Here is a 130000-nt window from a genome sequence, read left to right as displayed (position 1 = left end):
GGTGTTGGGTGAGCTGCTATTGCAGTAAAATTTCATTTTCATTAAAAGAATCGTTAAAAGGGCACTGTTTTTCTCACACTGTGAAATCAACACCAGTTTACAATGTTTTTGCTAAATTGACGCTTTCAGCACAATTTTTTTAACATAGTCTCTCTTCGGCATACCTATCCTTTATATAAATCATTCATTTAATCAGATAATACATTGTGTGAGAGTGCGCAGAATGCATCCTGAATCAGGGAACGCAATTGCCAGGTTGGGGTCAGAAACAATCTATCATCCACATGGATGTAGGACACAAGAGTTCCCAGCAGAACATTGCACTAAACCCTACACTGCTTATTGGTCTGTTCTACGGATTGAAGAGGGAATGTTTCATCAGATTGGACCATCTTCTTTCATTGCTCAGTGGTCCAGTGCTTATTGTGTTTTTAGTGGTCTTCAGGGGTCAATTTGGTCACTCTAGCCAGTCTGCAGCTATTCAGCCCTATAAAGATACGTGTATTCTGACACCTTTCTGTTATGATCAGCAGAGCAAATTTGTTCTTGATTCACTCTTCCATGAGATTGGATCAGATATTGTAGTCTTTAGTTCGCCCACTTGCATCAATGTACTTACAACCCTGTTGCCTGTTATATACTGTGTTATCTCTTGTGGTAGCTTCTAACCACCAGGGAGACCATTTTTGAGAATATTTTACCCATTTTATCAATTACGGAATTATATATGCCACCGCCTGATCATCAGTGTTATTTACATCTCTTGTCTGTGGTTTTTAATGTTGTGGCTGATCTTGGTGAGAGTCACCAACCCTGGTCTTCCATGCACATTTTTTAACTTTATACATTCTTTCTACTCATTGTATCCCAGGTCCTGACTTGAATCAGATTTGTGCGATCTTGGAAAGATCTGGAAAGATCTAAGCTGTGCAGGGCAGGTGCCATTAAAGACTTGGTGGCCCCATGTCCCAATGGAGTTGGTCTGGGCATTCCACATGGTTTTGTGGAAATTTGCTTTTGTTGGTAAGGATCATTGTTGGCAGGTTATTTGCTCTATAGCAGGAGCCATAGTTGGAAAAGAAGAAACTGTGTCTGAGAAAAGTTGTAGGTGATAATGAATAAAACAATGGATAGGGGGGAGCTGTTTTCTCGGCAGCCATTTAGGATTTATAAAAAAAAATCCTAATCAACACCAGAAAGTTGTTAATATCCGACGCAGCGCAGGACCTTTTGCTTGTTTTTGCAGAGAGGATTCCTCTACGGGAAGCATTGGAAGTGTCAGTGTGTCAGGAGCCTCGCAGCCCGCTCTGTTTTTACTCCCATAATTGACGACGAGCTTTTAAAGCCGGACAGTAATTATTCCGTTAGCCAGAGTGCCACTGGGCCGCGTGGCATTAACAAGCTCCTGGGGAGCTCTCGCTTGCTGCAGGGCATTAATGGCCGAAAAGAGCACTTCTCCTCTTACATCTGACTTGTTCATGTGCAATCGTCACTTCACAACTGCAGAGGTATTGTAGTCAAATAAGCGAGCTAATGAATCACTCTTTTTCCACTTTACCATATCCCACTACAGTCCACAACTCCTACACATTCACAAACACGCCATTGTACTCGTACCATCACAGAGTGAAAGATTGTATCCATTGTATCATGCATTAAATATGAAAGATTGCCAAATGTCTTGGTAATAAAAGTTTATTAGCAAACAATCCTACATTTACAGTGCCACAAAGAGATACTCGATCAATAAACTGCAACCTCACAGGGGTCCTTGCAATGCTCTTGGGCTTTACTATGTAGCCTGCATCATGGTAACGTCACGAGAATGTCTTCGCGTGGACCTGTGGGCCACCAGGTTAGACTTATTGTGCTCCATGAGGTGAACAATGTTGGGATTCAGAAATATGCATGGGGAGTGTCGCTCCACACCTACAGGCTTTCCTCCAGATTACTGCACACGATTTGCTCGGGAGAAATCTAATTTCCTGCCATCCCTCTGTCCACTCCTCCCCCGCAGGATCTGTCCACGCTGCAGTGTGACGTTTGTGTGCTTGTGTTCTCGGTGACGGACAGGCGAAGCTTTCACCGCACTGCCCAGCTTCGCCTCCTCCTGAGGGAAACGCAGCCCCAAACGCCCATCATTCTTGTTGGTAACAAAAGCGACCTTGTTCGCTCTCGGGAAGTCAGCGCGGAAGGTACGTGTTCTTATGAAACCTATATCTCATACAGTTTTTTTTTTTACTTTTATGGGGCATTGAGCCCCTCTAGAATAAAAAAAAATACCCAAACGCAGCAACTAAATCGAGTTAAGACATGATTTACAGGAATAAATTGATGCAACAAAAGAAAGGAATGCATGCTAGGTTTGTGGAATAAGAGGAACCACCCGGCCACTTGTCACTTTAGGTGGGTTTAGCGAAATGTAACATTTCAGAAGGGATTGGCTTATGGCTGACGGAGAGTAGAAAATTTAAGAAACATTTATTTCTTATTTAGACCAAGATATCAATGGGCTTTTCTTAACAGTAACTCTGAAGATTTCTGTTTTGGCTTGTATTAGCACCAGACAGCATTTTAGGGCTGAATCCATAGTTGTTGTTAACTTTATATTATTGGACCTTTTCTGATTGGCCAATTATGTCATAGACCAAAACAGCAGACATGCAATTTAGCTGCTGGCAAATTCAGACAATCTTATGTACCGTGGTACCACATCCTGGGCGTTCTGTACTTTGTGAATGTGCTAAACTCTTTGCTTATTATGTTTTTCATCACCTCTGGGTAAAAACCCAGGTAGAAACATCTTGACTCCTGATTGTAAAGCTTGGGGGCACAAGTCCAACTTTGAGAAGTTTGATTTTAGTGTTACCTATGTGTTTTTTAAAAGACCAAATGTATTTTTTACAGTACAAATACCCCTTTATACACATGGTGTCAGTGGTCAGCACAAACACGATCTCTGATCTCTGCTGTGGTTATCTTGGGACCACGCCCACTACCAAACCAAATATGCAGCCTCGACACATGCAGCCTCAGAGCATTAATTTAGCCCTGCTGATTGATGAAACAGAGATGATCAGCCCTGCTGATTGATGAAATAGAGTGTTAGATCTCAGAACAGCTTGTTTATAGGATGTTTTGTAAGTCGCTTTGGATAAAAGCGTCTGCCAAATAAAGTAAAGTAAAGTAAAGTAAAGTTTAATAGGGGCCTATCCCATCCCTGCTATTACCTGTATAGATGCCACACAGGTATGGATGAAAGGACAACTGGATAAATGTGTGAACTGGAACTTTAGAACATTCATTAATGTGCCATTGCCGTTTCAACCTTTTTTACAGTCTGCCTTGTAAATGTATTCACCTGAGTAAATGTATTCACCCTGTCCTTGCTTCTTTTTCTTTTCTTTCTCCACAAGCAGCCAAGTTGCTGACAGTTTTTTTTTCATATAGCTGCACAAATGTGTTTTTTTTTTTTTTTTTGAGATTATGAAACACTATAGATGCAGAATAGCAGAGAAAGACAGATGCACAAGTGTGAAGCCAAATCGTGCAATCATGGACTCACACACACACACACACACACACACACACACACACACATCTGCTACGAGTGTGTGTTTTTGCAAGTGTTGTGTAATTGCTGAGCCCTACGACGGGTGCCTGAGGCAGAGTGTGGCGTTCGAGGTTAATTACATTTGGGGGCGTTGGATGAGAACTGGAGAACATCTCCAGCTGCTCGTTTCAGATGCCTTCATGTTTTTGTGGAGCAGTGTAAATTAATCTCTACTTAATTAATGTGCTTAATTGGAAACTTCTAAGCAAACAGCACATTTGGTTTCTTAAAGCAGCCACATTTCTCCCATGTTCTCCTTTATTCGTCTGTGTTCTGTAGTGTGGGCAGGGCTTAATACAATTCCCTCAGTCCCTCAGCCTGTGTGTGTGTGTATGTGATGATGTAACCTGAGTGCTCAGGTTTGGTACCTTGACTCTGTGTGTAAAAGGTCAGAGAGAGGCAGTAGAGCAGATGAGTCTGTGACAGCCGCGGTGAGGCTTCATCATGTGACCTGTGCGGTCGCACTCTGGGAAAACTGCATCTCCCTATTCATGCTTCCTCCTCGCTTTCAGTAACCCACCCTTTCATTTCGCATTATCTGCCTGTTTTTTCTTTTTCAGCGATTTGCCCTTTTTCTTGACCTGCCTGTTGTTCCTCCATTTCTCTCTCTCTCTCTCTCTCTCAGAGGCTCGTTCCAGTGCAGCCCTGTTTGGCAGTATATACGTGGAGATCTCTGCCTCGCTCGACCACCGTACGTCTGAGCTGCTGGAGGCAGCGGTTCGTATAGCCAGGGGAGAAAGCCCCGGGCCTCTCGGGGCTGGTGGAGAAGACGGAGCGGGAGGAGGCAGGAGGGAGAGCCTCACCACTCGGGCAAAGCGCTTCCTCGCTAGCCTGGTTCCCCGTTACCCCAGAGATAGAGAAAAGGAAGGGGGGAGGTTCTGTAGGCAGAAATCACGCTCATGCCATGATCTGGGAGCACTGTGATTTGGGGGGGAGGAGTGAAATGGAAAGATGAAGAAAGACAATGGAAGGAAAGACAACATAAGTGAACTGTACATGAAGCAATGCTATCTGACAGTCACATAACACATAACAGTTGTCTTGTGACAGTGGAAATTTACTGGAGCTGAAGGAACACCTCAATGTCAGTTTAGAACGAGCTGATGTGATTCGTAGTGCACCTATAGCCCCACTCCATCACACAATTTCTGAGTTCTCCGACTGTATATATGATGTGTACTGTAACATTACAATAAAGGTGTCTGTGCCACAATAGGAAAATAAGTTAATAAAAACATTTGGGAAGAGAACAAGCTGCCAACTCTGGTCAATATTAAACATGTTTCTTCAAGTCATATAAAATGCATTGCATTACTCAAAAAGAAGTCACAAAGGCTCAGATGGTGCACAAAAAATATTGATCATGATGTATTTAGTACATTTATGTATGTATATGTTTTACCCTCTTTTTCTAAGGTTAAGTTTGATCCCGACTTGCTGCCATTGTGTCCCTAAACACTCAACCCTGACAGTCCATGTCATGGCTGGCTTTGAGTTCCTCTGTTAGGAGCATCAGCTGAAATTTCTGAGATAGACAAAACAACATATTTGGAAAATAACGACAGGCTAATGGTGCGATTAATTGCTTCAGCAGTTCGTATGTGACCGTATCAGAGTTGCAGAGAAAATCCCACAGGGACCTCAGCACCATAGTTGGCGACAAAACCAGTGATGGGGAGTCGAGTTGGCAGTTGAGACTGTGTAGGTGTTCCTTCATTTCTTGCTTTTTTTTTTCCTTTCTTGTTTGAGGATCGACAGGGCACACTGTATATAGACGGATGGTTGCCTGGCAACTGTAGTCATGGAGACCACAAATCTTTGTGACAAAATTCTTCTACCTTTATTCCTTGAGGAGCGCACAGTCAGTTGGGTGTGAAATTGGGTGGGGGGGGGGGGGGGGGGGGGGGGGGGGGGGACGGCAGAAAAGTCGAGAGCCCCCACAGTTTTTGACAACGGGAGTCTAGCGCAGCACTGCTGGTCAGACTCTGGCACACACACCAAATTATTCTGTTTCTCCACTCCTCCTCATTTCCTTTCTTTCTATCAATTTACTCCCATGCACACCCACAGATGGGAGAAATGGACTGCTGATACTGAGCAAAGGTTCATCGCTTAAGCCAGAATAAAAAAAAAAATTGCATAAAATTGTGGTGTTAACTTCTAAAGTTTATTAAGTAACAGAGTACAGAAAGCTCACATGCTGATATAAAATCATCACTCTGTGTGACTGGTCTGGTACAGATAACAGAAGCAGCTACTGCTTCTGCAGCTCTGCAGCTACTGGTCATGAGTGCCACCTGCTGTTCAGTAGGAAAACCCAGCACTGTCCCTGTCCAACTGCTCATACACGACCATTTGGATACTAATAGGAAAAGTTTCCTTATTAAATTGTCAAAATCCAAAAATAGGGCTTAGGGTGTTGAATTTCAAAACCTTGAGAAAAGAAATTAAGTCCAGGCTTGGTTGTTGTGTGTCTCTCCCCATTTTGGTGCAGGTTTCCTCCATGTTTCTTTCTGCCACTCAAAGGCACTCAAAGCCACACAAAATATTTAATTTGGTTGTATTCATTTTCATTCACAAACCAGTGTGTGTTGCCTTTTTGCTGCCATATATACAAGTTTGGTACCCCCTCTAAATTTTTGGGATTTTTGTTTATCATTGGCTGAACTTTTAAAGTAGCAACTTCTTTTTAATATATGTCATGGCTTATGGAAACAGAAGTATTTCAGCAGTGACATTACAGAAAATGCAATATGCATCATAACAAGATTAGACAATTGCAAAAATTGCAGCCTTTGATGCGGGTCTGGATTTTTTTCAGTTAAATTTGATGGCTGCCGAGCACGGACAGGTTGGTTCAAATCGTGCTAGAATTTTGATGATAAATCAGGGGACTGTGACGACTATTCCTGAACATTGTACCTCTCCCTCTGCATGCATGTCTTTATAGATTTTGTACTGCATTTTAGGTCCCCAGTCCAGTCCCTGGAGCCTCATGCTGTGGTGAAAATGAGACAAACTGTACATGAAATGACTGTACATGAAAGACTAGTATTTTGTCATATTTTCACAGACTGAGGCAAAACTGCTAAATTACTGAAAAGACATTACTCAGATTTTATCTGAAACATCACTGACAACTCATTCCAAAACCACCCACTCCTACAGAAGGTACTAGTTGATGCGTCTGAAGACCACACCCCCACTATCAGTGTATAGCTCACGCTGTCCCCCGACCATTTCTCATAAGCACATTTTAATAATTGCCAGGATGTAACTACCTAGCTAGGTGAAAAAAAAAGACAAAATAGATGCCGTAATCACTGTAACCATGTATCATCACTTACATTACTGCACATTTTAAACATTACTTATATTTATATTCTAGACATAGCGGCCAGTCTAAATCGCATTTTAGTGTAAATTAAGTTGGTTCAGGTTTGGCCTAGTTTAATTACATAAAAAGTAAAGAAAGGTTTTATGAAATTAAATCCAGTTGCTTACAACACAGAGAAAAGACCATGGAACAGTTCTCAAAGCCATTTTATTCTGTGAACCAACAATAAAGGCTTCATTTAAAACATATTCATATGTACCCCTTGAAACATGTAAGTATTCGTGCTTTCTATGTCCACACTTTCATATTTCAGTGAATATGAATCGAAAAAACTAATAAAAACAGAGACATTTCTCACCATCTTCTAACTACCTTGCCTGCTCTAGATTTAAATGAGCAAAAAACAAGAAGCTTTCATTGGTTAATTTCTTACCTGCCATGTTGGAAGACACATAAAAGATGAAAAGATGACAATAGACTCATTACAGTCAAATTACCATCTGCATCATGTAAATCTCACTCAGGAGATCAGTAAAATGACTGAAGCAATGGAATTAGGTTACAAATGGAACCTTGGGAATGTGCTAGATTCTCCCAAACTCAAAACATAAAACTTGTGATCTGACAATGTGGTGGGTGCATTATATACCATTAAACACCACAGTGAAACTTCTCTTCTTCAGGTGAGTGAGATTGCTGATCTAGAATGTCATCAGATTTGTTAGTTCATCATCAAAACCATTATTTATCAGTTGCTAAATTCCATGTTACCAATGTGAAAACACCTGACAGAAGCAATAAAAAAAAAAAAAAAAACAGGTCCCGTCATATTATAAGATGAGTCATCTTTTGTATTCTCGACAAGTGGGCAAGTGCGTAGAAAATGATACTCACCACCTTGCCACCTTCATATTCTCAAATGCCTACACTCTTATCTCTGCAGCAATCGTATTTTATGCATAATATTGGTGTCATGATCTGAATCTGGGGGGTGTTCCGTGGTTCGAAGGTGGAGTTTTCATTTGTCAGTGTAGTGCTCCTGATTGTCCTGAATGTGTGCATAAATGTGTGCATGCTGTGTTGTGTCCTCATGGTCATGGTTATTTCCCTGTCTTTGTACGTGCTTGTGTTTTTTTTTGTGATTAAACCCCCTTTGTTGTAAGTTGTGCGTATGCGTCTATGCGTTCACCATGTGTCCCTGTGACAATTGGACATAAACATATAGCTAATACCTATATACATTGAACAGTAACTTTCTTGCTTTTTACTAGCCAGTTGTGAGATAGGGGCTGACGAATGCAGATTATATGTCTGAAGAGCACATTAGAGATTTATTAAAGGTTCCCCTTTGGAAGTCTTGGGAGATCTTTGACTCATTCCACAATCATCCAAATGTCCAAAGACGGAATGTTTATTAGAAGAATGGTAGAGACTCCATTGCAGAGTCTGTGCCAAGGTGGCAAGTTGTGTGGTTCTTCAAATCAAACATTTGCTTTTTTTTTTATTTCAGAGTTCACGTCAGCTTTCATTTATCTACCAAGTTTAGTTTTAAGATGAGCTGGTGAAACCGCAACATTCAACATAGCTGAGTTCAGCAGTTCTTTTTTTGTACGATTAAAAAACATCTCAGCAGCAAAGTTTCTTGTTTCGAAAATATATTTTCGTTATTTGAACTTTATAAGGCTTTTTTTTTTTTACCTTGTAATGTGTTTCTCGCCGGTGTCTCAACATATGAAGAATAAAAGTCTTTTTTAAATCCTGTGGTATTGGGTCTGTTTTGCAGCCCCTGCCCAAAGCCTTGCAACGTACTTCTTTTTCATTTAGTTAAGGCATTGTTAATATGGCTTTTTAAAATATATTAACAGCAGTAGCAGAGTTGTAAAAGCAAATCATGGGGGATGGTGGATTTTATTGTTTATCAGACTGATTTTGTGCAGATGACAATGCACATTGGGGGAGACCAACAGTGAAACATAATGAATATATTCTAGTATCGTAAAACAACATGCATAGTGTTGACGTTTCATGTCAGATACTCAGATTTTCTCCTGAAGCATTTGGGTAGTAGCCTAGCGAGTAAGGCACTTGCCCATGATCCAGAAGACCCAGGTTCAAATCCAACATCCCGCCACAGGAAATTTACGTATCATTATTATTATTTCTACTGCTACTACTTAATAGGCTTTGTTACGTTAGGAAATTCATTAAACAATTCATGATACACTTTTTTTCTTCCTTCTTTTGTGGTGCCCTTAGCATTTGCCTATATTGCCTATGCCACGGGCCCTGCCGTAACCTGCTCTGCCGCTTATTGAGGTAAATAAAAAAAAAATTCACTTTTTTACTCAATAGACCTATGCATTCATTGAGAAAATAGCACAAGGGACGGAACAGGGGGGATGTTCGTTTTAGAAGGGGAAGGATTTTGACTGTTTTTTTTCAGGGGGAATAACACAAAATGCATAGAAAAATGATTTCAAATATTGAAGTTGACGAGATTTCAAGCTTTCTTTTTTTTATCTAAGGGTTTCTGTGTATTACAAGAAATTATTGTAGAATAACTTTCCACAAAGTGTGATTACCAGCGCTGCATGAATGAGTCAATACCAACACCTGTTTGTCTTCAAAAGCATTAAGAAGAAACTGAAAGTCTGTAACTGAAAGTGCCATTTTATTCTTGCTGTTGATTTCCTGTGGATTGCTGCGGGGTACTTGCCCGTCTGGTTGAGACCAAACAAGGACTTCGCCTGCCAGGAAGCTTCATGTCCAAAAATCTTTCCCTGAAGGAGCCTACCGTTCCCCCAGAGGGATGGAGGGAAGCTACAACTGCTAATAATATGTTTTTTACATATGCTAATAACATTTTTGCATATGTAACTATCATACAAATACATATTTACTGTTAAGTAATCAAGTTGCTTTTTGGCAATTAGTGCTGAAGCACAAATTTGACAAATTCTGAAAATCTTTTTGGATATTTAGACAGTCTGCCAACTGATGATCGTCCAGAAACAGCAGGTTCTCTGCCACAACACCTTGACATGCATAACGCAGCAAATGCCATTTTTACAGCTCTGTACAACCAGCATCTGGATTAACACCTTTTGAAGTCGTGTAATGTGGTACGTCTCTCTCAGTTAGGAAGTGGTCCTTTGGTGAAGAGTGAGTCACAGCATCTGAGAAACCCCCTCCCTATTACGAGTCTGCGTCTCCACCGCACAAACTGGCTTGCATGTCATAACAAAATTGTTGCCCAGGCCCTGTCAATGGCCTAATCACCAGAAATTCCATTTTCATAATGTGGGAATGTGTAATGATTACTTAACACATGTGAATGACAATAAACTCAAACTATGGAAATTTTTGAATCATTTGTGCATTTGTGTGTTTGAGACAAAGCATTATGACACAGAACATGCTGACTTCATCCAAACCACAAGATATTTATCTCTTACATTTTAATTGACATGACCTGGAAAAGAGTAAATGTGAACTTTTGTTAATGTCTTTTGTATTCTTTAAATGTGGAATACCTTGGAATTTCAGCATCGCATCTTTTAGTGGAAAGAAGGGACTTGCCTCAAGATGTAAGAGATCACACCTCTTATCGTTTTGGACACATTTCGTTGGTGCACCGTGTGCTGTGCTGTGTATCACAATGACTTTCACTTCATTTGAAATGGGAAAAAATCATTTTAATTGACTGACGGAAAAAAAACATAGCATTTAATACAAAAATGACTTATAGCCTTAAGGTCTTCACATATGAAATGAAATTGTTATTTGAAGGCACGATGTGGCATGCAGTGGCCATTTTTTTTATGTTTGAGAAACTAGGTCTGAGCTCATGGGCTCATTAAGATGAGTCCCGTCTGGCTACTTCTGGCCCATCAGTCATTTTCTCAGAAGTGCTGTGACATAACCAGAATGTCTTCAGGCCATTTCTTCATTTTGTTACATCTTAGACTCATCCTATGATATAATCAATTCACATTTTCGATTAAAAAACAAAGCAGAAACATGTATTTGATTTTCAGCTGAACATCCTTCTTCTAGTGCATCCTACTTCTTCACTAATCCGTTAAAAGTTTGACCGAGCGCCTCCTGTGCCTCCACCGGCCTGTATAATGACCCACAGATGACGTCACAAGAAATCTTTGACACAAGAAAATGAAAAGTTTCCCCATCTATCATAGATGTTTTGAACATGTGGAAGTAAACCACCAGTGTCTCCAGTTGTTCCTGTGCTCTTCTGTCCATTACTGGCATTCTCTTTGTGACTTTGTGGTTTCAGTGAGGGGGGCTACCTGTGTTTGTGCCGTCCCGGTGTGTATCGGCTTTCTGCAGCTTCATTCTCAGTTTGTAAGGCATAGAAGTGCTGGTTTCGGCTCCTAAATCAGCCGGGACCCGCTGCTCTCCTTCCTCATCTGAGGCCGCCCTCTGGGACACAGACTGGACCAGTGGAAGACCTGACCATGGCACAGAAGTTGGGGGCAGCAGGGGCGGTAGGAGGAAGGGCATGTTTGTGGAAGGGAGGAGGGTCGGCAAGTACGGATAGCCACCGAGTGAGCGGGAGTGTGTGGGTATAAAGGTGGCAGGAAGGGGGGAGCTCTGACCGTAGGCTAGGAGGTCTGGCGCCACCCTTTGCACTTGCCTCCAGCCTCTGTAGAGCTCCCTGTCTGCAGCATGCAGGGGTCTGCTGGCCGGGGGGAGCTGGGGGCCGCAGGGACGTAGCTGCAGCGCACTTCTTTGTTGGGAAGGGTAGGTGGTGGGATTCATCAGGCCAAAGCGCAGTTTTAGGGCCATCAGTTCGTCGTGCAGACGAGCATTCTCCTCGCTCAGCGCCACCAGACGAGTTTCCAGGACGTAGTCATTCAGCCGCCGTTTTTCCCTCGAGCGCTTTGCTGCCACATTGTTCCTGCGACGCTTCTCCCAGTAGGTGGCATCCTTCTTTTCATCAGGGATGAACTCTCTTTTTCGTCTCATACCTCTCAAACCTTGTTCTTCAGATGAATCCCCCTCAAACTCCTTCTGCATCAGATTCAAGGACAGCTCCATTCTTGCACAACACTGGCAGGGGAAAAAGATATGTGAGAAATCTGATGGAAGGTTTTCAGAACATATGCTTTAGACACCAACCTTATCTTCTCGAATGCTGGTAGTTGCTTTAATTTCTGCAGGAGGGAAATAAACAGACACATATTTCACCACTGTAATACACTTGTACATGTGATGAATGGAACAGTAAATCGTCCAGAATGAGGAAGGTAAATGAGCTGTCAGTTTTGTGTTCATATTCACTGCGAAACAAGTAAATTCTCATGCAATGTGATTTCCTGGATTCTTTTTACACTCACAGCTACATTTACATTTACGGCATTTGGCAGACGCCCTTATCCAGAGCGACTTACAACTTACAGCTGAAGTGTACCTGTGATAAAAATGACAGACCTCCGTCATCTTTTTAAGTGGGACAACTTACACAATCGGTGGATGCCCAATACTCTTTTGCCCCATTGTAGGTGCAGAAGAAGTCGGAGTAGGAGTGGAAGCCTTGCAAGCAGTAGTCCCTAACAAGCTGAAAAAGTTCAAATATCAAACTACTGAAATAAAATGAGTTCATTAGCTGATGTACACTTTAAGTTCTATGGTTTACATCGTTTTTAGCAATAAGCCTTGATATTAACCAGCTGCTAAGTACTATTGTATCTATGCTACTCGGGGGGACAGAGGAAAAAATAAGAGTTTTGGAGAGAGATTGGACAGAAAGTCGACATATAGTTGAGGGAGAGGGTGGAGGAGAAATAAATCCTGATGGATCCGCCCCTCTGCCTGTAGAGTACATGTGCAATCTCTCTGACCGCTAAAGAGGCCCCCTGTTCCACCCGCGAGCTGAAGGCCCCCTCAACAGGACTGGGCCCCGATGTATACACCAGGCCACAACAACGGACACAGGTAATTTTGTAATGCAACTAACTCCCTTGCACTGTGTGCCACACATCTTAGTATGTGCTGGCCTGCCCTTAATATGTTCTCCGCCACGTCTGCATTGTGTGTGTGTGTGTGTGCTCCACATAAGGGCAAAATTAGACCCTTGGGAACTAGGGAACATCCAGATTATTAGGGTTTAATCTACTGTAGAAGGCAGTCTCACACACAAACAGATATATGGGGAGAGACCACTAAACCTGCTGCCCTGTATCAGCTTCCTCTTTCATGTCATCCATGCACCATGTCTAAAGTCACAGAGGAACTGATCAGGCTTCCTGTCCACATTCTGCAGAAGTACATTAATAGATATCTTTCTTGTTGCTTTTTAATTGCAATAGGGGCTAAAAACTATGCCGATGGCCGACATGGTATCTGGTATCCGCAGGTCATTGCGGTTGGACTGCAGGATCCTTTGCACTGCTTTTGTTTTTTTTGATGTGCAGGCTGCCTCACCCCTTTCTTTTTCTGCTTGTTTCAGAATCCTTTCCCCTACATCCAAAGTAGAAGCAGGTCAACCACTTCCTCTGCCTGCTCCCACGCCACTCCACTGCTACGTTCCCTACCCTACATTCCTGTAGCTGCCCGCATACTCATGCTTGCCTACAAAGCCCAGGAAGGGTCAGAACCCTCCTACCTCTGATCTTTCATCACTCCTCGCTCTGCACCTCGATCTCTCCGATCCTCCAGCACTGCTCGATTAGGACCACCACCATTCAAGGTACAGGAATAGCATACATCTAGACTCTTCTTGGCTCCTGGGTGGTGGAATGAACTTCCACTAGACTTCCAAACAGTCACTAAAGATCTTCAAATGCAAGCTAAAAATTTACATTTACATTTACAGCATTTATCAGACGCTCTTATCCAGAGCGACTTACAATCAGTAGTTACAGGGACAGTCCCCCTGGAGCAACTTAGGGTCAAGTGTCTTGCTCAGGGACACAATGGGAGTAAGTGGGATTTGAACCTGGGTCTTCTGGTTCATAGACGAGTGTGTTACCCACTAGGCTACTACCACCCTATAAATCTTCCTGTTTAGAAAATATTTGGACGTACACTTTCTATATTTAAAAAAAAGCAACATGTACACACTACTAAAACTGAAGCAACTCAACAAGGAGACCTGCAAAGCTATGAGACACAGGGCAAATGCTGGTGGCCAACAGTTTAAACCTGTTGGCCACTTCAGATATATAGTACACATTATTTTCGATGAATCTCATTTCATAGTGCAGTTTGAGCTGAAAAGTTAAATTATATCACCATTTCCCCTTTAATATTTATTAATAGCTTCTTGTTTTCTAAAGTGTGCTAATATTTAAAGGATAGGATAGGACTAAGGTAGAAAACTCCAACCCTGACATTTTTAAAGCTTTACTTTACTTTACTTTGCAGACGCTTTTATCCAAAGCAACTTACAAGAGGAAGACAACAGCAATTCTCATTTGGTTTCTATAGATTTTGAGTTACAAAACTAAGAGCCCTGATAAGGCTGAACTTGTCAGGAATAGAACATGCTCGGGAATGTTCTAATTTTTTATTTTTTGTGCAGTGTGGGTGTCAGTTGTGTCATGTTGTCCCTCAGCTAAGATTTGATTGTTGCTTGAATAGGTGTTACCTTTATCTGTTAAAAGATCTAAAACACCATGCCGGATGTTGTCCCCCTGTGTCATGACAGAGGGGAGGACAGAACATTGGACACAAGGGTAGGGAAAGCACAAGAGTTTATTGGAGTCAGACGGAAAAAAGGCACAAATGAACCACAGCGTCATGCACTGAAACTGTCTCCTCTGGAGCTGTGTCTGCCCTCTGGTGATAACCCCCCCCCCCGGAGTCCAACGCCTTAAAGCGCTGATCCACTCTCATCCACGACCAGGGGCAAACGAGCTACCCATGACACTGTGGCTTCACATGATCCTGTATGTCAGAACCCAAACTCCACACGCCTCCAGACAGATGGAGATGCGGGACATAGGAAACCCACGCCCTCCCGATCAGGCAGGTGGAATCGGCAGGTGGGTGGAATCCTTTGGTGCAGCCTGACACAGACCACACTTATAATGACACAGTGTACAGTTGCTCACTTTATTGCCATCCAACCAGCACTGGGAGTCATAACGTTTTTTTTACATTTATGACATTTAGCAGACACCCTTATCCAGAGTGACTTACAATCAGTTACGGGGACAGTCCCCCCCTGGAGACACTCTGGGTTAAGTGTCTTGTTCAGGGACACAATGGTATTAAGTGGGGTTTGAACCTGTGACTTTGTGGTCTTCTGGCCCAGATGATTGTGTTACCTGCTAGGCTACTACCAGAGTTTTCCTCAAAATGTATGCATTACACTGAGAGTCAATCGCTGCTCTTTTAAATAGCAGATGGACAGATCAGAAACAAAGCAACCTTTAAAATGGCACAATAAATAAAAAAATATATATCACTGAAAACTATAAATATAGTGTAGCTCTATGTTCGGGGCACAGTTTCAACCAAATTTGAATTTAAGTCATTAGCAAAAAAAAAACCTTGATTAGGAAATCACTCATTTCTGAACCTGTGGAATATTTTTTTTTTTATATGTATTGCCCTACTTTGCAACCAATTATTTTGGTGCATTGAACTCTATCAAGTGTAATTGACTTCAAGGTATCTTTTTTTTAAATATGCCATTGCTTTTGTCACACTGCATGGGCTTGAACTTGATTCTATTCTCTGCAGCCGTTGCTGCTCCTCTACTTTACGCTCTCAGAGTGGCACTGTGGTGAAGAGAGGCCACAGACCAACCAAAAATACACCATTTGCCCAGCATGAGCTGATTGTCCATTACCCGTTGCTCGCTGTCAGGACGTTCACCGCTTCCTGATGTGGTATTAATGAGACACGGCACACACTGGGTGTGCAGCTCTTAATCGTGATCTGAGTTTTTGTTGTGAACAGAAAAGACTGTCCTACACTGTGTCCCAATCTGGGATACTGCAGGAAAATGTGCAAGAATGTACTACTGGGACAGTATTATGTACAATGCTCCCAATCAAAAAAACAGCCCCTCAGAATTCCCAGCTCACCACCAACACACATACACACACACACACACACACACACACACACTTGGACACCCTGACATTAGCTCTGTTTCCAGTCAATATAGATTCCAGAGGACCTCCAAAGTCAAGCAGAACGATGCGTTACGTTTCATCGCATCATAGCTGTTTGGTGAGGTCATTAAACAAAACCTTCATGTTACAAAATGAGTTATAAACACACATGGATATTTTGTGAGTCCGATTGTGTTGTAATATTTTTGGCCCTTTGCGGCCTTCACAAAGTCTGACCTTTCACAAAGTTTCAACTATTGCATATTTAGATTCCCCTGCAGTTTTTTAACAAAGTCTGACTTGCAATGATATTCAAGAGAAATAAAAAAATAATTATTATATATAACTGACCTGGCATTTACATCTGTGATTGTATGCTTGTTAGACTGGAAAGGAACTGTCGCTCACCAGTCCACAGTCATGCAAATACCACTGGAAGAAATGATGCTCTGTCGCTGCTGTCTGTGGGAGTGCAGTCCTCCAGAGGAGCGCATGGGCAGCATATCTCAGGCATTAATGTTCATGCATGTAGTAAAAGAAAACGCACGACCTCTGCACAGGAGACTGGTTACCACAGAGGAAACCAAATAGTGTGAATGTATGCGCGCCACAGAACTTGATCAGTCTCCTGGGGACGGACGACACAAAACAAGAGAACAAAACTCCCCCACCGACATCAAAATCTGGGCCTTGGACTCAACAAGACCCGGGGAGCATCCTGGAACCCAAAGAACAAACGCCCAAATGCACCAGTATAAGCAGAGTTCCGTATGGAAGAACCAAAAGGAGGTTCTTCAGTGTCTAAAATGACTGCTGCACTGCTGCCTTTTTCTGAATTACTGCTGGGACATGGGCTCGGAGATTCCACAAGCGTTTCACCACAGCGCCACGTAAAACTTGTTGTACCAGAAAGGGCAGAGGAAGCGAAGGAGCGTGAGGGCTTCCTGGCTGGAGGTCCCCAGAGGCCATCGCTCGCCCTGCACCTGTTGCTTTTAGATAGATCATGCTTTTTAGTAACAAGCCCCCCCAAAACTTCTTCTTTGTCACATATCCGCTTCTTTTCACCGCCTGCTGTTCTTTTACGATTTCCTGCCTTCATCGTTTTTCGCATGTATGTGAGTCGCGCACTATTTCATTTTTTTGTTGTTTTTACCTTCTAAATGCTTGGATGTGAACATAGACATAAAAAATCTCCCAGTTATACCTTTAATCCCTATCTTAACGTTTTGTTTTTTTTTGTTTACAGTGTGTGGGTGCTTCTATTGCTGTTCTCAGTTAACATCATTGGCCCTGCCAGGAAGAGAAAGGACGTTTAACGCTGTAGACTTTAAAGCTGCATACCTGTAAGGCTGCTTGGGTCATGAGAGGCAAGACAACGGCATTGCAATGAATTTTCTGCATCCTAACATGGCAGAATTTAGATGTTGCCCAGTGATGATTGGCAGCTTATGTTCATGGAGAATACAGTTGGATTAAAGTCGATCGATTTAATTCATATTTGTTGTTAGTACAATACACAAAACCGCACATGAAAAAAGCACGTAAAAATATTGGAGGTATAATTTTTTGATCTATTAGACATTTCTGCGCATCTGATTTAAAATTTTTTAAATTTGGAGAAGCACATTTCTCACACACTATTTGGTAGATTCACCACATTATCTCAGCACATCGGAATGTGTACAAAGCGAATTTCATACATCCCCAGATTCATCAAACCAAATTTTATTGAAAACGTTTGCTTAAAACATAAGTGATTTGTGTCGCTGTGTTGTTAACTTTAGCATTTTGCACATGAATGTAATTAGCTGCAACCTACAAATGCATTTTTTTCACTTTGCGCTATGACTTATTATTAACTTTAAAAAGCAGATTTGGGAAGTCCAGTCCTCATTTCATATTCCATGTGTAGTAAATATCCTATACATGTGGCATGATGGCAGCAAAAAAGTGCCATATCTTGAAAATAGTTTTCTTACCGTCGTGGACCGACACCAGCACTAATCTGTCCGCCAGTCCCCTCAGCTCTGGACAGCCAGTGTCTCTAAAGTCAGCAGACATCAATCCTCAAGGCTTTGTTTGCTGCCTGCTGAGAACTGAGTCACCTAGTGCACAAGCAGTGGTCTTCACACCCAGGGGCTCCAAGCTTGTGGCCTTTCATTTGTTACGTGGCGTCACCCTCCCACTGTCTGGCTGCCCCCAGCGCCTGCCTGCCTGCTTGTGTGTCACCACTGCAGTTCAAACAGCTTCAGACTTTCTCATGCTAGTGCACTGCCCTGTGGGCCACTGACGCCCATACACTGGCCATGGTGACATGTCTGTTTCAGAGAGATGAGCAGAGAAATGAGCCTCAGCACAGACTGCTGTTTTTTTTTTTTTTGGAAAACAAAAAGTCACAATTGCAGGAAATGTGAATTTGAATACCATTCTCAGGCCTACCTGTCTTGAGGTTATGAGAATACAACGCAGTAATTCCGAGACAGGGTGGGCATGCGTCAACTGCTTGGTGAGTGGCCCTGAATACTGGCCAGAGACTTTGCTGCCTTCTAGTGGCCACATTTTGAGTCGTCAAGATTATGTAAGAAAAATTGCATGGGTGGACATGGCATAATTACACACATTCTATGCTAAAATATTTGTATATACCTGTAGATATATGTGTAAATACTATATATACTATTGTACACTATATATACTATTGTTAAAAGTATGCATTTTTAAGTCATAGTAAACAGTAGCACTGTGAAAGAAAAAAAAATTGAACTTGAACGATTGTCATTAATATACTGAATCTAAATTTCATTTAATAATGTGGAGGACTAAAATGGGAGCTCTTTTTGCCATTTACTTCACCATTCACTATTCATCATGGCCTAACATAAAAAAAAGCTTCATGTCACAATTGGACTTCTTGTGCACCATGTGCAAAGATGGATACACCAACAGGAGCGTCTCTGCGTATTCCAAAGCCCCTGTTTTTGTGCTGAGCTCATTTCTAAAGTATCAAGACAATAGTGATGTAAAGCCATATATCGGCTTGGCGCTGTGTTATCTGATGTTGTGAGCTCACTGCATGCTCCTTAAATTGTTATAGTAGAGTAACTGTAAATAGCTGATGGAAATAGAGGTGTCAAGGCTATCTACACATCTTTGCTGGTGAGAAGAGTCTCACTGACGCTACCGAAAGTTGAAGAAACTCATCTGAAGTATCACAGACAACATAGGCCCAGCAATCAGCATCTCAAAAAGTTTTAGATTTTTAATACATGTGTCTTGTACAATTAAAACATCAACTTGTAAAAGTGAAAAAACAAATAACTGTTCTTTCTTACTCCAACATTGCAATGTATTTAACTGATGGTGGTATCCAGAGTGTTTTATTGTGGCCAGTTGCAGAGGCAGATCCATCTCAGGAGCAACTCAGGGTTAAATGTTTTGCACGTGGACCCAGTAGTAGTGTGTGGGATTTGTACCTGTGACTCTGTGGCTCATCAGTAGATTTGTTATCTAGTCTACTAACTAATCCTCTTTTGTGCCAGGAGTGTATTTTGCAACATTAAATTTTTATTACATCTTCATTTTTTTTTTTACACTTGTACACTTGTTTAAACACACAGCTGAATGTGCAAAAGATTCTTTGTCTGTTTTAGCTGTTAATAACACCTCCAGAGGTGTGAAATGTGGTGTTTGGAAGAACATTGCTCTAATATTCTCTTACCAGCATCAAAACCATCTTAAAATAAAAGCAACCCAGTTGTGTGCCTCTACACCATTGTCTTGTAATACTGAGAAGTACAGTATGCTACTGAAAACCCTACTGCTGCTTCTTATTTTACCTTTTCCTGCTCTATACTCTGGTGATTTGAATGGTGGAATTTAGTGATCTAATAACAAAAACCCTGAGTGAAGTACTCTTTCTTGTCTTCGTGCATTTCTGAATATTGCTGTGGGGAAAGTATAAGAACGTAATACATTTCCAGTGAATGTTTATATATGGAAATAAAGGTTCCTTGCAGCATTGAGGTTGTAGTTATGCAGTACTGGCATATGACAACAACTTTTTTGAAACCCAACCTTTGCAACAAGAACACTTTCTTTAAATCTTCAGTTGGACACTTTGCACCCCAGCACAATCAGCTGTGAACAGCTGAGAAACACTCTTTACATTTATAGACGCACTTTATACGTCATGCACATTGCACATTGTTCACTGATTTGTTGTATATTTATATTTTAATTCCATGCATATTCATGTACCGCAATTATTATTTTTTTTCTTATTTTTTAAACATGCAGCCCTGCCATAGCAACCAGCAAGACTTCGTGGTGTCAAAGGGGTTCACACTCTACAAAGTGCAATGGTTTTTCATCCTATGCTGTTTAACCAAACTAACTACTATATTGCAAATTGACACCATGTAGTAGAGCAGAAATGACACCATATAGTGTCAAACTACCCATACGAGCCAAGTACACACAAGTACAAAAAACAAGCCCCATAAGGACCAGTCCAAAATTACTCAGTAAGAATCTCACTGAGCAAAATGGACCAACATTTACATTGTTATCAAGGACAAGACTGATAATGGCAGTTCTTTTGTCCCACATACAGTGTTTGGGGAGTAACGAGTTACATGAAATGGAATTACACAATTTAAGTATGAAAAAAAATTAATTGTATTTCTTTATATTTACTGGATGAAAGGTTTGTTAAATACTCATTGAAAGATTACAATTTTAGTTACAACTTATTAATACTGTACTCAAAAAATTGCCAATATTTTTAATGGAGGTATCGTGCGAGTGGGAGTGGTCTTTGTGTCAGCCAATCAGCGCTCAGTGCCTATAAAAAGCCCTGTGAATCAGGCACTTTAGTTGAATGTAACAAGTCGCTGGTCCTGACATTGATCTGATTGAAGGGTAATGCAGAAGTATTTCTTTTGCTGGCATGTTTCATTACATTTTTAACAGGTTAACTTGTTACTGTAACAAATTACATTGTCAAAGTAATCTTTTCAACACAGTCCACATCAGGATTCATAGAAACCACTTGTTTGCATCTGGAGTAAAATGGACTACAGTAAAGAGTTTCAGATTAACGCATCATCCACTACTAGGCACAGGCTAAGATCACAGGCTGAGGGCAGTGGTGGCCTAGAGGTTAAGGAAGCGGCCCCGTAATCTGAAGGTTGCCGGTTTGAATCCCGACCCGCCAAGGTACTACTGAGGTGCCACTGAGCAAAGCACCGTCCCCGCACACTGCACCCCGGGCACTGGTCATGGCTGCCCACTGCTCACTCAGGATGATGGGATAAATGCAGAGGACAAATTTAACTGTGTGCACCATGTGCTGTGCTGCTGTGTATCACATGTGACAATCACTTCACTTCACTTCTACTTGGATGGGATACCAGGTGTTGTGTGTAAAAACGAAAGAAAAGATCTCATGCCATAAACTCTATAGGTCGAGCTAGAGCCTTAACACTCATCAAATGAACTGTCTACGAATGTATTTACATTTTCATTTACATAATCAACAGGGATGATTTTCCCATTATATGCAGAAGATATATGACATGACATGCAATGAACCCTTCAACCCAGTTTCAACGTCACTTTCAGACATTTTTTATGGGCTCAATGACAGTGAAATTAAACATTTATTCTTTCCACTGAATGGCTCAACCTGAAATAACTTTCTCCAAATTGGAGAAATAAAAAAAAAAAACACTTTCATGCCTACTTTGAAGCACAACAGCAGTTTAGTACTACTACATTAATAATATTAATAATACATTTAAATATTATTGCACAAAGCAAGTAATATCATATGCAATAAAGGCTTCCGTTATAAAAATGCAGTTCCTAAACTCGAAATTAAGAGATTTCACTCTCCCCACCTCAGTGTTTCGGTGCACAGACACGACACCACTTTCATTTTATTATAGTCCTTTTATTAAAAAGCCATCCCCAGTGGAGAATTACAAATGCAAAACAATAGAAAGCATGCCTTATTTACGTATAGTTATGTAATATCATCTTCTTCCTTAGAGAATGGAGGCAAATGTTTTAGATTTTAAACTAATTAATTAACGATCCATAAACATTTTAATTGCAACTTAAAAATTTGTTAAAATAAAAGAGTAAAGCAATGAGAACACGTTTCCATAGCAGAAAGAGAGGAAGGTCTGCATCATAAAACATTCCCTCCTAAACAGAAAAGTTCAGTGCTACAAAGCTGCATGGCATTGAAAGTGAAACGTGACGGTTGCACTTTATTTAACGAAGCATCAGTTTCATCTGCCAGGGGCTCTAGTAGCTCTCTTGGTCGAGGTATTTGCGCAGTCCTGCGGACAGAGAGTTGATGCGGCTTGTGAAGTTGTTGGTCGTGCCCACGCTGTGGTAGGGCACCTCGGGACCTTTGATGGGAAGGTAGAGCGGCAGACTGGGATACAGAGGAGGCGAGTAGAGGCGCGGGGATCCCCAGGGCAGCATCGAGGCCTGACCCAGCGACTGCAGCAGCCAGCCTTGGGTCGATTGGGGGCTGGTGGCAGGGGAGCAGGGGGGTGGCGACGGCAGCTGAAAAGCGATGGAGAGGGATTTGCTGTTGGAGGGGCCGAGCTGATGGGTCACCTTGTCTCGTTTGGACGAATCGTCACAGGCCCCCTGGCCCGACGTGTGCTCACAGCTCAGACCCAGAGACTGGGACTCAGTCAAAGCAAGAGAAGATGGAAACAATGGAGAGGAACCTGGAGAGGAACAACTCCGACCGCTTGTCTGAAGACCGAGGGCGTTTTGTGTTGCACTGGACATCCTGCTTTGCTGATGACCTTCCAGGCTGGACTGAAGGGGGTTCAGGGCAGCATGAGTGACGATCGATGGAGAGTGGAACGTGTGCAGAGTGCTGGCTTCTCTGCCCAGACCAATGTGGCACTGAAGGGTCAGAACTTCGGCCCTCAGCTGGGCATTTTCCTTCCTGAGCGCCAGCAGCTGACCTTCCATCACAAAGTCATTCAGACGCCTCTTCTCACGCGAACGCTTGGCCGCTTCGTTGTTCTTGCGACGCTTGTCCCAGTAGCTCGCGTCTTTTTTGCTGGCCGGGGTCATCTGCCTCTTGCGGCGCATGCTGGACGCGATGTGGCTCTTGAAGGAATGCAGCTGCTGGAGCCTGTGGGCCAGCAGTGAAGAGCCAGGATATGCGAGCGCAATCCCTGGACGTGGCAGCCCATCTGCATTTATGTTTAACGCCATGGAGCAGCGTGGTAGACCCCGACCTGCTAAATGACCTCTCCGTTTCTTTGGGCTGTACATTGAGCCCTGAAAAAATAAAATAAATAAAATAAAAAAGTAAATAAGGAAATACTTCAAGTGAATGAGTGGGAGAGCATTTCCTGAAATATTCAAATATATAGCCATGTCTAGGCTAAGGTGTCAACTGCTCACAAAAATCCTCTGTGAATGAGACATCTGTACATCTAATATATCTGAGGTGTGTACATCTAATATATTTCTCTTTTTAAGTGCAAAAGTTATGGATTTATAAAAGCATTCTTATCTATGTCACAATAGTGGTCCCAGAACATTTGTGAACTAGTGCATGTCACAACACTTCAATTTTACTAGAATTCAGCAGCCAAAACATGAATTGAATTAAGGTTATTTATTTATTCATGTAATATACTCTAATTCAATTTATATACTCTGAAATTATTGAAAAAGTCAGCACTATTTTTTCAAGTGGCAATATTTTTAAATATCCGTAGAACGGATATCAGGACCAAAAAAATGCCCTGGGTGTCTTAATGACTGTCTTTTATCTCCCTAAAATGGCATTTTTATCCTCTAAAAGTGCATGAACTTGTTTGGAGCCGCTGCCTACCTGCGTGACGCTGTCACGGAGCTCGGTGCTGAAGCTGGGGACGCGCGGGGGCCTGGTCCGTGTCAGATCCGCGCCGTGCCCGTCGTGGTCCTGGGTGCGCGCGCGCACGTGCACGCGCAACGGGGACGGCAGAGGTGGCGACTTTCAGCGTCTCGCTTCGTCTTGGGCTTCGGATGCGGAAATCGTAAAGTGGGTGTGCGCGGTTCCTCCACTTTCATAAAACTCCAGGAATTCTATTCGTAATTCAATTATGGTTTTATTCCATTTGGTAAAACCTTTTAACTCAGTTCCTATGATCTGTGTCTGTATAGCATCATGTTGTCCAGTTTCATGGGTGCTGATTAAGCTACAGTCAGTGGTGGAATGTAACGAAGTATTTGTACTTCGTTACTGTACTTAAGTACATCTTTACGTATCTGTACTTTACTTAAGTAAAAATAATAATGCATACTTTTTATTTTACTCCACTACATTTTGCGGCAATTATCCGTACTTTCTACTCCACTACATTTCTACAATTTATGCCGTTACTCGTTACATTTTACTTTACTTTACTTTACTTTACTTTACTTTACTTTATTTAGCAGACGCTTTTATCCAAAGCGACTTACAATAGGAAAGCACCTTTTTAAGCACGATTTTGAAAGCACGTTGTAAGTCGCTCTGGATAAGGGCGTCTGCCAAATGCCGTAAATGTAAATGTACATTTTTATGAACACAATTTCCTCAAAATCTTGCATGAAAAAACAGTTCGCCTATCGCGTTCTGGCGTTGTTTGCCATTTCCTACCAATCCGGCTTTATTAGCTCCGATGTTGGCAGAGCGCGTCAGTTCGCAGCAGGAGCTGGTACACCGGCCTGATAAACATACAGAGGTAAGCTATGCTATAATATGCTATGCTTTATGGTATGTTATGACATGTTATGATACTATTATCTAGCGAAATGTATGCTGACATACAAAAATAGTATAAAAATCACACCAGTGTAGTTTCATTTTTTTTTTTAACACGGTGGCAGGATAAAACTGGTTCATTAGCTCAGAGAAGATAGCTTAATGTCTTTGCTAGCATAATGTCCAGCTCAGTATTGTGCCAGTTCACACTGAAAAAGAAGTAGTTCACGTTCATAGTTCATTTTTAAAGAATTTGAACCAAGTTCACAGCTCAAAAAATGAACTAGTTCACGTTCGTTCTTTATTTTATTTTATTTTATTATTTTTTCAGTCGGTTTTTTAGTCCGGACTCGAAGCACCAGCCATGCTAGCCTGTAACCAGCAAGCTTTAAAACGTCTCGCCAGAGTGAACCTCACTCACGTTCACGTTCATCATTTGTAAACTGATTCGTTCAGTTCAGCGTTCACGAAAAATAGGAATGCGTTCATGCACAACACTGGTCCAGCTTGGCTGGAAGTGGTGCTTTCCGCCTGTTTCACAACCAGTTGTCATCTCTGACTAGAGATGTGATCACAATAGACCAACACTCCTGTACTTCACATATTTCAGGACCCCCTCCAATTTGGTTTTGTATTCACTTAAATGCAATCTCTCGTAATGATAAGGTTTATATACATAGTTTAACACAGTAAATAGGTCTAATAATATACTTGATTGTGCTAGTTACTTAGTTTTGCAAGTACATAAATGATTTAAAGATATATCATGTCCTGATTGGTTTATCTTAATGGTATATTAGTGGGTAATACCTAGTAGATAACTTGCATCCACATAATTCTAAGGTACACACAGTATTGCAGAGTGCACTCACAATAAGCACACCAAACTTTTCAATACACATATACTGCATAATTGCTTGTAATTATTAGGAGCAATGACATCAGTACAGGCCTAAGTCAGTATATGTACTATGCTTTTACAAAATGGCACACCCCAGATGTTGAGACAAACCATTGTGTGAGTACTTTCACTTAAAAAATACTTTAAAGTAAATTTAAAAGTAAGTACTTAGGACTTGTACTTAAGTAAGATTGCTGATGTAGCACTTCTACTTTTACTTGAGTACATATTTTGCAGGTTACTTGTACTTTTACTTAAGTACTAAACTTCAGTACTTCCTCCACCACTGGCTACAGTTATGTAGCAAAAATATGTGAGAAATGTTGCACAAAGAAATGAACACCACTCCAAATATTGGTGGCGGATGGATTGTTGCAAAGAGAGGAATGGATTCAAACACCACCAAGATCTGGAAGCATACATTAGGGTCTGAAAACAAATTAGTGATCCAAACACACCTCAAAATCTACAACTGAGCTCCTGAAGATGCCTAGGCTGAAGGTTCTACCAAGGCCCTCATAACCCCACAACCTAAACACCTTTGGAAATCTGTGGATAGATCTCAAAAAGGGGTGGTAAGTGCCTAGTGGCTATAACACTCATCTATGAACCAGAGGACCCAGGTTCAAACCCCACTTACTACCATTGTGTCCTTAGTGTCTCCAGGGGACTGTCCCTGTAACTACTGATTGTCAGTGTATCTGCCTAATGGCATGAATTTAAATATCAAAGAATATTGCGTTTAGGACAGACCAATGACCTTGCAGAATTAAAAGCGTTTGGCAACGTCAAATGAGCAAAAAATTCCCTTCTAAAAGAGACTTTTTGCTGCCTACAAAAAAAATGTTTCCATCATTTTTTGATGGAAAAATATATGTAATCTTGCAAAAAATAATCTGAGTATGTTGACTGTAACGTTTTACGCCTTTTGGTGTTCGATTCATCTTACATTTACAGCATTTATCAGACGCCCTTATCCAGAGTGACTTACACTCAGTAGTTACAGGGACAGTCCCCCCCCTAGAGACACTCAGGGTTAAGTGTCTTGCTCAGGGACACAATGGTAGTAAGTGGGATTTGAACCTGGGTCTTCTGGTTCATAGGCGAGTGTGTTACCCATTAGGCTACTACCACCCCATCTTCTGCTCACTTAACTACTCACAGCAACAGACATCTAAAGCAAAGCTGGCCAGCATATTAGATGTGTATTGCGTAAATGCACATGTTACATGTAGAGAACAAAGTCTACGAATGGTGAGGATTTACGGATGTGGTGACTCCGGGGGTGTCCAGGTGCCGTGGGGCAGTATGAAGTTTGGTGAGATGCACGCAGTGGTGCAGCAGTTCACCACAAGGGGAATGTGACTCATCCCCCAGCTCTGTGATTTTCTGCTTGTGACTCATAATGTCTTCACTGAGATCTTAACTGGAATTTCACATTTACTTTACCAAAAATAAACCCACACATGCACACACACACTCACACACACACATTGCAGGGGTATTTGTCTGGATTCACACTTCCACAGGGTGCACATCAGCAGATGAAAACAATCAAGTTTTGCACATTGTAGCCAGATTTTAAAGAACAGATGATGATTTTTGATGACAGATGACCAGCTATCAGATTTGCAGAGCTCCAGCACCTACTCTGTACTCGTCACCTTACTGTAGCCACGTGTACTAGATTTTATGCTCCAGAACAGAGAAACCACTTCCTGCTGTTTTGGTTGTCATCTCCCCTGTTGCTGACCTCATTTGGCTTCCTGACTAGTTCATTTTCCCAACACAGCCATTGGGGATGCATGTCACAGTGTATTTCCCAGTGCTGGTCCCAAGCCCGGGTAAATGACCTTTTGCCTGGTCGATTGTGTGAACAGCCAGACCGAACAGCAGTGAACAGCAGAATACATGAAGGATGCTTGTGTACCACCTTTGCACACATTGCCCAACCCCAATCATTTCTGTGCCCCCCCAGCTCCCCCACACACACACCGTCTCTAAGTTTATAATTTAACGTGAAGCACTGCGCAGATGTAAAATTTTATTTCCTCTTTAAGGAGGGGAGATCTGCGTTAAAAGAGACAATCAGATCAACCACACACAACGCATCTTGAAATGCGATCCAATGAGAAAATATGCGACAAAACTGGTGAATAACTTGAAAGGTTATTTGGTGCTTGGAGGACAATAGTTTCTATTTTTATTTTTTGCTCTATGGATGTTGCAGCGGTTTTACATGTGAGATGGAGCTTTCTGCATGGATATTTCAGTGTTTGATAACCTGACCTCAAGACATGCAAGCTCCTCTACATTCCCAACACCTCTGCTCTCTCCGGCAGTTCGAGAGGAGGCCATGTGTGACCCACCCTGCCCAAAGATAACCAGTGACACTGTGGTCCTTGATCTTTCATCCAGGCTTTGAATTTGCTAAAGTTTTTGCAGTTCAACGGTCAGTTTGCACCACAGCATGGGCCTAGCCATCTGCTCGCAGGAGGTGGGGGGTGGAGGTACAGTGACATTCACATGTACTGAAGGATGTGAGGTTTAGCAGATAATAGGCTACAGTTTAACTGTCATGGAAAGAGTTAACCCATCCGATGGTCATATCGCTGTGGAGGCCAGAGACTGTATGCCACAAAAAACGCTTTGCGCCTTTGAAACCACTCTGCCGCAAGCCCACATTTAAAAATAGATGAGTCTGATAGTCTTTACATGCAAGACCCAGACACAAACACACATTTCTGCTACATTGCCTGAGCCACAGTGACACCTCACCTAAAGATGTTAGGGCAGAAATCTTGATAATAATCAACCCTTTTCTTTCAAGTGCATCCCTCTGTGTTAAAGCATGTGATTCATATAGATTTAGAATCTCAATAATTTCACCTGCATGCATCATTTTTTGGGATAATGATTTTTGTGCTGCAGTGCAACTGCAGTGTACTATTACCACCACTAGATGGAATCATAGCTAAACGTAGGCTGTGTGATCTGTCACATATAGTTTTTTTTTAATTAAGACACGCCAAAACCTTTTGATGAACGTGGATTTCAAAAAGGCATTATGTGAAAGTCTTTGTGGTATCAGGCTGACTCATTAGAGCCTGCATTCATGTCTTCATAAGAATGCTGACCTCAGATCAGGGCTACCCAGATCACACTGTTTTTTTTCTCTTTTTTTATTGTCCATTGAAACCTGCCCAACCTGATCCAAGGTCACCGCTCTGACTGTGCCATCGTCCTGTGGACACTGCGGTTCTGTGTGAGCGTGACTGTGCTGCTGGGAACCCTGTTCAATGGGCAACAATCTGCTCGCCTCACTTTCCCACTGCCACAGTTGAGGTGGAGCCACAGACCAGAGCGGAGAGCCTAAAAGGCATTATAATTAACAGCATGCGCAAACAGTAACAAACCAAAATGTGTTGCGGTGGATTTTGCTTCTAACAAGCTCATTAGTCAGGTGCCAGACTGGTCCCTGCGGGATGTGCCACATGGCAGGCTTGCCCCAGTTCTCCTGAGACAGATTTTAAACAGAGACAAAGTGGATGATGGCAGCGTGTTGTCACTGAAGAGCTGAACAGTGAGTGGAAATCAGATAGGTTTCCTGGGAAAAGCAATTTGACTGCAGCCCATTTGCTGGGTTCCCTCGCCCACCCGCTCCATTCACTGGCTTTACACACTCTGCAATGGACACCCGCATTTAAGCCATCAGTGGTGCCGTTTGCATTTGGCAGAAGATTTTTCCCAAGCTCATGATAACTATACAGGTGCAACAGCACATCGTGCACCCGGAACATGACGATAGGGCTGCAGGGACCCTAAATAGGTTCTCTGGGGAGTGCTTCTGAGTTTGGGGAGCCAGACAGCATGGAAACCCAGGAGGCTGGAGGTGTTTGCGTGTTCAGATTCCCTACGCCAACCCTCCCTTTCCATCAGGTGACTCAGGCCAACACGGAGTCCCCATCCTGGGGAAGTGAGTGCAGAAAAGTGAATGAGGGTGGAGAGAGGGAGGGAACGAGAGGATGGGTAGGAGTGATGTCAGGATTATGAATTGTCATCCGGAATGAATAGGACATTACACTTGTGTGAGGAGCCAGAGTAGAAGTCGCTGATGTATACAGTCACACAGATCTTGACAGTTCATTTGTCTTCATGCACGGCGAGGGACTGCACTTCCTGAACGGACCAGTCTTGGGAATCAGCCTCAGAGAGCGTGGTAAGTCATTTTCACCACCGCCATTCACTTCTGCTCATTACCAAGACTACAGACCTGAGACTATTAATCCTTAAACATTGTATGTATTGTAATGAATTACTTCTTAATACATTCAGGAATGTAATCAAATGTGCCAGAAAAAAAAATTCACAATGGTCTTATTAATTAAACCCATGTGCACTTTTCCCACAAGATTCGCCTTATCCTGTTTTGTTCTGTAGCATAAAATTCAATCAAAAACTTCAGGTTCTGTAGCAAAAATTCAATCATATAGAAATATAGTAGAAAATGGTCACTGTGTCAAGAGGTTAAATAAAAGCTTCAAACCAAGCTTTTACAATTAGTCTCTTATCTCTTCTAGAATGTTTTTCTTCTAATGTTTCACCACCATGGATAAAACAGACTCTAAGGGAGCTGAAGTCACAGGTCAGTGCCGGTTTTGCTTGTGCAGTTAGTGTATTTGTCTGTGATACAGTAATTTTTCACAAAAAAGGGAAATTTCACACAAACAGCTCTTCTCACAGTTAGAACCCAAAACATAGACACAACTATCTTTTTTTCTGTGTCAGATAACACCTGGGAGGTAAAAGCAAACTGTCATCATTTCCACGGGCAGTTACGGCGCAAGCCTTTCCGGTGCTTCAGACAGCGAAGAAATGCCGTGAGTAGGGCGACAAAACAACGTCAGGCGAGATGTTGACCTTCGTGACCCATCACCATGACCACGATTGTGGTCCTCTGAAAGTTGCTTTTCTGGGTTGTAGGAAAATGCAGTTCGCAGCTACAGATACACAGTGCTCACGTTCCTGCCCCTTAACCTATACGAACAATTTCAAAGATTTGCTAACATCTTCTTCCTGCTAGTGGTCATACTGCAGGTGAGCAATTGTTCGTCCATTTACTCCATGTCCATTCCTGTCAAAATGCGAGTTTTCAAACGTGTTCAACTCTGTGTGTTAGTGTGTCCCTGCCATCGCCACCATTCCCTGGTACACCACATTGTTGCCTCTGATCATTGTGCTGTCTGTTCGTGGGATGAAGGATTTGTCAGCAGACCTGGTGAGAGCCCATGTTGCCTGAGCACAAAATCAAATGATGTCTGCCTCTTATTATCACTGTTTCCACTCATCAGGCCCGGAGACGCAGCGACTCGCAGATTAACAGCCGACCGTGTGATGTTCTGACTCCTGCCGGGTGAGTACCGAGCTACATGGCACGAATTCAGATGATCCAGCGTTGGTCTGCCCACAAAATGCTCTGGACGAGCTGTGCAAAGCATTTACATCTATTTTGCAAGAGGCGCAAAACATGCATTTGTTTTCACCATTGATCTACTGAACCGGCACAGTAGCCATGGTGGGCAGAATCTACACTGAAAACAAAACACTTAAAAAAACTTTAATTAATCTGTCAAATCAAATACTTAAGCATTGACGATGTGTAAATAAACCAGTAACAGCAGCTTTGTTTACATTGGGTCAATACTAAAATATTAGGTGTGACAGATTCATTCTTTTTTTTTCTAAGTTTAGTCAGTGTTCACTTTTGTGTGAATAATACATAATGTAAATGGTATCATTTTGTCAAATGCTTTCCCCTTTTTCTGTTTCCTCCAGGTTTACAACTCTGCAATGGAAGGATGTATGTATAGGAGATGTGCTGAGGATCCACAAAGACCAGATAATACCGGTGAGAGGTTGTTCATCAACCAGACTGATGAAGCATAACTCAAGTTACTGTTTAACTTGAAGCGACTTCATCATCCTTTTCCTCCTGCAGGCCGACCTGCTTCTCCTCTGCAGTTCTGAGCCTCATAGCTTGTGTTATGTGGAGACGGCTGATATAGATGGGTAGAGACTCTCACCTTCAACTTCCATTCTGGTGTCAATGTTCTGTTTGTAGATTTGTGGCTGGTTTGCACTTTGAACTGCCCATGTTTGTGGAGCTGCCCACTGAATGTGCTTTGTGGGGCTTGACATTTGAGACCTCATTGAGGCGTTTTGTTTTGACAGAGAAACCAACTTGAAGTATCGTCAGGCCCTCAGCATAACCCACAGTGAGCTCATCTCAGATCCAGCAGAGGAGGCTCTATCCACCTTCGATGGTAACATAACTGCAGTTCTTTCCGATTAGATACATCACAGTCTCCCACCAAGAAAGTTGAGCTGGACATTAGTTGAGGTGTTAACCCAGCCACATGGCAGCATGTCTGAGAGAACAGTATGATTGGCATCCTGCTCTCCTCACAGATGACAGCATGTTCTTACTGATCATATATGACAAATATGAAACGGGGGTCTAGACAGTCTTAGATGGTTGGTACTACTACTGGGTACAAAGGGGAAATCCTCAGAGCTACCAGTACAATTGCCCATGGGTGCCTGCTGATACAGGAGATTTATCGGCCTCATGCATCCAGAGTGGGTAGACAGTTTCTGGATGATGAGGACATTGGTGCTTTAACTTGGTCCTTACATTCCCTACACCTGAATCCAACTAAAAACCATTGTGTAAGAGTCCATCCAATGCCACAGAGTAGCACCGCATGTTGTCCAGGAGCTCACCAATACCCTGATCTAGGTCTGGGGGGAGAGCTTGTTGGTCACCATCTTTTCTAATTGGCTGTGATGAAATTCAAGCAAGTCGGATCATCCAATAAATTATGTACTTCAATAAAGATATTCAATTTGAATATTAGGTGTTCCTTTCATTTTATTGAGCGGTGTGTAATCTAAACTACCTAAGTGGGACTAAGCTGCTTGCTTATTCATTTTGCAATTTAATACAGTATTTGATCATATTTGAGCAGTTATCACTGCTAATACTTCAGTTTTTTATATTCTTTAGGACCATGTTCTTAAACCTCTTTAATACACATTTGCTGAGAGAACTTGAAATGTGAGTTAATGTGTCCCTGTGCAACAATATATTAAAGGGCAGCACATAAGTGCAAAGTAAACGTTAGATTTACGATATCTTTTGAACACGTTGTGGTGTATTGTTTGAATGTTGTTTGAAGAGTGGTGACAGATTTTTTTGGGGCGTATTTCCTCTTTCACTTCAGGCAATGTGTTGTGTGAGAACCCAAACAACCGCCTGTATTCTTTCAAAGGGGACCTGTACTGGAGAGGCAAAACACACAGGCTGGACATTGAGCACATCTTGCTGAGAGGGATGGTTCTCCGTAACACTGACTGCGCATATGGCCTGGCCATATACACAGGTAGCACTCCTGGGAGTGACATCCAGGGAAAATGCAAAGACAGAAGTGGCAAAAGTGGCTAATCAGAACCTTTTTATAAGGGTCAGACTGCAAAATCCTGAGGAACAGTGGCCAAGTAATAGTAAAGAAGACGCAGGTAGAGAAGGACTTCAACAGAGTGGTGATTGGGGTAAGAGGAGAGTGCTGACAATGATAGAAGAAAGGAGGCCGGACTGTGATGGGTGGACATGATTTGTGAGCTTGTGCTTTTCCCTTCTTAGATCGTGTTGACTCTGCTGCTGGTCGCTGTGTTAATGGCTGTGGGCTCAGGGTTGTTTGAGTACAGGGTGTCACCGAAGATGGAGGTGCTGTCAGCACTGGGGGGTGGGTCCACGCCTGTCTACAGAGGTTTCCTTGCCTTCTGGGGTTATGTGATCCTTTTGAGTCCTTCCATGCCCATTGCCCTGTACATCACGTAAGGCTGCCTTGAGCACAAACACACATATATTGAACACACACAAATCACTACCACAATGATCCCATCAGTGCCCCTCAATGCTCAAAGCCCACTTATTACTACCTTTGTGTCCCTGAGCAAGACATGTTGTCTCCAGGGGGACTGTCCCTGTAACTACTGATTGTAAGTCACCCTGAATAAGAGCATCTGCTCTTATAATATAAATGTAAATGTATACAGTTTGGGAGTACATTGATTTTAGGTTTCAGGTAAGATTAAGAACATTTCTTACTCCAGGATAACCTGAGTTCATGTTTTCTACATTATCTTTGACAGCAGGTATGGGTAAAATAGATGCAGGTTCCTACCATACTTTAATTGATTCAAATTAGAGGTTTGGCTGGACCATTCCAGATGAGTAACTTGTTTTTCCCACAGTTGTCCTTAGTAGTTTTGCCCAATTCTTTGGGACATTGACTGAATGAAACACTTGTCAATGATTTTCATGTAACCCTATGTCAACATTAAGGATTAAGCCTGTATTGTACCTTGTGTAGGGGCTGGACAGCAGCAGTGGAAACGCCACAGCAGATACTGTTTGTTCTGCCAACCAAGCAGATAACAAACAATGGCAATAACAACATTATATAAAATTATAAAATAAGCACTGTGGAGACATCACATTTAAATGTATAGCATATGGAGTAAAAAGTCATGAATGTTAATTTAGCATTTTTCTCATATTCAGTATGAAACTTGAATAACCCTTAATCTAGACATAGCATGTTCAGTGGTTATAAGCAAATATTCTTGCCTGCAGATTTGAGATGATACATGTGGTTCACTGTCTCCTGATTGGCTGGGATTTACATATGTATTGGGCCAACAACGACACACCTGCTCAGGCACGCAGCAAGTCCCTGAATGAAGAGCTGGGGCAGGTGGGGCACCTGCTCAGTGACAAAACTGGAACCCTGACCCAGAACCGTCTGATCTTTCGCCAGTGCTGCATTGCTGGAGACATCTATGGTCTGCTGCCCCACCAAAAACTTGTGCACAGAAAGCATCCGGTGACATCTACTAAACATCTACTGACATCTACATTGCATTTTCTTTGTGTTTGCAGGAAGTACATCACTCAGTGCTGAGGATGCTAAGGTGCATGTTGTTAAAGTCACAAACCCCACACACAAGGAGAGACACAAAAACCGAGTACTGTGTTGCAATGAGTAGATACAAAATGGAAAAAAGAAAAAGTCCTGGGTTGCTCTTTGTATGCGTGTGATAAGTTTTATAGAGGTTTCCCTGCTGTTAATTAAAGAACTCAAGGATTACCGAAAAACAAAAGTGTCACTAGAGGAAAGGGTGCATAGATTCCAAATGACCTGAAAGTAGGATTATATTAAATTTCTCTCACAAATTCCATGCAAATTGGACCATAAGCATTTTGATGCTTCCACTTTGACCGCCCTGATTCTCCGTGGGATCTTTCTTACCAGTGGTCCTGACCAAAATCTATCTTGCAGCCTCTGGACCTGAGTTGGAACCCTTATTCCTATGGAGGGCTGCATTTCCATGACCAGCGGCTAGTGGACAGACTGGTCAAGCAGCAGTGTCCTCAAAGCCAGGAGTTCCTCACCTCACTGGTGCTCTGCCACACTGTAATGTCTGAGTGGAAAAACGGTGAGACAAGTTAACCGAATGTTACATTACTATGCAGATGAATACCAGATACTTGACAGATTACACATAATGACTATCAATGCTTAATCCAGGTTGTATTTTACCAGAAGGAATGACTGTGAACGTGGTTCAACACTGGGAACACACGTGAAATACAGCACAACCTTTTTTGCAGGAACCATACGCTACCAGGCTGCTTCTCCAGATGAGGAGGCACTAGTGGTGGCTGCCCGGGAGCTGGGGTGGGTGTTTCTCTCCCGCACTCGGGACTCCCTCACCATCAACGCCCTGGGCCAGACGCTGAACTATGAGCTGCTCGCTCTGCTTGACTTCACGAGCGACAGAAGACGCATGTCTGTGCTGGGTGAGTCTGTCGCGGCGCAAGGTTATATCTGATTTATACCACATCTGTTGATAGGCTGGTTAGTGGGTGGTAGTGGTCTAGCGGGAAGGTTGCTTGCCTAGGAAGCAGCAGACCACAAAGTCACAGGTTCAAACCTCACTTACTGCCATTGTGTCCCTGAGCAAGACACTTAACCCTGAGTGATGCCTTGCTGCTCCTGCTACCTAATCAAAGGAGAACAAATCACTCACAGGTTGGTGTGGGTGATTAGGACCCTTTATATGTTAGACAGTGTGCAGCATAGGGTTGTGGATGTTACCATTTTAGCCCTGTATGCCCTGTATTTGTAGTCGGCTGTTGATTGTACTCTGTGTTTTGGCCATTGCCATTGGACATTAAAATGTCGTGTTTTTCCAAAATGTTGAGCGTTTGTGCCTCAACTAGTGATTGTTTTTTGCTCTGGATAAAGCCGACTGCTAAATTACATATATGGGAGCAGTCAGTGTAATCATGGCGGTGACCCTGGCCTGGTAAAGTGAACTGAAGCGCAGCACACACAACAAAACGTGTCCTCCGCATTTAACCAATCACCCTTTTTTGTGAGCAGTGGGCAAACATAAAAGGCAACCGGGGAGCAGTGTGTGGGGTCAGTGCTTTGCTCAGTGGCACCTCAGTGACACCTTGGGATTTGATCCAGCAACCTTCCAATAATGGGCCTACTTCCTTACCCGCTAGGCCACCACTGCCCCAGTTCAGACCCCAATCCAGACAGCATCTGGTAGTAATATATGAATACATTTAAGCAGTGAGTCTCTTTCACCAGTAAGTTCCCCAGCCATAATTTTATGTGAGGTCATGTCCTGCTGTCTTCAGTGCGAGAGCCTGGTGGAGGGCTGAAACTGTACTGTAAAGGTGCTGATGTGGTCATCTTAGAGAGGCTGCAGAAAGACAGTCCACATCAAGAAAGTACAGCGAGAGCATTGGAGGTGTGGGACACACACATCACAAAATGAGCATTAGAGTACTAATCTGAAGCACTCCGATGATCACGCATCTATCCTGGCAGATCTTTGCTCAGGGCTGTTTGAGGACGTTGTGTGTAGCGGTGCGCACTGTCACTGAACAACAGTGGCAGAAGTGGAGGGATGGTCTCCAGGAGGGTGAAGCTCTGGTTGAGGAACTGCACGGCCGCATGGAGAGAGAGCTCATGGTGAGTTACAGTTACAATATGTCCAACATATAGCTTTTGAAAATGTCACATCAAAGACACACTGTACCTCCCCGAGTAGGATGTCCTTCCAAATTGGTTCCTCCAGACACGATTCGGAGAACAGTGCAGGTACATTGTGCATTAAAAAGGTCCCACTCTACACAAGCATAGTACTGTGGTGTTTTACAAATGTCAAGCGCTCCCAGATGTTGCAGACTGGAGTTGACATTTTGTTACTTCCTTTGTCATTTTCACCACGGCTTACTTAGGTTATGGTACAATTACTGAGACTTGTACAGGCTTTTAGGGCTGATAAATAGTGCCGCTGAATGCACCCTTCGTGCTGATCAGATTTCAAAGTCTCAAATTGGGGGTTTGCACGCACCTGCAATCTGCATTAATCACTAAGGCATGAAAGTCATTCGTTGAGTGCCCATGTGCCACCTGTGTTTTCCTGCCCATTTATCTCAGATGACCCTTGTTTGCTCTGTGCTCTGTATTGCTCTTTGTTTGACTCTTTTCTTCCACCACTATTATGTCTCCAACATAATAATGCAACCATACTGCTAGCTTCAGTTTCATGTGCCTCAATTTACTTTTGGGTGATCAGATTTTTTTAGTTTTCCAAAATTAGCTAATTTTATATAGCAATTTTTGTAAATCATAAATCATAAGCTTTGCGATATAGAAGTTATGTCCCCCATGTGTATTGCTTCACAGCTACTAGGAGTTACTGCAATTGAGGACCGGCTGCAAGACGGCGTCCCTGAGGCCATCAGCAGCCTCAGGCAGGCAGGAATCAAAGTGTGGGTGTTGACCGGGGATAAGACAGGTATAACAGACGCCTGTTCAGTCCAGCATTTTCACCATCTCTGCACAAAGACATGCAACCTCTGTTCTCCTCCAGAGACGGCGGTGAATGTGGGATACTCCTGCAGACTAATAGATCCTGACACCAACCTTCTGCAAGGAGAGGAGCTCAGGTCAGACATGCTTATTTTGTGAAAAGTGGTTCAGTCCAGTTCAGTTTCTTTCTCTCACACACACTTTTGGTATGAAGTTGACTGCAGATTAATTAACGCAAAGGTGGCGGTATCATGATATTTAAACTCACACATTTGCGTTTGTACCATTTTATCAGATGCCCCTATCCAGAGAGACTTACTATCAGTAGGTACAGGGACAGTCTTCTTGGAGACACTAAGGGTTAAATGTCTTGCTCACGGAATTCGACGGGTCACAGAATTCAGCACAACACCTGCAGGTGCTCAGTCATTGTTTGTCGATGTGGCAACGACTCGACTCACCTCACCTCTCCTCAACTCTCCTCTTCGCCAATCAAATGTCTTCTGATGTTCAACAGTTGGATTTAATGTTGACAACATTGTTGAATTGTTGTGGTCTCTTGGAAAGAATTCCCTTCATGTAGAATACAACTTAACTATAAGTATTTTTTTTGTTTAGTTGAATGTAGTCATATGTTTGAAAAGTTAGTCTGAAAAATTGTCACCGGTCATTACAGATCGACTGGTGACCTGGGCGTGCAAGAGTTTGTGTTTCATGTAGATGTTGACAGCAGCTCATTGGTCAGATAAAACAAAGTGCTGGATAATCATCAAATAAAACTAAACAAAACAATAATTCGTGTCCAGTTTTTACTAACACTGTTTCTTCTGACTGGGGCTGCGATTTATCACACAGTGCCACAGACTCGCCAAAAAGGAATCAAGCGAGTTGCCGTGATGTGGCCAATTCCCGTGATGTGGCCAATTAACATGATTGACTTCCTTGGCACTTGCAGTATCTTTTCAATTTCCTCTTGCATGAATAACTGCCATGTGGTGTTTATTCTATTAACATGTAAGGGCTCCTCTCCCTCTCTGAGGTCAACATACAACAACAACACATACATTATGTCTCAATGGGTTTTGACAGGCCCTTCAGTTGACACCCCCCACAGCCTTGGGAAGGAGTGAGTCAGAGAGGAACCCCCTTCCAGGGTAGAGTGAGTGTGCATTAGGTGTCAGTGTAGGGTTGTCAAAGAAAAAAATAGTCCAACATTTGTAGTGGTAGGAAAGTGTAGTATAGAGCATCTGTCCATGTTTGGAAGTGCTGGACAGTACAGAGTACGTTTTAGTTGAGTGTCATGGTCTACATTGCATGTCCATTATAATGCTACTGTCCATTCAATGGCTTGGAAGAATGGCATTTCAAAGAATATTTCCATCTTTGGATCGGAAAATACGCTGAATTTCAGTAGGATCCTCTTCATCACTCGATTGCTCCACATCAGTTGGAATAAAGTCTTCATCATTTTCAGTGAAGTTGTCTTCCTCTGACTTCATCATTCTCATCCTCTATCAAGTGAAGAACCTCTGATGCAGTGTACCTTCTCTTCATTGTGGTGTCTCAGAGTGAAATGTGCAATGTGCCATGAGAAATCAGACATAAATGTGAATGAACATCTTTACAAATGTATGTGTATTTTTGAAGTCATTTTGTATCTCTGTGTGTGGAAAATGCAATAGTTTGACCCATTGCAATGCTAAAACTGGCATGGTGAAATTGTCACCATATAACAATTTTGTTTTGAAAAAGATGGAAAAGTCACAGAAGATCCCTTTATGCTTTTATATAGGGGTAAGTAGCATAGTGGAGTAACATAAGACCTAGAAGACCACAAAGTCTCAAACCCCACCCCACTAGCATTGTGTCTCAGAGCAAGACACTTGACCCTGAGTGTCTACTGGGGGACTGTCCCTGTAACTACTCATTGTAAGTCGCTCTGGATAAGGGTGTCTGATAAATACTGTAAATGTAATGTTATATATAGTACCAGTCAAATGTTTTATAACACCCCAATTAATAACAACTGGTAGAATATTAGTGTTCATTGATGCAGAATGTCACATGAACAAATTGATAATTTTAGAGGGCACTTTAGGTGCATTGTTGCATTTTGAGATGAGATTGTAATTTTTCATCCCCCAGGCAGCTTCTGCAGTCTCCTACTCCAGAGATTCGCAGCTTCAAGGATCTCGATGTATGGTGCATTGACAACAGACCTCCGTGGAGTAAAGTAACAGTTGTCATCACAGGGCATCAGCTGGTAAAATAAAATGGAACTGTTGATATAGCATATCTGTTTCTATATGATCAGATTTTGATTTGTAGGGCTCTGAACTATGATTTCATGACACAGCTATATTTTAAATGTTTTGTTGTTGTATTATTACTTTGCTATATTATCAGCTTGTACAAACTTTCTTTGATTTTTATCTGTCTAGGCGGACCTTATGGAGGAGCCAGAGTGGGGTGCCAGATTTGTAGCGCTGTCCAATCAGTGTCAGTCTGTGCTATGTTGTCGGGTGACCCCAGGGCAAAAGGCGGAGGTGGTCCGTTTAATTAGAAAGCACACCTCTTCAGTCACCTTGGCCATTGGTGATGGTGCCAATGATGTGAACATGATTAAAAGTGAGAGAGGGGAAGGGGAAAATGCCAAATAGTGTAATTACTGAATGTGCAATTTTTAGTAGCTTTTATCTTTGTTTTCGATCCCTCCGCCATATTGCCCTTTATTTCTCCATCAGCTGCACATATCGGGGTGGGATTGTGTGGCGTGGAGGGGAGTCAGGCGGTGCAGAACGCAGACTTCGCTTTGTCCCAGTTCAGTTTCCTGTGCCGACTGCTCCTGGTCCATGGACATTGGTCCTACTATCGGATCTGCAAGTTCCTGCACTACTTCCTGTTTAAAACCACAGCCTTTGCACTGGTGCACATTTGGTTTGGCTTCTTCAGTGGCTTCAGTGCCCAGGTAAGATGGCTGACCCTAAAACAAATGGTCGATTGGGGTGAAGGTTGGCCATTACGATACACTGAAACTCGTGCAAGAGAATCGTGTTTTCATTGTGGGCTCATTTAAATGGAAATGCGGTTTTAGTTGTGCCCTAGCTCTGTGGCAATAAACAGCATCTCGTTTGTGTTCATATTTACATGCAGCCTTTATATGAGACCTGGTTCATCCCTTTCTACACCATCGCCTATACATCCATGCCTGTCCAGTGCCTGGCCATATTTGAGCAGGTAAAAAAAATCTGAAACCATAAGACTTTCTCATTTTTGCTAATGAATGTTACAATCACACAAACATAACCTTTCCTTTGTGTTTGATTTATTCACATGCTTGGAAGGACGTGAGTGCGGAAGGCTGTCTGCGATGGGCTGCGCTATATAAGACTGGGCAGAGACGGGATCTGTTCAGCCCTGCTACACTCGCGGCCAGCTTACTGTACTCCGTTTACACCTCCCTGGTCCTGTGCCTGCTGCCGCTGGGGGCGTTTCACTCCACCGCGCTCGACTATCAGACACTAGCCATTACTGTGGCAACATCAGCTGTGTTCACAGTAACCATTGAGGTCAGAGGGACAGTTACAGGAAATAAAGGACCCAGAGGAGCTTAATTCGTACACTCAAAAATCATTCTGAAGCTTAGAGTCATTTAGAAAAATTCCTTAATTTTGTTAGGAAACAATTGTTTGGTGCCTTAATTGGGTCAAAATTCCAGTCCAGACATTGTTCATGTTATTGTTAAGATAGAAACTCCTGTTAATTATGAAATACCTGCGTACATGTAGATAAGATCTTACATGTTGATTAGTCTTGGCTTCCAATGGATGCAATTGTAATGTAAGTTTGTCACTTTAAAAGCTTCATTCATTATTAGAAAACCATTCTCAATTATCTTAGTTAATTCACATTAATAGAATATCTAGTGCCTCACCAGACTTCATGATTATTACAAACTCAGGTCAATCGTAGGCAGTGTTAAAGATCTTGTTCAGCTGTTCCTACTGACACAAATATGTGTTTAATATCTAAATTTATTTAAAGGTTTTATGAAGGCTGATATGAGTACACAAAGTCATGCTCATTTATACTCCTCTGGGTCTAAATCCTTGAAATGCCTATTCACTGTGTCTACTTTTGTTTGTGATTTTTGAATGCTTTATTTGTCTCTCTTAGATTATCATTCAGACAAGATACTGGACCAAGTATAACATTGCGGCCATCTGTCTCAGCCTTGCGTTGTATTTTATACTAACGCTGATAGTTCATAGCAAAATTCTTCATGATAAGCTTCCAGCGGACTTCTATTTCACTGGTACAAGCCTTAGTTTGCCTAATGGCTCATGTGCCCCAGGCTTTTTCGATTCTATATGACTGTAATGATTACACCATTTTTTTTATATGACAGGAGTGATCATCATAGCCTTTTCAGACCCTGTGGTGTGGCTTACAATTCTGCTGACCACTTGCACGGCTACTCTACCATCCCTGACCGGCCTAGCACTGAATGTTGTGCTCACTCAGTCCAGTAAACACAGGGTATGAATGAAACATTGCACATGGAATTATCTTACAGGTCTCCCATACTAACTACATTGTACATTTGCAAAGTTACAAGGACATAAATGCAGAGTACTTGTAACCAACTGGATCCAATGGTCCTTTGAGACAGCAAATACGACAGCAAACATGTGTGATCAATATCCTCTTTCATGCATGTAAAATTAGATGGTTTCCAAATTATTATCAATATTGTACATATATATTGAGAACCCCTGGAGCAACTCAGGACGTTTTGCTCAGGGACTAAGTGGGGTCTGAACCTGTGACTTTGTGGTCATCTAGTTCATAGGCGAGTGTTTTGCCTTCTAGGCTACTATACTTAGACATTATGATGATGTGCTTATGTCATTATCCAGCAACTAAAACATTAAACCCGCCCAATGTGGTTCTTTTCTGAGGTAAAACTTGGAACAATAACGCGTTGCTTTGGTACTTGACTGCGCACAGCGTTCCTGTTTTTATTAGCAGTACATTGCGCTGAGAGAAAAATGTTCCAATTGGCTTTTCTGTTGTTGATTTTTCTCCAGGTTCACAGCATGATGCTCCCAACCCAAGTGAGGAGACCAGGAGGGTTCAGGCGAGGGGGCGTCCTGCGTCATTCCTCCTATGCCATGTCTCAGGGGGCTGGCTTCGGTCGACTCATTACGTCAGGAACCGGCCTCCACGCCACAGCCCCTGCGCAGGAAGGAGCAGAGGCTGCAGCCAACGGCACCAAAGAGAACAATGACAAGTTGTAGGAAAACATGGACTGGCGCCGCCTCTGTGGAAATATGTTTATATTTTTATATAAATATGTTTTATGTGTTTTGTTAATAAAATAACTCACATTCAAAGGAAATGAATGCTGTAGTATTCATTTATTAAATATGTTAAGACTCTTTGCCGAGATAGAGATAAATTCATTTGCATTTTGCATAAATAGTGCAGTAGTGTGTGCGCTGCACTGCTGGGGACAAAGCAGGCAAAATAAATGCAGAAAAGCTGCAGCGAGAACCTACATACCGGAATAATTTTCCACGGTTGCAGTGCGCCCCGTGAGCCCTATTGATTTTTCTTAGCAAATCGACCTTGGATTGTGGCGAGGACCACTTCAGCATGACAAATAAGACTCAACACCCCGTGCATGTTTTGCAATTGATTTATTTGTTAATTTATTTCAAAACACGCAATTTACCCATATTATCCTATCTGTAACAGTTATTACACCCACTGCTCGTTGTTTCCTCTTGAACTACACAAGGAGTACTCAACAAACTCTCCAGTTTCCCCACTGAGAGAGGGTGGGAAAAGAGGTTCTCACCGCTGACCTCTAGCCATAGCCGAGGTGTGTGTGTGTGTGAGTGTTAAATGTTAACTACTCTTGAAATGTGGTCTTTTTACATTGACTATGGGATTGTCTTATGTTCTTCATCTTTGGTTTCAGTGCTCTCCGAGCAGAGTGATTTGAGGTGGTGTGCAAATGTGATCTGCGATCCGATTTCGGCGACCTTTCTTCAAATGAGTCTTCATTCAGACGCCTGAATGGAGCCTGGAACGCCTCGCGCAGCATTCATTCGCCGGAGAAGGTCTGCCAGTGTGCAGTTGGAATTGACCGCTTTTGATTATCCCGGGCCAATTTATGAGACTTCAGGAACCGCTTTCCGACATAATTCATCACCCTCATAGCCAAGGTACCTCCCTGGAGCTGCCCGCGACATGAAAGGGGGGGGGGGCAACCCAGACTGGATAAAATGCCAGGTTTTAAGGAGGAAGGGCGTTAGCCGTTGAAAACACAGAGCCATCAGCCTGTGGGACTGACGGCTAGGGATTTGCATAGTTCTCTGTGCAAAAGCAACCCGTCGGCAGCACCCTTCCGATGTCAGGTTGAACATGAGAGCATGCTGGGAAGCAGGGTGTTATCCAGAAGCTGTCCGATTTGCCCGGCACTGCCCCGAGGGCCGACTCTCTCCTCTGTGATTATTAGGTGGCAGTGAGACACTGGCTGGCAACAGCAGTGTTCAAATGAGCACTGCCAACTATCACGCTGTGATTTTTATTAGCATGCGGTGACATCAACTGTAATGAACGCTAATGAGCTGGGGGGGGGGGGGGGGGGGGGGAGACCTCTTTTCCCATCTCTCATTCCCTCCCTCATTTCCGACCTCACTCTACCTATTTCCTGTTTTGAAACTGATTGTCTTCTACCATCACAAAGACACTTGGTTCTGATTGATTAACAGGTAACTGAAGAGGGGGAGCACAGTGTGGCTGGGGGGGGGGGGCGTGCCCTGACCACAGATAGGACTCGTCATTTTCAGTCCCCGAGCTTAGGCAGACATGTACTGTACTCAGGTCTGTAAAAGAGAGACGTTTGGCATCTGAGCCGACGCTGACAAAACGGGACGGCGATCCCCCAGCACACTGCTGCCACCCTGCTGTCAGGAGTTATATACATAAGAGAAACACTGGGTGAGGGAGAGAGGGCTTGCAACAACACATGCACACAACCAGTGAAACTAACAGACAAAAAAAGCAAACAGAAACGTAAAAAACGGAATACGAAATGAAAACGAACCACCCTTCTGATGCCCGTCACCCCACCCTTCACCAATACCACTGCCCTACACCCACCACAATTCATCCATCCTCCTCTCCCACCAAGTCGAAGGTCATTCCTGTAGTGTTCAATACAGTATACAATAGCCATGCAGAAAAAAAAATTGCCCCACTTTCAATAAGAGGAGCTATTCCCTGTTTTTTTGTTTTTTTTACATTTTATAAGTTTTTCCTTTTTTTCAGTCTTTCTCTTTTTTCGTAAAAAAAATCCATGAACACAAACATAAGCACTTTGAATCAGAGGGGGAGGGGGAAACATAAAATAACCTGTTCCTCAGTTTGAAAGTCAAATCATGTTTTTTTTGTAAGTCCTAACTAAATCCACTTCAGTGTGTCTCAGATGACAACTTTTTTTTTTTTTAGGTCTCCCTCATGACCTTGACGTCACCTTCTTTCACTCTCCCCGGTAAACTATATACGGTCCACCTCTCCCTGTCTCCACCTTTCTTAGAAACATTCACAATGTCTTCACTTTATGAAAAAGTTTAGCACATGCCATAGCAAAAACAAATAACATACAAGAAATGAGCGAACAAATAGAAAACATAGATTAACAGTATAAAGCTTCAAGTCACAAGTTCCAAAACTAACTATTAGTTTGTCATAATCCTTGTAATCACTATTCATTGTTTTTTTTTTTTCTTTTAAATTACATAAACTTTACACGAAAGGTTTTGAGGTATTTCAGAATTAATTGTCAACACGTGCCTGCCAGGCCCTACTACTGACCAGGGGGAGGGGCTTGTGAAGCCGTATATCAACGCCTTGCTTCACACTTTTGGGACCAGCAATGAAAAAAATCAATGAATATATCAAAAAGCAACCAGTGCAGCAGTAAACATTTAGGCAGTTCCTAAAGCATGGATGGGCCAATCGTTCGTCCTTTTTTGATATGCAGATAAGAGAGAGCGACACCCGCTGGTGAGCTTGTGTAGGTACATCCTCTGCCAGGAATTGCATAGATACACTTCTAATGTCATCCGTCACCGGGCGCCCACTCCCTCTCTGTTCCATAAAAATATCTCTGGGGTAGGCCCGACGTGACGGGGCATAGAGGTGCTCTCAGTGGCCAGTGGGCTTGGAAAAGAAGACTATCAAGTAGCATTGGTGCTTAATATTGATGAGATCGTATTTGGGGATAAAAAAAAAATAAATGTAAAGCCTACGTGGACATTCTACATGATAAAGTGCTTGTGTTCTGACCAAGATGGAAAGTTTACGTGAAAACCGGTTCTCGTCTGACACATTAGCTACTGTGTCACACTCGGTGCGTCCCCCATTTTGCTCCTCTGATGCGGACTGTACTGTCCAGAAGTGTGAGTTGGTGGGTGATTTGTGAGCTTTTGTGTATTTTGGTATATTCAGAGCAGTCCCACCCGTGGTTGGAGAAAAAAGGCACTCAACTCTACCTGCATGGCAGCCACCTCCCTTAATGTGGCACAATGCAGTCTGACTGCGCTGTGTGTGTGTGTATGTGTGTGTGTGCATATGTGTGAGTGTGTGCTGGACAGAATGGGGGACCCCGTATTCTGATGTGTCCCCCTGGGCGGTGTAGGTCTGGCAGACAGAAGAAATCTTTGGTATCAGTGGTTTCACAAACCACTTAGCTCAGTGAGGTAGCCACACTGGTTCTCACTACAAACAAAGGAAATCTTTAAGCCAATGTACACACGGAGCCTTGCTGAATTGTGTTCCACAAATTGTTCTTCTTTTTTCCCCATTTGTTTTTCTTTTTTTAACTCAGTGCTTAAAGCAAATCGAGTCAGTCTCCTTCAGTCAAGCCTTTGGCATGAACAATGCCTTGCCTACTCAGAAAAAAAGGTACATTTAACTACATTGGGAGGAAAATGCTACGATTGCATTTAAGTCCACCATACAAATAACATTCATGTGATGCGTCCTCTTGAACCTCCTCGCATCATCTCCCAGGATGAGTTCTGGCTGCGTCCAACGTCTGGGAGCCCATTCTGGGGCCGTACAGGAGGAGCATGGGAGGGCTTCGGCCCCTTTTTATATATTTTTTAAAGAAAACAAAAAAGAGAGACAGAGAGTTTCAAACTGTTCATTCTCTTCTCTCGCCCATGAGACACTCCGAGACCCAAAAAAAGTCTCTCTTTTTCGGTACTTCCGCCGCTTCCAGACACCATTTTGCTTCCCTCTCATTTTGCAAGTCGTCATCAAGGTGCCTCGCGTCGGCACAACAAAATCACAACAGTAATAAGAAATAGAAATGTTGTGTCTATGGTACTAATTACCCGCATAAATATTAAGAGTGAAAGAGAGAGGTAGCGAACGAAAGACTGAAGTGTTGACATAGTTTTTCCCCTTTTTTGTCTAGAACGCTGTCGCATCAGCTCCGTCTTGTGGCCTGTTTGCTCGGCGCCGGTGCGTTTGTTTCTGATAATGTGTAGAAAATGCAGCTGGGTACTGACATACTGAAAGGTGGCGGTCGGTTGCTATGGCACGTTTGACCCGTCGTCGTGGGGAAGGGGGCTGTTTGTGTGAATGCTGCACCATCGTCACAGGTTAGCATTAAGGCAGTTATCATTGGCACTAGTGTTTATCATGTCTGGACGTCCCAGTGGCCACCCCACCACTCGAAAACTAATTGGAATCGTTTAAAAAAAAAAAAAAAACACATCGATATTAAACCTTTTCCTGGCATTAAAGCTGCCCCGCCCATTGCTTCAAATAATCTCATTTTAAAAAAAGAAGGAAAATGATAATTAAGGTTTTGCAATGTACGGTAAGTTAGTGATCAGGTGCAGTGAACTGGAAGTAAAACTATACGCGTGTGTGATTGAGTGCGTTTTTTTCTGGCCAGCGGTCGGTACTGTACATATTTCGTCCCCACCGGAATAAACAGGACAGTGAACGCAGACATCACTGAAAAGGGGACCCCCTGTCTCGGTCCCTCTTGCGTTTCCTATCTCGGCCAGCAGGTGGCACTGCTGACGCTGTGCTGCGGCTATTGTGTAGGGTTCTGGGTTCTGGGGTCTGGGTTCTGTGTGCTCTTCGCTCTCTTCCTCCTGAAAAGTGTGTTTCGAGTGCTGGCCGTGGCTCCCCTCCTCGGAACGGCTTCCGCTTCACTGCGCAAAAAAAAAAAAAATGGACAGTCTCCCAAACAGCCTTCCAACATCTGTGCAAAAATATAGACCTAGACTGGGCAGACCTGAGTATCTTCGCCGTGAAGCGTATTCCGTTTCGAGGCCTACACTGATTAGCCTCCCTACGTGCCGCTGGCCTCCGGGGGCAGGACCGGGAGCGTGGAGGCTGCACCGGCTCCCCTCTGCCGGTCGTGTACAGGGGTCCGGGCTGGGTGCGGTGGTGCATGGTGATATATTATTGCTGCTCTTTTTTGCTGCCAAATCCGCACATGCCGAGAAGTCGGCGGGTCTGAGCAGACACGGAAATGAAGAGGCTACTTGTGGTCAAAGCACGATGCTCAGCGTAAAGAAAAAGGACAAAAAATGACTTCTGAACCCGCATGATTAATTGCCATGGTGGCGCTTGGAATACGTCAGACAGAAAAGAAATATTAAACTGTGATCTGGGCTGAAGGAGATATCGATCAGGACGGTGATCAATACGCGGTGCTGTGGGTTAATTGAATGGCATCTGCTGGGATGGTGATCTCGGAACCTTCACGCCTTGGAGAAGGTGGTGGCGGAGGTGCCCGGCTGGCTGGGGCTGGCGCTGTGGTGCTCATCGTGCCAGCGGTCCACGCAGCGGCGCCGGGCGTTCATGAAGAAGTTGCTGACGGTGCTGAGCTCCAGGCCCAGCTGCTGGGAGATGGTGATCTGCATCTCTTTGGAGGGCCTCTTGTTCTCCTTGAAGATGGCGATGAGCGTCCGCCTCTGCAGGTCGGTGAACACCAGGCGCTGCTTCTTGGGAACCAGGTTCCGGTCCTTGTGCTGCTCCTGCTCTTTCCTCTTGCAGGCTGTGAGACAAAGCAGAGCGGCACAGAAACAGAGAGGAAAATGAGCGAGACGTGAGTGAAAAGCACCGAAAGCGGAGCACGGCACCATGGGAAATAGCCAGTGAATAAGCCAGTGATTTGTTGCTTATAATAAAGGAATTAAGTATGATCTAGTTGTACATAGAATTACCCCGGCCTGACTCCTCGCAGTAAACTTTGCCTTCCGTGCGCAGCTCCAAATTAAATGTGGTTTAAGTTTAAATCCATTCCCGCTCCCCGGAGGCAATATTCCTCCCTCTCCGAGTGCAGGAGTGGAGCTAGCCTGCGGTGAGAGCTCCAGTCTGGTTGGAGATGCTGCTGTTTGATTCAATATTAATGTAGTCTTGGTTTGCACAGGGAGACAGAGTGGCTGCTGTGTGTGTGTGTGTGTGTGTGTGTGTGTGTGCCTGTTATAGAGAGCACAAGAAAGCAGGAGTGAGCGAGATATTGACCCGTACTGCTGTAGGATTTGGCAGAAGGCGGGGGGATGTCTATCGGGACAGAGGCTTGAATCCCCCTCCAGCTGGTCCGCAGACTGCGACTTCAAACGGAGGCCGCTGGATGTCTACCCACTGAGCTAAGAGCTGATATTTTAAACCGGCAAACAAAAAAAAAAAAAAAACACTTCTCACAGAGTCTCCGCACACTGGCGGGAAGAAAAGAAGAATAAAGTCACGGCCAAAAGTCTGAATTTGACTGGAAAACAAATGTTTTTGTTTTTGCCTAATTTCAGCTCGCCATCCGTTTCACTTGTAAGGGCCCTCATCCCTCTTTTCATTATCCTCCATTAACCTCGACTCCCCTGTCTCCATGATGGTTTATCATTTCCCATTGTCCTTCAGGCCGTCCTTCTCTCCCTTGTTTCTTTGTTTTTTTCTTCCCTCACTCTTCACCTCCACCTTCTCTGTGATGACATGTAAACTGTGACCAGGAACGGCCTTGGAACACAGCATTTTAGCAGAATTTTAGTCAAGGACAAATATAATGTAATATATATAATATAATATAATACAGAATTTAACAGACTACAATGTCTGGTACTTTCAGGTGCAGTTCTGCGTAAGATTCACCAGGTGTCGCTGTTGCAACTTCGTGCTGCAGCCCATCGCCTAGGTTACAGGCACAGGCTTTTTTTTTTTTTTCTTTTTTTGTGATCAATAACGATCGGTGAGAAAAGAGGCCCTGATTACAGAACCAGGCACGTCGCAGAAAGAGGAAAATCGATCGCTGTGTAGATTTTACAGCTACAGTGCACACGGTGTAACGGGGCCGAGAGGCGCCTGCATGTCGGCTCCCGTCTTTTAAAAGACCTCCCTGGCACCTTGGCTCGGTTCATTTTGGCAGATCATCTTACTTAAGAATGGCTAATTAGACAACTATAATATTTCATAAAGCAATAGAAAATATTTTAGATAATAATAATAATATATAACTAGATAAAAGTGAATTTCATATTATGAAATTCAAGTTGACTGAAACAGGCTTTTTTGAAGTGCAAATATACAGAACAGTCAGCCCAACTGCACAGCCTCACAGTATGTTAAAGTGTAATAAACGTAGCAGTTCATTACATTTCATGGAAAATAGTACAAAGTGGGTAAAAATTCCTGAACTCACAATAAAAGAGATTCATGGATTAAGATTAAGGAGTGGAGGTAAATGGCGGTGCAAATAATGCTAAATGAGAATGGTAAAGGGGTCTTCGATATTCAACAGTACATACAAAACGTAGCAGACCAGATTATAGGATGTCAGAGTTTGTGCCAAATCTGAAGGCTCTTTTGGAAGCTCACCTATTATAGTATGTGGTGACTTCCATGAGGACCAGCTCTTACAAGGAAATACGCCAATATTTTCTGCATACAAACAAGTCATTAAAAGTGTCACAACAGAGAAGAGAACTCGGTTGGGACCAATATTTTAAAAAAGTGAAAAGATTGTGAAGCACAGCACATGGTGACACAATGAAATGTGTCCTCTGCATCACCCTTGGTGAGCAGTGGGCAGCCATGAAAGGCATGTGGGGACGGTGCTTTGCTCAGTGGCACCCCAGTGGTACCTTGCCAGTTCAGGATCGGGATTGCCAATTTGGGATTCGGACAGACGACCTTCACGATCACGGGTCTGCGTCCTTACCCGATAGGCCACCACAGCCCCTTATTTGCTCTCAGCAAATACACATTGTTGTGCAACTTATAGCTTTCACAGCCCAGTCAAGGGTGCCATTTAATCATTTGGGGTTAAATATTGCCAAAAGAGATCACTGGAGATGCAGAAAACAATTACATACAAACTAGCCATAGGTGCAACAGCATGCTTCATGACTAATGAGGTTAGTCGGAACGATTGGGAAGACACGAGCAAAACAGGTTCATATGTGCGGATGATGCACAGGGGAGAAGGAACAGCGCAAAATTACACTGATCTCATCTCCATTGTTACAAACATGTACAACACACCAGCAGAAAACAACCAGAAAAAAAGGTACAAAACCCCATTAAACTAAAAAACAAGAAGGACCGCCCTTTGTTCTCAGTATTTTTGGTTTCACATCACATACTAGTCCTGGGGGAAGCTGGGCTGCCTGCGAAGACCTGCATTTACACCCTGACCAGGATGTTCATGCCACTTGACACTACTAATTGTAAGTCGCTCTTTAATGTACATCAGTTCAATTGTACAGAGCTTGTAATTTTTTTCAAGAAGGTAATGCGTTGCATATATTGCCTGTGAAAACAGACACAATTTGTGACTTTCTCTTTGTGACGGATGACAGGCACGAATGACATCCGTTCCAGGGACACTGCAACAAACTTGGGTCAAGCAGCCACAGCCAGTGCGCCATAATCAGAATGGATAACACTGGAGATCGATTCCTACAGTCCCCAACCTGGATCTTCATGTCAGTACCACGGAATGTGTATAGTGTCCTTTCATACACACAATGCTGATAAATAAAGGAATTCAGCCCTGTGTACAGATGCATTATGCCAAATGCCATAAATGTAAATGTATGCAGTAGTGTAACATTATTAGTGTAATTAGTGTAAATATCATTCATTTTTGCTAATAATTTTTGTGAAAGGAGCATACAGTGACATACAGTTATATACAATTATATTTCAATGAAATTACAGATGTATATGGTCAATATGTGTATGCAGATAAAAGCTATATTAATACACTGTAATACATTTACTATGATCTTTATGCAAATGATGAAACTTCAATGAACTTTGTTTCATAGGTGAGCATAATTTATTTAATGTAATAATCACATTAGTGCACCTTTGGTTGTGTACACTCGGTGTGGTTTATCCACGGCGTGGCAATACAACAGAACAATCAGTCCGACTGCTTTATTGCTTATAACTGCACATCCTCACTGTATGTTAAAGTGTAGTAGTGTAATAAACGTTAATTACCTTTCATGGAAAATTTTTACAAGTGTGAGAATATTCCTGCACTCACAATAAAAGTGATTCATGGACTAAGATTTTATATCTTAATCCAATGCAAGTATATAGTGAGGCGAAATGGTGCAGCCTCTGCACTCACACTGTAAACAACACTTACATTTAAAAATCAATAAGACAATATAAGACATAATTAATGATATTACATGAACTATAGCATATGTATGGTTTAGTTTCATGCATTTGCTCGTTGTGAGATTCGAACGTATCCCTGCAGCACAAAACACACACACACACACACGCCGCGTTTTCGTGTGTCAGCACCGAAAGTCACTGGCATTTCTGAATAGCTGCTGTGTAAAATTAATAGCTCGTAAAGTCACGTTTACACTTCAGGTGTTGTGTAAGTCGTGTTGCAGTCGACGTTGCACCGTTCCTGTCATATTAAATGGCGGCGGGAAATTAGAGTTATAAACACAGGGGACATTGTGCACCTCATATAGTGAGAGGGAGAGAGAGAAAACGTGCTTAAAGCGAGACTGGAACCCGGGTCCCTTGCGCCAGAGACCCGCGACGTAAACCGGGGCCGCGTCACTCATGTCGCGTTGTGGCGTTGTCGCCTTGTCGCCTGTGAAGAGAGCGGCGCGGGTCCCCCCCGTAATCCCGGGCCGAGCCCTGGCGGGGAAGGTGATTAAAATGAACCCGTCGGTCAGAAATTTACATTTACGCCATTTACCAGACGCCCTTATCCAGAGCGACTTACAGTCAGTAGTTACAGGGACAGTCCCCCCCCTGGAGACACTCAGGGTTAAGTGTCTTGCTCAGGGACTCAATGGTAGTAAGTGGGATTCGAACCTGGGTCTTCTGGTTCATTGGCGAGTTTGTTACCCACTAGGCTGCTACCACCCGGTAATAATCCGACATAGTCTGACATAATATTAATTTCGTGGATTTGTATTGGCAGCAACGCGCGGTGAGTTGTAATGTGTTTTTAAGAGCTGAATACGGCTCGCGATTAGCATCATGCTACACTGGGGTCGAGCGTTAATGTGATAATCCTGGCGTGAATTTTACACGAACGTCACGGAGGTACGTTCAACATTGACAACGTGAGAGCGATTTAAAAAATGGCCGCGTGTTATGTCGACGCGGAAAATATTATATTCAAAAAAATTACAATGAGAAAGTGAAATGTCATATTGCTTACAAAAGCTCATGTACACATCTAAAAAAAATATTAAATTTAAGCCCTGAAAACCCACGAAAGGCCCATGAATGTATTTTAAAAACAGTGGGAGTGGATGCAGTGAAAAAAAAGAATAACTATAAGAAGAAGAATATAAAGAGTAATAAATTGACAGATTTTCAGCCAACCTAATAATAAAACAGCTCTTATAGTAGCAATGAAACTGTAAAACAGTAGGGCAGCTAATGAAGACAGCAGCATGTAATCAGATGCTAAATATTGATTAAAATGTTGATTGCAGAGTAACATTGCTCATGACTTATGTTATGAAATCTGCATAAAAAATATGAAGGAATGGCATACTTTTTGACCAGAGAGTAACACTTTCAACAAGCTGGACAAAAGGGATTTCTGTTGATTTGTGAAGAGAAATTCAGTGGGAGTACTAAGGATTGGACGTGAAAGGACGCACATGTGGAAGCTTTCCAGGGCCTGGAGGTATTGACAATGCATTTATTACATTTTTTACATTTATATTACAAGATATACAGCACAGTACAGGCCAAAGGTTTGGACACACCTTCTCATTCAATGTGTTTTCTTTGTTTTCATGACCATTTACATTGGTAGATTCTCACTGAAGGCAGCAAAACTATGAATGAACACATGTGGAGTTATGTACTGAACAAAAAGTGGAGACCTGGCCTCCACAGTCACCAGACCTGAACCCAATCCAGATGGTTTGGGGTGAGCTGGACCACAGAGTGAAGGCAAAGGGGCCAACAAGTGCTAAACACCTCTGGGAACTCCTTCAAGACTGTCGGAAAACCATTTCAGGTGATGAGCTCTTGAAGCTCATCGAGAGAATGCCAAGAGTGTGAATAGCAGTAATCAGAGCAAAGAAACTAGAATATAAAACATGTTTTCAGTTATTTCACCAAGTACATAACTCCACATGTGTTCATTCATAGTTTTGATGCCTTCATTGAGAATCTGCCAATGTAAATGGTCATGAAAATAAAGAAAACACATTGAATAAGAAGGTGTGTCCAAACTTTTGGCCTGTTCTGTAGATTTGCATTAAGCAAATTTGTCTGCTTGCCTTTGCTTTCGTTTAGATGTGAAATATGTATGTATTAAAAATTAGACCTTAAAATATAGCTGGATGAAAGTGTCAGCAGGCCATAAATTGCAAAGGTTTGATCCTCGATTGAAAAGTTTCTCTTGATCCATAAGAATTCGCTCCACTGTGTCTGTAAAAACTGCGTTTTGTTCAGGGCGAAGATAGATGGGGCGTCTATTGACCGGCTTAGGCCTGAATCCCTGTCTGTGCCGGATAAAGCGCTTGTTGCTCGTGCAGAAGGTTCATCCATCTCCCAACGACTCCCCATAGCTCAATGCTGATTAATGTAATAAGGAACAATTGGTGCTAATACAGTGGTAATTCGGTAGAATGTGTCTGCCTTCCACAGCTCAAACTAACCTGCTCATGCCGTTTCGCCATGAGCTCGCGACGGGCGCACAGTCGTGCTAGTTGAGGATGGTCCCACTCCAAAACCTGCTCGGTAACAGCACCGCACGCCCTCTATATTCCCTGTCTGTAATGGAGCAGCAGTGTCTGGTGCAAGTAAATCTCGGTTAAATGGACAACAGTGTATTGCTGGAGCCCAAATGAAATATTCTATTCTATCTCCCAACATTTGAACTGTTTCAACTACATCCACGCGATATAACATTAGTGCTCTTGGTATAATAATAATACAAAAAATATGCGAATTTGGTAGGCCGCATAACTTGCATCTGTTTATTATAGGGCTGGAGGTGGAGAGGGGGTGCAGGGGGTGCGGGGGTCGATAACTGACCAGTCTGCGCGGGATCGATGCGCTGAAAGAGGGGCTCGGAAATTGGGTGCGGTGCCGCTCTCCCGCTGAGGCCGGTCCGCTGCAGGCGAGAACATTCCAGTCAGGCCGCGTACGTCGCACCCGCTTCTGTTCAGCTAGTCCTTCTTATTTATTTTTTTTTTTTTACAATATATATTTTCATGCTATGTTGATGGCGGAGTGCTGCGAGTTGATCTACATTACCTAGAAAAAATTGTGTGTGTGTAATGTATATATTATATATGTGTATAATATATATATGACGTTGCTTAGGAACGGAAAGAACTGGACCTAAAGACCATTTTCACTAAAACGTCCTGGAGGTCCAACTGCTGTCGCGTCGTTGTAATAAATCAGATCGCCTTTTTTCTTATTGTGAAAGTAAACTTGTTCCGCGTAAATGATGAATAAAAAAATGTAATGTATCGGTCTCCTGCTTTCTGCACGCTTGGTTCATTTTGGTTCGTTTTCAACGCTGGTACTGTAGGTGTGTGTGTGTGTGTGTGTGTGTGTATGCTGTGGACAGTAAAATAAAATATTACCAAAATGCCTTTACATTTCAGATCATTAATTAAAGTTTTCCACGAGAACGAGCCGCGGCGTGTTAGGTGTATATTAGGGTGTATATTAAAACGATGTATATTAAAATGTGTTTATAAAAAGATGTATATTAAAAAATGGGCATTATAATATAAACTCAGTTCAGTCCCCCGTCCACCTGCACCAGAACGTAAACGGTCACGGTGGCTGAAAGAAAGAAACGAAGAGCTTCACGCCAGTTTACTGCAGGTAACGGGCGTCCCGTTACCCCAGAATGAGATGCTTAAACGACGTGAAGCATTTTTATTCGCGGTAATTCATGGGCTCCGCATATAAACGGCATAACGTAACGAAAGGAATGCAGCAGCGATTACAATAAAATATTAACAAGGTGACAAGAATCAACGAGCGGAATTCATAAAACGTCCGTCAGGTTCGGATGTAAAAGCAGAACACGGTGGTGGGAGTCGTGGCGAGGGCCTGATGAACCTAATCCAACGTCTTATAAATGAGGAGGCCTCGACAAATCACGTGGTGTGTGTGTGTGTGTGTGTGTGTGTGTGTGTGTGTGTGTGTGTGTGTGTGTGAAATGCAGAACATGTGCTGGCATTACTCCGTTTTATTCACCTGGTCAACAATATCATACATCAATAAAATATTTTACAGAATGCGCTGCGCGCGCACTTATTCTCTGACACACACACACACACACACACAAATCGCAAGCGCGTTCCGTGAGATTTTTTAGGGGGGAAAATCAAATCTTTCTCGCGTATTCCTAAATACTCATTTGTACAGGCCTTAATCTCGTTTTAATGACGCGCTAATTACAAAACGCGTCCCGCGTGACGTGGAAGCTCCTGACATGAAATGCAGCGTGGATAATTCATTAACGAGATCGTTTAAGGCTTATTTCATATTCGAGTCGGCTTCTTTTTTTTGTCATGCATGTCATTCGAGGTCCTCTGGGGACAGATCAGCCAGGATCTGTCAATATCGCACCCCGGAGCCTGTAGACGAGCATGAATAATATCGTACTTTTTTATCATTTGAAATTTATTAACCTTCAGATTCAATTAACGGGCTCATTTTGGCGTAAACCCGGTTCCCGCCTGTCTGAAAGTGTCTCTGGACACGTCCGCGTCCCCCACGTCCACATTCTGTTAAAGTGAAAAACGCCTCGGCTCCGTCCCACGCGTGTAACCGGCGCGTTTTTTGACGCACCGATGAGAAAGGGGACAGTTGGGGTGTAATTAACCCTGTAATTCTCGCCGCACCTCACGTCGTCCAGTTTCAGGGAAACGCAGGACACGGGTGTCCAAAACCGGCCGGCAACCACCGCGTCCCCAAGGTCACCCGCATCAATGGCGCCCTGGTGGCACTGGCGCGTCCCCTCGTTCGCACGCGTAGCCTTTGTTGGGCAAGTAAGGCGTTTGGAGGAAAAATGCGACACAAGGCATTACTAAAAAAAATTACTAACCTCAATAAATCTTTAAAAAATTATTTTAAACGCCACATAAATTTGGCATAAAAATTACCACGTTTATGCGACATTATACGCGTGTCTTATTACGCAGCAAAAAATGACGTAGAAATTCCTTAAATTTAAATATGCGCGGGAACCGACGTAACGGACGTCACACAAACCGTCGCAATTCGCCAGAACGAACTCCAGCTGACATGAAGAAACCACGTCCAGACTCTTTTACGGCCACAAACCTGGCAGGGCGGCCAGCCTCTCCTTTCATTTTATTCCTGGAATGTCGTCGTCACAATTTACCACCACGTTCATTTAGATGCTTTATTATGAAATTTTTCCCGGGAATGAAGAAGCAATATTCGTACGAGTCGTACGGAGTAAAATATCGAATTACAACGCCGACGTCTTATTGACGTTTTCAACTCGTGAACTTGTGGAACATTGTGTATTTCCACTTAGTAGGTACAACTTAGCTCACCAGGTCTGTGGTCAAAACTCGATATTTTTCGATATTTCTGATTAATGTTGGACAGCTGGAGTGTGTGTGTGTGTGTGTGTGTGTGTGTGTGTGTGTGTGAGTGTATACATATTTGTAACGTACTTGATGGATGCGTTTGTCAGTAGGTTTTAAAACCCCAGAAGCACGTGAGCAACCATCCCGTCTGCCTATTGGTCGCCTTGTGTGTTTTTTTTTTTTTGTTGTTGTTATAACTGTTATGAAGGTGGTCGGTGTTGGGTGTGTGTGTGTGTGTGTGTGTGTGTGTGTGTGTGGAGGAGGTGGGGGGATCGATCACCAGCCCGGTAACCGGCGTCCTGCCGCAGGATTGAAAGTGTTTACCTTGTTCACCGAGCGGTGGGTCTGTAGCCCCAACCGCAGGTTTAACGTCCCCCTTTTCGCTCGTTTTTCCTGCGACTATCAATTATTAAAGTGCTTATCGATCTGGCTCTTGACCTGCCTCAATCCGCCCCCTTTCCTTTATTTATTTATATAAAATGAGTACTAATATTTTTTCTAGACCTTTCATGGTCTACATAACAAGTAACGTGTAACAGTAACCAATCCCCGCACTGCATAATTTATTGATAATTATTTTTTTAAAATGTTCCCATTTTTTGATGTTGTCGTTCCTGTTAGTCCCATAATTTAAGGCTCAAGCCTCACAGCCTGTAGTCGGTTTGGTCATCATTACTGTACAGGCGCTTAATAATAAAAAAAAGGGGGTGTGGACCCCCCCCTCCAGTCATGCCCCACCCCCCGCTGCTCCCCGGGAGAGTCCTGTGGGAGAGAGTGCTGAGCCGGAATAATTGATAGATGCACTGGCTATCTGTATCGATCCCGGCTTTATTGACCCGACCGAATACATTGAGATGGAGTGCGGGATCCAGCGCGCGCCCGCCCGCCCGCACGCACGCGCGCGCGCGCGCACCGGCCGGTTGTTTTGTTTGTTGTTGTTTTTTGTGTTGTTGTTGTTGTTGTTGTTTTTGCCTCGTGAATGCAGCCTTTACGCGCAACTCTCATTTTCTCAGCGCAAACACTTACATTCGACCAAACGCGGCACGTTTTTTATTGTAATTTTTATTATCGGAGTGGTCGTTCTCAGAAGCGGTTTATAGTAAGTTCGGAAACGATATTATACCGGCGTGTGATTTGAATAGAATTTAAGTTTTTTTTTTTTTTGGTAATTTTTGGATTGATGGGGTTTAACCGCGTCGTTTTAATGGACGAACAATGGACGAGCAGCGGCGTTTTCACGTCAGCTGGCCTGAGCTCAGCCATCGACCCGCGCCGCGGCGATGAATTTGAAATAGTCATTTGAATTTATTGATCCACTCCCCCCCCAACCCCCCACCCCCTTCCTTCCCATCAGTCGATTCGGACCCACCAACCAACCTGGGGTAGTGACGCGTTTTAAACGGAATAAGTAAAATCCTCTCATCCATTATTCCATCTTGGCATTTACATAAAACAACCCCCCAAAAAATGATGATAATAAATAATGCATCTTTTCCCCAGGCCGGCCGCTAATTACGATCAACAGCAGTGGCCCTTAAAGCGAGAACCGGGGCCCGTTCGCGTCTTTATTTACCCGAACCCCGGTAAATGCGCGCAGGAACCGTTTACATTCCATTAAGTGCTTTTCGATAGGGCATCGACTGGAACTAAAATATGCCACTACACTCGGCTAATTGAGCCGTCCCCTGATATACTGCACGCCCCGCGTGGGGTGACGCGTGGCGCGTAAACCGAACTGGGCCACACACGTCTCAGGGACGGTTCTAGAACAACGGTGTACGGGCCTGGTCGTGTCGGAATCGGTGCGTCGTGGGCCCAAGGTTCGGAAGATTAAAGGTTTCAGATCCTCCGGCTGTTAAGGGGCTCGGATTTCTGAATTAAAATTGGACCTCGTGGATGCTTTCAATAAACCTCGCTGTCTATACAACGCAAGTCACGATTTTTTTTAACATTATAGATGACAAACTCAGATGTAGTGAAGTATAATTAAGCAAGCAGGACAGTCCAGCCCCCACCCCCCCCCTCCTCTCTCTCTCTCTCTTTTAATTATAACGCGTTTCCGACGTGACGACGACGCGCTGCGGTGGATTTATTTACCCGCCAGCCTGAGCGCCGACATGCGCTGGAACTCCGGCTCCTGCAGCCACTTCCACATCCTGCGGAACGTCTCTCGCCCCGATTTCAGTTTACTCCACGGCTTGGGGTTCCGCAGCAGGTCGGACAGCGTCCCCTGCGAGCGGCACAAGATCCTCTGCGCGAAGATGGCCTGCGGGATGCTGTACCTCTTCAGCTCCGCCGTGATCCGCTGCGCCACCTCCCGCGTGTTTATCTCCTCCGCCTGGCCCGAGCCGCCGCCCTGCCGCTCCCGGTCCCGCTCCCGCTCCGCCAGGATGGAGCCGTTGGTCTGGGAGTGCGGGTGGCCGTGGTGGTGGACCCCGTTCAGGCCGGACACGAGGCCGGCGCCGTGGGCGCCCAGACCCTCGCTCCTGGACAGCATGTGGCCGTCGTAGCCTCCTCCGGGCGACAGCATCTTGTCGTTGGGGAGGTGAGCCCCGGGACCGTAGGCCGCGAGGGACTGCTGGGAGTTGTGCAGAGAGCCCAGGCCGTTGGACAGGGGGGACAGGGGCTGTCCCATGGCGGACATGTCTTTGGGGTAGTGGCTGTAGAGGTGGCTCATGGACGCCAGGCTCCGGTCGTCGCGCATGAGGGTGAAGCTGCCGCTCACGTTGCCGGCGGAGAGGCGCTGGTGGCCCGGGTGGTGGTGGTGGTGGGCGTGGGGGTGAGCGTGGGGGTGGTGGTGGTGGTGGTGGTGGTGGAACTTCTCCGACACCGTGGATATGGGCGGCAGGTGCTGCAGCGGGGTCAGGGTGGTGTAGGTGCCGCTGAGGCTCATGCCGGAGTCGCAGGACATGGACATCGCGGGGTGCAGCGGGCCGGACAGCGCGTGCTCGGCGCGGTAGTCCCCGGCGCCGCCCTCCAGGATCGAGGCCATGCCGGAGGCGACCGCGGGGCGCCCGTGGGACGCCAGGTTCCGGTGCGACGCCGACGGGCGCGCGTGCGGGGAGCCCATGAGCTCCTCGGGCTGGTGGGGGTGCGAGACGCCGTGGAGGTTCCCGAGGTTCTCCATCGTGAGCTCCATGGTCTAGGGGCCGGTCGGGTGGGGGGGGGGGTATGTCCGCGTCCTCGTCTCTTACTCGGCCGCTGCCCGCTCGGATCCGGAGCGAACCCTTTGTGTCCCGGTGCGGCGTGGCTGCATCCGCGCGCTCTTCTCTCGTCTGGTCCGGTCCGCCGCGGCGCGCCTCGCCTCGCCTGCCGAAGGCTGGGCTGTCTGCGCGCGTGCGCGCGCGCGGGAGCGCGCGCGAGCCCCGTTATCGGCCGCCTCAGTCCAGACGGGAGTTTGTGACGTCACAGGGTCCGTTTTTGTTTTTTTTTTTAAAAAAACGTGCGTTAAAACTAGACAGGTGTGTGGATATAGAAATTCAACTTCAGGATTACTGTAATAATATTCAAAGTTTATTGCTCACGTCGGACATAATGTAATGTATCTGGGTTTGTTTGCATACATTTACTTTTTTGAATGTTTTTATGCACACTTATGCACACTGTCATACGTTCATAATCTACATTTAACAGAATAAAATGCATTTCACATAAAATAAGTTATACATTTTTTGGACGTGATGCAGGCCGCTTAAGACTTTCTCAAATATGCTTTATTCTGTTAAATGGTCACCTGACGTCAGTTCGGGTCACCAATGGCAATTCATCAGGCTGAGTCGATCGCCATCGATGGGTAAGTAAATCGATATCGCCAAAGGGAAATATACGATGTCAACAGGGTTCTTTTCACACGGGGCGTCTAAACAGCGAAGCCTCGCGACGCAGGGACGTGGACCCACACCGACCCCCCACTCCGCGACCACATGAACGAAGGAACGAAATCTTCCACATTTCAGCCGGTTTTCCATGATGCCAGAACTCTTTTTATCCCCCGTTAAAGTGTCAAATTAAATTATTTTGAACTTTCAGAGCCAGACTTATAACAATTTAAACCGGATTCATTTAAATAAATAGTTGCCAAAAACCTCACTAGTTTGTTTTGTGTTTGCTATGTTTTTCGATGTTTTATTAAATTAATTTATTATCGTTTTAAAAAGGTAAAAATCTGCACACCTGGATCACGACTTTGTATGAAGCGTGTTCATTTTATACGTTCTTGTGTCGGTGAATCGTCTCTGTTTAATCGTCCCGAAATCTGTTATTTTCTGCTGCAGCCGTCCAGCAGAATTGAATGAAGTTTTAAAGTGGGTTTTACGTGGAATGTTTATTTCGTCCGTGGAAATGTGGGCTCTCTCTGGCTGAAGGTGTGTGTGTCGGGATCCGGGATCTGCATGGCGTCGGTTCAGCAGCTCGAACTGTGCCGAGAAGGAGAATTAAATCCCGGCCACGTCACCGTTCAACGCTCAGCACGTCGAGTGTATAAAAAAGATGACAAATTCGCTTTATTCTTTCTTTTCTGACTACGTGGGATGAATATAACCTGTTGGAACCGTGACTGGATTATTTTTCCTGCATCGCCACCGAATTTTCCAAGCGGACCGCGTAGGGACCAGGGCAGCTTAGAGCCCGAGCTGTACACGGACAACACCACGGGGCGTACTTTATAAAAATAAATTACACAGCGAGTGGCATCAGCGTGGGCCGCGTGGATGATTATTTTAGTGACCGTTGCAAAGGACTTGCAGGCCGATCCTGTGTCGTGGTCCACGTCCCTGGACCGACTTTTCGTAAATACATCTCACGTTTATCCTCCAAAAATATAGGACACATTTCCGTCTTTAAACTGTAGCAATTTAGCTATTTTGTCCCGACGAAATATCAATATATTGATCGCCCACATTAAAGTATATTGAACAGGGAACGTTCCCGTTATTTGTCACACGGATAAAGCACCGACGTATTTTATTATCGTATATCAAATAAAGATGAATTTTGTTCGAATATAGTTTTAAAAATTCCATTTTGTTTTGTATTTTAAGACATTTATATGATTTATATGCACTTTAAATGAAGTGAGTCTTGTTTTACATTGAGAAAAAAGTTTTTATTTTCTTAAAGTAATTCGTTTTTTCATTCAATTATTTTAAAGTCAGAATTAATCGATTTCTTATGAAAATTGTGAATCAATAGTCAGATCTGTAAATGCCTCAGAAATATTAAGGAAGGTTCCTTAACCCTTGTTACACAACGTCCCGTAACAGTAATAAAGATTTCGTCATCTTTGTGTTAGAATACTATAAACACTGTCATAAATGCAAATACGTTAATTTCATTACATTTTAGTGATCATTATTATTATGTTTGCGTTTTTTTTTGCTGGGGGGGGGTGCAATATTGATAGTTAATGAAGCATTTTGTAACACATTTGGTCTTGCCTCTGCATATCCATTGCCACCTTGCTAATTAAGGCCTTTCATATATTTTTTTCATATAATATATGAATATCAGTTAGAACTACTAATCAATAAAAATGCAATTCTGACCTTTATGTTTTAGTTTTTTATTGTTAAATGTTGTCATTGTTGACTGCTGCAGCTGTGATCTACTGGCAATCGCAGAACAGCTATAGTGCATGACGATAACACAGGTATTCATTTTGTCCCATTTAAATGCATGCATAATGCAGAGTGTGTCTGTGCGTTCTGTGTTTTCGGCTGAAATCCGCTCTCCGTCAGCCCACGGTCATAATACATTCATATTTTTCAACATCGCCAAGATATGCCATGCGAATGTCTGTGTATGGGTGTGTGTATGTGTGTGTATATATATCCCAGCCTCTGCGCTGGTGTTGCTAGGCGACGGGAGGAGAGATGGATTGAGAAGGCATAGTCGATCAATTCTTCGGAGACAGAGAGAAAAGAGGGAGGGTGACCTGGAGAGGGGAAGACACACACTGTAGATAGTCACAGCGGCGGCATTTATGCTCCACTTTTATTATTTGAGACACCTGTCACCTGTCCTCGTCGCTCCCCGTCCACCTTCACACTCCTTCATCTGCACGGGTACAGTCCAAGCCCAAGGCTGCCCGCTCCATCGAGCGGATTTGCGCGTCCCACACCCCCTGCACACATGCAAGGTCCACAAACCCAAGCAGATGCACACAACCCAATCACCCCCCCTCCACATACACACACACACACACACACACACACACACACCGCTGCACCGCGTGTGTGTCTGTGCGCAGCCTGGTGTTGAGTGCATCGACTCAGTATTGATCCCTCCGCTCACCTCCCCGCAGTCAGCTCTTGTCCTACATAGCGTGCCCTGTCTGATTCCTCCCTTAATGGCTTTTATCCCGCTCCGATCTTTATTTAAACTGAAAAGTAGGAATTAGCACTCACCCTGCCCAGATCCTCTTTAGCCCCCTCGTTTTTGCCCTTTTATTCCTGAGACGGAGTGCGGAACACTTTGCGGGGCTTCCACCTGCTGTCCAGCTGTGTCCTTTTTCTCTTTGTTCTTCCGCTCGGTGTTCGCCATGCCTTGACTTTGTACCCCTTCCCAGTCGTCCCTGACATATTCTGGTTTGGTCCAAAATGGCAGTCTGTGTGGTGTTTTGTCTTACGACCTTTGGAGGATTGTGGCAAACATTTCCACATTTCTGTTGGATTCTGTTTCAAGGGTGAAATCAAGCCGTACCCCATAAGACACCGCGTCCTATCTGTGCTGGCATCAACAATAAGGATTAATTGATTTGCTAATACCACAAATACATCAATTCCAGCATCCCACCTCCCACCTTGAGTTCATTTTATTCGTTTGTTTGTTTTTTTCCGTACCCACCGGCATCAGGGTTTACCATTTCGCCAGCGTGGGAGCCAATGGCGGCCAAGTGGAGCTGGAATCTTTTTTTTCCCCTCTTCTACAGGGACTGACAGTAAAATGGAGGTGAGCTCTCCTGCAGGCACAGGAGTCAATCAAAAGCCTATCGACCGGGGGGGGGGGGGGGGTGTAGTTACTGGGTCGTATGGAAAGGAGCTAGCGCTAAATACATAGAGAGATGCAGTGTGTGGCACTCTGCCTGAGCGATAGCATGCATTCATTAAGTGCAAGCGACCATAACTCAAGAAAAAGGGAAAGAAAAGGAAGGAGGTAACTTGACTGAGTTTCAACGTGTGTTATGTGTGTCTCAGAATCGCCAACACTGTGCATTTCCGAGGGTTCGGCATCCTCACCGTGCTTCTCACACAGTGTGGGAATCACGCCCCTTCAGTCATTTCTTTTGTCTTCGTCTTTTCCTCCTGCACTCCACTCACAACCCCGGCCTACGCTCACAGCTTTCCCACAAACGTGTTTTCATCCACAAGCACATACTACAAGGGGCTAAAAATACTCACTTTTTTCCTTCAAAAATATTGATTTTGCCTGTAGCATTGTCTGTGGAGAGAGATTGGAGGGCGGTGGGAGGCGGGGGGAGGGGGTAGAAGGAATGAGGTTCCAGAAGATGGGAGGGGGAAAAAAAAAAAGAAAAAGTAGGGACGTGCAGAGAATTTCACTCTCTCCTTTTCACAGTCGCATATTTTATTTCACAACGCCCACGACGGCAATTTCTCACTGTTAACTGCAATTAGTCTCTGCGGGGACCATGCAGATCTGTCCCTGCCGCCGAACGTGCCACGTCCTCACGTTGGGGGCTGTTTATTACCCCGACAAATTATACATTTGCAAATACACACATAGCGTGTTATTTGTTTCCACAGTTTTTGGCTCTTTTGTCACTACTATATAATGGACATGGAGAGAGCTGATCAATAGTGTATTGATTTCCGCTGGAGAGCCGAGGGAATTGGCAGGGAGAGCAGAGGGTGGGGGGTTGGCTGTGGAATATATATATATATATATATATATATTCCATATATCTGGTTGTTGTTGTTGTTGTTGAAAATTCAGTACTTGTTCCATGAAGACGTGAGCGGTTTCTGTACAAGTACGATCTGGGGCTGGTTCCATATGTACATTCCATATGTACGTCTTCAACATGCGCCTCATGCACACATGTAATTGTACACATCCCACCACTGTAGCAGAGTGACCACATCCGTTCGTGTTTCTGCAGGTGACAGATTGGTGCCCTGGACGAGGTTTCTTCCATCCTTGAGTCCGTAGGTTGCTGGAAAAGGATCAAGCGGTCCCATGACCCTGCATAAGCCAATATGGAGAAGTGATGGAAGGACAGGCGATATTATGGTGTCTGGCATTTTCCAATAGACTTTTGCTGATCTATAAGGAGACTCTGATAATAAAACAATGGGGTTTGTTCCACAGACAGCACCTACAGTTGAACCAGGATAGATCTCTTAAAATAGACAGCAAGACTATAAGCCAGGATGAAAACTGTAAGACGTCAAAACAGCTCATTTGTGCTATTAAAATGACCCTGGAAGAAGCTAAAAAAAAATCCTGTTCAAACCCAAAATGAATAATGTTTCTAAATGAACCTGCTATTTGGCCTAACCTGTTCAGCGTGAGTCTTACAAATACCGCAATGTCTAAGAGAAACCAAAAAAATTACGTCGTTTTCCAGGAAAAACAAAACATGTATTTCATACAACGAAGAATCGATGCGTTTGCCTCTGCTTGTTTGGGGTACACAAGTGTTATCTCCGCTGGTAGCGTTGGCGGATATGTGGGTTGAGGTGTGTATGCTGTGTTAATGTATGAAGCTGGGATCCATTGATCTCAGTGCAGGATGTCAAACATTTTAGAGCAGATCCCGCCCTTGTTATTGCCCCGCGCAACCAGGCTGTTAGTGCATTAAAAATCATTTGTTCCTATCTTTCCCAGCCCATCTCCACGCACTGCCCAGAGCAACAGAAGAACATGCCTCCGTTGTGGTTTACACCACACCTGCCCCCCCTCTCCCTATACCTCCCACGGCCCATCCATCGTCGTCTCCATCAACCTTTACGACACCCGGTTGCATCTACATAATGTTTCCGGACCTGCCGCTCACCGTTCGAAAAAATTCTTAATGAAGCCTGTTCTGTGTGTTTACAGTTGGGCTAATAAAAGAACACCCCAACAACGACCCTCCACTTCCGTTCTTTATCGCCACCCGTCCATATCCACCTCTCCATATCTTCCGGTTTTCTACTTCAGAGGTCATGGGGCGCTGGTGTTGATGGAAGGATATCGGTCCGGAGTGCCAGATTTACAGGGGCACATTAATGTGTTTAGTTTTGTGTTTAATTTAATGTGTTTAGTTTTTTTTTTTACTTCCTGAGGAGCTCTCAAAGGAATATTTTTCTCTGAGCTGGGTCAGATCATCATTTGAAGTCAAAGGTTATAGGGCATCAGCCAATCATCCATCTTTTCCAAATGAGCCAATTAGCAGTTGCAGAATGGGACGACGTATTTAGAATTATTTATCAGACCGATTTGCACAACAGAGTGGATGAACCTGGAGACAAAAACATATTCACATTTATACGAGGGCAACGTCAAATCATGAGAACCGCATCAGATCATGACCCAGAATGCAAAATAAGTATTCATTATAAGATAAACATATATGCAATTAAAAATAGCAATAAAATGTTATCATGTTGAAAGAACGTTTAAATTAAATATATTATTTGAAGCACAAAAATACATTTAAACAAAAGCTCCTTTATGTCCATATGTTTTATATTGTGTCGGAATATTGTCTCACACTCCAGTCTGCGTCCAGTCGTCACATCAGATGTGAGAGACCTATTGACTACAACTCACAGCCTTGGTGCCAAATATATCTTTTCCCTGCAGGGCTGTGTGGCCGTCCCCGTCCCCGGCCACACTTGTGAAAATGTGTTGGCCTCTCATTTACTCGGAGGGTGGAGAGCGAGTCCGAGCCGCAGCGCGTCAAGTGTGTGAAGTGAACACGGCATTTAGGTGAAGACACACTGTGTAATTTGTGAAGAGGGCCAGAGAGTGTCAAGCAGTCTCATTTTGAGAGTCTTCAGGTCCTCTTACGTGGACGCCTCTTAACCTCAGTCCGTCATCTCACCTCAAAGCAAGAGCTCCCTGCAGGCTGAGGACCGTGGACCCTGTTCTCTCACATTGTTTTCTATCGTTGTCTTTTGTTGGGGAAATGAATGTAAATGCAATAAAAAGAAAAAAGAAAAGATGTACTGTCACGTGACAGTGTGAGTGGGGTCAGCCTGCTGTGGTCACTACCATGGGGCTAAAGGTCACAGAGCAGTGGGTCTTGTTAAAATACCTTTTAGTTTTGAGGCATGTTATGTAATGTAGGATAGCTGTGCATTGCTACCCTGAATATGGGTTCTTATTGCCAGTGTGTTTTATTACCCTTTTATAAGCATTTAGTGTAAGTGCTGCAAGGTCAAGGAGGATCAGGGCGCATGTATCCTGCCTCCATGTGCATAATTGTAGAGTTGGCGTATTGATATTTATACTTATTAATTCAGTTTATGCTTTTATTATGAACTATTTAGAGAACAATAAGTGATCCCTTCATTTTCAGTACATGCAGCTGTGATGACCACACCATTCCTATTCAACTAAAACACGCAAACCCTAAACACCCCATAACGTCTGTTTAAGGCAACATACAAAACAATGTGCAAAATAAATCTCATTCAAAGAAAATGTAGTGTATTTTTGTTATTCACCTACATTTTCATATATCATTTCTGGGACTTCCATTTTCTCCGGGTCTTCCCCCCATTTAATACACCTCTCCATAATCTTCATCCTTACTGCAGTCCTTAGTGCGCATAGTACCTTTTATCAGCCTGGTGCCATTAAATTAATAAATCAATATTGACAAGCTATCAGCTTTGGAATAAATTATTTGGCAATGGAGGCCCGTGGTCACATGATTTAATAATTATTCTGTACAACTAGGGTGCACAGCCCAACCCCCTTGCTCTCTATTACCGAGGAACATTACCATTTACAGCAGAATACAAGCCGAGGGCCCTGGGAATGGTCACTTATCAAGGCCGTATTGATAGGAAGCTGCAAGCGAATATAAACAATTGAGTACCGCCTGTATTCATCCAGTCGCTGTGCCAAAAGGAAAAGGACTCACGCCTTTCCCTTGCCTCCATCTATCAGGTAGCAAAGAGGACCCCACTGGCGTGTTGGTGCAAAAAGTGCATCAAAATGGACGACCCATGGCTGACTACAAATGCAACAACTTGACAGAGCTGTAAAAGGCCAAACTGGAATATGGACAGTATGTACAAGATTTGAGGATTGAAGCAAAACCATTTAACACACCAGATTACATCTTATTACAAGAACAAATCAAAAACTGATCTGCTATAGACAGAACCAGACCCAGTAAAAACAAAAAAACAGTGGATCTCTGCAATTTCCACATGGATCAGGATAATACTGCGCTTCTGTGATCCAACTCCAATTCCACGTGATTTATTGCCAGTGGTGTGATAACAAAACAAGAATAATTGGAAAGGCTGCGGATAAGACACAGTAAGCAGCCCAGAAAGCCAATCACGGAAGTGCTCTCGCACCCTCCGGCCACTGCTGACCTCCTGACCCTGGCCATGGGCCAGGGGTCAGTTGCAATGGTACAGAGGGATCATTTCTGGCCAGGTCTAAGATCCTTCACCATGGCAACCTCACTGTCCCTGGAGAGGTCAGAATGAAAGAGCCTCTGGACTCCGCTTCAGCCTCTCCCCTCGTTAACCCCGGCCCACGTCACCCGCAGTTCCGCGGGCGGATCTCGGGCGCCCCTACTGGCTGAGAGCAAAGATCGCACTTTCCGCAGCCGAGACCGCGGTCTCTCTCTCTCAAAATAAAGAAAGAAACGGAAGCGATTTGTGAACGACGCCATGCATGCATGTGTCATATTAGCGTGTTGGCGGCAGCTGTAGCTCTTCGTTGAATATAAAACACGGTCAGGTATGCGGGGTTCGCTCCGCTGCGACTTTAGTTGTCGTGTGGCTCCATCTAGTGGCGGTGATGAGTACTGCCGCGGCGCTGCCGGGATGTCGGGTCGATCGATGCTGGAGACCAGCTGCCCGTCAACAGGTCGGCGGGATCCCCGGGGAGCAGAAGCGGCTTCCGGGGAGGAGCAGCGTCGCATTCATGACTATCGATCCGCCGCACAACGCGGCCTTTTGTTCCGCGACAGCGGGAGGTCCCTGCTACTGTAACACCGACAAATTTATTCATGTGTAATTATTTCATCTTATGAAATGTACATAAACATCGTGGCTAATAGCAACGTGAGAAAATAAATTTGGTAATAAAATAAACGTTTCGAGTGATTTAAATAGATCGCCTGGAATAAAGGCACAGGCTGAAGATGAAGAGACTAAATGTTTTACATTTTCAACTGGTGATTTGAAATCTGTCTCGCATTGCAGCATTATTTTAAAATGTATTTAATAAGAATCGTTCAAATATAACCACATGACACCAATACACATGATTGAAATTCTTTGTTCATAGCATCTCAGGCAGCAGTGGTTTCAGCATATAAGTAGGTAAAAAAAATTGTATGTTCATATGTAAATTAACACTATACTGATATACATAAAGTTGTGAAATTAATATTCAAGCTTTATTGTCAGTACAACAGTATACATAGTATACCATGTATTGAAATAATGTTTCACACAGATGTAAAAAAAATTTACAAAAAAAAAAAAAAAACTATGAATGAACACATGTGGAGTTATGTACTTAACAAAAAAAGGTGAAATACCTGAAAACGTGTTTTATATTGTAGTTTCTTCAAAATAGCCGCCCTTTGCTCTGATTACTGCTTTGCACACTCTTGGCATTCTCTCAATGAGTCTTGAAGGAGTTCCCAGAGGTGTTTAGCACTTGTTGGCCCCTTTGCCTTCACTCTGCAGTCCAGATCACCCCAAACCATCTGGATTGGGTTCAGGTCCGGTGACTGTGGAGGCCAGGTCTCCACTTTTTGTTAAGTACATAACTTAACATAGTTTTGATGCCTTCAGTGAGAATCTACCAATGTAAATGATCATGAAAATAAAGAAAACACATGTGTGTCCAAACTCTTGGCCTGTATTGTACTAACTAAAACTAGAACTAAAACTTAAATACTGTGTATTAAAACAGTGTATTGGGCAAAATTGGTAGCAGCCTGGTGGGTGAGACACTCGCCTGTGAACCAGAAGGCCACAAAGAAGACCCCACTTACTACCACACTGTGTCCCTGAGCAAGACACTGAACCCTGAGTGTCCACATGGGGACCGTCCCGGTAACTACTGACTGTAAATCGCTCTGAACGAGTTCGTCTGATACATGTAAATGTAAAAAAACAAAAAACGTTCAACAGTTAAAAATTAATTAAATTTTAATTTTAATCCTTTATTTTCAATTATGTTTAGTGGTCGCTCCTGATCTTATTTGCATCTTATCTGTCATTTAATAGCCAGCGCCGGCGCATTTTGCTGATGGGAGGAGATCAGCTTTCGGCATGCGAAATTGTGCTAAAACAGGAACAAATGTTTCGATCATCCTCGCAGAAGGGTTCATCGCATTACCTCTTTCTCCGCTAATCTGCCACGAGCTGTCGCACATAATCCGGCCACCATCCTTCCGCCTATCCTATTAGATTAAGGAGATAAAAGGCAAAACCTTACACGCCTCCCAAATTGTGTCCTGTTTAATGGGTCTAACGAAGTTGTGTCATGCTTCGGACAAAGTGCATTCAAAGTTGCAATGGCAAGTTGCTTCAAATCTATAGGGGTGCGATGTTCAATTTTAAATCTTACAGTGTGTCACAAATATTTTGAATGCGAGATCTGAAAGTGGCGGCGCTAGGACCCTGGGAGCTGGATGCGGCAGCCCGACACTTCATGATGACAGACATGATGATAAGATGTCCACAATGTCATTAAAAGGTCGCCAAAAGAAACACAAGTTGCTGATGTCGTTTAGATGTTCCGGGTCTTGCGTCGTTTCATTTTTGATAATCCGTGATAAATGTCTTTAACGGAGAGAAGATGGAGTTTAGCCCAAGCTCCCCCCCACCGACCACAAATCTCCAGTAATTCTGTGTCTGTGCTGGTGTGCTGGATACAACCTGCTCTAAAACCTGTTTCCTGACACCATACGGATAACATATGCAAGAGAATTAAGACCCCAAAGATGGCGAAATGAAGAGGATTTCGTGTGCAGTGCAATTCCTGGGGATTAAACAAATTAGTTTTCCCAATTAGCTATTCCTAAATGAAAGATTTGTTTGAGGAAAAAATAATCAGCAGGATTTGCTATTGCTCTAAATAGTCTTTACAAAGGAGACTCCTTTTCTATATGTGGAATTCTTATATACCCAGTGTCACATTTTATTACTATTACAAAATGAAATAAAAAGTAATGACAACATCTCATTGCATCTTGTATGAACTCATGCTTATAAATGCTTAGGGTTGCATTGTAAAAACTTTTTTTGTATTTACATTGCACTCTTGTTAATAATTTTAGCATTTTCCCATCTTCTACATATTTGAAACACCCAAATACCTGTAAAAAATTTGTTGTAGTATTTCATTATTGGTTGACTGACTCATTCCATATCAGCAGCATTTATTCTTAAGGGTGACCTTAGTGCTTCCCAATCTGTTCTCTGTGCCTCCGGGAGCCCTCAGTTGAAGGGCCTTTAAAAGATTACTGTGCGTGATAAGCTTCCTATTTTGCGGAACTACTTGGAGATTCTCAGGATTATCCATTTCTTATCCCCTGAGTCAGCTTTGGACAACCTGCTTAGTCTGTTCGTGCAGTCGTCCAGCATCCAAAAAATTAGCACCAATTGCTTAATTGTGTCCAAAACAGATGAACATAGGCATACAAACACACAGATATAAAACAGAGAAATCATTGTGTTTTATTAACATTAGATTAAAAATCCACAGTAAATCCAACCTGTTATTAATGGTTTCCTACAGTGTATTTTACATTCGACACAAAGCATACTATTCAAAGTATTAATAACAATATAAGCAATACATACATTTTCACAACCAGGGATTCACAAATCAGTACAAACACCACACTTGCACTCTCCCTGGTCAATCGCATAGAAAATGAGTGTGTTAGGGAGAGAGGAGAGAAGCAATGTTCTAGTGGTTATTCATGATAGTGAACTGTGAATAATTTTGATCTGTCAAAATAGTCTAGTGCGTGATGATGTCCCTAGACATTGGCATGGTAAGAAGGCGTGTGTCGGTTGTGCAGCGAGGCCCAGCTCCAGTATATTCTGGTAGTCAGGCAAGGTGGGGGTTGGTTGTGCGGCCAGCACCAGCCAGGGACACCATTCACGCGATGGAGAGGACTGTAGAAGCTTGGCAGGCCATAAAGCAGCTGCCCTGTCACCCTGCGGATTCGCCTGCGGGTGCGACGTCGATGGTAATCTCCGTTGGAGAAGTCGTGGAAGTTGGCCGGGTGTATGGCCCAAAAATGGCCTTTGCCATTTTCACTTCGCCCCGCCTTGATAAAGCATTCGTTCAAGGAGAGGTTGTGTCGAACGCTGTTTCTCCAGTTTTTATCCTGTGGAGGAAGCAAACGTATTGGCGTTAGCAAGATCACAGTTCATGGGACAGTTCTTACGTTACAAACACCCCCAATAAAACATAACAGAACATTTATTGCATTGTGTCAAATTCAGATAGCCTCAGTACCTTGTTGTAAAACTACTTTTCTCTGATCGGTCAGACGATTACACATCAGCACACCTGGCCTAGATACAACGTCCTGCCACCTTAATCCTTTAAAGTAAATCCCTTGTTACGACTCTTTAGGACCTACATTTAAGGCTTGACAAGACACTGTTTACCTCCTTGTTGTCACCTGGATTACTTGACGCCCAGGTCATTTAACATTCACCCCTAACAACAGGATCACTTCCGAGCGAGGCGGGCAGTGGTTAAACACATTAGTGTCAGAGACTATGAATATGTCACAGACACAACGTTTCTTCGGCAGCAACGTTTCCCCCGTAAAAACACCGGCCACAGAAGTGCCTGGCAGTGCTACAACAAATCGTCCTTGCTTGCACAAGCCAATTGGAGCTATCTTTCATAGTGATTTCCTGATTTTCTGAGAGGGTCGGGAGTGATGCGCTCATTTCGATTCGTTGTAGAGGAGACATTGCGTAATGGGAAATCACGTTAGGGTGTAAAAAAACGTGTGACATGACAAAATGAACACATACGCCAGTTTAAAAGAACCTGACAAGATGAGCATCATCTCTAGGCATGGACTTTTTAATAATGTGTGCCTACCCAAATAATAACAATAATGCTGCCATGTTTGTGCAATGAGGAACAAGACTCATACCTTACTCTTGAAGTAGGGGTAGTTGTCCATGATCCATTGGTAGATATCACACAATAAGAGCTTCTTTTCCTCTGAAGCCAGTATGGCCATTGAGATAAGAGCAATGTAGGAGTGAGAAGGCTTGTCCTGTTGGACTTCGGCGTGGCCCGTTTCCTCCCTTCTGACCGCGTCCTCTTCATTCTCCCCTTCAGAAGAATCTGTTCCAATTTCTGTGCCAGAACTTCTCTTGTTCTCTTCAGATATCGAGGTTTCCTCGCCTCGCTTCACCGGCGGGCTGTGAGGACTTTTCGCCTCAGTTCTACTCCTATCATTCATGTCGCCTTTGTTGAACAACAAGTAGTCAATGGTGAAGCGTAATCCCAGCTTTTTCTGGGCTTCACCGTGAGTGTTGCCATCTCCCATCGTTGTGTCTTCACAAGTCAAGTCTCAAAAAAAAAAAACCTCCACAAACTAATTCTCTTACAGCATTAACGTAAAGTGAAACTTTCAGATTTTCTAAGCCTAAATTGTCCGCGGCGCCTCTCTGATGCCGTTTGTGAGTTGAATCCTGAAGGTGTACTTAGTGGAGAATGTCATGTGACATCAAGCCATTCAAACTTGTGTTCAGATAGTTACCTTCTCAGTCTTGTAGCTCAGTATCAAAATGAGCCCAAACGTCCAAGGTACTCTATTTAAATGTCCTAGAATTGATCCCTCAGAGATAGAAGCAACGTGGGAGTGTGGTGAGTTAAAAGGTAGGGGGCCTCATTGAAGGAGATTATTTTCATTAATTTGCACAAATCTTTGTAATTAGGAGAGATTACCTAGTCAGATTTGCAGGAGGATGGTGTTTAGAGGAGGGTTCCAGTAGCACCAAAAGTCTTTTAATTGGGTTAACCTTTTTGGACTGTGATTATTCCAACAGCTACTTTATCCTCTTCACACTTTGCACTTCATATATTAAACACATTACAATGACTGAAGGAATCAGAGAATCACCACATTATTTTATATGATTGTCATATGTACATAAGCATATCGTCTGTGTCATTTATCGTTCATTTATAAAGATCTATTCATTATTCAAAGTGTGTAGGATTTCAGGAAATATGCTTGAATACAGTCGTGTCCAGCAGAAAAAGATGTTCATGAAAAGATGATAATATGTACATGGTAATGATGTTACCATGTAATGAAAACTGACATGTTTAAAGAGTGAGTGCAACATAAACCTAAAATCTCGGTCAGAGTTTGGTTACTCCACCAGCCCATCTGTCTGTGGGTGGTAGGGAGTGGTCCTTCTCTGCCACTTTACACTTTAGAACATACCCCAGTGATGTTGATGACAGTTCAAGGTCATCAAATGGAAAATTAAATGTATGAACTGATTTAAAAAGAAAACACATGGTTTAATTTTTTTTGAAACAACAAAACCTTCCATGAAATTCTCATTTTAGGGGGAAAAAAACCCTAAACTAATGCCATATGTGACTGATCAAACGCAAGCGCATTATTTTCAGAAAAGAAATCAGATGGTAAGAAAAGAACTTGAACAAATGTGTAGATCTGGTGAGCTAAATTAAGTGAATTAAGACTCTCCAAGACACAACCCATGTGATGGTACATCGTGCGCGCCCTCTTGCGTTTAATTTGCGCAATCGCTGTTGCGCATTGTTACGCGTTCCATTCATTTCACTGCGCGGCTGGAGCAAAATGTGGAAGAAATTTGATTATCGCTAATACTTGTCTTGAAGTAGGTGTCTGAGGCAGTTTCACTCTTCCCATTTCCAATGTTCCAGAAAATGTTATTTTCTACCTCATCCTAATGAATATCGAACTCAAATGTCCAAGCGTAATTTATAAATCGATAGGTTTATTCACCCGAAAAGTTAAATTGGGTGTCTATAATCTACAACAATAACGTCCCTATGGCCAATGGACATTCACAATACACTGCTCCACCAAACAATACATGAGGCAAACTGCACAGAGAAACGTCATTTCTTCTGTACATATAACAATAAACGCGTCGAATCGTTGACTTTTGAATCCAAACTAAACAGTGCATAGCTTTTTTTCAGCCTTCTCTTTAGGCACAAGCACAATTTATGTGTGTCGCAATCTTCATATTTTGCACATTCACTTAATCTTTGTGCGTCTCTGCTGCCGCCGCCCCATCCCCCACGGTTCGGTTCGAATAGTAAAACCCGACACGGATTCCTCGTGGGGATCGCAGGGCCTGGAGGCATTGTTACCAGAGAACGACCCACGGCGCTAAAAAAAAAAAAACACCTGTTCAGGACGCCGCGTAAAACGTTTCCACGTTCGACACGATCGACTTTCCCACGCACACGACACGTTTTAACCGGTGTCGTTGCCATTTAATAACATTTGGTTGTTTGAAGACAATGAACCGGTTGCTCGAGATTGCAGCGGCCACTTCCAATCTGCGAGGTGGAGTTTCGTGCGCGGATCGGACTCGGAAGAGCCACGCGTTCTCGCCCCGCTCGACGCCGAGCGAGCGGCCCGCTTAGAACACTTCCTGCGCGGCCAGGGTGCGAGTTCACTCCGCCGCGAGGTCATCGAGCTCGGCCGGCTGTCCGGTGCCGGCCGTGCGGCCACACTCACGCCCACGTCGAGCCGAGGCCTACGGCGGGGCGAAGACCTTCCTCCGGCCGCGCGTTTTCGAGCGTACTGTCGCTTTAAAGGACGCCGGCCGCGCGGCTTTTTTTCCGCGGAGGCCCGCGCCGATTGGTGGCGCCGGGAGACGGACGGGAAGCCTCCCCGCTCTTCATTGGCCATCGGCGGCCTTTCGCTCCGGGCTCTCGCGGGGCTGCTGTGCGAAGATGGCGGCCGAGCTGGTAGAAGCGATGGTGAGTGGCGCTTTATGCGCGCTGGGAGCGAGCGGGCGGCGGCGGCGTGCGAGTCCCGCGTTCCCGTGGCCGACGGGGGAGGGTGTGCTGTACGCCGGCCGCGAGTGTCTCTCCGTGTCCCCGGGTCGGTGCGTCCACACCGCCGTAATGGTCGTGGTTAGCCTGCTAGCTCCGAAAATGAATGATGAGACCATTAAAAACCGGCGCCGAGCGCGGAGAGCCCGCCGCCTTCCTTCTCCCGACGGTGCGGCGTCCACGCCGTCGTGTTCTCGACGACAAAATTCCACGTCACTTTCGGTTTTCGGACAGTTGACAGACGCATACGACGCAAGAGCGCGGCGGTCGGGGTTCGGACTTGTGGAGTTGCCCAGACGGACATGCAGAAGGAAATACTTCAATTTTAACGCTGTTAACAAATACACGGTCGTGGTGAAGTTCCTCGGGGCGAAGCCATGTGCGTGGGTTTTGGCCCCCTTACGTGACCGTCTAATTATTTATGATCTCCATTTTACGGCCAGTCGTGTTTTGTGCTTATTAGATGTAGATGCTTTTGTGTGGTAGTACCAGGGTGGTAGTAGCCTAGTGGGTAACCAGAAGACCCAGGTTCAAATCCCACTCACTACCATTGTGTCCCTGAGTTGCTCCAGGGTGACTGTCCCTGTAACTACTGATCGTAAGTCGCTCTGGATTAGGGCGTCTGGTAAGTGTTGTGTGATCTTGCTTGACTTTTTTTTTTTTTTTTTTTGTCTGATTTGTTCTTACCACCAGAATATGGTGAAGAGTTTCAGGGTGTCTGACCTGCAGACGCTTCTGGCTTCGATGGGCCGCAGTAAGAGTGGCCTGAAGCAGGACCTGGTTGGACGGGCCCTGCGGCTCGTGCAGACGGAGTACAGTCCGGAGCTCCTAAAGAGCGTCCGTCAGCTCTACGAGACGCGGTTCCCCAAAGCGTCCGGCTGGCTGGCCGCCCGCCGCCCGGAAGGCGTCCCCGTCTCCTACTCTCCCCACCACAACACCTCGCCCAGAGGAGCCGTCCAGGGCGCAGACTACCTCAACGGCGTACCCAAGGCACCCCAAGCTGCCCCTGCGCCCGAGGTCAAACTGGTATCACTTCCTTTCTACCAAACTTTGGAGATCCTTTTGCAACCCACAGAGCTAAGTGAGTTGATTTTGACTTCCTCTCGATACGACAGGCCGATTGGCACCGTTCACAGTTACAGCTGTAGAACACGTTTCTGTGCGTGACGTTCAAATTCTGGTCTGGTTGTTTCTAGTTGCGCAGAACAACGAGAAACTTCAGGACAGTCAGTGTGTGTTTGATTTGACACAAAGCCAGGTGGAGCAGATCAGAAATTCCAAGTGAGTACGACTTCGTGTGTACTTCTGGTTTTTAATATGCAGAGTAGACCGAGCATGTATTACATACCTTTTTTTTTTTTTTTTTTTTTTTTTTTTTTTTTGCAGCGAGCATCGCCCAGGGATCAAATCAGTCCAGGTTGTTCTGAGGTAAGTTTTATTGTATATCCGTGAGTTTGTGTTTGGGTATTTGCTCATGTCCCAACTGTAAAATGTCCCACCACCACCTTTCTCTAGAATCTGCTATACAGACTCTGTCGGTGTCCAGGAAGATCAGTACCCACCAAATATTGCTGTGAAAGTAAACCAGTCTTACTGTCATGTACCAGTAAGTCGTTTTTTTTCTACTACTTTCCTACTGTTATTTAGCTGAAGTACTACAGTAAGGTCTGTTGGAAGGCATTTGTTTTGCAGGGGTTTGTAACAAATGTGAAATGCACCTTATGTGCTGGGGTGGAGCTATTAGCCTGCACTTGAATGATTTACTCTGGGTTAGTGATTTGCTGCACTGGGACTGGAGCATTTTGAACAGAACAGTAAAAGTAAGGAACTAATATTGTTTCACGTGCGAACGTATTCATTCAAGGGGGCATAATAAGGTTGACGTACCGGAAGTTAATTAATAAGATGGAAATCCCAGCATCAGCGAGTGGCTCTTCCAGCTTGGCTCCAGTTACAACAGTATGAGAGGGGCTGAGTGGGTGGAGTCGCAAGAGTGATTGGACAAATTTCTGGACAAATTTCAAAGTGGACCCGTGGGTGCATTGGACCAGGCAGAGCAGTATTTTACAGAGTCCTGTTGCACCCCTAATTTTAAGATTCATGTTTGAGGGGTCACATGTTCACGTAGTGATCGGGCAATAAATAATGACTGCAACAAAGCACTTCTTGCTCTGAAAATTGCAATATGTGTTGTGACATTTTTAGGCATTTTATTTCAGTGAAATTGCTGGAGCAAGTCAACAGTCAGCAAGTAGCCTTAGTCCAGTTTATGGTCTGTGTGATAGTGTGTCTAGTGTTTCTGAAACCTCTGTTACAGTACATAAAATCAACTGATGTATATTATAAAAAAATTACCGAAAGAAAGGAAAAGTTAATTTGCACCTTGTGGTCACTGCAACTTCGTAACCATTATTGGTTAAATTTACAGAAAGGTTGGTAATTACAATAACAACAAGATTGCAGAGTATTCAGAAATGTTATTTGAATAATAGATTTAGCAAGTGAAGTGTAACGCATTACAGAACATGGTGACACAACGAAGCGTTTCCTCTGCTTTTAACCATCACCCTTGGTGATCAGTGGGCAGCCATGACAGGCGCCCGGGGAGCAGTGTGTGGGGACGGCCCTTTGCTCAGTGGCACCTTGTGGTAGGGCTGCGCAGTAATAAACTGTATGTGATATAAATTTGCCCAGTGGGAGAGATTTTGATTATACCAGCGTACCGCAGAAATATCTGCTCCTCCCAAAAATGGGGCAGTGGTGGCCTATTGATTTAAGGAAGCGGTCCCGTATTCAGAAGATTGCCGGTTCGAATCCCGAGCCGCCAAGGTGCCACTGTGTCCGCACACTGCTCCCCAGGTGCCTGTCATGGCTGCCCACTGCTCACCAAGGGTGATGGTGGGCAGCCAAAAGCAGAGGACACATTTTGTTGTCCCCGTGTGCTGTGCTGCAGTGTTTCACAATGACAATCACTTCACTTTCACTTAAAGTGAGGAAAAAAAAGATTAAAATAACTTAGAAATCTTTAAATCTGCAGTTCAAAGGTTTTAAAAATACTGCAATTTGCTAGTCGCTGCGCGCTTCTGGGTTTACTAAGTGGTGCATATGTGTCTGTGCCCAATCCAGACCACCGCAGGCACGGAACCGATCGTGAAAGTGGTACCGATTGGGTACTGACCGCACGAGTGGAAATGACCTGACGTTGTTTGGTGCCCTGTGCAGAAAAGTCATTAGGATTTTAAAAATCACAAAATAAAATCCTGGAATCCTGGAGGGACTGCATGACAAAAAATATGAACAAGCACGGTGTTATTTAAATATTTTCGGACTGTATTTTTGGCTGTAAACTCTACCGCTGAATACAGAAAATCCTAAAATCATACAAATACCTGGTATTTTATGGGTGTGACTAATTTCAGTAGAATTGCCCAGATATTTTTTTTTATCTGGGGTGTGTGTGTGTGTGTGTGTGTGTATATATATACACACACACACACACACACACACACACACACTGTCTATCGCCTATGGTTAAATATATATCGAAATATGAATTCTATGCAGTCCAGGATTCAAACCGGCAACTTTCCAACTACAGGTCTGCTTCCTTACCCGCTAGGCCAACCACTGCCCGTGAAATCCTGGAGGGACTGTCGCAGGCAACATAACGTGACCGTGTCACGTGGCAGTTGCTGTGCAATTCCCAACTCTGTACATCAATATTTCTGCAGTTATTGTTCATTTGACACGAGTGGCTTTTAATGTTCTTTCTATGTCTGCTGTGCAGGGATACTACCCCTCTAATAAACCTGGTGTAGAGCCACGCCGACCATGTCGCCCTATCAACATCACTCCCTGGTTGCACCTCTCCACAGCTACGAACAGAGTCACAGTCACATGGGGAAACTTTGGGAAGGTAGACGTTTTGGGTGTTGCAAAGCATCTTTTTATTACACATACACAAAGCTCAGTTAAAAAAAAAAAACTAAAGCTGTTCTCCCACTTGGGTCTAGCATAATATCATATTACAAATATGTGTATGGGGTGTGAAAAAGGAATGTGTGAAGGGGAAAATTTGGATCTAACTTATCAATCTTTTTTTTTTTTTTTTTTTTTTTTTTTAATAAAGCGGTACTCTGTAGCTGTGCATTTGGTGAGGGTTTTCACGTCTGCAGAGCTCTTCAACCAGCTCCAGCACTGCTCGGTGGAGTCTGCTGACCGATGCCGTGAGCGCAGTGAGTTCTGTCTTTACTTTCCTGGTTTTTACTAGGGAATTCTGCAGGTCCTTAAAATTACACATCCAGTACTCTTATTTTTAGCCATTAATTAATGCCTTGATGGTTTTGGACCCATTTTGTACCAACCAAACCAATTTTACATTTTATGGCATTTAGCAGATACCCTTATCCAGAATTACTTAAAATTACTTAGTTACAGGGACAGTCCACCTCAGGAACACAATGGTAGTAACTGTGACTTTTCAGACTTCTGGTTCATATGCAAATTGTTCACTACATCAGGGCTTTCCAGTCTTGTTCCTGGTTGTGCTTTCAGCATGCCACATTCATAAACAGGTTGTTAATGATCACCGGAAAATAGGTACAGAATTGAGAACCCTTAAACTCGAACTGTAATCTGAGAAGCTTTTACCCTGATGGTGTGTCTGCATGTGTACTTGTGGCAAATGTAAAGGTTTTAATGATTTATTACAGTCTGAGTGAAGAACAATGGACCTAAAAAAAAAATGAATTGTCTACTGAATATTCCAAAGGAATGTTGCACTTCAAAAGAGCCCACTGTTGGTTAAATAAGAGGAAAGCTGCTAAAGGGTCAATCCAGCCAATCTGCAGTCAACAGCATCACATAAAAGTTATTGTGGTATAAGAGTACAAATACAATTATGAGCATGAAATAGGTCTTAAATTTCACTGATCGTGAAAACTGCTCAAATAACTCAGTGTTACTTGTAAAATATTAGCAATAAAACACAATTACAACTCTAGTACATAGCTAATTCCATTGTGTGTGTGTGTGTGTGTTTTGCCATTAGTTAAAGACAAGCTACGCTTTGATCCAGAAAGTGAAATTGCCACTACAGGGCTGCGAGTTTCCCTCATCTGTCCAGTAAGTTTTTTATTCAAAGTACTTACCGAAATTGTGTTCATTTGCATTTGGATATTGAGTTGTGAAGAATTTGATGGTATATTATGTGGCAATATGCAGGTTTTAAATCTACTAAACATTGAACTAAATCCTGCAAATTAAATGTCAGATTTTTCCCCTGAATTTTTGCCTGTTTCACAGGAGCAAATGTTACGTGACAACTATGCTATATCCCCCCATTTTACGGGGTTCCCAGTGAAGTGTCTGCGAATTTGATCATTTGGGTGCCAAGTCAGGAAATTCCCAGGGAACTTTGTTGATGGCATGTAGTGCAGTAGCCAAAACCTGATGTGTATGTATGCGTCTTTGTTCTTTGTTTGCTCAAAAGCTCTCCGGCTGTAAAAATCTGAAAATCTGAAAATGAAGTATTTGAGGACTGGCTCACCATAAGTTATAAAAGAAAAGATGCATGAAAAGGATGTCTGAGATGGAGTCAAGGGAATGTCTGATTTTAGATTTGTGAATCTGCTTGAGTGAATTGACATCTTTGTTCATGTTAACATTAACTGATTTGCTTTTTATGTGATGTTGCCAGCTACTGATGACTATTTGTCTTTCTTTCAGTTGGTAAAAATGCGTATTGGGGTGCCATGCCGGGTCCTTACCTGTGCCCATCTGCAGTGCTTTGATGCTGTCTTCTTCCTGCAAATGAATGAGAAGAAGCCCACGTGGACCTGCCCTGTCTGTGACAAACCTGCTCCCTTTGAACTGCTCACAATTGATGGGTGGGTGAATGTGGATAAGTACATTTTGTTTGATTTTACCAAGTAGTGAGTAATGGTATGAATGTTTTTCCTACCCTATGCTACAAGATGCAGTGAAAGGTTTCTGATTGTGTCTGTCTGGGTCTAGATTGCTCTCTGAAATCCTGAAAGAGACGGAAGATGTGGAGGAGATTGAATATCTCACTGATGGATCATGGAGACCCATCCGAGATGACAAAGAGAAGGACCGGGAGCGAGAACGTAGCCACACACCTGAGTACCCTCTTGTGGATATATGTAAGAGCATTAAAAGATGATGTTTTATTAATTACATGAATCCGGAAAGTATTCACAGCGCATCACTTTTTCCACATTTTTTATGTTACTGCCTTATTCCAAAATGGATTAAATCATTTTTTCCTCAGAATTCTACACACAACACCGCATAATGACAACATGAAAAGTTTACTAGAGGTTTTGGCAAACTTATTTTATAAATCCTCCAGGACCAGGAGCCAACAATCTCTGCAGCAATCCACCAGTCAGGCCAGACGGAAGCCACTCCTTAGTAAAAGGCACGTGGAAGCCCACCTGGAGTTTGCCAAAAGGCACCTGAAGGACTCTTAAGATCATGAGAAACTTAATTCTCTGGCCTGATGAGACCAGAAGTATGGTGGCAGCAGCATCATGCTGTGGGGAGGTTTTTCAGCTGCAGGAACTGGGAGACTAGTCAGGATTGAGGGAAAGAACACTTCAGCAATGTACAGAGACTACCTGCATGAACTCAGACTGGAGCAACAGTTCATCATTCAGTTTTACAACTACCCTAAACACACAGCCAAGATATCATTGTATTCAGGACAACTTGAGTGGCCCAGTGGCCCAGCCAGAGCCCAGACTTGAGTCTGATTGAACATCTCTGGAGACATCTTAAAATGGCTGTGCACTGAAGCTTCCCATCCAACCTGATGGATCTGCAAAGAGGAATGTGTGAAACTGAACAGAAAGAAAGAAAGTGATTGTCACATGTGATGCAGCACACGGCGTCCTCTGCATTTAACCAATCACCCTGGGTGAGCAGTGGGCAGCCATGACCGGCAGTGTGAGCAGTGTGTGGGGACGGTGCTTTTGCTCAGTGGCACCTTGGCGAATCCCGGTTCAGGATTCGAACCGGCAACCTTCTGACTACGGGGCCACTTCCTTAACTGCTAGGCCTCCACTGAAGTTCCCTACTGCCCCTACTGCCCCTACACCTGGCCAAGGATAGGTGTGTCAAGCTTGTGCCATCATATTAAAAAAAGACTGCAACAATGCATTAACAAAGTATTGCGCAATGGCTGTGAATACTTGTTTTTTATTATTATTTATTTGTAATAAATTTGCCAAAACCTCAAGTGAACTTTTTTTTTGTGGGGTGTTGTGTGTAGAATTCGGAGGAAAAAATGCATTAAATCCATGTTGGAATAAGGTTGTAACATAACAGAATGTGGGAAAGGTGAATACTTTTTTGGATGCATGTAATTTATAATTCCAAACATTGTTTACTGCAGTATTTGTGACAAAGTAACAGTCTATACAATTTGAGTAATTTAACCAACTAGCAGATATCTATTGTTTAATTCTGGTACATTTGATGTAGCTAGAGGTATAAAAATGATTTTTTTCAGTAGCTGATTAACACTAATGCAATGATCCCGGATGGTATAATTTTTTTTGTTACTTTTTTTAATGTGCTTGTTTGTGTTTATTGCAGGTATTCCTGAAGCGAACGGGCACTCTCCTGCACACAGCAGCACCAGCCAGACTGGGAAGTCAGGATCAGGTAGTACGTCAGCCCCATCTGCAGCAGGAGGTGCGGTGGTAGATCTGACTCTGGACTCCTCCTCTGAGGAGGAAGGGGGTGGGGCAGGAGGAGACAGCGAAGACACAGAAGACAGTCAGGACAGCCCCTCTCCCAAGAGAGGCCGATACGATTACGATAAGGACCTAGTCACTGCCTACTGAACTGGCTGGACATACAGACTATATGAGGGACCTTGGGGTGCAGGGGTCAGCCCTGATCTGAAATATGGTGTGTTCAGAAGCCCCTTTTGTCTCACCAATACACTTTTACACACACTCACATGGACACACATGCACTGTTAAACTCTGGAGTGGTTGAGTTTCCTCTGGACACCACTGGAAATCAACAGTGTGACAACCTGGGAAATAAATTGCATTTACATACTGGATTCTCCCTTTAAGATAAAATAGTAAACGCCATCTGCAGTGTCTCCACATCTTCTTCACTTTGTGCATTACGCCAAAGCTCCTGACTCCAAGAGGTTCAGATGTTGCTGTTGTTTGGTGTTTTATCATCTTCAATGGAGAAAACACAAGTGATTTTCCATTCTCTGGGTTCTAGTTTTAGGAGGTTCATTCATAAACCACTGACGAGTGGGCTTGTTTGTCAGAGTAATCTGAAGTTCTATGCTCCACATTTTGCAAAAGCATCTTTATTTTGGCAGGATTCATCAGCATGGATAAAAGCATTCACGGGATGTCACCAAGTGAATATTTTCAGTCTTCAGCCACATCTACAGTTCTCTTTTTGTCTCAGTCAGTCTTTTTCTTTCTCAATTTACAGAATTTCTTTTCCCCACCGTAGCTAACAACCTACCTCAGTCAAAATGGAAACTTGATTGGAAAGACATTTGAATGGAACGGCTTTTTTTTGCTCCTTATTTAGGAACGCTGGACGGGTGATTGGTTACTCCATACGTTATTGGTAGTTGCCCTCTGCTTCATAGGCTTTGTCAGTTCTCTGCCTGCACCAGGCGTTGCTCGTGCTTTGACAAGGTTTCTGCATAAAACTGTGGTTAGTATTGCAGATTGCCTTTCAGAGTGTGATTTGTTTCAGGCCAAAGCTTGGATTCGAGAGACCTTGCATCGCTATGTGTAGTAAAATGTGTGTAGAGTTCCGCAGTTAAACACCCTTTACCTTGTATTTTCTTCTCTATCACAGAATTATTCTAATTGCGTTTGTTGACAATAAAATAGACTGTAGGGTGCTGTCTGGCAGGACACATAGAGAAGTCAAATGCCAGTCCATAGTTTGCAACCATATGAAGAGCTTCCTTACATAACTTTACTTTTGTGTTTGTGGGTGTCTGCCCAAAGATAACAAACCTTGTGAATTGGACCAAACTGGCTGAAACGAAAACTCCGCTGAGGCTGGGAATGACTTCTGAATGACACTAGGAAATGGCAGTGATCTTATAATTTTTTTTTTAATTATTATTATTTCTTTAATGTCTAGAGTGGATTGTGGAGCTAGTGACCGCATTCGTCCCAATGTGCAGCATCCTTACTGACTCTTCTGTTGTCACGAATGAGTATTTATTGACTATTGTTTCACTGCATCTCTTTGTTGCAAAGACTGGCTGTATTATTTGTACATATGTGGCTATGAAATGGTTGCAGTGCTGTTAGAGAAGCTGTGCTATGCAGACTTCACAGATTTTTTCATGTTTTTTTTTTTTTTTGGCTTTTGTTTTCTTGGACGGTCAACATGTTAACTGGCTGGTTCCTGTAACTGTCTGTGCAATCTGAACACTTGAATAAGGTATAACTGATTCAGCTTACTGCAAAAGCGTTTCCCTATGAAACTCATACAAGCCTCTGAACTTGAATGATCATATTGTCCGATTGGAGGGTTTGCAACATCTAGAGAAAGAGCTTCCTAAGGGTGGGGAGAGATGTTTTTCAGCTTTTTGCAGGCTACTTCACTTAAAACAGAAGGCCTCAGGGATGAGTTTTTTTTTTTTTTTTTTTTTTTTATTTATTCACCCCTATTCGTATAAGTTATTTCCCCACACATCTCTCATTTATCAAGTTGGTAACCACACGTTGCAGCTGTTCACCGAGGTCTGTGGTCAACTGGAATAACACCATTTAATAACATTTGACCATCTGCTATAAGAGCATTTGTTGATTTACTTTATCTCCTTTGGCTGTTGCTTTTATGTTTTAACATGTTCAGTTTATGGAGAAGAATGCTTGCTAGTTCTGATTTGCTTGGATATCATCTTCATTTAAAAATAAAAGAAAAAAGTATGTGACCTCAGACTTTAATAGATGCTCACTGGGCAATTTTAATTAAATCAGTGATTAGCAATGTAGTGACACCTTTGTCTTCCATTTTGTGTTTTTGGGACACATTTCAGGGCTAATCATTATGATTTAATGTCCAGCTTGATCTGGTTGACTTTTCTGGATTAAAGGAATCCCTACAGCATTTCTCCTGAATCTTGCCATTTGTATGACTTTTTTTTTTTTTTAAGTCAGCAGTCAGTTCATAACCTATGATGCTCCTGACCAAATCGGATCTAAACATCAAGTGTAATGTACTGTAGAATAACGATGTAGAAGCTTTTATGAATTCCACACAAAGGCGTGGAGATGTAGATTGTCTGTCTGAGAGAACTGAGCCTATTATTATTATTATTATTATTATCATCTTTTTTGATTTGGTTTTATTTGAGCTTGGGATATGACCTTGTAGAAACCAGTTGAAGGATAAGATCTAAATATGACATATCCCAGTTTAACACAATGCTTAAGATAGCATGTGCAGTGGCTTGCAATCCTTGATGTAAATGTTTTTTTTTTGTTTTGTTTGTCTTTTTATATGTTCATATTAAAAGCCAACAAACTTAATAAATAATATTTTATCAAGCTTTGAATGGCCTCCCATTGTTCCAGAGAGCATATATGAAAAGATGAGCCACTGAATTAATGCCACTTTTGTCAAATACTGTTGGCAGATTTGGATTTTAGAGGGGGGTTGAAAGACTGAAGAGACTGTTTCCTGTTCTAATGGCTGAGAAATGTAACTTTAAGGAATCTTATTCTAACTCCTGTCATTTATGTGTGCAATTAATTAAACTGATTTGAAAATCTAGAGTTTGTGTTCTTAGTTATTATGTAGATAGATTTCCCCATGGTGTATTTACGAAGTTGTAACTCTCTGCTACCTCACAGTAATGTTACCACTAGATGTCTCACGAACCGCCAATTCCCCCTCAAATATCGCGATAATTAAACCCGCCCGTGCTCCGACTCTCGCGAGATTTAGAAAGCTTCCTCCTGCTCTGCCCGCTGCTTCCTGCACCCACCGGAATTCTCTCGGCGGTTTTTGCGGAGCCCCGGCCGCCGAGACGCGCACCCGGACCCGGTCTCCGTGGCGGTCAGCTGTCCCGCTGCCCCACCCCCATCCCCTGCCGAAACGGGCGAGGGACTCGGGCCTGAATTGTCGGCTGCCGTAAGGATCCCTGGGCCAGGCTTTCGCGCGCGGCGACGAGATATCTCCGTGATGGAGCTCTTGTTTTATTCCCCCTGTTAGAATACGTGTCTGGGGAGCAAGCGCGTCCGTATGAATGGTCCTCAGTCCCCCGAACGGAGAGAACGGCTGCCGGAACGCTGCAGCTCTAGCCCGCGGTGGTTGCCGGCCATGGTCAGTTCGCTTCATTGAGCCTCGGCCAGGCGGCTAAGCTAGCTAGCGTCGAGCGGTCCTTCAAGTCAGAGACGCGTTTGCTGGCGTTCCGTGTCTGTTGCAAAGAGAAAGGAAAAAAGAAAAAGAGACTGCGCAGTCAGCAGCCACCATGGCTCCGAAGAAGAGACCCGTCCCCGTGCCTCTACATATACCCCAGACTGGAGAGGGCCAGGCGACGATGAACGTCGACGCCGCTACTGAGTGAGTGAGACAAGCTTGGTGTTTTCATGCCCGGTCCGTGTGGATGTATTTTTTTTTTTTTTCGTTTGTTTTAAACCTCCTGGGAAAATGCATATTAATTTTGTGAATGTCTAGTGTCTGCGTGTCTGTATCTTCTTGTATTCTTTCCCCGACTTGCATGTGACTCGTTTTCTCCCATCATGGTCTTCTCAGGGCCAACCTGGAAGCGCTACAGAAGAAGCTTGGCGAGTTGGACTTGGATGAGCAGCAGCGGAAACGCTTGGAGGCTTTTCTCACCCAGAAAGCCCAGGTGGGCGAGCTCAAAGACGACGACTTCCACCCCATCTGTGAGCTCGGCGCCGGCAACGGTGGCGTGGTCCACAAAGTCCGCCACAAACCGTCTCGGTTGATCATGGCCAGGAAGGTGAGGTGTCTGGTCTTGAAACAGGCACTGCCTACTTTTTGATGCTAGGCTTTTTTTTTTTTAAATTGAATGGTTATGTCATCCCCTCTCCCCCAAAACCCAAACCCCAGCTCATTCATTTGGAAATCAAACCAGCGATAAGGAATCAGATCATCAGAGAACTGCAAGTGCTGCATGAATGCAACTCGCCCTACATAGTGGGTTTCTACGGAGCGTTCTACAGTGATGGGGAGATCAGCATCTGCATGGAACACATGGTGAGGGGCGGTGAATTGTGGTGAAATGCAACTCGTTCATGCCCGTCTCGGTAGAACGAGAACGTATATAAATGTTTAATACTTTTGATTTTGGACAGGATGGCGGGTCCCTGGATCAGGTACTTAAAGAGGCTAGGAGAATTCCGGAAGAAATTCTAGGCAAAGTCAGCATAGCAGTGAGTATTCCAATTTATTTGACATTGCAGTACTCAGACTTTGATCTGGTTAGTGGGTGGTTTCAAGTAGTTTAGTTTGCTGCGGCATAATCTTTGCATTTTTCATCAATCATTTGAGTCAGTTTTAGAAGAAGAAGGCTCTAGGTTTTGTGCAGAAGTTTAGAGATAATTGAATATATCTTTAACCCTGACGTCCCAGATGATGTCAAATAGAACAATGATGTGGTGATCTTGGTACGGTACTCGGAAGTTTTAATTATTTCTGGATTGACCCGTGTCTGCTGTGGAATAATGCCTTGGCACCTACCGTTCAGGATAGATATGAGAAATTGACATTTGATTTGGAACTGAGTCCATTATGCTGTAAAGCGGGTTCCACTAGCCAAATGAGTTTTACAAAGAGCAGTGAACATTTACAGGTATGCCTGAAGATCAGTTTATTAAGCAAATTAATCAAACCTTTAAACAGGGATGTTTTAATAACAGGGTATGGAGCTTTAATTAAATGGGTAATCAGTAGCAGCTAACATTCTAGCTGTAGAACTTATAATGCTTCACAGTGAACATCCATTTCTGTGCCTTTTTTCTAATTGATTCACACTTTGCATAATCATATGATTACAAGGTCTGTAAGCTCTCAATGCAGCATTATCAGTCACTTTACACGACCCATATATGCACTTTTTTCCAGTTATCTTGATGAAGAAATTTTGTTTGCTTATTGGTTGTTTGTACAATTTCTAAGGCTTAAAAGGCTAAAATACGCAATGGCACACCACCATCAATGATTGCAGTCAGACTGTGAGTCAATCAGGTGGAATTGTCCTAGTAGCTCACTTGATTTGTTCAAATATCGACAATTTATTTTGCTTTTGGGCTTTTCTGCAGAATTCAGCTGCAGTGCTTGTAATGCTGGTTTCAGTCCTTCACTAAGATGCTTATCAGTTTGTAAATGGCTATGAAACGTTCAGTTTATGGAATGACATTTCTGACTTTGAGGGACTAAACAACTCTTTATCACCACACCAATGTTCTGTTTGACATCTTCTCAGGCAGGTCCAGCATGCATGCATTCAGTAGAAATGCTTACAAATTGATCTTGTCCTCAGCACACAGTCATCACTGTTTGGAAATAGAGCACTTACTGGTACAAAGACATGAAAGAGAAGGATGCTGCTGGAAGAGTAATTGTGTTCTTTTTGTTGTGTAAAGTAATGGAAGCGATGCAGTGTCATTTTCTGTCTCAATGTCTCTCTTGAATTTACTATTATAAGAGACAAAAACTGCCCAATATGTGTTCAGAGCACAGTCGGGATGTGGAGGGTGTGAATGGGATAAAGTGTTACATAAGTGTTACTCATGTTAATACGTTACTTTTTCATTGCCCCCGAGGTGTAATTATAAGCTTAATTCTGTGTATCTGTCTTTATCTTTGCAGAGCATCTTTAATTTACTTTTTGCTTATGCCTTATCAAATGGCAATTTTGGCAATGTAATTATGTGTTACTGTTACCCTTTTTTTGATAGGTGCTCCGAGGACTTGCATATCTGCGGGAGAAACACCAAATTATGCACCGAGGTATGTTGTAAAACCACAATACAGAAAGCTTTTTTGTAATTGTCTGTAAATGCTTACACTGCTAAAGGTCATGGTGATTCTCAGTCTGAGATTCTCTAAGCAGGTTCTCCGGACCCAGCACCAGAGCTATGAGGGTTACTACCATGCTGATGCATGGTGGTGAGTTCTGAGATGAAGTTCCTGGTGTCAGGCCGGTGGTTAGTTGGGAGCTAAGTTGGGAGGCATTAGCATAAATTTGTTGTCCAGAGCTCAAGGAGGTTGGTTCTGGGTTGGGAGCTTAATGGGGAAATGGGGCTGGTGTTGGATTCAGGGTGCTGTTGGTATTGGGAAAGACTGGTTTTTGGTGTTGGATCCAGATCTGTGATTTTTGGGTTCATGTTTCCCCGGTGTTAAAAAGTGATTGTTTAGTACCTCAGACCGTCTGTGGATTCGAACCAGTCACAAGCTCGCCTCCGCTAGGCCACCCCTGCCCCAGTGTGTGAGACTGGTCGGCGCGAGCCAGCTGTTGGGTTCGGACCTGAAGGGGTTAGTGTCAGGACGGTGGTGTTGTGGCAGGGTGAGTGACTGAGTGAGTGAAGCTGTCTGGGAGCCCAGGCAGTAATTACAGCCTCTAAGATGTGATTACCAGGCAGCCGCGCCCTACAGCCCCCTCCCTTCTATTCTGCTTGTCTCACGCCATCTCTCACACACTTGGTCTTCTGGGTTTTTTTTTTTTTTTTTTTTTTAAACCCATTTTAGAAGGGGAAGTGAAGTGACTATTCTGACGATGACAAAGAGTATTGAATTTCTCTGTAGACCCTAAAGTCCAGGCACCTGCATTTTACTGCTGAAGCTGTTGGGGCTTGTGGCAGACTTTGTAACACGTTGTGAAATATTTCAAACCTCAAATAGCTGACATGTTGGAATGCTGGTCTCAGGGAGGGGCAGGTGGTGCCAGTGGGATTTGGGCACTTGTTTTCTCCTGGAACTTACCTGAACATGATGCTTTCCCGTTCAGACGTCAAGCCGTCCAACATCTTGGTGAACTCGAGAGGGGAGATCAAGCTGTGCGATTTTGGCGTTAGCGGCCAGCTCATCGACTCCATGGCCAACTCCTTTGTGGGAACCCGCTCTTACATGTCGGTGAGTCAGCTCTCCCTGCCTGAATTACCTTGCCAGGGCCTGAGACCGTGCCCGGGAACATACCATGTGGCATGGACGCAGGAGGCTCCAGTCCTGCCCACTCCTCTCAGGGCACCTGGAAGGTGTGGCGTGGAGTGGTGCCCTCCCTGCATGCTTGGCCAGGTCTGCAGCATGTGACGTGAGCTTTTGCCTCGACAGCCGGAGAGACTGCAGGGCACACACTACTCGGTGCAGTCTGACGTGTGGAGCATGGGCCTGTCACTGGTGGAGCTGGCCATCGGCCGCTACCCCATCCCCCCTCCCGACGCCAGAGAGCTGGAAGCCATCTTTGGCCGACCTGTACTGGATGGAGCGGGTGGCGAAACACACAGTACTTCCCCTCGACCCAGACCCCCTGGAAGGCCAGTTAGCGGTAAGGGTGGTGGTCATTCTAATAACATTTACCCAATATTTACCCTGCCTGCAGTGTAAAACTGCATTTTCCACATGCACGCCACTGCTATGTTAAAGGAGGTATTCAAATTGCGTTACCCACGTGACTCTTATCCCCTCAGGACACAGCATGGACAGTCGTCCAGCGATGGCTATATTTGAACTACTGGACTACATTGTCAATGAGGTCAGAAAAAAAAAAAGTGCTGAGCGTGCACCCTATTCCCTGTGCCATTTTATTCCTCTGCAGTCCCCTCTGTGGCTCGCAGATGCCGGTTTTCAACCAACCTCTGCTCTCTTCCGTTCAGCCTCCACCCAAGCTGCCGCACGGCGTCTTCACCTCTGACTTCCAGGAGTTCGTGAATAAATGGTAGGCTGCTTTAAACGTGCTGACAAATTTTTGATCAGACCTCTGAATGTCTCCAGCCAAGCTCACAAGCCAATGTGGGTCAAATCTTTGAGGTCAAAATTTCTTTGGGGGTGTGGCATGTTGTATTTAGAAGGCAGCAATTCCTAGAACAGCCATGTTTTTATATGTTAAAAAGGTTCAATAAAATCATGTAATATATATTTTACAGATTACGTATGTTCTTTTTCTTATGTTTAAAGCCTCATCAAGAATCCTGCAGACAGAGCCGACTTGAAGATGTTGATGGTAAGCTTTTTTTTTCTCTAATTGTTGCTATGTCACCATTAAAGAGAAAAGTGTTTGCTGACTTGCTGACCTGACTTTTTATTATTATTTATTTATTTATTTATTTTTTAATTATATTTATCTATTTTTTTATATAAACCTGAGCTTTTGTTAATCATATTTGGTTAGGCATATAATATTTTCCTTTTTTCAATTGTGACATATTACACAATGGCATAGAGGTTGCATTCACCTGAATACAGCATGTTTAAAATGGGCTAATTCTGTTCCCCTTTTCACAGAACCATGTCTTCATTAAACGCTCTGAGGTGGAGGAGGTGGACTTTGCGGGCTGGCTGTGCAAAACCATGGGCCTGAACCAGCCCAGCACACCGACCCGCGGTGCTGACTGAGCAGCACAAGGCTGACTCCCCCCCCCCCTGGCTACCTGGATCCTCCTGCCATCTCAGTGTCACTCATACATATGCACACAAACATTTCCCAAACTACATTTTACCGTTTTCATCTTGCCTTTTGGTAAACAATTGCAAAGCCCTCTAAAGTGTTTAGTCCTATAACCGAGCCATCTTTGACAACTATAATTTCCAAAAAACTAAAATTGTCGACGTACTCATTTTTTTCTCTCTACGTTTCACAGTGAATGTGTCCAGATTTTCAGGCGACTGAATGTGGAGGGACTGGCTCAGTACTTATCAATTTCAATAGTGAACACAGTTTTGGTTTGTATCATATCATTAATTTAAAAAAGTGCATTGCATCGCACTGTGTAATATAATTTGTCACGGTGACTGCCCAGATTATTTTGTGAAACACTGAGCTCAGACGATCTTTGGCCTGTTTATATCAAACCAATGAAAGGGCCTGTCATGCACTGATCATGCGTCGATCAGTGATCTTACAATTTCAATGCACCTTCCAGTGTTCAAATTAGCCAGGATTAAAATAAACTCACACCTTGAATGTCATTGTTCATGAAGTGTATTACTGACCCCATAAAATTATGGTTCAGTAAGTTTACAGACAGATTGATCCATAATGTACTGTACAACCTCCATCAGCATCGGGGAAGATTAAATTAAATAGACCAGGCTTGACATCGAAGGACCTGGATATCCGAATTTTCAGAGGTTTACAATGTTGTGGTCTCATAATGAATTATTTTTTTTTTTTTAAATAATGGCACGGTTCGCGGTTCTGCTTTATTTATTGTCATTGTGTTAATTTCAGTGTCTCAGATGCTTGAATCTCATCTTTGTCTTGTTTTTGAATGATAGTGTTGTTTTTTGTTTGGAGCAGTCCAGATTGCCTAAATATTATACTTTCTTCATCTAGTCAAAGTTGTCAGGCCTTTGACTTGCATCAGGCAGAGTGTTGGTGATACAGCTGTGATGTGCTTGCTCTCTCTCCTGTATTCCCTGGCTATGGCTGTCCTGTATTATTCCCTCCAGACAAAGCATTCATTACAGAACAACGTGAAAGCATTGCTGTGCATTTGTGTACAAAGCTAACGCTACAGTACTGAAGTACTGTTGTTGCAGTCTTAAAGAAATAGCCTTTTTTTGACTGGTTTAGAAGATACGGAAACGTCATTTTATTATCATACAAGATATGTTGAATACGGTTATAATATAAAAATAAAACTATTTGTGAATGATTGTTTATGCCCGTTGAATAATGTTTTTTGTAGGCACTTTAGTTTCTTGCCACCCTTGTGACTCTTGTAATACATTTTAAGTATTGTTTTTAATAGCAAAATAATAGCTGATCCAAAATATACCGTTTGTGAGACTAAAACCACAATTTCACCCACAGATGGTTAAACTATAGGTGAAGGCCATAAGGGATGTGGGACCATGGTTCATTTCATCAGCCAAGTCAGTTTAGTAATAACTAATTTAGCTGACTAAATGTTCACAAATGGATGATGTTGAGGAAGCAATTTTTGTGTTTAAACGAATGAATTACTTTTTAAAAGATTATATGGGTGGTGCGAGGCCGTGCAATGTTTCTGACACTGCCCTCTGTGGTTCATGTGTGTAATCTCCACCACAGTGATGCCGTACTCTGCTGCATACTGGTTAGACTGGTCCCCATTATTGAGTCACCATGTTTGCATGCTGGATACAGACGTTGAAGGGCACTCTTAAGTACACCGCCATTGGCCACTGTAAAAACTGAGAAATTGCTTATTAAAATGCTGAAGTCTCTTTAGACTATCTGTTCGTATGACTAAAAGACTCTTTAAGAAAGTAAAAATGCGTTGGAGGGGGTTGCTGGCAGACCCTGAGTGTCCTGGAATGTGCCAAGGCTTGTTTTAGGGGTGGGACACCACGACCTCAGGCTGTGGGATGGGTGGGTGTGCCTTTATTCACATAGGAGAGATACAGGAGCGAGACACACAACAATTCAAATTTAATCTCGCAGCCCTTTTTTATTTAAAACTCAAACAGAACAGAAGGTGCCAATTTATACGTAACAAAGAGGTTGAGTCCAATGTGAAAGTGTGTTTGAATATATATTTCAAATTGCTTGGCTCTGAGATGTGACTGTATTCTCCGCTCCCCAGAGAAGAGATGAAGGGACCGGCGAGAGGGAATACTGTTTCTTTAAGAGAGAGGGAGAGAGAGAGCGAGAGAAAGGGAGGGACCTCTTTGCCCTCCAGAAACCAGGAAGGGAATAGAGTTGATCGGCTGCAGCTTGGTTAGCTCATACGGGGCTTTGAGCTGCACGACAGTTAAAGAGAGAGAGAGAGAGAGGGAGAGAGCTCCGGAGAGGAGGAGAGGAGAGGAGGGCTGAGCTAACCCACCACAAGCAGCACCACGGCCATCGCAGGTGAGCAAACTGGCCCCCCCCCCCAGCCGTCTGCCCAGGGCCTGTCGGCTGGAGGGACATGGCAGAGAGGAGGAGAGGAGAAAGGAGTGAGGGAGGGGGACCGGAGGAGAGTGGTGGTGGGATGGGGGTCGCTTAACAGTGTAGTTATTATTTTATTTTATTATTTTTTTATTCTGAAGTAACTTACCTTACTGTTTGCCTATTCGCTGTTGTCTTCCAGAAGTGGATTGTTTTCCCCTCCGTCTACACTTTTAACTTTCCTGAAGGGTGGAAGCAGGGGAGAGAGATGGGGGCTCGGCGTGAGGGGGGGGCGGGTGGCACGAAAGGAACGAGGAACCAAAAATAATTCTGTCGGACAAGGTAGAACGCCAAGCGACAGCATCTAATTTTTCTCCCCCCCGATGCGCTACTGTCATTGGAGGGAAAAGTTACAGCCAAGTGTCCCGCACTGGAGTTGGTGTTGTTATTTAATCCCCCCCCCCCGCCCACCGCCTTGGTGAATTTCAGTTTTCCACAAAGTCTTTATTTAGGTCAAGATTACCGAAGTTGTCCAACTGCACAGTAAAAAGTCTGGGCGTCAGGGAAGTGTATTTTTGTGGTGGTCTCGTTCTCTTCCCCCCCCCCCCCCCCCCCCCCCCCCCGTGCGGCGCTTGGCCCTATTTGATGGCCGGTCTGTACTTTTAATACCTGGCATCCTGCTAGCAACACTGTAGTGTATAATTCAGCCCCGAGTGCTTACGTTGAAACAAGCTCCTAGATGTGGGGGTGGTGAGACAGGGAGACATGGGACTCGTAGTTCGCAGCAGCCCGGCTGAAAGCAGGTCAAATAGCGTGCAAGGACTCTCCATCCCAGAGTGCCTTGCCCTTGGCCATACAGGAAAGGGAACGGCTGCCAGCCTATCCCATCGGGGAGGTGTGGTGACTGAGTAGCTGTCAAACCAATCAGCACGGAGGGAGAGAAGCCAGAGCAGTGGGCTGAAAATAGAGGGGGGTGGTAGGTGTCTGCCTGTGTGGGATCAGGCAAGGGCTTGCCTGTGTAACTAGGGCCACTCGGAAGTTTCCTGTCTGCAGTTGCTCCGGCGCACAAGCAGGGCCCTGCCCGTACACACGGACGGAGAGCAGGCAGGGGCGACCGAGTGGGGCCCGAAGAGAGGAACTCCGTTCGGGCGGGCTGGTAAGGGCAGAGCAAACTGCACTCTTCTTACTCACCGTTCAGTGGGAGGGAGAGGTGAGGAAACTATTTGTGGGATCGCTTGAGGACCTCTTGGGTCTGGTCACATTGAGGAATTCTGGGATGCTGTGTTTAACACTGTACTGAATGTGTGATGGTGTCTAATATAAAAAAAAAAAAATTGGAGGCATCTCATGCAAGTTTGCTTTCTGATGGTTAAATGATATCGTGCGTGTGCATTTGTGAAATCTAGAGTCGATGTAGACTTGTGGTGAACGGCTGTCACAGGCTCTGTTGGTTTGACACACGGCTGGCATGAGGCAAGAAAATGTGGCACCTCTAGTGGATAGTTTCACTTCCTTTACACTTGCCGAGCACCGAGCCAAGTCAAATGCCCCAGTACTTTGATCTAGATTAAAAATAAATAAAACGAAATCAGTTAAACTACTGTGGTGATGGGAGATTTCCCGATGTTTAAATCCTCTTCTCCTGCCGTCCTGTCAATAGCTGCTACTTCCTTAGTCCCAGAAACGGTCTTATGACATGTCAAGTGTACATCAGACGTGTGTGTGTGTGTGTGTGTGTGTGTGTGTGTTTGCGCGCATGCATGCAGGAGTTACAGGAAACTGGAAGCATCTTTATTTAAGTATGATTTTTTTTTCCCCTGTTCTCATCTCATACCTGCTGAACCCGTTCTGATATGTGCGGGCATAACGAAGCAGCAGGCCGGCCCTGGAAATCCTGATTTACCTCTCTGCCTGACTATATACAGTCGTGTTCAAAATACTGGCAGTCAGACGTCCCTGACCTGATCAATCACTGTTTTTGGTAGAAATGATCTTTCTACATGCCAAACAATGTACTTGCAGGTGTAGTAGAGTATTAATGCTGCTGATTCTGTGTAATTGAATCACTAAATGAAAGGGGTGTGTTCAAAATTATGGCAGTGTGTTCAATTAGTGAGATTGTTCCTTCTTTGAAAAACAGGTGACAATTATTCCCCTTATTTAAGGAAGGAAAGCAGTAAATGTTATTCATGCTGGTTATAGTGCATTCTCTCTGAAATTGAGGGAAATGGGGGAAACTTAAGTGTAAAAAAATAAGTGTAGAAAAATGATTGGCTGCTCAGCTAAAATGATCGCAAAATGGCAACCAAAACCTGAAAGAAAAACTATCATTCGAGATGATCGACGAATTGCCAAAATGGCAAGGACTCAGCCAACAATCAGCTCCAGGAAGATCAAAAAAGGTCTAAAGTTACCTGTGAGTACTGTTATAATTAGAACACTGTTGAAAAAAGATGCGGTTACAATTTGGCAAAGCGCACATTGACTGGCCTAAAGAGAAATGGCGCAACGTTTTGTGGACTGATTGTTCTTTTTGGGTCTAGTGGCCCCCCAAACACTGAATTCAAGCCACAGTACACTCTGAAGACCGTGAAGCATGGTGGCGCAAGCCCCATGATATGGGGATGTTTCACATACTACGATATCATTTATCGCATACCAGGGATCATGGATCAGTTTGAATACATCAGAATACTTGAAGAGGTCATGCTACCTCATGCTGAAGAGGAAAGGCCCTTGAAAGGGGTGTTCCATCAAGACAGCGTCCCCAAACACACCAGTAAATGGTAAAAATCTTGGTTTGGCCAGCCCAATCCCCGGACCTTAATCCAATAGAAAACTTGTGGGGTGACATCAAAAAAGCAGTTTCTGAGGCAAACCCAAGAAATACTGAAGAACTGTGAAATGTAGTCCAATCATCCTGGGCTGGAATACCTGTTTTTTTAATATTGACTTTTCTTCAATTTCTTTATAGGATTAACACATTTGATATATTTTTATATATAATATATTTAATAGTTTTGGACTAGAATGTGTAGGAATGCATGGAATTGAATACATTTGTGTTTTTTGAATTTATTCACTCACATCAATGAAAGCATCAAGGTCAAACCAGGTCAATTTTGCACAACGGACTGAAGGGTGGTGCAAGTGTCTATGAAGCTTTGAAAAGGGCAAAGATATGAGATCGAAATACTGTCTATCTGTCTTTTTTGTCCGTGTTATTTAATATGAGGGAAGTGCAGTTTTGCGACAGGCATGGTTTTGTAGACCTTTTAAAGTCACGTGTACATGATTTATGGCGGGGTATGTAAACCTCTGACGACGTACAATGCATGGTGTGGGAAATGTGATGTTGGTTTAGGCAGGAATGACCTGGTGGGGAAGTGGTGCAGACATTGCACGCGTTTGGGGCGAAACTTTGCTCAGGAGACATGAAGCAAGAGGAGATGGGCTTTTTGCGGCGTTGGCTAGACTAAACTGAGCCGCCCCATTAGGAAAGGGGCTTGTCTTGTAAACAAAAAGGAAAAAAAATATTTTTGACTCCTGTCCCCCGTCTCTCGTTTGGCTTTAGTTTTTTTTCGGGAGGTGCCAGCTCGGTGGACAGCTTTTCTTTGGAGGGCCCAGTTTGAGCGAGATGTGGTGTTCCTGTGCGGCTCATTCATTGGTAATCAGAGAGCGCACCTCATCATATGCTCTCATTGCATATTTAAAGGGCTTTCTTGGAGGTTTCATTATCTCTCAGAACTGTGGCTATACTTAGGTCGCTATACGCCATAGTATCAAATTTTTTATTTTGATTTTTTTGGAACCTGGTCGCCAGTAGGCAGCGGGGCTCTTTGAGTTTGAGGGAGTCCTGCGTGCCGATTGGCCGGCCAGGTGGCTCTTGTGTCGGCCTCCTCAGCGGCGGCCTGAGAGGAAGTGGAAGCTGTGGTGGGCCGGCGGTGGCGGGAGCGCACTGCAGTCTCTGGGGGAGCCGGTCATCTGATAACAGAGCGGGTTCTGTTACACCCGCACCAGAGACTCTCAGGAAGCCGTCATCTGCCCGCGTGCATGCAGGCGACTGTGTGCATCCCCCGTCCAAAGGCGGGACCATACCGGACCCCGCTTCACTCAAAGCGAACTTCCAGAAACTTGAGGCGCTCCAGTCGGAAATTAAACACACTGTTGCTGCGGTCAATGCCGTGACACATTCGCTTCAACAGTCATTGCTAGTCCCTCTTTCTGATTATCTCGGGAACTTTGACCTTTGGATTTCCACCATAAAAAAAATTCTTAGCTGGTCTTCCTTGCACTAAAACTTTATGAGTCCAGTAAGACACAAGAAGCTGAAATTATAATAAAGGCTTTTGGTAGGCGAAGGTTAATGAAGGTTTTATGAGTCTGGGTGCTGTTTCCACTGTGACTGTGGTACTTGTGTGTGTGTGTGTGTGTGTGTGTGTGTTGAGTTTGTTTTAAAAGACCTCACCCACTACCTTTCAGGGAATTGTGAGCCGAAGTCTTGATCTTTGGCAGCGTCTTGCCATCACACCAGTTTAACAGCCCAGCCCCACAACTCCAGTTTTATCGGTTGCTCGCCCCACTTCCTGCTTCTCGCCCGGTGTGCCCAGGCAGGCTTCCTATGGCCGCCGTCGCAGGCAGCAGTGACTCACGCTCAGGCCCTCGCTCAAAATCCTGCCGTTCTTGGAACCGCCCGCCCCCTCCTCCATAGCGTTTCCGATTAGCTTCAAATACCCTCCCGACCTTGAACCCAGCTGACCTTCGTCCCGCTCCACCTCAGTCCCGCGCCGCGGCCCGTAATCGCAGATCCCGAAAGGCTGCGCGGGTTGGGGGACGTCCGCGCGCCGCCGTGACTGTCCGTGGCCTTGTGCGGCTTTGTGCGTAGCCAAAGGCTTTGCGGCTGACGGCGTTACCGCGCTGGGGCCTTCCTAATCCTTCCTCCGACGGTACCTGCTCTCACGCCGCCCCTGCTTTTATCCCCGCAGACGTCTGATGGTGACATCGCCAAAACTGGTCAAAAGCGCAGGCTTCCAGTAATTAGCTTGACGAAGCGCCTCCAGTCCTTTATTGTCAGTGTCGTACATCAGCGTGGGGGAGGGGTCTGTGTCTGACTAGGGTGTTATATTATTAGCAATGGCGTTTTTTTTGTCGTTAATATGTTATGTATGATGAAACGCTGCGCTTGCGTTTCTCGGCCAAATCATGTTCAGTCACCTTGCGGGAGAACGGAACCTACTTTCCAAACATAACCCCAAAAAACAAATTGCTCTCCTGATAAGCGCTCACAAGCCCTTTTTCGTCTCTGTCAACCGGTAACCTTCCGCGCGACACAAAACAAAAGTTGAGGCTGGGCTCGGAGGGCCGCTCGGCTCATCCCTGAAACGTAATCTGGATGGCTGCTCTCGACGTTGGGCGCGGGATGGGGGGTGGGGTGGGGAGCTGCAGTAAGTAGTGGTTTGACTTGCAAAGCAGGGCCCTGTGCGTGCGGCCCCGGTGATGGGGCTAGGCGAGGCCTGGAAACGAGACGTCGGTGCCACGGCACAGCCCCCGCCACCTACGGCCATGAATAAGTAATGGGACATGTTTCGAGCCATGAGGAGGTTTCAGGATCAGGTTTGTTTGCAGTGTTTCCTCTTTCTTTCTCTTCATGGGTTATTCTGGGACACCGCCGCCGAAGGGCGGTTTCTATGCATTGTTTGCTTTAATGCCGGTTATTGAGGTTACGCTTAGAGCTGTGTCTTCTAGTAAAGGCCTCATTCCAACAATTCTTCAGGGTTCATATAGGAATCTTTAGTCTTGGTTCCCGGTCTTGTTCTTAATGAGGGATACATTGAGGTCTGGATAATGAAATTAACTATATATATATGTTGTAAAGCTGGCATCTCTGTTGGTCATAATTTATTTTTTGAGCCTGTACTTTATACTCATGCAAAAAAAATCCTGATACATCCTGGTAGCCGAACTAGATTTTTTGATAATTGCCCTGCCGTAATAGGGGTTTGCTGCGAATCGCTGCCAGATTTGAGGGTGTGAGAAGCCAGGTGTCAGTTAGACAGAGAGGTGTGTGGGGTGGGAAGCAGGTGGCCAGGTCGGGCGGGTTTGGAACACATACCAAGGGGCTTGGTGTGGAGGAATGTCATTTGAATGCGTTGCTCTTATAGAGAATAATCCCCCCCTGGCCTCACCCCCTGCTGGGTCTCCCTGGCAGATGGAGGGAGGGGAAGCTGGGTGGCTTCCGTGCGTGTGCGCGTGTGCGTGTTTCTGAATGGACAAATCAGGGAGGGCTTGATTCCCCGAGCCCCCACCCTCCACTCAGGCTGCTGTCGATCGTTTTAATCCCCCCCCCCCCCCCACACGTGAGCAAGGGGACAGCCTTTTCCTGAAACTTGGCACACAGTACTGGGTGGGGTAACCGGCTCAGACCGGATTGACAACCTCCCTTTAATACCGTTCCCTCACAGCTTGCGCGTGTCCTCCTCCTCCTCCAGTGGGTTTTTTTCCACTATATCTGTTAGTTAGTACCCCCCACCCCACCCCACCCCACCCCACCCCCACCCAACAGTCAACCGACACGGCAGCCTGAGCGGACCCACGCCCAGCGTGCGGCTCTGCACTGCCCTTCCCTCTGCGCACGGCCACAGGCCAGCGCTCCTCCAGTTTCCCCACATACCCGACTTCATTTCCCGACACTGATAACATTCTGATTCGAAGAGACAAACCTGTTCCGCTCTGCTTTCGGTACGAAAGGTGAGAAATTCTGTCATGAAATGGCTTTGCTCTGAACGCTGCAGATTCAAAGTGGGTCAGGGGGTCTGCTGCAGTGCTGGCCGAGAGAAGCCAAACTACATTTACATTTTACATTTACAGTATTTATCAGACGCCCTTATCCAGAGCGACTTACAATCAGTAGTTACAGGGACTGTCCCCCCCTGGAGACACTCAGGGTTTAGTGTTTTGCTCAGGGACACAATGGTAGTAAGTGGGGTTTGATCCTGTGTTCTGTGGTTCATGGCAAGAGTGTTACTCACTAGGCTACTACCCAACTAAAAAAGAAAAAATCCCACTAAACCACAGCTAAAAACTGAGAAATACTTCACCCTTTCAGGGTACCAGGGTCACTTCGCACTTTCTGAGAGTGCACCAGTCCTGTCCAGCTGACCCAAACCTGAACTTGGAAGCGGTTGCACGGATAAGAGCTTAACCTTCAGCGTTAATTAGCTGCGGTGGTGTTATGCTGTCCTGTTGAATTGGCAGGGCCTTTAACCCCCTTTCTGTAATCAGCCTATATCTGATGCAAATACTCTTTATTACAGGCATTTTGTGTTGTCAGAGTAATATTTGTATTAGTGATTAATTGTTGTATATCGCGCCCCCTAATTCTGCAATTGTCATTTTACGAGCAGTGTGCACTCTTAGCCCAGAGTCAGTCAGAACCTCTTTGATTTTATCGCACTTTCGCAAGCTTTAGAGCGTTTATTTGTGTATACAACTTTTCATGTTGACTTATTGAGTGATTTTATGTCTGCTCATGGCCTTGCCGCACAACGACTCCCTTTGTGTACTGAAAGGAACCATAAGGTCTACAGTTCAAACTCTACGGCCTGCGTTGCTCGGACTCTTGGTGCAACACGAAAAAGCGCAACAATGATTCTTCTCTCAGACAGGCAACCGGACAGACGGCAGGACGGACAAGCGGGCGGCAGCTGCGATCGGCGGCTCGGCGGCAGGCTGGTGGAAGATGTCGTCGGGGGCCGGTGGGAGGGGTGGATGGCAGGCGAGGGCCTGTGGCCGGACGGGGGAGGTGGAAGAAGGGCCGGTGGGCGTCCCCTTCCCCGAGCACAGCGCCGACATCCTCGGCAGCCTGAACAAGCAGCGGCAGAGCGGCCTGCTCTGCGACGTCCTGCTGGTGACGCAGGAGCAGGAGTTCCACGCGCACCGCTCCGTCCTGGCCTCCTGCAGCTCCTACTTCCACAAGCTCTTCACCTCTGGCATGGCCGCGGACCGGCAGAGCATCTACTCCATTGACTTTGTGCGGGCCGAGGCGCTGGCCGCGCTGCTGGACTTTGCCTACACGGCCACGCTGACGGTCAGCCGGAGCAGTGTGAGGGACATCCTGGGCGCCGCCCGCCTGTTAGAGATCTCGCCCGTCCAGGACGTCTGCACACACCTGCTGGACACCAAAGTGCTCTCTCCGCTGGTGCGTAGGCGAATCAAAACAATGCACCGCTGTGTTTCGTGCCTGTCACAAACAGGACACGTCATGGAGCATAAATTCAATTTCAAGCCAGCTCCTGAAATGAATTACCCTATTAACTATTATTATCATATTTTCTCACAATACATGTAGAAAACGATATGATGTTGTACAATGACGCTAATTGGTGCCAACCGCGATCTTGACTTATGTTTGGGCCAATGTGATATTTGTCATTGTGATGCACAGTGCGCACAATGAAGCGCTTCCTCTGTGTCTGAGGAGCGACGCCTTGTCGATTGGTGATTTAAACAAATATTAGAATTGCGGAATTCTTGTGGGTTGGCATTATTGAGACACCTTCTGTTTTTTTGTAGGCGGACAGTGAGCATGCGGACAACGAGAATGGCGATGAAAAGGCAGCGAACGGAGGAAGAGTAGGGGAGCAGGGTAACCGTCTGCGGGCCCGTGAGTATCTGGAGTTCTTCCAGCAGGGGGCGCAGTGGGTCAGCAGCAGCTGCAGTACGCCAGAGCTCAGGGACCCACCTACACACCAGCACTTTAATCAGCGCAACGGAGCGGACATCAACGGGACCCTCCCCGGGCCCCGCGAGTACTTCTCTCCTCTGGCCATCGCCTTGGCCCAGCCCCCCATGCAGGACCAGGAGGAGGAGGAGGACGAGGACGATGACGAGCGGGACGCAGTCGCAGGCGAAGACAGAGATGCGTCGGTCTGGCCCCGGGGCAACGGAAACGAAAGTGTTTCATCCTACCGCGCTCCAGGCACCCAGAATGGACATTTCTACCTCCAGCGGGAGCCCAAACTGGAGCAGGATCAGGTCGAGGATGGGGAGCAGGAGCACGGCTCCGCCAGCGCCCTGCTGCAACGGATGATGAACACCATCGAGCAACAGAAGGAGCGGCTGGCAACTAGGGAGGACGCCCCAGAAGGGGACGATCGAGATGTAGAGTTTTACTTGAAATACTTCAACAGCACGGTGGACGACGAGACCTCCAACGTGTCCCCGAACCTGCTGTGGTCATCACGGAGTGGGCCCAGCCAGATGAGCACAGGGGCTAGTGGGGAGAGGAAGATGCGCTCCAAGGCTTTCCAAAAGTGCCCCATTTGCGCCAAGGTCATCCAGGGTGCTGGGAAATTACCCAGACACATCCGCACGCACACGGGAGAGAAGCCCTACGAATGCGCCATCTGCAAAGTGCGCTTCACAAGGTACGGCTTCTTGGTGTCCCTTTTAGTTCGAATGTTGAAAATGTTTTAAGACTCACTACAGGGCCCATGTTGGAATGTGAAGGGAAATGGTGGTTGTAGCATCCGCTAAATCACCCAGTATATCAAATCCAGGCTCCACAACAATGTCTAAACCCTTCATTTTACCCTCATGGTCCCTTATCATCTATATTAATAAATGTACAAATTTACTTCCATTGAGTTCTACATTTAATCAGCAATCTTTGTAACTGAATGAGGGTTCAGTCCATGTCAGGTAGGACTTTAAACAGCTTCATATTCCAAGGTTTGGATAATGAACCGTAGCGCAGGTTGAGAGTAGAATGCAGCTCGGCCATCTCAGTTCTGTCTGAGCCTCCTCTGGATCTAAGATGTGAGCAATCAAGCATGACCCAAACCCAGCAGCCAGAACCTGAATGAAATGCTGGCAATTTAAAAATTATACTTTAAAATTAAACTTTGGCCAGCACCATACTTACATTTCTTGTAAAGGGTTTTGGCATATTACCCAAGTACTTGACAAAATGCACAATTTTGTCACCACCAAAAAGTTAGTATTGGGTGTTTTGGATGTGGGTTCTCTGTTCCTCTTCCAATAACAAATGAATCATTTCAAGAAATTCAGGATTAATTTCAAAGTCCGTTTATTGTTGCACATTGCAACATGTTTAGGATGACATGCTGTTCGAGATGTCGGCAGAACAGGGTGCTCTGTTTTAATCAAGAGGCTGTTCAGAATCTCCCACCTTCTTGAATATGTGACCATGTGACCCATGTTGCCTGGTTTAGCCATTCTGCCCACACTGATACAAAAAGCATCTGGAGCTCTCAGCATCAAAAAATTAGACTAAAGGGGAATGAATGACGCATCCACATCTGCTGGTTTGCAGATGGGCTGAACTGTGAGACTTGGTCACTGTCACAGACGGGTCAGCATTCGTTCGAGGAGGATAATCATTTTGAACATGGATTTTTTTTTTTATATTGAACTTCCCCTTTGAATGTGCTTGGAAGGATGTAAAAGGTTCAGCAACTTTAATAGAGGGGATGAAAAGAAGTGTTTCCGCGCTGCCTGCTTCTTTTGGGAATGTATTTTGTGTGGGGCAAGAAAGCAGACTTGTAACCAAAGGGATGCGGGTTCAAATCCTGAGCAGCCATGGTGCCACTGAGGTCCCCTTGAGCAAAGCAGTGTCCCCACACACTGCTCGCCGGGCGCCTTTCATGGCTGCCCACTGCCCACTAAGGGTGATGGATTTAATGCAGAGGACACATTTTGTTGTGTCAACGCATGTAGTGCTATTCTCTTTATCATAATGAAGAAACAATCACTTCACTTATAATGTACATGGCCTGATCTTTTTTTTTTAAATGCTTATTGGGGATGGGATGCCATAAAGTGCAGGTTTATAGTGAGAAGCGTCATGAGAAAGTCGTGGAATTTTAACTAGGGGGTCCTATAAAAGTGGGACGTGGCGTGACATGTTTGATTGTTATAAGGGACGAGGCTGCTGTAAAACATTCTGATACTGGGGGGGGGGTTCATCTGCGAAAGCAAGCTGTTTGAACTCGTGATCCCATGGTACGCAGATACATAGATTATCGCCCACAGTACCGAGGTTAGCTAATGGAACGTGTTTCTGTGTGGCTGGCTGGCTGGACATGGAGAAATGATTTTCTCCGTATCGACGAGCATCACCTGTTCCCTGAAGTCATCCCCTTAATTAATCAAGGAACTTAGGTTGGAAATAGATGCGGACTGGAAATATCCAGGACCCTGTTTACTCGAGTGTGATCTAAATTTGTCGTCTAAATGCAGCCGGCAGTGGGAAGGGGCATTGTAATCTTAATCCTGTTTGATCAGGGTTAAGAGTGCGCCTCGCACTGTAATAAGTCACTCCTGTCCTTTAAATAATTCACCTGTGTCAGTGTGGGCACCTTTGTTCTAAGGCCCAGTGTTGGTTGGGTGGGTGTGTGCATGCGTGAGTGTGTCTATGTTTAGTGTGTGTGTTTATAAGGCGCCATTGCAGCCTGCCTATTCACTCACTTTAACCACATCATTGGGCATAGTTGTACTCTGCCCCGGTTGCATTGGATGGGGGATGGGTGTGGTTTAATTCCTAGTCACCGTACACCCCACACACTGATACACACACTGCTGCCTCCCTAACACGCTCTCTACCACAACTGTTAAATAGGGTTGTGTTTTTATTTAAACAAGCGTTTTGTCATGGTCCTCTTTGTCGGCTTTTAGCTTAGAGAGACCCCTTTTTAATAAAAATTGTTCCAAATTCTGCCAGGGTTCAGTTGTATTTCAACTAATCACCATGGCTAATTTTCTCATGTCGCCAAAAACGCAACAGCATGTCTCGCACCAAGATGATAGCCTCATCCACTAGATCATTAGTACCACTGTATTGACCCATGCTGGTGGAACACAATACATTTACATTTACAGCATTTATCAGACGGCCTTATCCAGAGCGACTTACAATCAGTAGTTACAGGGACAGTCCCCCCTAGAGCAATTTAGGGTTAAGTGTCTTGCTCAGTGACACAATGGTAGTAAGTGGGATTTGAACCTGCTTCATAGGCGAGTGTGTTACCCACTAGGCTACTACCACCCTATGACTCTAGTGGGCAACTCACACTTTGCAAGGAAGTGTTGACCAAATAACTGGACTGTAATGTAATGTAGTGGTGGGAGAGAAAGGAGTTATATATGTAATGTGGCTCAATACAATTATGTTAATGCTGATTGTGCATGAAGATTACTTTGCTACACGTGCCAAATCTCTCTCCGAGTTGGTGATGCCATCTGTTGCCATTGTAACACGACAGTCAATGTAATACACCTATTACTCAAGGCCCTAAGAAAAGTTAGTTGCATAAAACTATGATAATATTCTCTATTGAATCTTTTTCCTTGATTGATGTCTAAGGTGTTTTAAGGTGGTAATAATATCTTATACCAACACTCACATATTCATGGAATTCTGTTCAAATATATACGTTATATTCTTTTTTTATATTCATTTATATTCTTTAAGGTATCAATGTGAAAGTGAAGTGATTGTCACTTGTGATACACAGCAGCACAGCACACGGTGCACACAGTGAAATTTGTCCTCTGCATTTAACCCATCACCCTTAGTGAGCAGTGGGCAGCCATGACAGGCGCCTGGGGAGCAGTGTGTGGGGACGGCACTTTGCTCACCGTCCCCACGGTCCCACCTTGGCGGATCGGGATTCAAACCGGCAACCTTCTGATTACGGGGCCGCTTCCTTAACTGCTAGGCCACCACTGCCCCTGTATTTGAACTATGGTGCCTGAGTTAATAAGACATCGACCTGTGCTCTCTACATTAACACAGACTTCTGCTTGATACTTGATACAGCCAACCCCATAAGAACATTTTTTTGTGCAACACTCACTGGCAAATTTTCTCTTATTAGACAAGGAGGTGCCCCGAGGGTGTATGGGCTCCTCCTATAACTTAGCTGTGAACATTGAGCCCTCCAGTGCTCCACTGACTCGCTGAGGAATGACGCAGATAAAAAGTGCAGGTTTATGGCCCTGCCCTGATACGACCTGACTTCCTTTAAAGAGTACACGTGCGCTCGGCCAGCAGCTACACCTGCGCCTATCTGGACCTGTGCAGCGGAATGTTTTTGTACTTGTGGCTTACTTTCAAACCACAGATTGTTTTTTATGAGTTAGCAACCAGCAAGTAGTGCCAATAATGTCCTGCGCAGATTAAGGCAATTGACAAGCGCATTGTGACAAGTTCATAGAATATCTGTAATAGTTTTTGGTAACGTGGCAGATTATGGATGTGTGATCTAAACCACTTTGTGTTCCCCCGAACAGGCAGGACAAGCTCAAGGTTCACATGCGAAAGCATACTGGGGAGAAGCCTTACCTGTGCGCTCAGTGCGGCGCCGCCTTCGCCCACAACTACGACCTGAAGAATCACATGCGCGTGCACACCGGCCTCCGCCCATACCAGTGCTCCAGCTGCTTTAAGACTTTTGTGCGCTCGGACCATCTTCACCGCCACCTCAAGAAAGACGGCTGCAACGGCATCCCCTCCCGGCGAGGCCGGAAGCCACGGGTACGGGACCCCGAGCTCCTGGAAGTCTCCATGGGTCTCCCAGACCCTGGTCCTCGTCACAACCGGGGCCGGCGGCGTCTGGAGGATGTGGTGATCGCCACGGCTGTAGAAGGAGCTCCTGAAAGCCATGCACACAGTTCACCTCTCCTGGAGAAGGCAGGAGATGCAGGATTCTGAACGCCATAACGAAACTCCGCCGAAGAGGGGGAAGTGGAACCAACAGAAAAAATAAAAAAAAAAATCTACAGAAAACGAAAGCAAACTTAGAAAAAAAAAAAAACAACATGCTCCTCTTTAAACCAAATCAGGGTGTCACAAAACCTATTCTCTGTAAAAAAAAAAAAAAAAAAAATTATATATATAATTTCCCTATGCTTTAGATTTTGATAAATAGACCCACGGGTAAGCGGTCTGTTAAAGAGCAAAGAGCACTTCAACTCACATGTCCTTTCTGTCCATCTTTCTGGGTCGTTTCTTGGTTTCTGGTAATGGAGCTTTACCATATGCACACAAGAATACGGAGCAACTATGCAGTATAGAGGGGTATTTCCGGGTCCGTTGTGCAGAATCTTGTCTTAAAACGTGAGTTTCTCACAACTGCAGGCTGCTGCACAGGTTTACTAAAGATCATTCATTCAAAACGGATCCCAGCCGGTCTCTTTTCTACTCGAATGGCAGTCATGTACATATACCATGAGATTCACATGGTCTCTCTCTGATCACAATGGCAATATATGCAATCTTGATGCAGCAACCTTTTTTTTTTTTTGTCATTTCTTTAATGGTTCAGAAAGACTCAGACAAGGGTTTGATTGAAGTGTTTCTTTCTCTCTAAAAAAAAAAAAAACAAAAAAAAAAGTCTTACGGTTCTTAAAGGTATACACAGAGTCGAATCCATACTTAAGGGGGCTCTTTATATTGCAGGGCTAGGGAAAGATGGGAGTGAGGTTCTCTGTTTCTTAAAGCACTACCATCATCCACATTGAATCTTACCCTCCACAATCCTGCTTTTTTTTTTTCTTTTTTTTTTTTAGCGTTTCTGTTCTCTTTAAAATTTGTCTTAATTTTTATGTTTTATGTTCTTAAGTTGACTGCTTTGGGTACTTGACACTTTGTATACATGTACAGTATATATATGTATGTATTAGATTATATCAGTCCCTTCTATGCTGAGGTATATTACCAATGGATAAGATTTTTCCTCCCCTCCCTCTTCAGCTTGAAGCGAGGCTTGTGGGGAGAGTACTGCTTGAATGTTAGAGAATATTTAATTCAAAAACCCATTTTGTCCTAAACTTAGCACTTGACCGAACCATTGAGCTCCCGCCCAAAGGATGAAGAGACAGACATTCTTCACTTTGAGTAGTTCTCCAGGGTTTGTCCATGTAACAAGTGAGAACGCACTATTTTGATGAAAGACTCAAGACAGGGAAACTTTATATATATATATACATATGTGAGATGGAGAAGATAGCGAAGTGAGCACCTTTTTATGCATTTGCACAGCTTAACTAAAGATATCCGGTTGAAAGAGGTTTATTATTTATAGAGGTGGTAGAGGAGGACGTTTAACAAAAAGTGCTTATTCCAATACTTTTGTCCAATGGACCACAACACCATGTGAGATGAAGATAGCAATAAATACGTTCCCAACTTTGTAATAGAACAAAAGAGATAGAAGAAGCAAGACGTGCACGGCTGCAGGCCAATGTTGGGGTGGGCGATGGATGCATTCCTGAGTAGAAGTCCAACCCACCCTTCCAAACCCGTCATGCAGAAAGGGATTTGTGTCCCCAGACTCCTCCAGTTTTACCTGAAAGCCCAGCCGGTCATGCCGGAAGCTGGGAGCGGGGCTCCGCTGGACTTGGGCGTCCTGGGCGCTGCTGCCCACACCAACACGAGATGACTCACCCGCAGCCTGGGAGTGTCGGCGTGCGGAGTCGAGGGAGGGCGCGTTCAGACACGCTCCCAGAAAGCCTGGCGGAGCGCTTAAGAGCCCCGGCCACCGCGTGAAGTGGGCAAACTTTGACAGGAGACGACAGAGCTATTGAATGTTATTCGGGAGAGCTTGACAGTGACTTAGCATGCGTGTTGGACCCCGCCACGGATCCTCGGGGGTGGATGTGTGTAAATATCGGTGTGTGTGCCTGCTGGTCCAACCTGTTGTTGTCCAGAGTTACAGGGTGCTATTGGGAGCGTTTGCGGTTGTTGTCGTGGTCCCCTGCCATTGCTGTACTTCTGAGTTCTGAGTGTCAGTCCTTTGCACCTTAATGGGAAAGAAGCAGGCTCCGAACGCACTTTGTTACTTAGAAAGGGCACTTTTGTCAAAGAAACGGGTACTTGAAACAAAAACAGGAGGCATGTGCAACACAGTCCCTCTACAAGGTGTTGTTAGGCTCACTCTTTTTCTTTTCCCCCACCCCACAGACGAGAGGCTGCCAAAAAAAGAAATGTATATAGTCCCTCTACAAGAAATGGCAGAAGAACTGATGAGAACAAGTTGGGTTTTGTGACCTTTAGAAAAGAAAAAAAAAAGAACAGACTCTCCCCATGTAACTGATTGCACTTGAACATATATATAAAAATGTAGAGTTTTCTTTATTCATGTCTTAATGCAGAACAGGAACGAGCAAATTGGAGGGGGAGGCAGCATGGAGTGTGCGAGAGGGAAAGGGTACACATGCGTGCGTGCCCGGGTGGCTGCAGGGTCTTTGGGCAAGCCTGGATAAACAAACGCCATTTACACCCATCTGCTCAGCAGCTTACCGCTCTGAGCTCCGGCTATTCAGCTCAGTTTGTTTTGTTAAAAACAAACCCCCCCCCCCCCAAAAAAACCCAACTTTTTATCCTGCAGTTCCTCCAGAGCAGCTCCGCTCGTCGCGGTATCAGCGGGAGCTCGTATACGTTCTCGGTCCACCTGACAGGGACACGCCTGCGGGTTATCACCCAGGCCAGGAGGGGTTTATGTAACTTTGGCAGCATTAAATGTTATCAGACTGCGTGGCTCATTACAACAATAGCAGGGAATTGGAAGTGTGTTTGTGGCCTCTGGAGCTCATGGTGTTGCAATTATTTATTTTTTATTTTTTTACAATTATTATTATTGGACCTGATTTGGATTCAGTTTTGAGATTTAGATGTATGATGACCTTGTTTTAGATGGGAGGCAGCCCCTGGTCATGCCACGACCCACAGCCTACGCTCCCCCCTCCTCGTTGTGTATGCAGCAGATTCTGTGTGGAGTCATGCTAAATATTTACTTGAGATCCTGTTCTTTTTTTTTTTTTTTTTTTTTTCTTGTGAACTTTCCAAACTTTTCTTGAGTTTGTAGATATTAGTCCTTTCTTTAAATTGGTCTTATTATTATCCTTTAAAAGGTGTTGCTACAGCTTTTATTATTTTATTATTTTATCTTTCTTTATAATGATCTTTATGATGGTATGGGTGTGGGGACTCGGTTTGTGGTTTGAGGGAGGGTGGGTTTGGGGTCAGGGTTACTTGATGGTTAAAAAAAAAAAAAGCCTGATAGCACTGGAAATAGTGCTTTTAGCTGAGACAAGCAAGAGTTTGCACTAATGTCCTGCCCTTGTCCTGAAAGGAGAAGGGCACAAGACCTCAGAGTTTCCGTGAACACAGGGCCCATTTAGTCTCCCCCACCCCCGAAACACTCATCGCCTCGAGAAATGACAATTTCATGCCAAAGTAGAAATCAAAAGACAGAAGAAACATAAAACTGAAACTTGAATCGGTTCTAATCGCCTCAGATGCAATCTAATATACGCACGAAAACAGATCAACGGAAATGTCACTCTTGTTGTGAGGTGGTAACGTAGCATCACTGTACGGATATGCTGAATTGAGTTCTTTTATTCCAATTTTTTTTTTTCCCAAAACACTTGGTGCATCAGGGATGTTTCGAAGTTTACGGCGCCTACGTTGTACATATCGCACAGACGTGGCGGCTGGATGAACCTGTGTGCTCATAGGGACTCGGGTCCTTGTTGGACAGCTTTGTTCAGCGGCCGCAGTCTTTGTTAGGGTTTGGAGCTGGGGCTGGGTCTCACACGCCTGCGTGGAGGGGAAATGAGACCACAAGAATGTGCCTTAACACGCGAGAAACGAGGGGGTTCTCTAAGGCCGCGCCATAATTACCGAACGCAGCCAAGACGCGGTGGATGTCACTGCAAGGAACCGGAAGACGAGTGAACGTTCCACTCGTTGACCTTTTGACCTTTGCCTGCTCATGGTTTACTGAGCAGACTTGAGGAAAAAGGACGTAGGAGTGGCAGTCGTTGTTGCCATCACAGCCCACTGGGGACCAGCCTCAGCTCCAGACCTCAGCCAGCACGGCCGACGCTACACTGTCTCACAAGCCCTTAAAAAAAAAAAAAAAAAAAAAAAAAAAAAAAGACTTTTGAGAGTTGCGTGTATTTATCCAAATCAGATATGTTTTTTTTTGTTGTTCCTATTTATTGGAAGAGACCTTTCCAAAAGCATTAGAGCTCAACACCATTGATAACGAGGGCTGTAGCCAGGGTGCTGATGGGAGATTTCCAGGCCGATGAACCGCAGTAAGCCGGGGGGATTCGCCACACACACAGCTTTAGCTCTAGCGCTTGCACCTTCGCCCGCTCAGCCCCGGCGCAGCGTCAGATTGTTGGTCGGGGACGTTTCGGACGAGGATCGCCACTGAGGCTTCAGGTTTGGGAGGGAGCGTGGGGGGTCTTCCAGCGGCGGAAGATTCTGCCACGGGCTTGCCTTGTGTTTTACCGGCCAGAAATGTTTGCGTTGGGGGGTGGGACACAATATTTGTTTGGAGTTAAGTGATCAAACTTTCTTTTTTTTTTTCTTTTTTTTTTTTTTTTTTCAAAAGTGCTTCTCAGGTGGAAAAACACTGCAATTCATAGTTCAGTCTTTCAGTTCCATAAATCCAAAATAATTTGCCTTCCATTTAAAAAGTTCTGTTTTGTCCTTGGCTTCGTTGAAATCACGGCTTGTGAATGTGATTCCTTTCCTGCTCCCACCCCACATCTTTGTCTTGAATCAGAGCAGAGACTGCTGAGGCTCCCCGATGGAGAGGTGCAGCGGTCTTCTCTTTTCCTCTCACCTCTGGTGTCCACTTCTCTGCTGCTTCCGCCATGGCTGGAGGTCAGGCCGAGGATGCCAAAACGAGAGATTTGGGCGATTCGTGCTCACCAACCAATAGCAGATCCATTCCATTACTTCAGAATTCCCACAGATGCAGTCAAGCGGTGGGTGGGGGACAGGGGTATGATCGATGTCTTAATGGCCGTGCGTCCCTCTTTTTCCACCCATGTCTGTCATATGTCCGATTGACAGACATTGCAGGTCCCTGCAATTGTAACAAAGCACTTTTGCGAAAAGGCCATCCAGAATATTGTGTGCTGTTTCCTTTTGGTTATTACTGTTATTGTTGTTATTGTTGTTTAATCTTGTTTATATTTTGTTATCTCATTGTGGATTATGATGGTTTTATTTAAATGCAAAAACTACATGAAAAGAAAAAAACTTGAATATTCGATATTTGGGTTGAAGTCCATTCTAAACTGCCGCCCCGCAAGGTAACTCATCTTGGACTGTTATGAGTAAGGGAACGCATCTCAGCGTCCGGAACACAGCAGCAACTAGAGGGCCACGTTTTCCCTTTCGCCGTCGCCGTGCTGAAGCGCAGTCGAAAGACACAGATGCTCCAGCTGGGGATGGGGAGGAAGAGGAGGAGGAGACAACTCCCCCCCCGACCTGGTGCTTCGAACCTTCTTTTCTGTTGTTAGAACCGTTAAACACTCTGTAACCATAGTGACAGCTGGGTCTTGATTTTGAATCTCTCGAGTGGTGATGGATGATTTACTTTCCTGTGGCGCTCAACTACACTACAGAGGTTTTGTAAGGGACTTTTGCGAAAGAGCGTATTTTACTGCAAACTAGATTCAGAATAAATAAGTAATGATTTCTGAGCCTTCAAAAGAAATCTGTCCTATGCATGTACACATAAAAAGCTACATTTGGGAGAGTAGATATTCAAAACCTCTAGTTGAGATATAGATGTGTCATGAAAACAACAGTGAAATGACACTGATTTAGTTTCGGGTTCTTTTATTGTTGGATGAAATTTTTTTTTTTTGGTTTGTAATGATTAGAACACATTTAAAACTGCATTAGACAGATTATGGGGTGGCAGAGCATTTCCTGTGTCTCAGGCTTGGACGATATAAACCCTGTCCTTTTTCAGAAAAGACCTGTTTCTTTCCATTGTCTGTGGGTTGTTTGTTGAAGCTAGGGATGGGATAGGCATTTTGGGAGAATTTGCACTTTTGGCGATGAAAAGAATTTGTATTGTATATGAGACCACTAAATCTCCATCGTCTAAATCGTATAATTCCATTTTTTCCAGTTTTGTTTTTGTTTGTTTGTTTTTTTTATTTTTTACAAAAATATACAAAATATATCCAAAAATGTCTGGCGTGTTGATTTTTCAACACATGCCTCAAGCCATCAACATATCAGACAAAGAAGATATTAAAAATGAGAGCCTATTCATCATCTGTATTGCTTATTATTTCCTGGGTCACAAGATCATGCTACCACTGGGTGTTCCTGGTCATTAGGAAGTTGACTGATAATTTGGGGTGTGATGTTCAAAACTCATAGGTTACTAAGGCACATTACATTATCACTAAATTAAATCTTTAACAAGGTGGAACTGATAGAATATATTTTACTATGTAGAGGGCATTTAGGCTGTCCATATTTAGATGGTGCAGTGCCTTATCTCTACCGCTAGGTGGCAGCGAATCTTAAGCATTCCACACAAAAATGGTTTCAGGTGGCTTCCCAACAGGATCACAGACTAACAAATTGTGTAATTTCCTGCTGTGTTCTCCTGGTAATTGGTAACACATTTTCAAGATCCAAGATTGGTTAATTGTCAGTAAAACAGTATACACAGTATACCATGTATTGAAATAAGGTTTAAAACAGACCCCCATGGTGCAATCATAAAATAAAGAAAAAAATATATATAGTACAGGCCTAAAGTATGGACACACCTTCTCATTCAATGTGTTTTCTTTATTATCATGACCATTTACATTGGTAGATTCTCACGGAAGGCAACAAATCTATCTAAGGGCGGCTATTTTTAAGAAACTAGAATATTAAACAGGTTTTCATGGTCATGGTGTGTCCAAACCTTTAGCCTGTAGTGTGTGTGTGTGTGTGTGTGTGTGTGTGTGTGTGTGTGTGTATATATATATATATATACACACACACACACACGCACACTATACTATACTATACTAACTAAAACTTAACTATTGTATGGGGTCATAACCACCATTACACGACACCAAACACAAATATATTACAAAAAGCGTGGTCAAGACCTGGTGTGGCCACTGCCACCTAGCTTGCCGCCATCTTGGTTCTGTAACCAATACCTTTTAAAAAATAAATACATAATTAAGTGAAGTCATACACTGCAGCACAGCACATGGTGACACAACAAAATGTGTTTTCTCTATTTAACCATCACCCTTGGTGAGCAGTGTGCAGCCATGACAGGCACCTGGGGAGCAGTGTGTGGTGACGGTGCTTTGCTCAGTGGCACCTTGGCAGATCGGGATTCAAACCAGCAACCTTCTGATTACGGGGCCGCTTACGGGGCGCTTCCCTAACCACTAGGCCACCACTGCCCCAATATCTGTTCATGTTTTAAATTCCCCAATCTTGTGTGATTCTAATGAAGCTAGCTGGCCATTGCCACACCTCACAAGCCTTTCAAGATCGGCTCTCAGTGGTTTTAATGCTGCTCACATAGACACATGCAACACTTAATCAACAGTGAAAATTCAGGACCCTCCTCAGTCCTTTCTAGCAAATAGATACAGTCACAGTGTGGTTATTTCCAATCATTAGCTCTTCATGGCTAAGTGTAATTCTTTTTCAGTCGAACATCAGAATCACTGAACTTTAATTAATAATTGAAGAACACAAAGCAGCCGATGGGACTTCATTTGTTCATTTTCCACTCCTGGGAACTTTTTCGTGTCATCCCAACAGATTGAATTAGACGTAGGCCTGTGCTGGCTTCAGAAAGGCCCCGGGGCCATGTTGTATGTCATCTCCAGTGACTTCACTCTCCCAGCTCTGAGCCCGCTCAGGGTCTGTCCAGGCAACGGTTGCGGGCCTCCTGCTATTTCACCACCAGGATCGTCAGGAGATCTGTCTAATGCTTAAAGGAATACGCATTCACCACTAAAGTCATCAAGGGATACGGCTTGCCTAATGTTAGGAATGGATCATCAGTGGCCACCGAACAGCTTGGGATTGGTGACGCCATAGCCGTACTCGTTCATCTATAGTATGCATCCCCCTTGGGCTCTGCTGAATTACAGTCATTTGCAGAAAGATATTAATGAGTGTTTCTTCATACTAACTGTTCCATATGTTAGTAATCTGCTGTGGTTGAAGACATTTTTTCCTTTCATATGTTAATTAGGGACATTTCCCCCTTCACCTCGGACCCTGAATCCCTGTGAAGCGTCTCTTCCCAGTTCACCCTTACTGGTAGGCAGGCCCATGAGAGACGAGGGAAGCTGCAAGCGTCGCCTCAGGACATCCCCCTCCCTGGAGAAGTGGACCGAGGCGCCTTTAAACCACTGCGGCAAAAATCCTCACCAAAACTCTGCAGTCATTAATATGCAAAAATGCAAATGAGTGGGTAATTAAGAGCCTGAGCTCTCCAGAGGCTCTTTGATTGCTAATGAATTCTAATCTGCAAAGAATGGGGGAAGGGATGGAATGGGATGAAAGAAAAAAAAATGGTAAAAAGAGAAAGATCGAAAAGACGTTTTTATGCCTGGATGACAGTTTCAAATTCATAACTTTTCAGATCAAAGTTAGTACCTGGGATCTGAGGATGGCAAGATTCAAGTGATTTCATCAAAAACAAATGCTCTCAAAGCCTTATTAGCACAAGTGTCTTGCTGGAGGACGAACTGAGTCGAGGAAGATCAAATCAATCTGGTAGCAATGGACAGGACTGTGTATATTTGCCACATCAGAGAATACCCAGTCTTTTGACCTTTGACCTTGGTTTGCGCCTTGGAAAGAAAAAAAAAAAATGAAACGTTGGGTAGGTTGCTTTGAGTGTGCATGGCGGCAGCAGCTGCGCTGTGCAGAGATGTTATTTCATCACTTTTGCACACAATAACTCCCCCCACACTTCCAAACACACACACACACACACACACACACGCTGTTGTTATTGTTGTTGAAGCGGTCCCATGACACCCACAATCTCCGTCTCCCTGCCCCCACTCACTAACTCATCTCCCACTCACTCTTTCTTCTCTTTCTACCACGGTTTCTCCGGTCGGCCAGTGTTCATTTCGGGGCCCATTAGCGGGCTGAGTTAAGAGGCCGTGTTTGGAGACGCCGCACTGCAAATATTGTTGCAACTGAGACTAAACTGTTTGCTTTGTTTTCCTTGTTGCCCCCACCACCCCCCTCACCCCCCGCGCGCCAACTTCCCCGCCCTCCTCGCCCCCATGCACCTGGCCCTGCCTGTCACACTCATGCGCCGAATCCTCACGCTGTTTCTCACCCGTGCGACCACAGGTCTGCACAGAGCAGAAGTTCAGGGGTGCCTGACTCGGTAAACAGGAAGCTCGGCTTCGCTCACTGTACCTGCTGCGTGGGCGACTGAACTGGGTCTCCCCGAGTGGCTGCGCAATGCTGGGATTCCAACATGGCGGGCCCGGCCTAAAAATAAAATGTGTGTAGACCAACCGGTGGGATTGTGGCATTTCTACTGCAGTTCTGTAAAAAAAAACCACATGCTGACATGCTGCCTGTTGTATTTTGTGCTCTTGTCTGATCTGGTTGCAGGCCGTTCACGGTGTCGTAAACGTGGATTTCTCCGCACGATGTTATCACGCGTCTGGCCTCTGATAGAGCCAGCTCAGCGAGGGTCAGTTTACCACAAGCTCAAAATGCAAAACAGATAGATGCCTCTTCTCCCCCCTCTGCACAGATAGACCCGGAACACGGGCAACCAGCCAAAGCCATCAATCTACCACTGCTTCCTGCAGCTTCACCATGGAGCATGCTTCTTTTTCTTTTTTCTTTTTTTAGACGTTTGCGAATCATAAATAGCTAATTCAGAAGGCCAGAAACGGTATTTTTAGAGAACGTAATTTAGAATGGAATGTAACCCCCTCACAGTGGCAGTGTTGTGCTCTTCAGTATAGACACCAAGATGTTTAACACATTCCTTAAGTTCTTAATAAAAACGATTTCACTGGAAACCTTTGTAATGTGAATAGGACAGAAATGGGGCACACATAACCAGTTTAAAGCCAGAATTTTTGAGTTAAGAAATCCTCTGTAGTATAAACATGCAAGAAAAAGAAAATAGACATGCAATGTGGGTGTCAGCCCTGATCACTTTTAGTTCATGGCTTAATTTCTTCTACACAGCATTGTACAAGCATAATACATGTACTAAACAATCATCTTTAAGCCCTTTATACACATGTCAATATTTCATACACTTGCACAAATATATTAGCGATTAGTGAAAATGTGTGAAACATATGCTAATTCCCCGTCTACATCTGCCGTTAATTACAGATAGAAGGAGGGGAACGGCTGGAAGCGAGTGTTGGTGGGCCACAGAGGCTGAATAAAGGCAGGGTCTGACTTAATGTATTCTGCCATGCGTGCAGAGATGTTGGGTTTTTTTTTGTTCCCCTTTTTATACCATTATGATACTTAATTCATTTGAGCATTCAACAGAAATTAACTCCCCCTCCCTTACAGTAAATGTCCTGTTTTGACACAGTTGCACAGTGAAGCGCATAAAAAAAAACATGAAAATGTTATAAGCATGTAATATTTTGACCAAAATGTCAAAATGGTCTGAAATGTATTGATGCAACATAATTTGCAAATCTATTATTAGTATCACCATTTTTCACTGGGGGTGAATTGTGCTGTTGTTTTCTCTTCTTTGTACCTCTTCAGTTCCAATGACCAGTACACGCTCTTCATGTCAGAGCCAGCTGCTCACAAGTGTTCACAAGCTCTGTCGCGAGCATTTACAGTTTCTACCTAAAACACACTGCTGTTGTGCGTGCCTGTGTGCTCTCTCCTCTAGCGCCTGCCACGTTTTAACTTAAATTCACCAACGCCACACTGCATCCAAGGCCCTTGGGTGGGATTGTACAGGTATGCATATGTGCTTTCTCTTAGCCTTAAACCATCATTATGTGCCTACAACCCAAGGGGCTCATTATTACAATTCGCTGTTCTTTCCTGCCCGTCCCAGAGAGACTTGTGTTATTATTTATCATTGTCACTTAGATGTTGCCAGTTACTTTCTTATTACCTCAAAATTACAAATAGTTTTTTTTTGTCTCATTAAAAACTGTGTAGATCATTTCCAAACACGGATTTATAACATTAACTGTTATTATGAGCCTTTGTTACAAATATATCATATTTTCTAATAAATTGGTAATATACAGGCATTTGGAAAATATTGTTAAGAGAAAGCTTTGTAAATGGGATCCTTTTTTTGTTATTATTATTTTTGCAATAACAATATTATTTAACAATATTGGCCCTGGAAAATGAGCTGTCAATAACCTCATCTAGGGTGAAGCACTCCGAATCTATGGCTACATCCTCCGAGCTCCCAGGCCGCCTCTTCTACCCTCCCCCACTTTCTGCTCTGTTATGATCCCTGCACTCTCTGTTCCTGTGCACCTCTCCCGTCTCCGCCCTGGATCAATGAATCAGTCACACAGCCTGAAATACAGTTTTCTCTCTCTCTCTCTCTCTCTCTCTCTCTGTGTGTTCAAGCCAGGCCTGTTCAGTAGGAGAGACATTTATTTCTATACATAGTAACCTTTGACATTATATTTTTAAAAAACATCCTTTGTGGACACGTTTTAACCAGCATCATGTCTCTCTCACACACACACACACACACACACACACACACACACACACACACACACACACACATATTTATATCGAGAGATTTCCATTCAATTTTAGTATATTGTTCAATAATGCTTTAAAAAGGTATTCAGTAAGTGTAATAATGTTTCATTATAAAATATGCCCAGATACTTAGGTCATAGATGTATCCAATGCTTGAATTCGAAACATTGTGTGTATGTGTGTAGCAAAGCGCATGGATGGACGTAAAGCACAGCATTAAAATGCTCTGAGAGGCAGCGCTGAAGCCCCCTTCACACAGCCTCACTGGATGCACGGACAACGCGTAGTGCCATGGGCGTTTCCTCCAGACGACTGTCTATTGGTTGGTGTGACTGCCCATCACTTAGGATTGCTTTGCTATTGGCCAGACTGGCACTGTTTTATCTCTCCATCTCGTGCTGCTCCGGTTGTATCGCAGGTTACTTTTCTTATTTCGACCTCCGCAAAAACATATAGTTCCATATACTACTGTCTTTTAAGACGTTGTCTTCGTGGAATATCGAAGCTTTTTGGCCGCGACCGTTGCAGGACAACAGCGAGGAAATATCGCGCTTCTGCTTTTTTGACCAGCGTAAGTAAATAATTCGCCTTCTGCTGCGCGTTTGAAATTGGACACCGCTGGCGTTGGGGCCCTCTCTTTGCGCGCGGAGGGATACGCTGTTGCTGCTAACAATGTGGATGGAGGTGGTTAAGATGTCTACTAGAAGAATGAAATCGCCTCAATTGTAACGACGGAAAGGAAGTGGCGCGCCGGGCAGCTGGGGATTGTTTGGATTCGCGCAGGCCGAACGTCTCTTCCATGACGGGGACTGGCCATCGACGCGAGGTCGCGGAAGAATAGAAGACTTCTTTGCAGCGCTCCGAATGCATTTCGGGCGCCGAGGCTGAAATTCTTCACAAGTTTTATGTGTTTTTTTTTTTCTCCTGCTCCCATCGAGGTTCAGCCTTTCTTCTTCTTCTTTTTTTTTTTTTTTTTTTTTTTTAACTCTTGGATGCCCCGCGTTTGAGAAAAGAGAAAGGTACCACTAGCTAATAAAACATGTCTAATGTTAGCGGGCCGATAGGTGAAAAGTGTTTCTGGTGTGGTGCTTTAAGAAGTTATTTTTTCCGAGGCGGGGGCGTCTGTGTGAAGCCTCGACGTTTCGAGGGATGTGAAGTTTTCTCCTCCTCTTCTTCTTTTCTTCTGGTTAGTTGAGAAGGTGCCGCGTCCATCCCGCACCAGCGAAAGTAGAAACGGGGGGAAATTACTTCTTTGTTCGCTCCGGCGGCGCGGCGCGGGGCGTCGGGATTTCGGCTCGACTTCTCCTGCCTCCCCGCACCACTCGCGTCCGCCCGTAACGAGGATTCGACGCGCGTCTCTGCGGAAAGTTTTTCTTTTTGTCTAAATTCCATACGAGTCTTTGGGAACATCCACCCTGACAGACTGTTGTTTTTTTGGGGGGTCCGGGAAAAAAAAAAAAAAAAAAAAAAAGTGTCGCTACTTGAGGACTTTGTTGGACGTTTGGCAGGAAATTCCTTCTGAAGCCCCTTCCTCCTCCTCCTCCTCCTCATCCTCCCGACTCTTCCCCCGGTCGCAGTTTAATAAAAGCGCGTGGTTGTAACGCGTTACCTCGACGTGAAGTAGCGGGACGGTCCGCCGCCGGACATGGCCGGAAGAAGCGGGATAAAGCGGGATACGTCGCTCCAGTCTGAGACGCGTCAGTAGTTGAGCGAAATTGGTAGACGAGGAGTGTTTTATTTTAATTTTTTTTTTATCTTCTTTTCATTTATTTAAAGAGTTCATGCCTGAAGATGTTGGGAAAGCAACAGTTGAGCTTTTTTCCCCCCTCACAGTGGCTGTACGTTCTGGCTCGTTTTAATGCTGTTGGTTATGATGTGGTAGCAGGGTTAACTTTAACCAAAGGTCATACCGGTCCGATGTGGATTTATAGGCCATTCCTATTGGTTAGTCTTGGTCTTTAACATTAACTAGAGGTCTGGAGAATTAGTAGTCTATAGCTGACACAGAATACTGTTTTGTGGAACAACCCCTGGTCCGGGTTTATTTAATTATTTTTATTATTATTAGATGTGGCTATATTTTGTTCACATTCTGGCTACGATGCAACTTTAAATGCAGTTTTGAGATCAGTGCTTGTCCTGTTTGGATTTTGATTCTCGTTTACTTGGGACTATGATTTGCACTTCTTCCTCAGACACCTGACTGCTGAGAACATGAAGAGTAGTTCTGCTGTCGGTGCTGAATTTGTTCAGGTCAAACCCCCTGTTTGCCCCCCCCTCCTCTGTTTATTGCATTGGATATATATATATATATATATATATTTTTATCAGTTTGTTCAGTCCTGATGCTTCCTTCAAGCACGGGTCAGTCGCTGCTCCTACAGGATCTCCCACTGAGGCCTGTTGCATTGTGAAATACACACTTATTTTTCTTTTCCTTTTCACCCTTCCTGCATATGAATACGGGTAGACGGTTACCCTTAAACGACTGCGTGGTGGTGCTGTGGCCTCATGGGTAGGCTGGCTTTGATTGTGGGACTATAGTAACATATACTTGATTGATTTTTTATTTTTTTTTTTATATGCGACTGCATACTGTAGTAGTTCTGAATATTAATAGTGTGCAACAGTGAAGGGGATTCTTTCTTGTTAATTCTTAGTTACTCTACTCCAGTCATTTTCTTCAGGTTCTTTTTTTTTTTTTTTCTTGTAGGGTTTTTTTTTTTTTTTTTTAATTTAAAGATTGAGGGGCATGAGCGAGCACCAGCAGAGAATGGCTGCACTGGAAACAGACAAGGAACTCAGCGACCTCCTGGATTTCAGTGCGGTAAGGGAGTTGGGGGAGGGGGTGAAGGACCTGCTGGGAGGTGGGTAGTTGGGTGGGGGATTTTTGGGAGGGCAAAAAAAAAAAAACAAAGCCTGAAAAAAACATCCATAATGATCTTTGCAAGCAGACATTCTGTTCTGAGGCATTGACTGGCCGTGTTGGTAGATGCTTGAGTTTTTTTTTTTTTTTTTTTTTTTTTTGGAGGAATCCCCAGTTTACTGTTCATTTAAAGTACCCAGGCAATCACATTAGCAACTTTCATGTCTTAAAATGCCCTTTTGTTAGCTTGGCTTGGTTTGTATCTCTTGATGGGTGTGGGCAGAGGGACACTTGACGCGCCTCCATGCTTGGTCATGGCTGCCATATTTCTTCAGCTTTATAGTTGTGCAAAGGCTCTTTTGAGGACTTAAATCTGTTTGCATGGAATGGCACAACCTGCCTGGATTGTTATGGAAAATTGCCATCCTTTGGAGATGCAAACTTTGAATCCTAATTATGAAAATACTTGTAATCAGAGTTGCCAAACTGAATGAATTATGCTCACTCACAACTAATTACGTCTTGCAGTATTTCAGTCTCTGTCTTTTTTTTTTTTCTTCTTTTTTTCCCCCCTTCACTCGCAAATTGTAATTATTTATGAAATAAGATGACCTGGACTGCTAAAAGCTTTGTCTGAAATAAATTTGATTAGTCTCTATGCTCTGTACACGTAAGTATATAGAGTAATATGACTTTTTAATTACAAAGCAGTAAGTGGTATTATAACATTCAGTTCAGCTTTTTTGTAGTGCTTATATTAGGCTGGAGAATGCATTTGATTCAGCATAAACTTCATATAAAGCATATTGTTACCACAACCTCCATGGTAATAAATGCCATCGTTTATTCTGTTGAGATGGTACAGAGAAGCATAAAGTGACATGCTTTGAAAATGAAAACATGATTTGGATTTCTTCTTGCTGGTAGAATTTAGTAGTTTGGAAATGACTCTTCACCACAGACAGGGTGGTTTATTTTTTTTTTTACTGTCACAGGTAACCAAAGAATGAAAATGATGCTGTATCACTACTAACCTTTTTTTTTTTTTTTTTTTTTTTTTACTTTAGATGTTTGCACCCCCTGTGGCCAATGGGAAGCACAGACCAACTACACTTGCTAGCAGTCAATTTAGCGGCTCAGGTAAGCCCACTGATCTGAGTAGAGCGTTGCTGAAATGTGGTTTCCAGTCTCATTCATTCCTGTTGAAGGAACTACACTCCTTTTTGGGAAATGAAGGGATCTAGCAGGTGCTGTGCGTTGGTTTTGCGTCCTCTGCGGCTCTGTTGATGTAAGGACTTGGAATAACAGTAGCTCCATGGAGAGGCTGCTCCTTTTGCCCTGACTGTAGGCTGGTTACTTTGATCAGACTGCTCTGCACTTGCAACAGGACAAGGCAGGCTGTTGCATGTTTTTAGATGTCCCCCCCCACCCTATTAAACTTTCATAAGGGCACAGCAAAGTCAGGCCTTGAGGACATTTTGCTTGCTTTGAACATTGTGTGCAGATGTATGACACCACAGTCCAGCCAACCCGATATCCTGTTTATGAAATGGGAGTGGGTTGCGAACTAAAACTGGAGTGAGAAAGGGTTTGGAACTAGGTACACACTAATTGATTGTCAGCAATAAGTATTTGACATCAGAACAACTGTTGCACACGTGAATAATGGTTTCAAATGCTTATAGGAAAAAAAAGTTGTTATTTTAACTTATGCATATTTGTGGCTTTTTTTTCTAGCATTTTGCATAGTTGTGCACAAATTTTTGTGGTATGTTTTTAGCCCTTTTTTCACAAAGGTGTGAAATTTGCACCCCAGTTTCATGGCACATTTCCTGAAATACTATTCAAAGGAAGCATTTGCAGACCTAAAAGGGCTTATAAGCTTAAAATGAAGGCCCCCCCCCCCCCCACCCTCTCCAAAGTGTCAAACACTCCTCCCCCGCCATAACAGAGTCGCTCTACCCCCACTGACCCGCAGGAAACGGCTCGCTGCTGAAACAATGCTCTCATGCCCCATTCCCCTCAGCCGGTGCTTACTGACCCAGCATGCGGCCACGGCCGTACTGCGGGAAGACACGGAGCGGGATCGTTTGCATTTTTCTGCTTACGTTGACACTATCTGCTATTTTATTATAATTTGTTTTTGTGCAAAACATACTGTTGGAGGGGGGTGACTATATAATTTTTTTAATTAATTGATGTATTTTGCCTATTCTTATTCAGAGCAGCTTTCGTGCACCAATTACAGGTTCAGTTCCCATAGGAGTGACCATTCAGGGGCATTCTGGAAGTAAAATGAATTTGGAGCTAGGACAAGGAGTTCAGACTTGGTTTATACGCCCTATTTATTTGTGATCTATGTGGTTTAGCTTAGTTCTGGCTGAGATTACACTGTATAATCTACACGATAATTGTCATTTTGATTTTGTATAGCTCTTCTTAAATGTCTGCCCACTTTTATCTGGACTTGCAGGAAGGGTCACAATAAAGGGGATGTGTATCGAAATATGCCCTGTGCATGTGATGTTGCACCCGGTCCATTAGGAGGTGTAATGGTGTGGGAAAGGCCGGAGAGTGAGGATGTGGTGCCTGCATCTGTTCAAGACAAAAGTACTCGGAAGGGTGCTAATTGTGTGTTGCGTGCGACACCCCCCCCTTTCTCGTGAGTGTGTGTGCAGAGTTGAGTTTGCGAGAGCAGTCACACTGTGATAGCTTCACCAGGCGTCCCCTCACTCACCTCTGCAGCTGCCACTCCTGTCACCTGCTGAGGATGGGCCCATTTCCCCTCATCACACTTCACTCACTCTCTCACACACACACTTTCACTCTCTCATGTTTGCTGTGTGTCGTGGCTGTTTTGTAGAAATTGGTGATTTTGCGTTTAATATTATTAACATTAACTAACTGGATTTCTGAAGTTTTGCTTGCTTGATGTGAAAAACTTGTGTGAAGTGATTGTGCCACCACACAAACAATGAAGCGTTTCCTCCAGTTGTGTACGATATGAGAAGATGTCTGTGATTCTGTTCAAATCATGTAAAAGATCAGATGTTGTGAAACGTTGAATTCTAAAAAAATTCATTTCAGCCCAGAGAAAATCTGATTCATATTAGCTTTGAAATCTGGCATATGACCTGACATTTTCCTGTCTAATCTTGCTCCCTGTTTTCTTGCACAAATCACTTTGAAAGTAGGTCAATGAGAGCCATAAATAAAAGCAGAATTCTTTTTTTTTTTTTTTTTTTTTTTTTAATTAAGTATTTGTTTACTCGTTTATAGCACATCGGGGTCTTTGATAAGGACAACGCATGATTATTTCATTCACTTTCTCCTTTTAATCAGCACATTGTTTCTTCAGAAATGATTTTTTTTGTTCTGACAGATTGAAATCCACTGGCAATTATTTACTTCCCAGTTTCACACTGTTTAAAATTTGACATCTTGTGTTCATTAAGTGTTGACTGAATAAACTCAGCTCTGCCCTTCCGCATGTTCGAGTACTTGTTAAAATCAGCTCTAATGTTGGACCGTATAGCCCCATAATTCTAATTGTGATGCCTGTGCTAAATATTTTAGCATGATGGTTGGTGGGGCTTTGTTCACTTCAGAGAAAATTGCTGTGGGAACGGAGTTGCTGTCGAATAATTTATAACAAGCCTTTGGATGAAATGTGCAGGGTAGCCGTTTGGTGCTTCAGCAGTGATGCTCTGCTAGCACATTCAAACATAATGTTCAATCATCAAAGTTGTCCATTGTTTTAATAATTTCTGTATGCCCTTCATACTTTGCGTTTTACTAGACATGTAATCATGGTTTGGTACATACTGCACTGAACGTCAGAGTAGACGTATGTTTTACCCCAGCAGGGGTAAGCAAATCTATTTTTATGTAACTTCTTTCTTCATTTACTAGTGATTTTTAATGAACAAGTATGGTTCTTATAACCTAAAAAAAGTACAAATAAAGATAAATGTTACTCAGTCATGTTCAAGACCGAAAAGGGGGTACATCTCCTGACACAGGAAGTACAAGTACAGCGAGAAATGTAGTCTGATTTATACCTCATGATTGTCCTTTGCATGTGAAGTCCCATTTCTGTTCCTGCACTTTTTAAGGTTTCTATGTGAAACTAATCACATGCAAATTTGGTTCCACGTTAATCAATCTTGAGTGCATTCTCTGTATGAGCTCGTGTACTGAAAACTGACCCCCATTCTGTGGCAGTTCGGCAGGATTTACTGATTTGGAATATCAAAACGCTATGTAAGATGATCACTTTGCTTTTTTTCTTAATTGAATGTTTTTTTTTGCCGTTGGTTTTTGGGTTGTCTGGTTAATTGTCTTGTAAAGTGAACCATGTGGAGTTTTGAAGTGGCTGAAATTGTGAATTTGCTTTTGGTGTGGACCCTCTGTGTTTGATAGTTATTCATGCGCTTTGAGTCTCGCAGGATGTTACACTGTAGCTGTGTTTCATGCTGAATTGCCTGTGTTTTTTTTTTTTTTTTGTGCTCTTGAGGAAAGTGCTTCCCTATTAAGAAGGCCGTGTAAGATGCTTTCTTTCTTCTCATTGTCCTCACACACCCCAGTCACCTGCATAAAATATCTTATATTCTTACATCTGATCATATTACGTGTGGTAAGTTGAAACGCTTGTGTGCCATGCGTAACTTCCTCTTACGTAGCATAAAACCATGATACGGTGCACCAGTGCTGCCTTCTGAATGGAGCGCAGCAAGTGGAACACGTTCAGGGTTTTGTAATTATGTGGACTATTTCTGGCTTCTTCTGGTTAGCCAACCAAAATGTAATATCCTAAACTGGGAACATTAATTAGCTTTACCGTAAACATTTTTAGGGTTGTAGAGTTGCAAATAATGTGAACATTTCACCTCTCCTTTACAGCCTGTTAAAGCAAGCTACACTATGTAGACTACCCCCACCCCTCATTTCTCTGGAATATCTTTGTCTGTGAATTTGCACATCTGGATGATACTCTTGTCTGGCTTTTTGACTCCCAATCAGTGCTTCCTATTCCCTTATCTGCAAAACATGGAAAACAGGAACCGAACAAGTTTATTCCATCAACCAAGCATGTGCAAGTTAATCAGGCTCCTTGCTGAGGGCTTTTGCAATCCTTTAAGGTAGTCAAGTGCCCTTGGCAGGCCCAGCGGTATCAGTCATAGTCATTGTGGTCTGTGTATTGTCCCGGGGATGTGACCTTTCATTTTCCTGACAATAACTCAGTAAAGCTGAAAGCCCACGCTCCTCTAATTCACTATGCTGCAGGAGTGAACTCCATACATCACAGCTGTCAGGGTGGATGTCGCCGCTTACGCCACTCTGCTAGCTCATCACTCACGTGCACCCCTCGCCCGCCAAAGCATTCTGAGACCACCGCCACCCCCA

The 130000-nt window shown here is 44.0% G+C and overlaps 9 protein-coding genes across 13 annotated transcripts in view; 6 read left to right on the top strand and 3 right to left on the bottom strand.

The window, feature by feature from the left end:
• The window catches only part of LOC114802563 (GTP-binding protein REM 2-like), a 6480-nt gene extending 1617 nt beyond the window's left edge, over positions 1-4863 (top strand). The window contains exons 5-6 of the mRNA XM_029001591.1: positions 2018-2195; positions 4239-4863. Coding sequence (XP_028857424.1) covers positions 2018-2195; positions 4239-4537 — 477 coding nt within the window. The 3' untranslated portion in view covers positions 4538-4863. The remainder of the gene's footprint in view (positions 1-2017; positions 2196-4238) is intronic.
• A 6079-nt stretch (positions 4864-10942) lies between these two features.
• Positions 10943-18255, bottom strand: LOC114802543 (uncharacterized). Its single transcript, XM_029001550.1, has 3 exons — positions 18016-18255; positions 12090-12124; positions 10943-12020 (listed from the first exon to the last, which is right to left on the bottom strand). Exons 1-3 carry the CDS (start codon positions 18095-18097, stop codon positions 11241-11243), a joined length of 897 nt encoding a protein of 298 aa, XP_028857383.1. The 5' UTR covers positions 18098-18255; the 3' UTR covers positions 10943-11240.
• Positions 18256-29749: 11494 nt separating this feature from the next.
• Positions 29750-43071, top strand: atp8b3 (ATPase phospholipid transporting 8B3). 2 transcript variants are annotated; one of them, XM_029001777.1, is made up of 28 exons: positions 29750-29929; positions 30291-30355; positions 30499-30590; positions 30694-30807; positions 30890-30988; positions 31062-31123; positions 31546-31618; positions 31709-31779; positions 31942-32033; positions 33042-33152; positions 33233-33321; positions 33413-33606; positions 34409-34617; positions 34715-34746; positions 35115-35271; positions 35447-35635; positions 36488-36600; positions 36681-36824; positions 37545-37656; positions 37732-37807; positions 39816-39933; positions 40112-40298; positions 40415-40638; positions 40824-40907; positions 41015-41239; positions 41847-41985; positions 42079-42209; positions 42761-43071. In XM_029001777.1, exons 2-28 carry the CDS (start codon positions 30319-30321, stop codon positions 42968-42970), a joined length of 3384 nt encoding a protein of 1127 aa, XP_028857610.1. In that variant the 5' UTR covers positions 29750-29929; positions 30291-30318; the 3' UTR covers positions 42971-43071. The 2 variants fall into 2 exon arrangements, with proteins under 2 accessions (XP_028857610.1, XP_028857609.1); XM_029001776.1 differs by having other exon boundaries at positions 32994-33152.
• A 4973-nt stretch (positions 43072-48044) lies between these two features.
• Positions 48045-60974, bottom strand: onecut3a (one cut homeobox 3a). The gene is made up of 2 exons (XM_029001220.1): positions 59900-60974; positions 48045-48768 (listed from the first exon to the last, which is right to left on the bottom strand). The coding sequence occupies exons 1-2, from the start codon at positions 60939-60941 to the stop codon at positions 48473-48475; spliced, it is 1338 nt and encodes a 445-aa protein (XP_028857053.1). The 5' UTR covers positions 60942-60974; the 3' UTR covers positions 48045-48472.
• An 11700-nt stretch (positions 60975-72674) lies between these two features.
• Positions 72675-74659, bottom strand: foxq2 (forkhead box Q2). The gene is made up of 2 exons (XM_029001609.1): positions 74142-74659; positions 72675-73352 (listed from the first exon to the last, which is right to left on the bottom strand). Exons 1-2 carry the CDS (start codon positions 74541-74543, stop codon positions 72999-73001), a joined length of 756 nt encoding a protein of 251 aa, XP_028857442.1. The 5' UTR covers positions 74544-74659; the 3' UTR covers positions 72675-72998.
• A 2165-nt stretch (positions 74660-76824) lies between these two features.
• pias4a (protein inhibitor of activated STAT, 4a) lies at positions 76825-87877 on the top strand. Its single transcript, XM_029000539.1, has 11 exons — positions 76825-76993; positions 77762-78149; positions 78265-78349; positions 78455-78496; positions 78584-78674; positions 80856-80984; positions 81198-81303; positions 82119-82192; positions 82796-82956; positions 83084-83232; positions 84689-87877. The coding sequence occupies exons 1-11, from the start codon at positions 76967-76969 to the stop codon at positions 84937-84939; spliced, it is 1503 nt and encodes a 500-aa protein (XP_028856372.1). The 5' UTR covers positions 76825-76966; the 3' UTR covers positions 84940-87877.
• A 178-nt stretch (positions 87878-88055) lies between these two features.
• On the top strand, positions 88056-94947 carry map2k2a (mitogen-activated protein kinase kinase 2a). Its single transcript, XM_029000424.1, has 11 exons — positions 88056-88669; positions 88862-89072; positions 89183-89329; positions 89428-89505; positions 91033-91084; positions 92082-92206; positions 92405-92618; positions 92761-92825; positions 92947-93008; positions 93248-93293; positions 93575-94947. The coding sequence occupies exons 1-11, from the start codon at positions 88578-88580 to the stop codon at positions 93683-93685; spliced, it is 1203 nt and encodes a 400-aa protein (XP_028856257.1). The 5' UTR covers positions 88056-88577; the 3' UTR covers positions 93686-94947.
• Positions 94948-95970: 1023 nt separating this feature from the next.
• Positions 95971-109981, top strand: zbtb7a (zinc finger and BTB domain containing 7a). Its single transcript, XM_029001978.1, has 4 exons — positions 95971-96125; positions 103804-104340; positions 104715-105568; positions 109455-109981. The coding sequence occupies exons 2-4, from the start codon at positions 103882-103884 to the stop codon at positions 109873-109875; spliced, it is 1734 nt and encodes a 577-aa protein (XP_028857811.1). The 5' UTR covers positions 95971-96125; positions 103804-103881; the 3' UTR covers positions 109876-109981.
• Positions 109982-122172: 12191 nt separating this feature from the next.
• tcf3b (transcription factor 3b) overlaps positions 122173-130000 on the top strand; it is a 19654-nt gene continuing 11826 nt past the window's right edge. For 2 of the 4 annotated variants that reach the window (XM_029001245.1, XM_029001244.1), the window contains exons 1-2: positions 124451-124555; positions 125662-125734. In XM_029001245.1, coding sequence (XP_028857078.1) covers positions 124481-124555; positions 125662-125734 — 148 coding nt within the window. In that variant the 5' untranslated portion in view covers positions 124451-124480. Of the gene's footprint in view, positions 122300-122399; positions 122748-124450; positions 124556-125661; positions 125735-130000 lie in introns of those variants that run through there. The other 2 variants (XM_029001247.1, XM_029001246.1) reach the window with 2 other exon arrangements.

The sequence above is a fragment of the Denticeps clupeoides genome, chromosome 13 (genome assembly GCF_900700375.1).
Source record: "Denticeps clupeoides chromosome 13, fDenClu1.1, whole genome shotgun sequence".
Classification (NCBI taxonomy): Eukaryota; Metazoa; Chordata; class Actinopteri; order Clupeiformes; family Denticipitidae; genus Denticeps; species Denticeps clupeoides.
The sequence above is the reverse complement of the archived record's forward strand: the minus strand, read 5'-3'. Positions and strand labels throughout refer to the sequence as shown.

Excerpts from the sequence above, each read along its gene's own strand:
- foxq2 (XM_029001609.1), bottom strand. The coding sequence starts at position 74,543 with ATGGGAGATGGCAACACTCACGGTGAAGCCCAGAAAAAGCTGGGATTA. Across the intron at positions 73,353-74,141 it reads ACCCCTACTTCAAGAGTAAG|GATAAAAACTGGAGAAACAG; the intron begins GTATGAGTCTTG and ends CTTCCTCCACAG.
- pias4a (XM_029000539.1), top strand. The coding sequence starts at position 76,967 with ATGGCGGCCGAGCTGGTAGAAGCGATG. Across the intron at positions 78,350-78,454 it reads GAGCAGATCAGAAATTCCAA|CGAGCATCGCCCAGGGATCA; the intron begins GTGAGTACGACT and ends TTTTTTTTGCAG. Across the intron at positions 83,233-84,688 it reads GTACCCTCTTGTGGATATAT|GTATTCCTGAAGCGAACGGG; the intron begins GTAAGAGCATTA and ends TGTTTATTGCAG.
- onecut3a (XM_029001220.1), bottom strand. The coding sequence starts at position 60,941 with ATGGAGCTCACGATGGAGAACCTCGGGAACCTCCACGGCGTCTCGCAC. Across the intron at positions 48,769-59,899 it reads GTCGGCGCTCAGGCTGGCGG|CCTGCAAGAGGAAAGAGCAG; the intron begins GTAAATAAATCC and ends TTTGTCTCACAG.
- atp8b3 (XM_029001776.1), top strand. The coding sequence starts at position 30,319 with ATGGATAAAACAGACTCTAAGGGAGCTGAAGTCACAG. Across the intron at positions 37,808-39,815 it reads CTGCAAGGAGAGGAGCTCAG|GCAGCTTCTGCAGTCTCCTA; the intron begins GTCAGACATGCT and ends TTCATCCCCCAG. Across the intron at positions 41,240-41,846 it reads TGTTCACAGTAACCATTGAG|ATTATCATTCAGACAAGATA; the intron begins GTCAGAGGGACA and ends TGTCTCTCTTAG.
- LOC114802543 (XM_029001550.1), bottom strand. The coding sequence starts at position 18,097 with ATGTCTGCTGACTTTAGAGACACTGGCTGTCCAGAGCTGAGGGGACTG. Across the intron at positions 12,125-18,015 it reads GCTGGTGTCGGTCCACGACG|AAATTAAAGCAACTACCAGC; the intron begins GTAAGAAAACTA and ends TCCCTCCTGCAG. Across the intron at positions 12,021-12,089 it reads CCAGCATTCGAGAAGATAAG|TGTTGTGCAAGAATGGAGCT; the intron begins GTTGGTGTCTAA and ends TTCCCCTGCCAG.
- zbtb7a (XM_029001978.1), top strand. The coding sequence starts at position 103,882 with ATGTCGTCGGGGGCCGGTGGGAGGGGTGGATGGCAGGCGAGGGCCTGT. Across the intron at positions 104,341-104,714 it reads CCAAAGTGCTCTCTCCGCTG|GCGGACAGTGAGCATGCGGA; the intron begins GTGCGTAGGCGA and ends GTTTTTTTGTAG. Across the intron at positions 105,569-109,454 it reads TGCAAAGTGCGCTTCACAAG|GCAGGACAAGCTCAAGGTTC; the intron begins GTACGGCTTCTT and ends TCCCCCGAACAG.
- map2k2a (XM_029000424.1), top strand. The coding sequence starts at position 88,578 with ATGGCTCCGAAGAAGAGACCCGTCCCCGTGCCTCTACATATACCCCAG. Across the intron at positions 88,670-88,861 it reads AACGTCGACGCCGCTACTGA|GGCCAACCTGGAAGCGCTAC; the intron begins GTGAGTGAGACA and ends TGGTCTTCTCAG. Across the intron at positions 89,073-89,182 it reads GGTTGATCATGGCCAGGAAG|CTCATTCATTTGGAAATCAA; the intron begins GTGAGGTGTCTG and ends CCCAAACCCCAG.